The sequence below is a fragment of the Lepidochelys kempii genome, chromosome 3, assembly GCF_965140265.1.
Source record: "Lepidochelys kempii isolate rLepKem1 chromosome 3, rLepKem1.hap2, whole genome shotgun sequence".
Taxonomy (NCBI): Eukaryota; Metazoa; Chordata; order Testudines; family Cheloniidae; genus Lepidochelys; species Lepidochelys kempii.
Genome location: NC_133258.1, coordinates 164,972,714 through 165,096,611, shown reverse-complemented (window position 1 = coordinate 165,096,611; position 123,898 = coordinate 164,972,714). Strand labels below are relative to the sequence as shown.

At 41.6% G+C, this 123,898-nt stretch overlaps 1 protein-coding gene across 3 annotated transcripts; it reads left to right on the top strand.

The window, feature by feature from the left end:
• Window positions 1-9,330: 9,330 nt before the first annotated feature.
• On the top strand, window positions 9,331-77,614 carry CENPF (centromere protein F). 3 transcript variants are annotated; one of them, XM_073338916.1, is made up of 19 exons: window positions 9,331-9,388; window positions 14,887-15,093; window positions 17,396-17,592; window positions 23,856-23,971; window positions 25,173-25,264; window positions 26,991-27,282; window positions 29,423-29,625; window positions 40,095-40,220; window positions 44,956-45,084; window positions 47,386-47,508; window positions 50,801-50,936; window positions 52,583-56,145; window positions 61,323-63,632; window positions 67,369-67,545; window positions 69,965-70,126; window positions 71,620-71,782; window positions 73,520-73,993; window positions 75,186-75,379; window positions 76,026-77,614. In XM_073338916.1, exons 2-19 carry the CDS (start codon window positions 14,932-14,934, stop codon window positions 76,233-76,235), a joined length of 8,829 nt encoding a protein of 2,942 aa, XP_073195017.1. In that variant the 5' UTR covers window positions 9,331-9,388; window positions 14,887-14,931; the 3' UTR covers window positions 76,236-77,614. The 3 variants fall into 3 exon arrangements, with proteins under 3 accessions (XP_073195017.1, XP_073195019.1, XP_073195018.1); XM_073338917.1 differs by lacking the exon at window positions 9,331-9,388 and adding an exon at window positions 13,373-13,613; XM_073338918.1 differs by lacking the exon at window positions 44,956-45,084 and having other exon boundaries at window positions 76,026-77,613.
• Window positions 77,615-123,898: the final 46,284 nt, after the last annotated feature.

Genomic DNA, 123,898 nt, shown 5'->3' with positions numbered 1-123,898 from the left:
ATGAAAGTGTTATGCCTTGTGTGACAGAGTGACAATATATTGTAATATCCTGAACAAACCTGATGGAATCAAGATAAACTTTATCGAATTAAATTATTGAATTAGGGTTAATAACTTTGGCTTACATTGTATTAAAAATGCAATTGTGGATGTGTTATTGTGGCATTGTATGTACCTTCTCCGGTAGGGAGGAGGATGCTAATGTCCTGCATTATCAGCCTTTTGAAGCCACCCTCCTGGAAAGGTCCACATATACTAGTTCAAATTGTATTCTCCAGGGACTAACAGACAAAGAAAGGATTGTTGGACAAATAGCCTGGTTTTAACCTGGCTCGGGGCCTTCTTCCTCATCCAGCAAATGGACAGGACCCCTGATCCATGGAGAGCCCCAATCTGTAGAGTAGGGTTGGAAGGACTGAAGCTGTGATGAACTTGTGACCACAAAGAAAATTCCTTGGGTGCAGTGTTGAAGAACTACTCCTGCTAGAGCCCCTGTTAGAGCTGGGGTGATGTCTGGTGAGCTTATTGGCAAGTGTGTAAGGTTTTTTATTGTATTTAATATTTTTTCTGTAGTGCTTTCACCCTAATAATAAAATTAGTCTTGCATAAAAAGAGCTATGTGGTGCCTTATAACTGTAGCAATTACACATGTTAACCATCTCTGAGGAGAAAGCAAGCAGGTGTCCTTGGACAACCTGTCTGCACTGGGAGTAACACAGTGAAGCCAAGGAACAAGGATGTACCCCAGTCAGAAGGGGGAGAGATGTGGGTCTCCACCCAAGAAAGGCAATGGCTCGGGAACAGGAAGCCTAGGAGTGGGTGCCCTTACCGGACCACTGGGGGGAAATACAGGGGCAGTTGCCCTGAAATGTGACACCTTGTAGTGCACTTGTAAATTTCTGAACCACTCTTCCTGTGTTCAGAGTTCAGTTGCTAGTTTTTTGTTGGAGCTGAGCTCCTTATGGATTGTCAGATGATGTACATGCTGTTTGTTCACATGGAGACTTTTTTTTTCTTGTTTAGCTTTTCACTTAAACTAAAAGTCATTCATACCAAATGTCTCTATCTGCTCTTTGACTGGATCCCCACACAAAGGAACCAGAATCTGCTTACCTTTACACCTGTCACCACATTGACTTTTGTGTGGTTGCAGTGGTGTAAGTGGGCCCTAATTCTGCAACTCACAGTCTGATCCAGTCTCCTCTGCTGGGAGTGGACTGGAGCAGGGGACAACTCATAGTTGTTCCCCTACCCCAGCAGCTAGCAGGCTTGAATGTTATAAAGTTTGTTTGAAAGTTTCTCCTTTATCTTAAATACCATTGACACCATTAAACAGAGTGCAGCTCTTATTGATACTGATTATTTTAGAATTCACAAGAAAATACGGTATGGGCCTAATAAAGATCCCTAAATACGGTATCTTTTTTTTTTCTTCTAAAATTCCAACTTTATTTGCAGTTCAGGCATTGGTAATTTACAGCCCTACAAAAGAACTGAAGACTTAGCTGTATCATTTCATAATGTAACTGTCATAATTATTTATAATTTCATTCTCATACTAAATCCATGAACGTTACTGAGGTATTCATAGCCTTGATCCGCTAGCACTCATTTATAGTAACTCTGAAGAGCATAAATAGAATATCTTTGTGGGTTTGCTCTTATTGCAATCACAGCATTGCTGTGGCCATGTAACTTGCCAAACTCCCCTTCTGACTGACTGGGCATTTTTAAAAAACATTGCTGTTAGACTCGTTATTACTTTCTTTCCAGAGCATAGGGAATCACCTAGTGGCAGCTGTAGAAAATTTTCATGATCTAGTTCATGTTACTAACATTTACATTGTTGAGTTACATTTATGTAATATATTACTGACAATCAAATAGAAATGCTAAGATTTTAGCAGGTGTTTGTGGGATAATACAAGATAAATTTTAGCTAAAAGTTACGTCAAAGTTACAAGGGAATATTTTTCTATGTTCATAACTAAGGTTGTGAGTCTTTCACGGAGGTCACAGAAGTCACGGATTCCATGACTTTCCAGGACCTCCGTGACTTCTGCAGCGCCCAGTGGGTCTGACACCAGAGCCACTGGGGCGGTCCCAGGGCCAGCTGCACCAGCCACTGCTCGGGCTACCCGGGGCAGCTGGTCCTAGGCGCTACCATGGAGCAGCGATCCAGGAGCAGTAGCAGTGGCCTGCAGGGCCCACGGCTGAGCAGTAGTGGCAAGGCCCCGGGCCACCCCTTCCCCTAGCAGGATCCCGCCCTTCCCCCGCCCCTCAACAGCAGCAGTCATGGTATGCCGGAGCCTCCCTCCTCCTCCGCCACCCGACCAACAACAGCTGCAAGAGGTCCCTCAACCCGAGCCCCTAGGTTTTAGTCGGGGCATTTATAAAGTACAAGTCATGGACAGGTCACGGGACAGGCCATGACTTTTTGTTTATTGCCCATGACCTGTCCATGACTTTTACTAAAAATACCCATGACTAAATTGTAGCCTTATTCATAACTATTCACAGGAATTTTACCTAAAAGTTATCAGATTTTTCCATACTTTTTTAAAGTGAAAGCAGCAACCATAAGACCTTATATAAATGCTAAGTGGAAAGTTCCAAAACAAAGAAATACAAGTTAGCCCACACGGCAAAGTTGAATTAATCAAATCACCCACTATCATCGTGGTTCTCAACCAGGGGTCTGGGGCTGCCAGCAGGTTTCAGGGGATCTGCTAAACTAAACCAGAGAGCAGGGTCAGTGTTAGACTCCCTGGGGCTCAGGGCAGAAAGCTGAAGCCCAAGCCACGTGGGGCTGAAGCCAAAGCCCAAGCAGCTCAGTTTTGCAGGGCCCCCTGTGGTGTGGGGCCACAGACAATTGCCCTGCTTGCTACCCCTTAACACCAGCCCTGGCTTTTAATCTACCGGATGTGCAGAAAAACAGTTATTGTGGCACAGGTGGGCCATAGAGGTTTTTATAGCATGTTGTGGGGCCTTAGAAAGAAAAAGGTTGAGAACCCCTGCCCTATCATACATGATAGAAAGGCGCTAGTGGCTAGATCACAGGCTTCGCTTCTAGTCCCACTTCTACACAATTCACTATGTGACCTTAAACAAGTCATGTCACCTCACTAATCTCTATACAGTAGAACCTCAAAGTTATGAACATTTCGGGAATTGAGGTTATTTGTAACTCTGAAATGGTCGTACCTCTGAACAAAACATTATGGTTGTTCTTTCAAAAGTTTACAGTGGAACATAGACTTAATACAGCTTTGAAACTTCTATGCAGAAGGAAAATGCTCATTTTAATCATCTTAATTTAAATGAAACAAGCACAGAAACAGTTTCCTTACCCAGGGGCAGCAGGTTTGTATAATTTTTGGTGGTGCCCAGAACAGGTCCAAGTCTCCCCCCCACACACACACACACGCATACCTGCCTAAGGCTCTGGGAGGGAGTTTGGGTGTGGGAGGAGGTTTCGGTGCGGGAGGGGTGCGGGCTCTGGGAGGGAGTTTGGGTGCTGGGTGCGGGCTCCGGGCTGGGGTAAGGGGGTGGGGTGCAGGAGGGGGTGCGGGCTCTGGGAGGGAGTTTGGGTGCAGGAGGGGGTTTGGGGTGCAGGTGCTGGGGAAGAGTTTGGGTGTGGGAGGGGTGCGAGCTCTGGGAGGGAGTTTGGGTGCTGGGTGCGGGCTCCGGGCTGGGACAGGGGGTTGGGGTGTGGGAGGGGATTTATCGTGCTGGGTGCGGGAGGGGGTTTGGGTGCTGGGTGCAGGCTCTGGACTAGGACAGAGGGTTGGGGTATGGGAGGGGGTGTGGGGCATGGGGCTGGGCTGGGGATGAGGAGTTTGGGGTGCAGCAGGCTGGGGTGTGGAGCCAGAGAGGAGGACTCCCCCCAGCCGGCAGCAGCGAGCTCTTGGGGGAGAGGTCCCTTCCCTGGCCCCCCGCAGCATAACACTCACCCAAGCCCCCCCCAGGCTCCTGCTCAGGAGGTCCAGCCAGGAAAAGCCCCCGCACCTTGGAGTCACCTGCTGAGGGGGGAGCTATACACCTCCTCCCTCCACGGGTGCAGCAGCTGCCTCAATCTGCCCCCGGCGATGCTCCCTTGTAGCTGGCAGTGGCCGGCAAGAGAGCACAGCATGGAACTTCAGGGGGAAGCCACCCGCTGCCCAGGACAGGCAGGGACACTCGGAGGAGGGGGCTCATGGAGGCAGCAGGCGGGGCCGGGGGAGAGACCCGGCCCCACACATTGGTGAAGCTGGGTCCCCTGGGCCCTGAATTTGCTAGAGACCGGGCACCACGGGCCAATACAACTTGCCGCCCCGTCCTTACCTTGTCAAATCCTTTTTTTAAACTTTCCTTTTTTTCCCCGTAGTTTACATTGAACACAATACTGTACTGTATAGTACTTGATTTTTGTGTGTGTGTGGTCTCTGCTGCCTGACTGCATACTTCCTGTTCCAAATGAGGTGTGTGGTTATCCAGTCAGTTCGTAACTCTGGTGTTCGTAATGCTGAGGTTCTATTTTGCTAGGAAATTTTACTAATGCTGTCCAGTAGGTTGTTTTCAATGGTGCTAGGACTGAACTAAATACTACAATATACCAGATGTGGACATTTTTACTACTTAATGTGCGCACACAGTCTATATTAATATCTCCATTAGTGTTAGCAGTAGGGCTGTTTGGAAATACTAGGTGAGAAATTTGCTGGCTGAGATGCACCCAAAGGGTGCAAATGAACCATGACTCAGAATTATTTAACTGCAAGAGTAGAGTGGACCTAGTCATGTTCAGAACCATTTCTGAAACTTATGGTTGAGCTTTGCTTGAACCAAGTCTTTTGGATACAGTGTTGGAAACAGTTTGTTCCTGTCTATTATTATTTATTAAGATAGCTCCCAGAGGCCTCAAACAGGATCAGCCCCCTGATGTACTAAACACTGAAGTGAGCTGTAGCTCACGAAAGCTCATGCTCAAATAAATTGGTTAGTCTCTAAGGTGCCACAAGTACTCCTTTTCTTTTTGCAAAGACAGACTAACACGGCTGTTACTCTGAAACAGAGAAAGATGTGGTTCCTGCTGCAGAGGGAGATTGTACTAGCACTTAAACTGTTAACACCAGTGCAGCTGACCTAGCTGCTGATGAATGCAGAGTATGCCAGTGTAAACAAGGCGTCTATGACTCAGATTCCACATCTGTAAAAGAGAGATAACATTTATCCACCTTTGTAAAGTGCTTTTGAGAAAAGCGCTATACAAATGCAAAGTATTAGGCCTTGTCTACACAGGAAATGTTTTCAGTGTAGCCTAAGGTGTGAATTTATACCAATATTGTTATAGCTGTACAACACCCTGTGAAGATGCTCTTATTCCCACGTAAGTGTGCCTTTTTCAGTTCAGCTTCTGTAGCTTGGGAAGGGGATTAAACTGTACTGAAAAAAGCCACTCATGTTGGAATAAGAGTGTCCACATGGTGTGTTTTACCAGTATACTAAATCAGTGAAACTGGTAAAACTTTCCCACATAGACACGGTCATAGCTCATCATTCATCATAAGGGATGGTCTTTCATTTTGTTCTTGAACTCTGAAAGGTCTTACAGATCAATTAATTGTTATTCAAGCACTGCTCAGGGTCCATATACAGTATTCCAAACTCAAAAGTCACAGATCCCTGCAGAGGGTAGTGGTTACTCACACTTTTAATCACCTCTGCTAGAGATACAGCGTAAAGTGATAGCATAGAAACAATATGTCAGTGATATGGCAATGACATGGTATGAGAAGATGGATCTCTTTTGTTTACAAATGTTCTCAGGTAGACATCCTGGAAATTGTGTGGTGTGGTCAGGTGGCCTAGAACAGTCACAGCATGGGGTGATGTGGAAAAGATGAGGCTGCATTGTGCCAGGAGGAAGCAGGATGGAAACAATGTGTGGGATGTAGGAGATGGCATGCAACTATGTAGCAGCTTGAGGATTATGGCCTCAAAGGTCAATACAACAACACAGTCTGAGGCAGTGGTATCAAGATGTTCTTGTTTTTTAATGTCACGTTGTCCCAAAGCAGCTTTTCCAGCCCCTCTCAAAAAAACTGTAGAGGATTGGATAAAATAGTTCTGTAATGAGACTCACTCCTGACCTTGGTGTTATAAACTTCAGAACCTACCTTAAAAGGTTTTACAAAACCAGTAATAATTGGTCTGTTTTACATGCATCACCAAAGTTTCTGTGGGCTGGAGCACCCACAGAAAAAAAATAGTGGGTGCTGAGCATCCACCAGCCACCGGCTGAACAGCTGTTCGGCAGGTCCCACCCATCAGCTGCTTGGGGGATCCAGCCACTCAGATGCTCGGTGGACCCCACCCATCCGCTGTTCAGTGGGTGGGTGGGAGGCACTGTGGGGAGAGGGCAGAGCAGGAGTGGGAAAAGGCAGAGCAAGGGTGGGGCCTTGGGGGATGGGATGGAATGGGAGTGGGGTCTGGACGGTGCAGGGGTGGAGCACTCACCGGAAAGAAGAAAGTTGGCACCTGTGGCTGCCTGCTAACATCAGTTGGAAATTTTTCAGACAAAAAAATAAATGGCAAGTGCAGAAAAACCCTTAAGTGCAAATGATATTACTGAAAGGCCTAAATTCTTACTTGAGTTATGTGGGAAAAGATCTCTTATGAGGTTTGGGGAAAAAAAATTAACTGATGTATGCGCAAGCTCAATTTCATAGCCTTCAAAATATGCTATGGTATATGTCTGTATATTTGAGGCTAGTAGTTGCACTGTAGTTGGTTTTTCAGTAAAGTGGGAATTATTCTGAGTTTCTGTTTATAACAAATTTCGAATTAATCCTGAATTTGGTTTGCATCTTTTAACTGACTGTTTGTTGACCTTGCTATGCTAATTATTATGTAGGATAAAGAGGGTGTCTTTCTCAGGATAAGAATGATAGGATTTTGCTTTGTTTTTGCCATTTCAGGCCTATTCTGTACAATAGGCTTGTGTCCAATGTTATATGTTGTTGGTGGATGTAAGGGTGGGTCTGCTCAGAGGGATTAAAGCTAAGTGGACAAATTATTGGTTAAAGGAGGAGGAGGAGTGAATATAGGGGGAGCTGGTTGTAACCCCTCAAGTTAGATTGTCCAACACTTTCTGTTATAAAGGATTTTTGAGATCATTCCTTTGAGAAGTTCTCACACCTCTATTGTTTGCAGTGGTCTGTTAACATTCAACAGTGAGACTACCCTTAGCCTAGGAAAGTGCCTTTTCTTTGTCCCCTGAAATTCCTTTCAGCTTTTCCTGATGTACAAACAGTTAAAAATCAGCAGGCTTTTAAGAAAATGTTATACAAACATCTATCAGGGATGGTCTAAGACTGCCTCATCATGGAGGGATAGACTAGATGACCCCTTGAGGTCTTTTTCTATTATTTCTTTCTTTCACTTGTGTTCCTCAATAAAATGTTGGCAGTAGGCTAAAAGAATAACCAAACACAACATTCGAAGGTTGGGCATATACATCCACCAAAGCAGCAGCAGCAGCAGAGTCAGATATATGGCAATGCCTGAGAACAGCCAGCTAAACTATAGTGGCATGGAGTTAAGGGGAAAGAGAGCTGATCAGCATGAGGTCCCACCCCTTTGGATCTCATACAACGCCTCTGGAGACACTATATGGGACTTCCTCCCCACATTCCTCTGGATCCTGCCAGACTCAGCATCTGGCCTCAGTAGTTCATTTCCTACGCACACACCTCAGGGGCTACTATGTGGGACTGTAGTTCTGCCAACTGCAAAGGAGGGTGGGAAGAGAGAGAGAGATGGGCCACACTCCCCACAAACAACTCCTGGATTTAGCACATGGCTTCAAGTGCCCATCCCCCCTGCAGGGGTACCACAAGGGCAGGAGCTGCACCAGTTTCTTGGGGAACAGGGAGAGAGGGAGAGAGAGAAAGAAATACCAGTGTTGAGCTCAACTCTCCCCTTTGACCACACCCAAGACCCAGGCAGCAGCTAGACCCAGTAGTCCATTTCCTCCTCTGGAATAACAGCTTTCTCCTGTTGCCAGCTATAATCCTATGTTGCTAAAGGTTAAAGTCCCACTGGTGATGGCAGGGGGATTGTTATAGTTGCACAACCAGATTTACAGTTACTTGTGCAACCTTAATTCAGTCCCCTTGTGCCTGAGGCATTACGATACTGTCCTTTATTACATGATAACACACAATGTTTGTCACAGGACCCTGCCTCATTTACTGCACAGGATGGATGCACAAGGGGCAGAATTAGGTTGCATGAGCATCCTTAAACTTGGCATTTCTTAACTTTGGAGTGCTTGACTTTCCAACCTAAATAACACCATTTTAATGCATTTTTTGTCTGTAATTTATATTAAGATAGCACCCAAGGGCCTATGGGCCCATTGTGCTGGGTGGTGTATAAACACAGAAAATACACACTCCTTGCCCTAAAAGGCTTACTAATTCAAAATACAAACAGAGGACAGGTAGAGGATATAAAGTGTGGTGAAGAGTTGGCAGAGTTTTCTTAGTAACTTGTATTGTGGAAAGAAAAGGAGGACTTGTAGCATCTTAGAGACTAACAAATGTATTAGAGCATAAGCTTTCATGAGCTACAGCTCACTTCATGCTACTCTGAAACCTTGTATCGTGGAGGTGTTTTTTCCCCCTTTAAATGGGGGTTAGAGGAAGGAAAGAACTGAGAAGGGAAAGGAAAGGAATAGGCACAGCTTTTCACCTCTCTAGCCAAGATCAGCAGGCTGGGGTTTGTAGGCACCATGACAGGCAGCTGATCTTTATGCAAGAGTCCCACTGAGGTAAATATGAGTTCGGACTGCAGGATCAACCCGTGTGATGTGGTGTGGAAAGGGGGTGGAGGCAGATGTGTACAGTCAGAAGCACCGCTCACTATCGTGTCACCATCTCGTTTCCATGCGGCCTTTCTTTTTCCTGCCCCTTCACAGCACCATAGAACCCAGCCCTGGTTTTGGTGAGGGATCTACCCATCCCATTGGACATACTGGCTGACGTGTTGCTTCTGAACCTCCCTAATAAACAGCCACTAACTCCCAGGCCCGCCGCGATTGCTGCCTATTTGCGCCGACAGCCCGCCCCAGCCTGCGCTGCAGCCTCAGAGCCAATCACACCCCACCCTCCTCCCGCAACAGCCAATGGAGTTTGAATCATTCCGAACGCACCAATCGAAGAGGCTCGGCCCTGCGGCTTGAGCCCATTGGTCCAACGGGGAGGGCTGGTTTGTGAGCGGCTGCGCTAGTGGCCAATCAGCGCTATCCCGGGATGTGTGTAACTGACCGTGCGGCGGCAGCTTTTCGAACTTTGGCGCTGGGGAAGGGAGCGGGGCCGGGCGTCTGGCAGCCCCGGGCGCTGCGGTGAGTGGGGGGCTGGGGGGAGCCGGGTGCTAGCGGGCGCTCAGAGATCGCTTCTCCCCCTGCCTCTGGGCTACGGTTTAGGCTTCGTCCCTGGAAAGGCTCGGGTAAAACTGGCTCCTGCGTGGAGACAAGGGCGGCCGGGGGGCGGGAGGGCTCTGCCTTGCCCCAGCTTGGCTCTGCCCTGCTGTGTATCGATCCCCCTCCCCGAGCCTCCCGCTGCAGCCCCGGCTTCAGCTGCGTGTGTAAGCGTGGCCCGTAGCAGGCCGCCTGTGCTCGCCGGGAGTGTGCTGTGCTGGCCCAGCCTGGACAGGGCGCTGGCCACTAGGAGCAGATTTGGGGCGGGTACTCCAGAGCAAGTGCCAGCAGGTCACTGTTTCTCAAACTCCCTTGTGTACCCTCCTCCTTGGAAAAACGGATCGTTTGTGTGCAGATCTCTTTGCTTAGCATCTTCTGACTCCTGCTGCACTGTTTTTTTTCTTGTGACTGCTGTCAACTGTTGTGAGAAAACGTCTTTCTTTGTAGCAAATGGTGAGCAATTTGGCCTGCTGGTCGGATGTTATCATTTTTCCTAGTACCACCTTGGATGACTTGTCCAAAGTCTTTACAGGTTTGTATGATTAGGGCCAAGGAGCTGTTTATTAGATTGTTGAGGATTTCACTTTAGATCTTCATGGAAAGCCTCCCAGAATGTCTAGATCTTCTGGGATAAGACTCAGTGGTAGAGCTCAGGACACAGCTAATCTAGGGCATGTCTTTGCTAGGGTTTTATAACACATGTAATCCCAGCTGTGAGGCTTGGCTTAAGACTGCTCTCTGTTGCTTGCTGCTTGGAGTGGCTTCTCACCTCAGGGGTATGGGTCCTGTGGGCTCAGCTGCTGGCTCCGGCCCCTGCCTCTGGCCCCAGACCCACCCTCCCCCCCAGCTGCAGCCCCAGCCTTGGCCCCCTTACTCCTATATGGGTCCCCTCTCCCCACCCCCCTCCCCCCATTGGAGCCACAGCTCTGCTCCTGGCCCCACCTCTGGGAGAATGCAGCGGGGGGGGGGGAGGGAGGAGTGCAACTGTCAAAAGTTCAGGGGCTGCTGTTCTATCCTATAATTTTCAGGCCTTTCTAAAATTCCACAAAGCTGCATGGTCCTCCTCGCTGTCCGCGATCTCTGACAAGCATGGAAAGCGCACAGCTCTGCACTATTTTCATAAGCATTGCAAGCATAGGACGCGTGATCCTCCAGCATTTCTAGAGCCATAAGAAGAATCGAATCAGTCGGGAACATGACTTTCTTGGAGGACAGATTGCTGTGGGACATAGTCAGAACCAATTCAAGGTTGTTGGTGATGTTCCTGTAGCACTGGTTCTGAGGCTGAGAAATGAGGATTAACTGGTGAGATTGCATTGTAATTCAGGTTTGAGATGACTAACAGTGGCTGCAGAACTTTTGGTGCAGCCCTCTGGTGCAGGGAGACCAAAATGAGAGCTGCACTGAGAGTGGAGAAGTGAGTGGTGATTATGCTGTGGAAACTTGTAACACTGGATTGTTGTTGGTCAGTGGGAAATCATTTTGAAGTCGGAAAATCCATTGTGGGGGCCCTTGTCATGTAAGTGTACAGGGCCATTTATCTCCTCCTATGCAGGACTATGACTCTTGGCAATGTGCAGGACATAGTGGATGGATTTGCAGCAATGAGATTCCCAAACTGGTGGGGTGATAGATGGCACACACATCCCTATTTTGGCACCTTGCCACAGGGTACATCAACAGAAAGGGCTACTTTTATATGGTTATGCAAGCATTGGTGGGTCACCAGAAATGCTTCACCAACATCAGTGTTGGCTGGTCAGAGAAGGTGCATGATGCTTGCATTGTTAAGAACACAGGACTGTTGAAAGTTGCAATCAGCTACTTTCTTGACTGGCAGATTACTATAATGTTGAAATGTCAGTAGTGATACTGGGGGGGACCCAACCTCTCTCTTTTTCTCTTGACTCATGAAGCCATCCACCTCAACAGCACCAAAGAAAGATTCAGCTACCAGCTCAGCATGTGTGGAATGACAGTTGAATATGCTTTTGGTAGATAGAAGGGGCACTGGTGGTGTTTAATCACAAGATTGGATCTCGGGATGGGGAACCCATGGTTTAGCTGACTGCTGTATCCTGCATAATATCTGTGAAGCAAAGGGGGGAAAAGTTGCCACTAGGTTGGTGGTGGAGTGGCTGACTGCTGAGTTCGACTAGCTAGACATGAGGGTTGTTAAAGTTCAAAGTGAAGCTGTATGGCTCAGGGAGGCTTTGAAAGAGCACTTTAACATTGAGCCATAGTAATACGTTGTGTACTGTGCTCTACCTGGTCCTGCTGTTTTGGGGCCTTTTGGGAATTGTGGGGTGCTTGGTGTAAATCTATAAATATTACACTGTCACCGATTCTATTAGTTGTCATGCTGTACAGTAACTCTGGCACTGGAAATCCGTTACTCTGGCATTCTATGGGTGTGGAGAGGGAACCTCTCAAGGCTGCAACAGCAGCAGGTTCAGATAAAACACATAGGTACCATTGTTGATATATAGTAGAACCTCAGAGTTACAAACACCAGAGTTAAGAACTGACCAGTCAGCCACACGCCATGTTTGGAACTGGAAGTACACAATCTGGCAGCAGAGACCAAAAAAAAAAAGGCAAATACAGTACAGTAGTGTGTTAAATGTAAACTACTTAAAACAAAACAAAAAAAAGGGAAAGCAGCATTTTTGTTCCGCATAGTAAAGGTTCAAAGCTGCATTAAGTCAACGTTCAGCTGTAAACTTTTGAAAGAACAACCCTAATGTTTTGTTCAGAGTTATGAACAACCTCCATTCCCAACCCTGATGTTCTACCATAGTCACATTGGAAAGTGCAAGTTACAATTCAGAACTCCCTTCCCTTGCTCCCTTAAAGTTTTAAACGAGATGCACGTACTGACACTTTATTAGAGTGCTTGTGCACAGCATCACTCATAGCAACACTCATGCTTAGTACAGCCTGCTAGGGGTGAAGGAATTGCTCAGTGGCATGAAACTGAGTTCAGGGCAATGCTACTGAATACTGGCACCATTTTCTACAGGTGGTGGTGATTTTTAGGTAATAGCTCCTGAGGGTAACAAAGATCTAGGGAACACAGCTGCTGCTGGCATTCTGAAGCTGTCCGCATGTTGCTAGCCTGGGTACTGCAGTGATGCCTTCCAAAGTTATCATGGACTGGCATGGGAAAGCATCCTACTATGGAGGAAGAAATAAGGCTTCCATCCCAAACCTTTGGCAGAGGATTAAAACTTTCATGGAGATACTCTTCATTGCGCTGCAGGAGGATACAAGGAACCGTCCCTGTGTATGTAAACAAACTGCTCCACCTAGCCCCTCTTGCCTAATTCTACAGGGGGAATGAAAAGCAGATAATGCTACCTCTTTGTTGTACCACTTCCTCTCTGAGTGAATTAATGAAAAGTCGATAGCTGTGCCCTGTTAAATTGGGGATGCCATAAGTACACAATTGTAATAGGAAAAACAAACACTTACCTAAAGTTCCTTACCCTGCATTGGGCTTGCCTGTGCTCAGCTGCTGGGACTGACTGGGCTGCGGTGGAATCTCAAACAGGTCCTGGCTCATGGCATAGCTGGATTCCCCGGTTGCATGGTTTTCATCCTTCACTTCCCCTCCACCTCCTTGTCCTCACTGTTCACACCAGGGGCCTGTGGCTTGGGCTCCTCTGAGTTATCCACGATGGTTTGTGGGGTGGCGATGGCAGACTGACTGTTGGCCTCTTTGGCCTTCTGATATGCCTGGTGCAGATTCTTTGCTTTCACATGGCACTGCTGCTAGTCCCTGTCGCACCTCTTCTCCTGAATTCCCCCATGCAGCCTGCTCATAGGTGTCCACATTTCTGTGGCTGGTCCATAGCTGTGCTTACACAGCCTCTTCTTCCCAGAGGCCCAGGAGATCCAGTATCTCCTGTTTACTCCAAGCTGGAGCACATGTGGCTGGCATGTTCAGCTGGGCAGTTGCACACAGGAATGGAGAAATGCTAGGGAGACAGTCAAGAAAAAGGCATTCAAAAAGTTGCGGGACTTTAACAGGGAGATTTTTTTCATTCTGGTCTCTGATCCCTGGGCAATGGAGTTTGCAGTTGTGACTAGAGCCGTCAGTGTCAGGCGTTGTGGGACAGCTGCTGGAGGATTGTTAGTGCCGACAAAGGTAACGCAGCATCTATACTTGTTCTGCATTGACCTAGGTACGTTGACCATGGTTCAGCGTTGCTTGGGGAGTTGGTGTTACTGTGTTGCTGTAATGGGGCGCTTACATCAGTAGGAGAGACATTTAAGTGTAAACACATGCACAACTATGTCGACAACTAGGCTTAACATCAGCCTAACTTGTTAGTGTATGCCATACCTAAGTGCTTATTTTCATTTGGTAGTACAATAGCTTCTCAACAAAGAAAAATCTATATCTGCTTTCCTGGCAATTATTTGCAGTGCTTCAAACTAATAAACTTTTTCTGTCTTAATAATCTCAAAAATCTGATTACTTTATTTGCCATTACATCAAAATACAGTTCATTTTGAAGAAACAGGTAATCCTACAGCTGCATCAATACGCACAGCGGTTGAATGCATGTTTACATTTGAGTGTTTGCCTCAGGCTGGCAGAAACAGTGCTTACAAACTACTTTTGTACTCTGCTACTCAGCTATTTTGCTTTCCAAAAACTGTAAAACTTGTAAAGAGAAAAGCACAGCAGATACCTAAAATGAAGGTATAATTTTTCTCAGCAGAGAAAGCAAGGCTTTCAGAGTGAACACGTGTGTGAGTGTTTTGCATACATAGCAACACATCAATGGAAAGATCTTTAGCAAACTGTTTTTGTGTGATCATAAAAATAACATAGTAGGAGGCATCTTTCTGAAATGCATCTCAAGTGTGGGGACCAGTAGAGGTAAAATTATCCCTATAGGAGATGGAAGTCACTTACCTTTTTCCAACTTAATTTAATAAGCTATGTCTCCACTAGTACTTTTGTCAGTAAAACTTTTGTTGTTCACCAACAAAAGTGCCAATGTGGGCTGCACTGTGTCTCCCACTGACATAGCTACTGCTACTTATTGGGAGTGTTTTAATTATGCTGATGGGAGAATTCTCTGCTGTCAGCATAGAGCAGCTATATGGGAGACCTTACAGCACCACTGCTGTAGGTCTCTAGTATAGATATAGCCTAAGGAATCAGAATGTCAAATTAGAAGTTATGCTCCAGATATAAATTGCTAACCCTGGTTCAAGAGACCGGAATGTGATCCAATGTTGTAACAGTTTCATAGAGTAAAATTCTTTTGAGCCCTGTCTTAATTATTATGAAAGTGAGGAGTAATTTTAAAATACATATTCTTTACTGCATTCAATGAATAACATCAAAATTTTGAAACCTAAGCCTTTTAAAAATCAGTTTTAGTAATGTTCTCCTTGTGTTTCAGGTTCAGTGATATTCACTTTGTATTAAGGAAAAAAGCAGATATAAAATGAGCTGGGTTGTGGAAGAGTGGAAAGAAGGCCTTTCCACAAGGGCCCTTCAGAAGATTCAAGAGCTTGAAAGTCAACTAGACAAGCTTAAAAAAGAACGGCAGCAAAGACAGTTTCAGCTTGAATCACTGGAGGCAGCTTTGCAAAAGCAGAAGCAGAAGGTAATAGTTTTAATGCACCATGTAACTTTTAATGCAATTTTGTTCTGCTCGTATCCATTCAGAGTGCTGCTGCAAAGATTCTCCTGCCTGTCACTTTGACCATGTCACCTCTCTTGGCACCCCTCTGTTCACTACTGCAGAAAACAAGCTGCTTGTCTTCACTTCCAAGCTCCTTCATGGCCTACCCCAACCAAGGCATCCTTTTTTCATTCACTATTGAAATGTCAACTCCTGCATCCAATCAGCCCATAATAAATTTTAAATTTTTCAACAAGCACCTTTATGCTTTCTCCCATGCTGACTGTCAACTTATGCTTGGGAGGAGCTCCCCATAACCATCCGCGAAGTCCCTTCATCTTCTTTCAAAGCCCTCCTTGCAACTATCCTTTGCTGTGATGCCTACAAAAACTTGACAACAGTTAAGCTGTGGTCTCAGTACACAAGCTGCCTATCCTAGTGACCAATGTTTTCTCATTGTTTCCTTGTACTCTCCCCTTTTTCCTTGTTTTGTACTTAAATTGTAAGCTCTTTGGGATAGGGATCGTCTTATTGTTCTGTTTGTACAGCGCTTAACACAGTGGGGGTACTGGTCCATGACGAGGGCTCCTAGGTGTTATGGTAATAGCAAACCATCACTTATACAATGCGTCTAGAGTGCTGTGCAAACATTAATCTTATAAGGCACAGTGGAAAAAGTAAAATTTTTTAAAAAGACCTTTATGTAAATTGTTTTGATTATACAGGGTGCTTTGTAAAACAAATTATTTCTACAAATGGACATCTGTGAACACTCATCACTTCATATAAAATTTTTATAAACATACCAAAATTGTCATGTTGATGATCTGCGCCCAGTTTCTCATATCAGATACTCATTGGTATTTTGTGAATGATTAGCTCAACTTATTTTGTACCCAGCAACAGGCTCATTCAGAATTTACACAAACTTGTCTGTATATGTGTGGTGGTTTTAAAGTACTGGAATAAACTCTGTTATAATGGCTATTAAAAATTGCTGCTTTTATTTTCCTAGAGTCCTAGGCCAGAAGGGAGCATTGTGATCATCCGTTCTGATCTTTTATATAACATAAGTCTCAGAACCTCCCAGAAATAATTCCTGGAGCATATCTTCTAGAGAAACATCCAGTCTTCACTTTAAAATCTAAAAATATTATGTACAACTGTAATAATCCCCCATTTATGCATCATCAGCATAGTTTGAACCCCAAACCTTATCATTATTAGCACAGACTATCACTTGAGCTAAAAGGACTTGACTCTTCGGTATAGAGCCTCCAATTTAATCAGGGCTTTAGTCACAAAAAAGCCATAATACCTAGGTTTATAGCTGATCAGATGAATATTTGCAAAACGTCTATGCTGCCATCAAAAAATTAACTTACCAGTAAAATGTAGACTACTCACTCAGTTTTTTGTGCTAATAATCACTCTGAGCAGTGATTCACACCTGTGTAAAGTAGTGAATGAAAATTACACTAGCCCACTATCCAGGCCTTGCTATGTATTCAGTCTTAACCTGTCACTGGCCTCTTGCTCTGGTAGTGCTTTTTTGGGACCATTCTATCAGGGATAGGAATGTATGCACTATACTTTGCAAAGGCTGGAAATGTCAAATCTGTTTTCCAATGCTACATAACGCAACACAGATCATGAGAGAGAGGGATCTTGAAATTGCATTATTCTGACTACTATCTTGCATCCCTACTTCAAATCAGACATGGCTGCTCCAGCTGCTATCTTGAGGCAATGCAACTTGAGCATTGATTTCTAACTCTAGTCATTCAGGAAATACTGATTGCTAAAATTGACAGATTTGAAGGGAGAGGGGCAAGATGATGATCAGAGTCATCAGTTTAGCTCGTCTGATGATGTGCAAGGGCTGGATAGGTGTTTTTATAGCCAATAAACTCTTCCAAGAACTGGTGTGGGGCCACTGATTAGAGAAATCGTTTTAATATTAATACCAAGGTGGAAATTAACATAGACTTGTGGTGACTATATTTTGATTTTAAATGTTACACAGGGAAGCCTTTTCAAAAATGTGATATGGACATTATTAGAATAGCAAAATAGCTTTGTGTGTAACTGAAATTTTCAGTGTCAGGCCTTTGAAATGTAGTGAATAAAAATATTCTCAAGTACTATATAATAAAGCAGAAATTGTTTATTTTGTAAGTGGTCTCCACGCTTCACTCTGAATAAAGAGGTTTATTCTCAGGCTTGATCAAAATTTTAAAATAAGATTTTTTTTATGTTTTTTATAATTGACTAATCAAATTAGGTTGAAAATGAAAAAAACGAAGGAGCAACACTAAAAAGAGAAAACCAGAGCTTGATGGAATTGTGTGATAATCTTGAAAAAACAAAGCAGAAAATTTCACATGATCTTCAAGTAAAAGAATCGCAAGTTAATTATCAAGCGGGACAACTAACTTCAAGCAAGAAACAAATTGAAAGACTAGAACAGGAACTTAAAAGGTGAGACCATACTGTTCTGCTTTAACTAGTGTGTCTGTTATCCCATTTAAATATTATTTTGCTTAGACATGTAGATGACTATCAAATTACTGTCTTCGTCCACTTTATCTTATTTTAATTTAACTGTATTCCATGTTTAAATAGAAGTTTGAATTTGTGGCCAAAATCTTCAAACCTGGGTGCCTAAAATAGGGCTCCTAAAGTCCCACCTTTAGGCCTCTGATTATCTAATGTAATGCACACCTGGAACTCCTACTGAGCTCAGTGGAATTCATAGGTACTCAGCACATTTGAATATTTGGCCCTTTCTTTGTTGGGCAAAAAAAGTTTTATGTTTCAAACCTGTTAGCTTAACAGGATTGAAAAAAATACATACTTTATTTGCCTGTCAAGATTAGGCCTTGTTAAATATGTGCCTAAACACTTGAAAGTTGTCTTGGCAAAATTCATCTTTTATAGCACAGCTTGGTGTGTGTCCACATTTAATTTTCTCTATTCCAACAAAATCTGCTTTTTCTGGCATTAATTATTTCTCTTTTTCAAAGTGACATAAGTCCCCTGCCAGTATAGTTCTTATGGATGCACATGTACCTGCAATCCCACAATGCAACTTTCCCTTCCAGAGTGACTGTCGGTCTGGTAGTACTCTTGAACTCCACTGTCCAGAGTGCAGCAACCTGGAAGTTGTCCTCCCCTCGCTTTTAAATGCCAATATGTTTCTTGTTCCCTGCTACATTTTCACTGAGTGTAGGTTCCTAGTTCTGTCTCATGCTGCTGTCCATTCCAAGAGGGGGGGTGTTCAGTTTCCTTGCACTGTGTGGGGAGGAGCATGGGCAGGCACATCTACAGCACTCCTGATGGAAGAAGAATATTTACAGCAATTGGGTGAAGGCTATGGCAAAATTCAGCCTCCTCAGAGAGGTTCAGTGCTACACAAAGGAAAAGGAGCTGAGGCAGTGGTACCAGAAGGTGAAGAAAAGATGAATTTTGGAGCCACCTGCATGACCTGTCTCTCATTGTGAGCAGGGCACTATATTCTGGAGGGGCCCTGCCTCCTCCCCGTAACCCTGTGGACACTCCTGCTGAGGAGAAGGTAATCCCTCCCTGTAGTAATGGATGAGCAAGAGGTATCTGGCCCTGACCAGGAAGGTGGGGACAAGGAGAGATACAGCAAGGCAGGTGACAGCCAGGAGCTGTTTCATACCTAGCCATGACATGCATCAATGTTTCCTCCTTGGGTGAAGGCAGAGTGTGATAGGTGAAAGTGGTTAATATCCCATTAAATAAACTATTGTTTGCTGATATGCCTTAACTTTTGGCAAATGCATACTTGTGTGCAGACAGTAAGGTGGTATTTCCCCTATATCCTCCGCATACCCCCCATTATGGCTGCAAACAGTCAGCCATTACTCCACATTCCCCACTTTGTCAGTCATCCGTAACAGACACTCTGGTGTGGGTTTTTCTATTCTCAACGTTCCCAAAGTGATCTGCCCCTTACCTAGTTTCTCTCAGGAGCTGTACCCAAATCTAGATCTAGTGCCCATATTATAATCAAATCTTCCTCTCAAAAAGACAGACCAGCATACAGTGTACTGAAAACGTCTCTTTTAAAACAAGACTTTTACTGCAAAGGTTCTAACTGCATCAATAGTAACAGGAGGCAGAATTGTTTGTAGCAAAGTCAATGAGACACAATTGACAATAACTAGCTTCATTAAGTTGATATCCTAGGATTACAATTACATACAGAATCTAGGTGTATACATTCTCTAATAACAAATCTGCACTTTAAGGCATTACATGTAGCTTGACAAAGCACTATAAACCATGAATTGAAACATAGTGCACTCTAGGCTTAGAAAGTCAAGACTACGCGACCTACACTTCCTTTCAGTTGAGATAGCACTGCAATGTTACTGATCTGATGGCAGTATATACAGTGTGGAAAGTCATCCTGAACTGCAAGTGCATACATACCACGTGGATCGGATACAGCGGGCACAAAGCGGAGACACGTTCAATTTTAAACATTTCAAGGAACAGTATGGCCAGAGAAAGGAAGCAAGTTGGCACGCTATCAGTTGGTGTCTTGCGGTGCTTTGAGGTATAGACAGAGCAGCCTGTTAATTTTTACACACAAAGCTTTCTGGTTTGTGGGCACAATTTCATGAACTTTTTTTTCAGGGAGTAGTATGTAAGGCTTACCCAAACATTATGTTGAAGATACGCTTTGACCAGCCCACCATGGTATGACACATCCCCATGCCACTTTGCCAGGACCTCTGAGGGGGATTATTGCAGAAAACAGCATGGCTGCATGCTTCTATGGGCATAATAAGGCCTCTTAAACAGCTCCTTCTTTGCCACTTTAGGATCATTTCAGGAAGTCATGCCCCTTGCTAAGTGCAGTTGTCTTTATTAAATGCTATCCTTTTTATATATCAGAATGAACCCTATCCCCTCCCCAAGGCATTGGGTTAAGAAACTTGCTGTACTCTCCATGTAAGGTCTAGCACTCATTTTGCCTTAATAATTTAGAGGCAATCCACATAGTTATCATGTACAAGGTAGGAAAATCTGAGTAGCTGCAACAATTATGTCATGGAAGACCACCTCCCTTCCTCTCCACCTAACAGTTCTCTCTTTATCAGTAACCTTGATAGTGGGATTCTCCTCAAGATTCTCCCTAACACCTGTGCAGATGTCTGGTCACTGTCAGAGCCAAAAGGAAGTGCATAGAGAAGGATGTGCTCTGTGAGGTTATGCAGGTGTAAAAGTGAAATGCAAGAGCAATAAGGCAGGGGTGTGAACAGCTGCTGAAGGAGTAGAGGGAGGATAAAGATGCAAAAAGAAATGCTGCTGTTGATCCAGCTGCTCAAATACATTGTTGATCAGGGAGCATTAAGGATCTCACTGAATTAGTTCACCCACTCCAAAGCATGGATAAATATGGGGTGTTGGGGGATCATAGACACCTCATCCCCTTGTGTCAGTTCCCTCTGTATTCTACTCCCATGGACAACATGTTAGGGAACAAAGAACTTTGATTACACATACAGTCATCTGTGATGCACTGACATCTAGTCTGCATGTTGTACTTGTACCTAGTCAAGGTATATAGCTAGTAAAGTTATTTATAAGTAATCTTTTTTTTTAATGTCTAGTATGCCGTGGTGTTAATAAAATACATACTTGAAAGTTGGTGCAACTTTATTGTGACTCTTTAGTATTGCAGTGCTAGAAAGTAATACAACCAGAAAGGCTTCCATACCTCTCAAAAAAGTCAATACATGTATATTACAGAAATGCTAGCCTTTTAGTCTAGAAATACACTACCTGTACTATACTGATGGCCATAGAAACACTGTCAATCTTCCATACTTCAATAACAAATTCCTTAAAAGTCATGTGTATCTCAAAAAACCAACACATGTTCTATTAATAACCTAACCCCGTTTCTTTTAAACTATTACCTACTGTCGAAGTAAGCTTTTAAAGCTTCCCTTACCTGAACCGCGTTAGCAATGCAACTGTTAGTTAGCCTATTTTAGATCCAGCCTGTCCACCTCACTCATCCACCCTGGCAATAGGGTCTTATCAGATAGTGCTGAATGCTGTGCATTGCATTAGAACGGAGAATGTTTTACTTGTTGATATGGAGCTTTGGCATGAGACCCTTCCAACTCTGTCCACTTTACATTCCTTCTTCAGCTGCACAGGTGAGAATCAAATCTTTCTTTGCTTCTGTCCAGCTTGCTAGTATATGGTTTCTTGAGCCAGAGAATTAAGGGTAGATAGCTTCCATAAACTATGATTGGCACAGAAACGTCATTAATTCCAGTTGGATGGAGTGGGGAGTCTGCTTTCAATACGTCAAAAAGCACAGTGTTTCTAAAAACGGTGGGTGTCCTGAATTTTTCTGAACCAGCTAGTGTTTGTTAGCAACTTTTCCCTTGTGATTTACCAAGGCCTGTATACATTTTGAAATTACTTTTTTTTTTTTTTTTTTTTTTTTTTAATGCTCAGAAGCTGGGCAGGGGGAACACAGAATGGGGATTATATTCCCCACCTGTAACCCTACCATATTTAGGGAAACCCAGCTTATTGAATCCATTTATTCATTTTTTTTCCCCACAATTGCCTAGCCTAACTACCCTGTACAGCAGGGTATGCTTTATTGTCTTGCATACCTCAATGATGAGTGTCCTTACCATTGATCTTTTTTTGTAACACCAAATTGATTACCCCACTAATTGATAGCAAACTGGTGTTGTAAGATACCATAGGGCAATCACCATTTGTTTCCCCACTGTAAGGGCAGCTTTCACCTTGCTGTTTCTGTGTTGAGGGATTGGGGTGAGCTGAGCATGCAACTCTAGGAATGAACTTCTGCATCTAAAAGTTCTAGAACCACCGATTGTCCCAGCTTTGTGACAATTTGGGCCCACCACTCATTAGACAGGCTCAAAACTGCCACTCCACCAAATGTGGTTGTTCCATGAATACCCTCTGCATTTATTTTCCAGTTATCCTCAGCTGAGTCTTTGAATGCTGAGTCTTTGGGAATATAGCACTGGAATGCCTATTCAGAGTGCAATGTGTTTTTGCCAGTATAATTCAATGCTATTTAGACATATCATGCCAGCAGAAATGGCAGAGTGTAAAATGCGCTTTGCCAAAATAGTTTTGGTAGTGTCACTATGACAACAGAATTTTTACCACTGCAGCTTTCTAGTGCAACTTTTTAGAGAGACAGGCTTGAAAATGTTGACCTAATGCTCTAACTTTATCACTCTCATTAATATAATATAAAGAGTTTGGAGGTTATATGACCCTTAAGGGGATTGTTGTACATAGAGCAGTAGCTTCATAAAATGGAATCTTAATAAAACAATTTAATTATGAACATTTGGGGAATCTGTCTATGTACAGTTTATGAATTGTTTGATATTGGGGACCCTGTGTCAGACTGCAAACTCCGTTTTGAATGTGGATCTTTTAGCCTCTTTCTTTTTACCTCCATCTTGGACTAAAATTCCAAGTGGTGGGGGCACAAAGCAAACAATGACAGACTGTTAAACTCTGATGATCATTTAACTGGAGCATTTAGCATTTAACTAAAGCCCTGGGACAAAGCAAGGGCTACCATCCAGGCCAAACTAGTTTTTTCAAAATTTGAATTCTAGGCATGATGGTAACTAAGCAACAGAATCTGTGGGAAGGTACTTTAATTAGCTGATGAGGCTGATTGGGAGTCACCTGAGAAAGTGGGGGGAGATAATAAGAGGGTCTCTAACCCTAGGAGGGGGGCAAGGAGAGAAAAGACTACAGATACTCCATGATTCAGAGGAGAAACCATGTGCAGGAGGGCAGAGAGAGAGGAAGAATCCTGAACTAGAGGACTCTGAGCTAGGTCCAAAGAATGCTCTAAGAGTGGTGAGGAAATTGAAGCAGGGAATTGTGTATAGGGTTTTGTTTTTTTTTTTTTGGCCAGATCTGAATACTTATTGTGCTTGCTAACAGAGTGGTTTTTGGGAATGCTTGTAAAGTCTGTGTGTCTGTATTCAGCTACCACATGTCACTGAAGAGGTGAACTGTGTACCCAGAGTGCCCACAACGTTGGAGCTCTGGGGAAACCGGTGTGTTTGTCGGCGGGGTCGGTGCTGGCCTGGATGCCTAAGACAGCTAGGTTGTGTGGACCCATTTCTGTGAAGTGGAACTAAGAGCCTGTGCCCTGGAAGTGTACCAGAGAAGCCAAAGGAAAAGGCAGTGCTGCAGCCTATTCAGGCCAAGGGAAGCTTAAGAGCACAAATCTAGCATATTGGGATCTAAACACAGCAGTCTTGTGAATGTCCAGCAGAGGGAGCTTTATCAGAACTGACTGATCTTAATACTGTATAATTGTAATTCCTTTTCATCCATGTGTCCTTTTTGTTTCGAGTCTTCTGAAATCTTAAATCTTGTGTGTATCTAAAATATAAACAAATTGTCTCTTTCGTATAAGAATAAATTTAAAACAACCAAATATCACTAGAAGTGAAAGTACAGATTCCAATATTTATTTGAAGGTGTCGTATTGTAATCTAGAATTGATATATAAATCATATTTTTAGTGATATATCTTTATTGTGCCCAATTTTATATTCCTTGAGTAACCAAAATTGCCATTCAATGTGCATTTTGGGCTCTTAAAAATGTATGATTGGGCCCTATTTGTTTCTGTAACTAATTCCCTGAACTTCTAATTTTCTTTTAAACAGGTACAAATCTGAACTTGAGAGAAGTCAGCAAACATTGATTACAGGAGACTTATCATTCAGTAGTACACCACAGAAGAATTTTGCTGCTCCTTTAACACCAAATCAAAATCACAATGGTAATCCCCCCCCCCCCCCCCGTGTCTAGTAGGCAATTGAATAAAATGTAAATTCGTTTGAAAATACATGTCACTCCAGAAGCATAAAAGAAAACAGAAGGTGAATGAAGAAAACAGTTGACCATGTGTTTGGCTTATAATCTGTTAATGTCTATAAATTTCCAATATTTGAAAATTAGTTCTCATGAGTGAATATGTAAGAATTTAAGGGAGCATGCTTTGAGAGTCCAAGAATATGCTCTGTCTTGATTCAGGGGAGGGCACAAATGCAGATACTAATATAGACATAACATATGTACATCCTAATTATGTTCTATAACAAAACATTCAGGTGAAGGTTCATTAAAAATAATTGAAATTCAGTTTCGCTGGCTGGTGAATTGGGGTCTTGAGGGATTTAGTAGTAAATGCTCAGATTTCAAAATGTTTGCCAGTGACAATGTACATCACACAATTTATTTGTGTTTAGGGTTGTGAAATTCAGAATCTACAATACAAAACAAACACATTTCATGGACACTAAAACAAGGTACTGCCAAAAACTTGCATTTGGCTACCTGACTAACTGGAAGTGGAGATCAGTCCTTGTTCTCATTTGAAAGCTGAGATTTCAGATGCTTTCGGAAGATGCAAAGCATTCTGGCTATGGTGTTGCTTGAGAAAGTGGCTGCTACAGTTATGTAGGAATTAAAGTGGAAAGAAGCAAGATAGGAATCTGAGTGATGTGACTTTAAGCTGAGATTTTCAAATATGTGGTGATTCCCATTAGCAAGAAATTAGGTGTCCAAGTCCCACTGGTTTTTCTTTTTAAGCTTCTTTGAATATCTGAATCTCAATGCCTGATATTTCAGTCATGCTACAAATGAATGTTAATTCCAGGGGAGCGATGGGGAAAAAATTCTTCATTCAGGTGATATTACAATATACACTTATAGCCCTGGTATTCGTCCCTCAGTCTAATGGTTGCATTTTCATTGTGGCACTGAGTTCCAGATCTCAGTTTTCAGTCCCTGAAATACTCAGTTTTACTGGTTTTAGAAGAACTCCCCTTGAGTTGTTGTCTTTTATATATCACTAGAGGTTAATGAGGGCTGTTGCTTTTATCACCCTTGCTTAATATTAGGCATAAGAAATGGTATAAGAAAGATATTATGTATGAAATGAGCCAGATTAACAACAAATATTCATTGTCAATTTGTAGATTCCAAGTTTGAAGAACTCCAAGAAAAATACAATAAAGAAGTTGAAGAAAGAAAAAGGCTGGAGGCAGAACTGAGAAATATCCAGATTAAAGTAAGTATCATTTGAAATGGGGTATAGAGTATCTCAGAATTATAATCTCATTTATTGTGTGAAATGGAGAAAGGTGCAGTTCTTCAAAATTAGCCATATGATTTTTCAGGGAAACTGGTGAAATTAAATTTGCTCACTGTTCATGCCACTGAGATTAAAGTGTAGATTTAAGAAGAGTAAGCAGTGGGTATGGTTAATTTCCTGACAGCATTTTCAAAAAGTTAGTATGAATCAGAATACACAAAAAGGATTTTTTAAATATAATGTTTTCATCTAAATAATCACACATGACTGAGAATTTCTCATTACCCACAGTTATAAAGAGGGATAGAATTTATGAGGAACGTATATGTTTTTGCATTCAAAATCTGAAAATGACCTCTTCTGTTTCAAAAACAGAACAAACAAAAAACCTAACCTACTCAAGTTGGGCACAGTTGTTTTACCACCTTAAGAATATTTATACTACTTCAACATGCTTTAATCCTTTTTTAGGAAATGTGTACTGAAAAGCTACAAACAAAATTAATACAATACTTGTACAATCACTTTCTAGTAAATTTAAAAGTTTATTTACACAATAAACTCAGTGTAAATATCCAGGAGTATTCCCATTAAAGTTTTTCAGTTGGTGCTTCCTTTGTTGAAGTTTTAAAGACTGATAGTGCTGCCACGGAAATCAGGGATTACATTCTTGTTAATTTTGGGGGACCAATATTGGGGCCCCTAGTGCTTTAGTCACAAACTCCATTCAAATGTTAGACATATTGAAAAACCAAGTTCAGTAAGTACCAATAGCAGCTTTCTTGTATTTTTAGAACATAATGGCCCTAATGGATCAGACCAATGATCCATCTAGCCCATTATCCTGGCTTCTGGATGATGTCAGATGGTTCAGAGGGAATGAACAGAACAGGGCAATTTACTGAGTGATCCATCCCCTGTCATCCAGTCCCGGCTTCTGGCTGTCAGAGGTTTAGGGACACAGAGCTTGTCTAGTGAAAGAAAAATATCTGATATTAGAGCCTAAACATGTTTTTTGAGTCGAGGTATTTTGTAAAAGTAAGTGCAAATAATCTCTCTCTTGTGTATGGAACGATTTACATGTAGAATTCTTGCTAATGGGATCACCACACATTTGGAGATGAATAGAGCCCATAGTCTAAAATTGTATCTATATTTTTCCACAGAACACAAATGAGTATCAGATATAATTTACAGTAAGTCTAGAACAAAGTACATAAATGAATGTTATGCATGTCAACAGCTAGCTTTACAAAACTGATCTGATTGTGAGGAATGTGGAGGGAAGTAACTCAGCGTTAATTGATAGGACGCCTCTCTTAAAAAAACAAAACAAAAAACCTGATATGCTCAATATAAGGAACCACAAGTCAAACTTCTTGTCATTGAGATGCTGGCCAGCTTAGATGTATTTGAACTGCAGATAGTACTATCCCAACCCTGTTCAGCTGCCTGTGATGTTAATTGGCAAAGTATTCCAGTCAGTTGACTGTTGGGGGTATAAAAGCAGACTGGTGTGATTTGTATAGTACTTTGTACTAATGGATGATCTGTGTTGCTGACTCTGTTATCAAAAATTGTAACTGACAGCGTGACCTAGTGCCCTATCTTATTTCCACCATACAGTAGTGAATGAATTCTTTTATAAATTGTCAGCTGTGTAAAGGTAGATATGCTTTCCCCACCCTCTTTTTTTAAATAGAAAATAAATCATTCTCATCCTCAAAGTACTAAGAGTCACAGAGAGATTGCTCGGCATCAGGCTTCTTCATCAGTATTCTCGTGGCAACAAGAGAAGACACCAAGCTGTCCTTCATTCAGCAGTCAAGAAACCCCTTTAAAGAGAGGTTTTACTTCATCCCATTTTCCATGGGAACAAGAGGCAACTCCTAGCCACTGTGGCTTAAGATCAAAGAAGACAGATTTCAGCAACAGTTTCTCTGACAATTGTGATAATTCTTCTGTCATCAAGCAGTTAAAAACACAGAACCAAGGTATCTTGCAAGTATAGTTATGACTTGAAATCTATTTTATAAATAAGAACATCATTTTTTAAAGATAATTAAAACCCTCTGTGTTTAAGGACTTCATTGAAGGCTGTTTTATATATAAAATGTGGGTAAAATACCTTCTCAACTTGTAAGACTTTTTGAGATCTCTGGGTAAAAAACACTATATACGTGTTTATTAATTATTTTATTGATTTATAAAGTTTTTCCAGTAAGAAAAAATTAACTGAAGTAATAAAATGACTTGTTTTATTGTGTTTTGAATTTAATTCTTTGGAAGATTCTGTAGAGTAATCTGCTCTATCAAGAAGTCATTTTTCATGGAGATCCTTGCCTGGTTAAACTAAAACCATAGTAGAATGAACATTTGGAGCTTCTTCAACTGAGAAGTGTCGTGTTGTCCCCCTCCCGTCCCCCCCGACTATGGCTACACTAGAGAGTTTAGAGCTGCATTGGTGCAACTGTTCCGCTTTAAGCTCTTTAGTGTAGCCACTTTAAGCTGATGGGATAGAGGTCTCCCGTCAGCTTAATTACTCCACGCCCCGCAAGCAATGGTAGCTATGTCGGCAGGAGACGCGCTCCCGCCAACATAGTGCTGTCCACGCTGACGCTTAAGTCTAAGTTACGTCGCTCAGGTGGGTGGCTAATTCACACCGCTGAACAACATACCTTATGTCGACTTAAGCTGTAGTGTAGCCATAGCCTCAGTTCAGCTGTGCAGGATATCCACTCGGAAGTCTTTGTAGACATTTAATAAACACTATAGGATGAACCTTGTCTTCAGCAGATAAGGTGACAGGTGACTTAGGGCCATTTCATAACTTGTGCTCTGTTTTTCTGTCTTTGGTCTTCAGCTTTCTGTCGGTTAATTTTGTTACATTGTTGGAAGTGTTTAGGACAGTCTGGATCCTCCATTTTCTCAGTGAATGGATGCGCCTCCTTTCTTAGACTTCTACTTTAATCCAATTAAGCCAAAATTGTTGGCAAGTGGTCTTCAGAAAAGATAACTTTTTAAATGGTAATGCTGTTCTGCAGGGTAGTTGTATCAATTCAAACACTCACCCTTTGCTTACTGTTAGTTCAATTGGGTAGAGTTTTCATTCAATGTTTAGCTTATATGCATGGTCACATCGTAAAGTTCATTGCAAACCTAAACTGAAGTTTCAGCTTTGGAAGACTAAAGGGTTTTTGGGGGGCTGGGGCAGGGAGAAGGGTCAGAGACTGAAAAAAGGAAAATTCTCAACTGCTATTGGCTGCCATCTGTTTGTTTGCAGCTAGAGTATCAGTGGAATAGGTCCTCATGAAAGAATGATCAGATAATTTATTTCACATGCTAATAATCTGTAATTGCTGACTACTGTTCTTCATGTATAAAATTCCATTGAAGTGTGTGGAAAAGAAACTGTATAGATTCTGAGCCTCCCCAAACACACACATGTGTATCATGACAAAAGCAGTTTTGATTTGTAATACGCAATGTTTTAGTGATGTGAAAAAAAGACCATAGATTGTATTTACTAAGAGCCCACAGATTGTATTTACTAAAGGACCCTTCCAAAAAGAGAGACATGCATTGAATAAGCTAAACGAACACTGTTTGGTTAAATTTGGCCCAAAACATAGGTTTGTAATAGCTTTTCTTAAGAAGCAGCTTTTTCAAAACTTAAGACCAAGCAGAAATGTTTCAATAACTTTTTAGAAAATTCCAGTGGAGGTAGTTCTTAAAAACAAAGAACCTCTGCAAAATTGGTGGCCTAAACACTGCAACGTTGTGCCAATGCATAAAAATTGGAAAATGAAGCTAGTAAAAAACAAAGTGAAACTGATCGATAGTCACTATCCAAGCTCAAAAAATAAACATAAATTGAGCCAACTAGACTTTTAAAGGCCTTTCAATTTTCCTAATTTAATAGATTTTTAAAATTTTTATATTGCTACATATTTAATCTGATAAGCAGTTTTTAAATAGTTTTTATTTTTTATTTGCATTTGATAGGTGCCTGAAGTCTTATCAAGTGCATAGAATATGTCTAATTAGAATGTGTAGGCTGCTTTAAAGTACTAATACAGTAAATAACTTTTTAAGTAGAAGGCATCATATTAATCCTTTTTCTTTTAAATTAAGAATTAAGCTCCAGAGTTCAAGAACTAGAGCATCAGCTACAAGATCAAGAAAAAGAAAAGAAATTCCATATGAACAAACTTCAAGAAACTCAACTCCAGCTGGAGAAAACAAAACTGGAATTCATGGACAAAGATTCTATTTTGCACAAAATTAGAGATGAATTGAATAGAATGACAGCACAACGTGATCAAGCTACTGCCCAGGTACCATGTTGCACCAGGCCTCTTCTGGCTGCTTTTATAATTATTGTTAGCAGTAGTGTGTGCAAACATTCAGTCATATTTACAAGATTCAAGATATTGAATAATGTTTCTTAGAACATCCTGAGGATAATGAATTGAAAGTACGTATTATGTTGGACAACCTAAAGTTCTTAATTAGCTTGCCATTTTCTGCAAGGTTCCAAGCACTTCTTAGCAGGTACTTAGCATCTTGCAGCCTCATGCCTTTGGGCATGATTCACTAGAGATCTGGAACATCTTTTCTGGTAAGTAGGGCCCTACCAAATTCACGGCCATGAAAAGCACATCACAGACCGTGAAATCTGGTCTGTATAGAACAGGATAAAAGTACACAAAAGATTTCACAGGGGAGACCAGCATTTCTGCAAATCTAGAGAAGCCCTGCTCCAGATTTACTTAATGGGTGAAGCAATGAGACTAGCTTCAGGACCTGGGTCATATAACCGTCCTGTAAATGCCTTCTCTGCTCCTTAGAGTGCTAGTACTGGGTCCTTAACTTCCTGGGCCTCATCAGCAACATCCTGTTTCAAAATCTGGCATGTTGGACAAGAAGCTTTCTGTGAAAAAGGTACAGAGATGGAAGAGTACAGAGATGATCCCAGACTAAGATCTCCTCAAAGAAGGGTGGAGAAATCCAAGCTTTTATGCAGATCCAACTTATGCTATCTTATGTCCGGACAAAGTGTGTTTAGGACACATCCTGTGTTCCTACTGACAGTTGTCACAGACTTACATCTGAACTAGCAGATTCATCTGCCTATATTTTTCTTTGAACCACCTGCTTCTAAGGCTCATGCTATGCTCCATATGTTGAATGCCAGACATGCTTTGGCATGTTGTTTGCATGTTGTTTCTGCCTCTCCATAAACACTTAGCCCTGGTCTACACTACGAGCTTAGGTCGAATTTAGCAGAGTTAGATCGATTTAACCCTGCACCCATCCACACAATGAAGCCATTTTTGTCAACTTAATGGGCTCTTAAAATCTATTTCTGTACTCCTCCCCAACGAGGGGATTAGCGCTGAAATCGACATCGCCGGGTCGAATTTGGGTTAGTGTGGACCCAATTTGATGGTATTGGCCTCTGGGAGCTATCCCAGAGGGCTTCATTGTGACCGCTCTAGACAGCACTCTCAACTCGGATGCACTGGCCAGGTAGACAGGAAAAGGCCCGCGAACTTTTGAATTTCATTTCCTATTTGGCCAGCGTGGCAAGCGGATCAGCACAGGTGACCGTGCAGATCTCATCAGCAGAGGTGACCATGGAGTCCCAGAATCGCAAAAGAGCTCCAGCATGGACTGAACGGGAGATATTGGATCTGATCGCTGTATGGGGAGATGAATCCGTGCTATCAGAACTATGTTCAAAAAGATGAAATGCCAAAATATTTGAAAAAATCTCCAAGGGCATGAAGGACAGAGGCTATAACAGGGACCCGCAGCAGTGCCGTGTGAAACTTAAGGAGCTCAGGCAAGCCTACCAAAAAAAACAAAGAGGCAAACGCCCACTTGGGGTTAGAGCCCCAGACATGCCGCTTCTATGATGAGCTGCATGCAATTCTAGGGGGTGCTACTACTACCCCACACCTGTACGTGGACTCCTGCAAGGGAGTCTCACGCAACAGGGATGAGGATTTTGGGGACAAGGAAGATAGTGCACACCAGGCAAGGGGAGAAATGGTTCTCCCCGACAGCCAGGAACTGTTTATCACCCTGGAGACAGTACCCTCCCAACCCGGGCTCCCGGACATTGAAGGCGGACAAAGCACCTCTGGTGAGTGTACCTTTGTAAATATAATACACAGTTTAAAAGCAAGCATGTTTAATGATTAATTTTACCTGAAGACTTGGTATGCATTCGCGGCCAGTACAGCTATTGGAAAAGTCTGTTAACGTGTCTGGGGGTGGAGCAGAAATCCTCCAGGGACATCTCAATGAAGCTCTCCTGGAGGTACTCCCAAAGCCTTTGCAAAAGGTTTCTGGGGAGGGCAGCCTTATTGCGTCCTCCATGGTAGGACACTTTACCATGGCAGGCCAGTAGCATGTAGTCTGGAATCATTGCATAAGAAAGTATGGCAGCGTGTGGTCCCGGTGTTGGCAGGCATTCAAGCAGCATCTGTTCTTTATCTCTCTGTGTTATCCTCAGGAGAGTGAAATCATTCATGATCACCTGGTTGAAATAGGGGAATTTTATTAAGGGGACATTCAGAGGTGGCTGTTCCTGCTGGGCTGTTTGCCTGTGGCTGAAAAGAAATCATCCCCATTGTTAGCCACACGGTGTGGGGAGGGGTGAAGTGATCATCCCAGAGAATTGGGTGTGTGTGGGGGGGTTAGTTGGGTTTGTGCTGCACATTAACCCGAAAACATCAGCCCCTCCTTTTAAATGGCCAATGTGTCTTTTTCAGTTTTACTCTCCCTTTTTTTTCCTCCTGTAGCTGCAAATGTTTCAACACTGCCACTAGCATCTCTGTCCCAGAGGCTAGCGCAGATAAGAAGGCGAAAAAACCACACTAGCGATGAAATGTTTTCTGCGCTCGTGCCGTCCACCCAAACTAGAAAGAGCCCAGCAGAATGCATAGAGGCAGACAATGGCAGAGTCCAGGAAAGCACAAAATGAATGCGAGGACAGGAGGGACGCACGAGAGGACAGGTGGCGGGAGCAACAGGAGAGGTGGCGGGATCAAGAGGAAAGGTGGCGGCAGCATGATGAGAGGAGGCAGGATGCAATACTGAGGCTACTGGAGGATCAAACTGATATGCTCTGGCATATGGTTGAGGTGCAGGAAAAGCACTGACCGCCACTGCAGTCCCTGTGTAACCAACTGCCCTCCTCCCCAAGTTCCATAGCCTCCTCACCCAGATGCCCAAGAACACACGGGGAGGGGCCTCCAGGCACCCAACCACTCCATCCCAGAGGACTGGCATTTAATAAGTTTTGAAGTGCAGTGTGGCCTTGTCCTTCCCTCCTCCCCCACCCCTCGCAGGCTACCTTGGCAATTATCCCCCTATTTGTGTGACAAATTAATAAAGAATGCATTAATTTGAAACAATGACCACTTTATTGCCTCTGCAAGTGGTGATTGAAGCGGGGAGGGGAGGACAGTTGGCTACAGGGAAGTAGAGTGAACCAAGGGGGCGGGTTTTCATCAAGGAGAAACAAACAGAAACAAAGTGGTTTTCAAAACTTCTCTGATGCGCAGCGCACCCTGCTGCGCTCTTCTAATCTCCTTGGTGTCTGGCTGTGTGTAATCAGCAGCCAGGCAATTTGCCTCAACTTCCCACTCCTCCATAAACGTCTCCCCCTGACTCTCACAGATATTGTGGAGCGCACAGCAAGCAGTAATAACAGTGGAATATTGGTTTCGCTGAGGTCTAACCGAGTCAGTAAACTGCACCAGCGTGCTTTTAAACGTCCAAATGCACATTCTACCACCATTCTGCACTTGCTCAGCCTGTAGTTGAACAGCTCCTGACTACTGTCCAGGGTGCCTGTGTGTGGCTTCATGAGCCATGGCATTAAGGGGTAAGCTGGGTCCCCAAGGATAACTATAGGCATTTCAACATCCGCAACGGTTATTTTCTGATCTGGAAAGTAAGTCCCTTGCTGCAGCTGTTCATATAGACCAGAGTCCCTGAAGAGACGACCGTCTTGTACCTTTCCCGGCCATCCCATGCTGATGTTGGTGAAACATCCCTTGTGATCCACCAGTGCTTGCAGCACCATTGAAAAGTACCCCTTTCGGTTTATGTACTGGCTTCCTTGGTGCTCCGGTGCCAAGATAGGGATATGGGTTTCATCTGTGGCCCCACCACAGTTAGGGAATCCCATTGCAGCAAAGCCATCCACTATGACCTGCACATTTCCTAGAGTCACTACCCTTGATAGAAGCAACTCAATGATCGCGTTGGCTACTTGGATCACAGCAGTCCCCACAGTAGATTTGCCCACTCCAATTTGATTTCTGACTGACCAGTAGCTGTCTGGCTTTGCAAGCTTCCAGAGGGCTAGCGCCACTCGCTTGTGAACTGTGAGGGCTGCTCTCATCTTGGTATTCTTGCACTTCAGGGCAGGGGAAAGCAAGTCACAAAGTTCCATGAAAGTGCCCTTATGCATGCAAAAGTTGCGCAGCCACTGGGAATCATCCCAGACCCGCAACATTATGCAGTCCCACCAGTCTCTGCTTGTTTCCCAGTCCCAGAATTGACGTTCCACAGCATGAGCCTGCCCCATTGCCACCAGGATGGCCAAATTGCCAGGGCCCCTACTTTAAGAGAAGTCTGTGTCCATGTCCTCACAACTTGTCACTGCGCTGCCATCGCCTCCTCACCTGCTTTAGCAGGTTCTGGTTCTGCATATACTGCATGATAATGCATGAGGTGTTTACAATGCTCATAACTGTTGCAGTGATCTGAGCGGGCTCCATGCTGCTTGTGGTATGGCGTGAGCAGGAGAGCAGAGTTGCACAGGAAGCGGTGGTTGGATGACCAGTTTTGCACACCTACTGTACCGTCTGCTGCCAGGACAACAGCTGAGTGGGCTGCATGCTCGCCGTGGTATGGTGACACAAGAGCAGCCAAGCAGAGTTGCAGCAGAAGTGGCGGATGACAACAGTCATACAGAGGACCTGCGAGACCACCAGGAGAGCAGAGTGGTAGCGGAAGCGGTTGTTCGATGACGATGGTTTCCAGACCTAGTGCACCGTCTGCTGCCGGGACAGAGCAGCCGAGCAGAGTTGCAGTGGAAGCGGCCCTGCGAGACCACCAGGAGAGCAGAGTGGCAGTGGAAGCGGTCGTTCCATGACGACGGTTTGCAGACCTACTGCACCATCTGCTGAAAGCAGTATGGTGCCCACATGGAAAAAAGGCACAAAACTATTGTCTGCCATTGCTTTCACGGAGGGAGGGGTGACTGACAACATGTACCCAAAACCACCCGCGACAATGTTTTTGCCCCATCAGGCATTGGGAGCTTAACCCAGAATTCCAATGGGTGGCGGAGACTGCAGGAACTGTGGGATAGCTACGTACAGTGCAATGCTCTGAAAGTCAATGGTAGCCTCGGTACTGTGGACACACTCCGCCGACTTAATGCACTTAGTGGGGACACGCACAATCGACGGTATAAAATTGCTTCCTAAATATTGACTTCTATAAATTCGACCTAATTTCGTAGAGTAGACATACCCTTAGATTAAAGAAGTTATGTTGCCTTGGGGAAACCACCACATGTGTCTTCTGTAGGTGTGATGGTTGTCACCTACCCTTTCCTGTCAGGGTTTTTATGAATGCATGCAGATTCTGCTGCCTACCTAAGAATGTTAGAAATTCTGCTGCTTCCTACATCCCATATACAGGATGCTGAAGATTATACGATCACATGAATGGGGGTTAAGAATTTGCCTCTGGAGAGATACAGCAATGGTGGTTGTTTGCTACCTCTGTGAGGACCCCATTGAGAGATGGTCTTGGCTGGGAGTAGGTTGAGGCCTGAGACATTGAGCCAATCCAGTGTTATTACCATGTTTGTATACAGATGTTCAAGTAATTTAACAATGAGAACTTTTGACCTGTGACTAGGCCCTCTCCACTTCACTGACAGCAAACTGGAGAGGAAAGATTGATTGGTTGCTAGTTCTGATGTCACAATAATGCTACTTATGAATCACCTGAGTTACTGGCATAGTTCTGTCACCATAACCTCTAGATGTGACTGTTAAGAGCTTTTCTTATTACAATCCAGCTTCTTTAAATGAGTTTTAAATCTGATTTAATTACAAATTTATAGTATTAAATTTGGAACATATGAAGAGCCTGTGGTGGTCTATCACTGAGATAATCAAAGCCAAGAATAAGGTGAGAGAACAAGTGGTGAATTTTATTAATATTGTGATCTTAAAAAAATTAGTTTTCTCTGGCAAAGTAAGAAACTATTTTATGCAGAAAATTAATAGGTCATTTAAAGTGTAACTGCTAAACTTGGAAAATAGATTAATTTATTATACTGTGAAACAAGGATTTTTAGTTCCGCTTTAAATGCCAATGTCAACTTGTTGGGTGAGAATCAGATCCTCTTCAATTTAGGCGTAAACAATTTATTTTAGCCTTTATTATATATGTTTTAAGACAATGCTACTATCACCTATGAATTACATAAACATGCAAAAAAAGGTAAGGCAAGAAAAGGAAATGCTCAGGTTCTCTTTCTTGGGGACAGGGTGACTCTTTACAAATCTCTGCTATGCTTGGCTATTTTTTCCCTGTATCTTCTCCACTATTATGTCAATTATCTTTTTTTTTTTTTAATCCTCTGTTCTGTAACTTTGCGCAGACTCAGTATAGGAACCTACCTCATCTCTGTCTTTATGTATGGTGATAAAGTTCCTCCTCCGCCTTGGTGGGTCCTGCGCTTATTGGCGGATTTGCTCGCCTCAGAGGTTCACGGCAGCCCTCCGTTTGGCCACTTTCGTGGCTCAAATCTGCCATTCACTCAGTTCGCCTCATCACTGGCCAACATGGGGAAAAGGAAGAAGAACAATCCCCACAGTCTCTGCTGATCCACGTAGTGGATCGGGGAACAGGTCAGAGACCTTCCCCTGTGGTGGAACCCACAGTCCAGGTCAACTCCTCCGGTATCAAGTAGGGAGTTGGAGGGATGGGGGGAACCAGGCCCGCCCTCTACTCTGGGTTCCAGCCCAGGGCCCTGTGGATTGCAGCTGTCTACAGTGGCTCAGGTAACAGCTGCGTGACAGCTACAACTCCCTGGACTACTTCCCCATGGCCTCCTCCCAACACCTTCTTTATCCTTACCATAGGACCTTCCTCCTGGTGTCTGATAATGCTTGTACACCTCAGTCCTCCAACAGTCCGCATTCTCACTCTCAGCTTCTTGTGCCTCTTGCTCCCAGCTCCTCGCACGTGCACCACAAACTGAAGTGAGCTCCTTTTTTAAACCCAGGTGCCCTGATTAGCCTGCCTGTCTTAATTGATTCTAGCAGCTCCTTGATTGGCTGCAGGTGTTCTAATCAGCTTGTCTGCCTTAATTGTTTCCAGAAAGTTCCTGATTGTTCTGGAACCTTCCCTGTTACCTTACCCAGGGAAAAGGGACCTACTTTACCTGGGGCTAATATATCTGCCTTCTGTCACTCTCCTGTAGCCATCTGGCCTGACCCTGTCACACCATATACATTCCCTTCTAACCCCCTACTTAGAAGATTCTCCTGCATAAATCACAATAACTAACCCAATTTAATAAATGTTTTGCCTATCTTGCTAAAACTTACTTACATCTGTGTAGTTCCCAACACATCTATTCCTTGCTGTCATGGCCACTGGCTCCATCCAGTTGTACTTACTTTACAGCAATTTTTATTCTTACTCATCTGTTTTTGTGGCTTTTAGTTTTTACTTGTTAGCTGGTCGAATGGACGGGTGGAGGGTGAGGGATTGTACCTGACTTACTGAAAGCTAACAGCTCTCTTCTCAAGCCTGCTATCCGCTTGGCCAAGAATTTTATATATGAGACACACAACCCAGTTTTCTGATTTACAAACTATTTCAGCAAAATCTCACGATCTAAAGCATCAGAAATAAATACAAAAAGCAAAAATTCCTTCATATTTTCTTATAGGATTATATATAATATTAATTTCTCTAACATTACTTAGTACATATTTAACTAACACAGTTCATTACACAGTTCTTCAACAAAGCTTAACTTTGTATGTGCTTGCTAATGGTGGCTCCATAATTTACAGTAGAACTTCAGAGTTACGAACACCAGAGTTATGAACTGATCAGTCAACCCCACAAAGCTCATTTGGAACCAGAAGTACACAATTAGGCAGCAGCAGAGACAACCCCCCCCCCCCAAAAGGCAAATACAGTACAGTACTGTGTTAAACATAAACTATTAAAAAATAAAGGGAAAGCAGCGTTTTTTCTTCTGCATAGTTTAGTTTTAAAGCTGTATTAAGTCAATGTTCAGTTGTAAACTTTTAAAAGAACAACCATAACATTTTGTTCAGAGTTACGAACAACGTCCATTCCCGAGTTGCTCATAACTCTTGAGGTTCTACTGTTTTTATTTAAGTCCACCATTTTCCTCCATTTCCCTCTGCCCTTAAAAAATTTAAAATAAATATCTTTACATGAGCTAAAACATCTTGTACTTTTGCTTATGCAGCACCAGCACAGGCAGAAGTTAATAAACCCTATTCGTAGAACTGTAATGCAGTCTGTAAAGCTGATACATAAACAAGGAAACAGAATAGAGCTATCCACTTAGAGTCACAGACCTGCATGATCCAGGACAGAATTTTTCTATATCCTTTGGACCCTCTAAATACTAGTGGTACCTCTGGATCCCTTCCATGACAGGAAAGAATTTACACACCATACTGAAGAGTTTTAAAGTGCTCAGAATGCAAGATCTTGGATCTTTCCAAGACCTCTACATTTTGCTCCAGAAGAATCGAGGGGAAAAAGGGCCTCTTGTATTCAGTGCAAAGAAGCCCAAGAAATTTCTGTGGCTATAGTACTGATATAATTGAAATGTTGAAATAATTTGCATTAGTGGAGCAAACGTGTATTAATCATATAAAATGGATTTTTTTTTTTTGCTAGCTAAAACAGATGCCAGACAGCTGTACACTGATAAGAGTAAAGAAATTAAGCCAGTCAAACCCAGCCTTTCATTAAGAGATAAATCCCTCTTTGGCCCCTGTCTTCCCATTCCCATGAAGGGACCTACACTTTGCTATATGGGAGAGGGTGGGCAAGACTTCAGCAACCTGCACAACGCTTCCTTTCTCTGCAGGAGCTTCCTTGCCACTGCATGTGGTTTGGTTTAGTCGATCAGCCACTGCACTGCTATACTGGACAACAGAGCAGGAGAACCATGGAAACTAGTGGATCATCTTCTGCTCTATACCTTTTGGGATTAGTGATTGGTTCCTTTTTTTTCCCTACCTTCTCCCTTTCAGAAATTCCCAGCACCTATCCCAGCTATGTGGGAGGGTGCTGTGGGGAAGATCTGCACTTTGAAAACTTTTCCTTTATGGATAAGTTGCTCTGATAGACTGAACAAATAGTAGGCCAGCTCTCTAATGAGGCAGCCAGCAATGCAGTATTGTTGTTGTGGTAGAGTGAATAACTATAACAAACATCTAAGAAACACAGATATTTTATATATGCTAAAGCCATTTGAAAGTGTAATAAAAAGACATTTTAACAGCACCACTGTCTCCTTCTTTGAAAATCATTGGCTTTTCACCATAATTACGTTCCATAAATACATAAAAGCTGAAGCAACAGGAGATGCTCTTGTCACAACGTTCTATTCCATTAATATTCTAATTCATTTATGTGTAAGCAGGACCTCACTTCAACAAAGCATAAATTAAAATGAAATATAACTCCACATATGCCAGTAACATTGTCACATCCCTTTAAAATTATATTCAAATAAATTGTTCATCTGCTTTAAAAGTATCCAACCATGAAGTTGATTTAAATCTTATCAGTGGTTCACTTTTTTATTACCTTTAAGAATAGTTACTTGCCGTAAAGAAAAGATTTCAGAAAATAAAAATATGTTCCATAGAGAGAGAAGAACAGTTATTCTGCTAGGACAGCTTTCTGGTAAATTGGTTGTAAGTCTCCCTAACATGCTGCAAACGTAATGAAACTGTAAGAGACAAAGGAGCAGTAGCATTACAAACAGTTGTATTGTGTTCTGAGAAAATGCATAGTAGTGTGCTTTCGGCAACTTTCAGACTTATATCAGCAGATTGTTTTCACAATAGAAATTACACTGGGAATTTATTAAATGGGGTTTCAGTGTACTCTGGTTCTTTATAAACCACCAAAATTACAAGCAATATATTATTTTAATAAAAATGACAGATAAACTGAAACACTTCTAATAGGAGAATTTCCTCTCAAAAGGAAATTCTTAGCATATTGATTTTCAGTTTAAAATTTCAGTCTAACCTACTTTAAACAATGAAAATTGTTCTGTTCTTGCTGTTCAAAATAGTTCAGTAATGTTTTTCTGTTGAATCAATGTGCTGATTCACTGTAAATTAAGTTGCATTGAATTTATCTCCTGTGCCTAAACACTTCTAGTTTTTTTCAGTTTTTGCTGCTCACTTATTGAAACTTAGCACACACTTGTACTGTAGCCAAGTGTAATTGGTTATCAGTTTGGTATGGGATACCTATGTGGGTGTCCACTGCATCATGGAAGACTGTAAGCAGTTTTGGGGCAAAGACCATGACTTCCTCGTATGTATGTATGGTTTTTTTGTTTTTTTAAGGTGCCTACTAAAGTGGGGTTTCAATCCTGATTGTGGGGGCGGGATTGCTATTGTAGTACAAATAATAAATATTCCCCTTGTATCGCTGTGATTTATGATGAAACTTTTTGTAGTATGAAATGGTGGAGCAAAAGATGAAAAAACTGTCAGAAGAATTGAATTGTCAAAGAGAAAATGCTGAAAGTGCTCGTCGCTCATTAGAACAGAAAGTAAAAGAAAAGGAAAAGGAATTCCAAAAGGTAAGACAAGACCCATTTTTTCACAAGTTTAAAGTTGCCTCCAGACTGCTATTATCAGAGAGAACAAGTTGTTCATTGAGTATTTGTCCACGTAGATCCCACTCTAGGTGTATATGTGCCTCAGGCACGCAAGATTGGATACTTCTTCTTTGAGTGCTTGCTCATGTCGATTCCATGTTTGATGTGTGCGCGCCCTTGTGCACGCTGTCAGAAATTTTTCCCCTAGTGGTACCCCTAGGGCTGTCTTTGGCAAACTCTGGAGCCCCGTGCTTATGTGCCAGTATATTGGGCCCTGCTGGCCCCACGCCCTCTCAGTTCCTTCTTTCCACCAGTGATGGTTGTTGGAATGCTCCTTGTTTTCACAAATCCGATAGTGGTTTCTCTAACTTCGGACTCTTTGAGTTTTTCTGGTATATAGTTACTGTAGTGTTAGTATTATAGTTAGTAGTAGTTAGCATTTAGGAGCGGAGTCCCATTAGGGACATAGCCCCAGGGACAGGGTATGCCCTGGTCCCTGGGGTTTAAATCGTGTGCTGGGTGCAGCAAACCTATGCCTATTAGTGACCTGCACAAGAGCTCCCTTAAGTGCCTCAGAGAGTTGCATATTAAAGAGAAGTGCAGGATCTGCAAAAACTTCAGACCTCACACTCTTAAAGACAGGGACAGCCGATTTAAAAGCCCTGTTGATGGAGGCTGCCCTGTGCCCCGCGTTGGAACCATGCCGCTCCGACTCTGCATCGAGCACCTTGGTGTTGGTGCGGAGTGCCCCTCCGACACCAGGATCTTCCTGGTGCCACTCCCCTTCTCCCCAGCCTAAGAAGAGGCATAAGAAGTCACGGTTGGAACGAGGTCATTCTCCGACACCATACATAGCTACCTGGGAGTGACCACACGAGTTGAGACCTGCACAGGGCTGCTCGATTTCCCCAGAGTCACATCTGGCAGCGGCCACACCATGTAGGGCACCGAGGCCAAATTGGGAACCACCATCTACTCCTGGGAGCCGTCGGGGCCCACAACATTTCATGACACCTTCAATGTTGGAGGCATTCCGAGCAGCAAGAGACTAGATGTCTCTCCCTGTGCCACCCATGCCTCGGAACCTAGGCCCATCTTTGGAAGACACCTTGAAGGCTGTTCCCTCTAAAGGGAAACCTGTGATGAGGCTACCTTCTGGGCCTCCGACGTGGCACCGCTCCCCAGCCTGTCGCTCCCCATCACCACATCACTGCTCGCCACTTCGCTGGTCTCCACCTTCCTGGCACCAGTTCTCAGTACTGCGAAGCACATCTCTAGCTTGGAGACACCGGTCACCTTCCCCTCAGTGCTGCTCCCTGGTGTAATGGTGATCCCCAGCAAGCCATGGCTACCAGCATGAGGCCACCTCAGCTCCACCTTAGTCTCCTAGGGAGGAATCTTCCTCGGGGTCCAAGAGTGAGCCCTCCCCAACCCAGAGGCATCATCAGCACCAGTCTTACAGGCTGGAGCCCGCAGCAGGCCTGCCGTCAGGTCCCTGGCCATCCACCCAATGGCCACCCCAGTGGCTGTATTGGACCCTTTGGGGGTTCTCTCCCATGCTGTGCTCATATTCTCTCCAGGCACCCTTAGTAGTTTCTGAGGGCCAGGCCTTGGCTACAGTGCCACCGGAATCCGGCTCAGAACCAGACCCTGGCACCGAGACTCCGGCGACCCCTGCACAGTCAGCACCAGCAGTTGAGGATGAACCGGCTGCAACGCCCATGGCTGCCTCCTTCCCTGACGAGGCAGTGGCTGGACCTGCCAACCTTTTGCTACCCTACAATTTCTGTACCCACCAGGACCTGCTTAAGAGTGGCCTCCAACTTGGGGCTAGAGATTGTGGTGCTCAAGGAGCCGACTGACAACCTGTTCGACATTTTGGCTGCAGCAACTACACTTCCTGAAGTGAGGGACCTTCCTGGGACCAAAGTATTGTATACCTGGACCTAATGGTCCGTCCGTCTCCCCCCCCCGTCCCTGTTAAGAGCCTTTAGCATCATGTTCCTTATCACCTCTCTATGAAAACAGGATATTTGGTGGCTGTTATCTCCGCTCACAGGATAAGCTAGATTTAGGCATTAATGGCAGGACCTCTTTTACTACATTTCACAAAGACAAGATGACTCTTCTTTGATCTTGCCCTAGGTTCTTATTCAGAGTGGTCTCAGTCTTTTGTTTGCATCAATGCATACACCTTCAGTGTTTTCCCCCAAACCTCATTTGACTCCTGGAGGGGCAGAACTTCATATGAGTGATGTCTTTAGGGCACTTTTCTACTACCTCCATAGAACAAAGCCTTTCCATAACTGGCCTAGAACTTTTTTTGCAATATTTGGTACAGGTCTAGAGGGCTTGTTATTTCAACCCAGAGATTCTTGAAATGGATATTTGATTGCATAAGGATCTTCTGTGAACTAAATAAATTAGATCCACCTTCTTATATTAAAGCAAACTATATTAGGGCTTAAGTGACACACACATGCTTGAGGAATGTTCCTATGTCAGAAATTTGCAAAGAAGTCACTGGGAGCTCATTGCATACTTTTATTCAGCACTACTCACTAGTTGCAACTCCTAGTTCTGATGCCCAGTTTATTAGGGCAGTCCTGCACTCTTTATGTAAATTGGACTCTTGACATTCCCCTCCATAGGGAGATAACTGCTAGTCACCTAAAGTGAGATCCATGTTAACAGATACTTGGAGACAAAACCCCAATTACTTACCTTACAGTAATTCTGGTTCTTCAGGCTGTTCTGCCCACATGGACCCCACGACCAGTCCTCTTTCTCCACTACTGTGAAATCTATTAGTTTTGGGATTCTATATTGGCAAAGAAACTGAGAAGTGGCTGGGCCTGCTCTGCCTGCAGGTGTGTGGGTGTGTGCATGCATATTAAGATACCTGATGATGCTACATCTGCACACTGTCAACCAAAAGAACCCAATATCATGCACCTGGGGCACATGCACACCTAGAGCAGGATCCATGTAGACAAAACATCTAAAAAGAAACCAGTTAGTGTAAGGAAAACAACTGTTTTTGTCACATGATATTCTAGTTGTGCTACTAAGGGGCAAATTTTAGTAGCTCATATGCAAATTGAGGGAAACTTAGAGGGAAAATATTTTAAGTATCTCCACTCTGACCTTCCTCCTTTCATTTTTTTCTCCTTTGTCACACTCTCTTGCTACGTTTTTTTCTTTTATTTTAGTTTGGCAGCTGGATGGATCTGCATTTGTTAGTGAAACAATTTATTGACCTACCATGAATTAAACTGACTAAAACCATGTTCCCTAGCTGTTGATAATAGTAGTCTGGTGGTTATAACTTGGTGGAAGTGAATCCATTCTTTTTCTTCAAGATAGGCTGGGCAGGCAGGCTACCAATTTGTTCACCTCTAATTTATAGTTAGATGAAAAAAAATCAGAAAAAAGTTTGAACATTTTGCTAGTAACTGGCTCACTTATTCCTGAGTGTGAACCTCGCCACCTGCATTCTTCTGCTCCTGGCAGGCCAGCCCAGGGTAGGAGTGGGTCTTTGGAAAGGGTATGAGGGTAGAGAGGCTGGGGGTAAAGGGGAAAGACACAGATATTTTGGGAAATGGATCACTGGGAGCCAAGAGGGTTGGGGACTTCATAGGACAGGTCTCTGGCTGGCAGTGAGAGTGGGAACAGGCTGTGGGGGTACTTGAGGACATGGGATGGAACAGGTGTCTTGCAGGAGGATAGGAGGGTGCTTAGGAGAAAGCAGAGGGGAAGCACTAGTACTTCACTACCTTCTCCATCTGACAAACCTGCTATGATTTGTTAGAGGGGAGTCCTACAGCTACTGCCAAGAGAAGTTTGGCAGAGAGGTTTGTTGCCAGGAGAAGCCACTAGTGCTTTCCTTCCCCTATTTTCCTCTGCTTTCTGCTCCCCTACTTAGCCCTCTCTTCTCTTTACCAACTCCAACACCCCCTTCTAAAAGTCCCATGCCCTTCATAGCCCTATTCCCCCACATAAATCCCCTCTCAAATTCATCTAGATCCCCAACCATAAGGACCGTGGGGCTGGGAAGAAGCCTCAGAAAAGAATGATACTTGGATGGATATCTACTTTGTATCTCCTAAAGATTGCAGGAGATAGGAGGTGTGCATTAGTGAAGTTCTGCTCCCCCAGACCTGAGGAGGGAGGAGTGAATGCCCCTCTACCAAACTTCTGTTGCTGCTCAGTCTTATGTTAAGTCAAATTGAAAAAACTAAGGCATTTTCCCCACGAAAAACATTGTTACAGCAATAAGTTAAACATGTAACCATAGCAAAGAAGGGAATTTTTTTCCCCAAAGGACCATGGTTATTGAGGATTAGTCTGGTTGCTTAGTTGTAATGCTCAATGTTATATCGATTCAAAAGAAGATCTCCTCCATATAAGCTTCATTCCATTATTTGCTAGTATTTTTTTTTTTATCCACCTGTTTTGGTGTAACAGATTAAGTAGGCTACTCTGATTGATTGGCCAAACTGAGTCAGGACCCATTAGTGGCCATAACGGAATTTATGCTTTACTTGAAATTGGTTTTTAAACTCTTTTTGATTCTGTAAGAGAGGGCATTAGTATAATTAGTAATTAGTTAGAGATTATTTACAGTCCCTCACCCACGTTTTCCAGTGTAAATAGTTACAGTAACTTGAGGAGAAACGTGTGTTTCTGCCCCCAACCCCAACATCTAAATTTCTAGGAACTGTTTCGTCAGCAACATTCCTTACAGACAGTGGATCAGCAGTGCAACCAGACAAAAGCCAAACTGAACCAGGACTTGCAGCAAGCCAAGAATGACTACAATGCTCTACGGGCAGAACTTGACAAAGTAGGATTTTTAATATCTGAACTATTCAAATGGAAGGGTGATGCTGAGTTTTTATTTTAAGTAAAATTTAACTGTCCTCTTTTCTGTGTTTAAAGATATATACATGACTAATATTTAAGTGCAACTAAATACATCAAAGGTCAGAGCAAGCTGCGGTATGCTCCTGTCACAGGGTGAGTTGGCCCATTAAAAGACTGGGGCACAGCTGCACCTTTTGTCAGGTTTAGCGCATCTCCCTGTATGATGGGAATAAATACAAGGGTCAATACAGAAGCATGCATTTAAACTAGGCCTGCTGGCATGTAAAAGGGCAGCCTGTGGCCATTCAAGAAAGAGACACTCCCCCGCCCCAAAAGTTCAGAGACCTACTCGCTCCTTAGCTCCCAGGCAGGTAGCCTGTGAAGAGGGCAGGTGAAAATTTTCCAGAACTCCAAGGCAGAAGACTTTTGGGGGAAGAGATTTGCAAGGAACTGGAAACTGCAGGGATAAGCCTCCATTGATGGACCTGCAGGATGAAGAAGTCGCAGCTAGGAGAGAGGTTGGACTACAAGGATGGGCATGCTCTGATAAAGACCTGGAAAAACTTATGAGGCATTATAAACTGAAAGGAATAATTGAGGCTGGTAAGAGTATGTTTGAGTATTGTGTTATGATAATAAACCAAACTGGAAGAGAGCACTACTGTAAAATCGCCACATGACAGCTGGTTTGATGAAAGATTGAAGGTAAACTGAGGTAACAGATGGGCCCAAAGGCAGTCTGGGCGTAATGTCCTGCAACAGTTCCCTTTAGCCTTGTTCTGATTTGAGCGCTGCTTTTTCTCCACCCACACTCTTTAGCAGAAAACTGCTTTTTTATTTATGATTTATGATACACACGGTCTACACTGACTTAATACAGAGGTTCTAAATTTGTCCATGATAGCTGTCCTGCATAGCTATGTGTCATCCTAGCTGTCTGAGCACATTAATCAAACATTTTCTACAGAGGTGGTTAGTATTTTCTCTACACATACTCTTTTTTCCATGTTTACTCTTTAAACACTAGATTCATACCGAAACTTGGATGTCTATAGATTTTTATCCAGAAAAGCGTGCTCCTTTCTAGAATGGAACTAGATGATTTCATTCTCATTTTTTTCCTCTTGATGTTGGTAATAAATGTACTTCCTTTTTAATTTGGAGTACTATAGAGCTATTGTGACAGATATAAAACAGATAAAAAAGGTTGAAAACCAGTTAGAATTTGGTGGTGTTACCGTTATGATCCTTTTAAGTTTCTGGTTTCGATAGTGGTATAAAGTCATAAGATAAACTTAAGGTAGAGGATAGCACTACACTAATTTCCCTTACCCCCGAAGACTGTAGTTATGGAGACAGAGGTGCAAGCTGAATGTCTTTGTTGGTCCATAAATGCAGAAAATTAAGGTGTACAAATACTGGGTTTTAAGAACATGTAATCTATTCCTTGAATATATAGTAAGTGGAAAAGGTAGAGTAATTTGTCAATCTCTTGGTATTTGGATTATACAGCATTGAGTCTAGTTTGGTATTGATCCTTTCCATTTGTTGGCTGTTCAATGGCACATTTGGTGATAGCTGATCATCAGTCCAACACCTAAATGTTACCTCTCAAATGAGCAGTTGAGGAGGACTAAGTGGGAATGGGGAAGCATCTTCTAAACCTAATAGGTGCTTCCTTTGACAAAGTATGTTACTTTATAAAAGTTGAGAGCAAGTGTTAAATCTGCTGCCCTTATGATTGAACTTAAAAGAAAGCACTGGTTAGGATTCCCAATGATTAACATACTGTACTATAAATATAGCTTAAATTATGAATATATTTATACATTACAACTATATTATTGAAAATTTGCCTGAAAATATTTTTCATATCCTTGCCCAGTCTTGAATTAAAGATTTGTGTTACCTTAACATGTACTGTTTTTGGTATGGTTACTTGAACTTTTGTGAGGGAAATACAAAATCTAGACCCCGGGATTGGGCAGTGAAAGGAGGATGGATGTTTCAGATATCTGGGCTATTTTTAATTGCATTTTTTTAAAGCCATCATGCTGAGTTTCAAGGTTTAGGGCCAAATTCTGCTCTTAGTTGTACAACACTGAAGTTAACAGTTACTTCAGACTTCTCTTTCTGTAAGAGGAAGCAGAACGTAGCTTATTCTTTATTTGTTTTATGACATATCTTCGGAGCTCATCATTAAAGGGACATCAGGAATTTTTAGTTTTTTAAAATAGATTAAATATGACTACAAATAAAATGTGATGTGTTTTCCTCATAGGCAATAGCAGTGAAACAACGTTTGGAAAACAACTCCAGTGAGCTTACACAGAAGCTGTGCAGAGCAGAACAGGCTTTACTAGCAAACCAGTCAAAGGAAAATGACATGAGGAGAAACTTTGAGGTAAATAAATCAGAGGGGCAACTGGAATAATTAATAATTTAAACTGGGAATCAGTAAGAACTGGTGCCCCATATATGCCTTACTTACTCACAGGGGAACTCTGCAAGCTGTATGTTGGAGAATAGTATATTTCCACCAGAAGTTGTGTTTTGATACTGTCTTATAGTTGTGATACAAAATAAGGCCCTGATCTTGCAGTTTTTGCAGTTGATTCCATGTGGACTAACCCCATGCGCAAAATTGTTTGTATGGTCAGGGTTTAAAAAAATAATTTTGCCCCAGCATACTACAGATAGGGTTACAGTTCATGTGGAAAGAGAACAGGAGAACTTGTGGCACCTTAGAGACTAACAAATTTACTTGAGCATAAGCTTTCGTGGGCTACAGCCCACTTCATCGGATGCATAGAATGGAACATCTAGTAAGAAGATATATATATGCACATACAGAGAACATGAAAAGGTGGAAGTAGCCATACCGACTGTAAGAGGTTTTGTAGTGATAATCAAGATGGCCCATTTAGACAGTTGACAAGAAGATGTGAGGATACTTAACATGGGGAAATAGATTCAATCTGTGTAATGACCCAGCCACCCCCAGTCTCTATTCAAACCCAAGTTAATGATATCTAGTTTGCATATTAAGGTGGAGTTCATGTGGAGTTATTTGTCTAATCTAATTATGTAGTATGGTTCAAGAGACTCTTTCTATGTTTAGTCCTAAAAATAAAACATTTTAAATATCTGTTTGAGTTCATTTGGAAATTCTGGAATCATGAGCTGCTTCCTAAGATATGTGTTTTGCCTAATTCCAAGATTTCATGGTGGAATGGGTACTTTTTTGGTCACACAATCAATTTAAAGCAAGAGAAAATCCCCAAAACGATTTGTATAAATAATGAATCCCTGGGAGGTACTGCCAAACTCTTTGCCTCTTTGCATTCACATGGGTAAGTCTGCTCCTCCAGTATAATGTTCCATTACATGTCTTTTTAGTTATATTTGCTTTGCTAACAACCAAAACAAGTACATTTTTACTATTGTAAGCACTATAGACCAGCATTATCAACAAAATTCTAGCTATGAAGCCAGATCCTGACTTGGCATATATTAGCGTAGCTCCATTGAAATCAATAAAGTTATTCCAATTTACACTGCAAGGATCTGGCTGTAAGTTTTGATTTTAAAAAAATTAAAAGATTTTTTCTTTAATTTGTAGTTAGAAGGAAAATGAAAGGGAAGAGAGCTCTGAATAGTCATAGAAGGAACATCAGAGATTGTTGTTTTTTAAGTTCCTATATTGTGCCAATTGCTGTTGTATCTGAATGCTTTCCAGACTTAAGAATAATTAAGGTGACTAGAATCTGTCATTTGAGGTTTCTATTTCTCCCATATACCCCAGAGCAGTGGTTTTCAACCTGTGGTCAACAAACCCCTGGGAGTTCACAGACTATCTAAGGGGTCCTTGAAAGGTTGTCGTTACAATGGGACAGTGGTTTTCAACCTGTGGTCTGTGGACCACTGGGGGTCCACAGACTATGTCTAAGATTTCCAAAGGGGTCTGCACCTCCATCTGAAATTTTCTAGGGTCTGCAAATGGAAAAGAGGTTGAAAACCACTGTCCTAGAGGGTAAAGGGGGTGTGTGGCGGGGAGTAAATATGAAAAAATGGTGATGTATGTTGTCATTCTAAGTTTTTGCAGGAGTCAGTTTCATAGTATTGGGCCAGCTCCTGAAAAAGCCCTGTCTCCTGCATATGCTAGTTTTACTGCTGATGTGTAGACAGTTGTTCTTGAACACAGCTACTGAAGTCTGAGAGAGTAAGATGGTATTTTGGGCCCATGTTCTTTGTAGCTTTGAAAATAACTTTGAGTCTTGATTCAGTGTTCTGTTGGGGAATCAGAGAGTGAGTGAAGCATAGGACTGATGTACTCAGGTGAACCTGTATTACTGAGAAGGTATGCTGCTGTGTTCTGTAACTGTTGCAGATTTTTCAGGGCTGATGCAGTCAAGTCTAAATACATTGGATTTCATTTATTCAACCAGGAGTTAATGAAGGCCTATGTGATTTGAGGCCAAATTGTAATCCCAAATGATGAGATGTAGCCTTACCAGATTAAGGTGGGAGAATGCATTTCTTGCAAATGATTTTGTGAAAGTCCAGCATCAGAGCATGGGATTTTTTTGCAGCTATGTTAGGTTGTTTGTTCCAGGTTTGTGTTGAATGTTTCTTAATCAGAGCCACTTGTGCAAAGTCACAGCAAGAGGGGCGGGTGTTTTAGCCATTTAAACCCCTTGAATTTCATTGGTATTTTGAACACAGGAAGCTCAGAATTCATACAGCTTTGAAACATTTGTCATACATCAGCATTGCCTGAAAATTGTGTCTCTTGACACCTGTGTGTTTTAGAGTGATTGATAGCAGAGAGTGTGTGTGTGTTTCGGTATAACAGTTGAATATTTTGGACTAGGAAGTTGTGAGAGGAAAGGAAAATAACTAGAAGCAGCCACTGTTTTATTTATGTTCTTTGGGTGACTTGTTTAAATAGCTGAAAATACAGACCTGCTGTGCAGCAAGGTTTTAATTTGTTTTCCATCCAGACCCTGCCTTTTCTTGAATTTGGCTTCTGTGCACTGGTGCCCATCTGCTAGTAGTAAGTAGATGAATAAACGATGGCTTGCGTCCAATAGAGTCCCACCAATGCCATGCCATCTGTTACCCAGCAATGCAGGAGTTTGGGTGGAAGGAAATAACTTTTATTTAAGTTCCCAGGTAGGACATAGTTGTATGGGGTATTTTAACTTTTCTTAACTTATTTGGAAAAAAGATACTTAGAAAATGTACTATCCTGAACCCCCAGGTATTACTGACTAATAATACTTTACATCTATCTTACTGACGAGCAATTTCATATATTTGAATCATCCACACTGAGAGATGGGTGGTCTGAGAACAGGAGCTGGAACTGGAAACTTCTCCTGAGTTCTGATACTGGCAGTGAAATTGACTCCACTCTGTGGCTTTGGGCAAGTCACTTAACTTCACTGACTCAGTTTTTGTGGGCTGGATTCTATCCGGTGTCAAGATCTGCTATGGGCAGGCAACAGAGAACTGGTTGCAGCTCCCTAGTTCCATACCCTGAGCCACTTAAGTACTGCTGTGATCTGTGCCAGCGGAAACCAAGGCCCAACTTTCCAGAGTCTTTATGGGACTCAGATGGGTAGTATACCACATTACACTACTCTAAGTTTATTGACTTAATCAACTGTTTTGTAACTAATGTTTTGTTGTAGGAAATGAAGAAGGAAAAAAACCTACTTCGCTGCCAGTCTGATCAAAAGTCACGAGAAATCCATCAGCTGGAAGAACAACTAAAAACAGCCAAACAGTTTCTAAAGGAGAGCCAGAATTATGCTGAAGAGATGAAAAGTGAGTTACAGATTTCTACCTATTAAATTCTATTACAAACCATTACTTTAGCGTGGAGGATCTGTAAACCTCATTATAAATGGTGATTTGAAGCATACCCAAGGGAAAAAAGTTCCCACTGTGTGATATAGTTAAATTAACTTTTAGCTAATACATGCAATTTTCTTTCCAAACTGAGATGGAACTTTTTTATACAGATATTCTAACTCATAAAATTATATGGTTTTAAAGGTATTTAAAATGAGGAATAAATATGTCCCAAACAAAACTATATGGTCAGCAAATTAAATACTACAATGTGCTCCTGTGTTTTTAAAATCCCAAGCAAACAAATACACCTCAAATTATTATTCTTTAGCTTGAATATGGACTCCATCAAGCTAAAATGTGATGAAATATTACCTGCTGAGCCCTAATTTGACTTTTCCCTACATTTGTATATTTTGTTGGGAAAATGCATTTTGCATACTATGGTTTAAGAGAACCGGTAATTCTGCTAAATAGTCATTGAAAAGGAGACTGCTCCTGCTTATCTCTGTAGAAGTCTAACCTCACTTAATGAGATTTCAAAATTAAATTTATGGAACCAGTCCTGCTCCCATTTTAATCAGTATTTCTGCACTTTCCAATCCATGAGTCCACCCAAATAACTGCTTTGTGTTTTGATCTTATTTCTGGCATGTGGCAGCACTTTTGGCTAGCTAATAAAATGTAATGCCTTCTAAGTCCATTTTCTTGCTTTCACTATCTTATATCTGTGGTTCTTACTCTACCTCTAGTAAGGTGTCAAAAGATAGCATTATCTCAGTTTTCTGGAGGGAATAGTTATGAACAAAAAAATAAGTCAGAAGATGTTTGTGCTGTAGCTCTGCACTGCAACCAACAATAACTTGTCCTAATTGAAACATAAGTGAATGTGGGTGCCCAGAGTCCTAGGCTGTCACCTTTAACCCCCGGACAGTTCTTCCTCTCTAATTAGTCTCTGATTATCCTCTCTAGTTATACCTTTTTTCCCCCTTTGAATCGCCAAATTCTGGGGTCTTGGAGACATTGAATTTTCCTTGTCCTGTTGGAAGGGAATGCGTGGTCTTGTTTTATATGGTAAGTTGGTGTTATTCAATAGAATTCTCTTTGCAATACAGGAAATCTCTTGTATTGTCTGCATCTCTTAATTTTACTTCATAAATCAGTCCATCAAACACCTTGATTATTTTTATATATTCTGGATCTTGAAGACGGGAAAATGGACAAATAGGGCACCAAAATTCTTCATCTGGTACTGTTACCTGTCAACCATGCGTTTCAGAGTACAAGCCATCAGACCTCAGTAAAAATGGGCTGTAGAAACAGAGATACAACTGTGAAGCATAGAGCAATTTGACTAGCAGCAGTATGTTCTTTCTGCAAAACTGAATTCTGGCAATGCTGAAATTGTCTCAGCTATACAATTTCATGGTTTGGGAATAAAGGCAGTTTTGGAACACATATGTAATTATATTCTGAAATTCTAAGAAAATTTATTGCTAGGTGAAAAATTGAAAAATGTCAATATTGCCATTTTATGGTGTTACCCATAAAAGCTACTATTGCATATTTGACATAGTTTGCTTTCACAAATTAACCACTTAATTATTTTATTACTATAGATAAGAGTTTGTCTCAGGAAGAAGACCTAAAGATACTCCAAGAGAAACTCAACAAACAAGATGCCTCTCTCACTTTGGAGAAATTGAAATTAGCTATAGCTGATCTGGAAAAGCAACGAGACTCCATTCAACATCTGCTGAAGCAAAGAGAAAGCCATACTGAGGAACTAAACAGTAAGATAAGTAAAATGGAGAAGGAATCAGAAGCCTTGCTGAAAGTTGTTGGATTAAAGGAGGGAGAATGTGAAGAACTAAAAAAGGAGTTTACTATTCTTTCTCAATGGAAAAATGAAAATGAACAACTTGTGAATAAGCTTGAGTCTGAAAAGGAAGAATTGCTGAGCAAAATTAATGACTTGGAAAGTTTTCTCAAGATTCAACAAGTTAAAAGTAATGAAAGTAGTGAGACTGTCAGAATAATGGTAAATGAGAAAGAAAAATATAGTTTAGAGATTAAAAATCTCAGAGACATGGTGGAATATAAAAGTGAAAAACTAGAGGTACAGAAAAAATCTTATGATGAACTTCAACAAAAAGTGGAATGTTCAGATCAAAAATATCGGAAAGAAATAGAAAATATGACCTGGAAAATATCTCCGCTCACCAACCAAGTTGAAATTCTAGAACAAAAGCTACAGTTAGCAGCAAATGAAGTACTGGAAAAGGATCAATGTTATCATGAGTTGCATGGTAAATATGAGAAAATTTGCTATCTTGTAAAATCAAAAGATATTTCTGAAGTAACAGAAGACGGAGAACTACATTTACAGAATAAACATTGCAGGACTGTTTTGGGTGGTGAAGAACAACTTCCAGTGAAAAATTCCATCACAGATGTATTAATGAGAGAACCTGGAACAATCAGTGAGGATTGGGAAGACCGTTGTGCAAAAGCTGTCCTAGAAACAGATAAAAATGATCGACAGGATATGTCAATCCTACAAGATCAGGTCTCTTCTCTTGAGATTTCATTAATGGCTCAAAAGCAGTTTAAGTCACTTTTGCAGAAACCCTATGAAAAGCTGGTAGAAATCAAAGGTGAGACAGAAAAAAAGCTAGTTGAAGCAGAACAGATGCATGGAAGTTTTGTGACAGAGACTAAAAACCATATTCGTAACTTGCAAGGGGATACTTCTGCTCAGCAGGATTGTGTTGATAAAACATTAGCTGCCCTTGAGGAAAAGGACAAGCAATTGCACACTTTGAACAAAGAATTAGAAACTCAACAAGCAGAGATTTGGGATTTAAAAATAAATAATAAATTGCTTGAGGATTCAGTAAAGCAGCTACAACTTGTGTGTGACGCATGGAATTTCAAGAAAAAAGACATGTCTACAATGCTTTCCTTACGTGAAAAAGAAATTGAGGACCTTACTGAAGAAAATGGAACCCTTAAGGGCATTAACAAGGCTTTAGAACAAGAAAAAGTAGACTTACTAGAAACAAACATAATTTTTTCTAATAGTTTAAAGGAAAGAGAGGAAAGCATTTCTGAGTTATCCAGAAGACACAAGGAGGAAAGACTGTCACTCATAGAAAGATATGAAGAAATTGAAAAAGAACTTGTAGATCTACAAGGAAAATACAAATCAATGGAAGAAAAAAATGCCAACACAGAAGGCATTTTAAGACAGCAAAAAAGTCACTTTCAGGAGAGTAAAGCAGAATCAGAACGACAAGAGAAACAGCTTAGGGATGAGCGTAATGAATTCTTCTCTAAACTAGTGTCCTTAGAGGGAAAAAATAAAGATTTGATTCAGGAACTTGAGAAAGTGCAGTCAGAGTTGCAATTTAAACAATCTGAGATTGCTCACATCCAAAATGTATCTTCAGCTGAGTTGGATTGTTTGAGACAGGAAATGTTAAATGTCAGGGCAGAACAAAACAAAATGCAAGAAGAACATAACGCCTTGCTTCAAGAGAATGAGCAAATGAGCAAGGTAATAAAAACAAAGAATGAATCTCTAGCGTGTGACTTAGTTCATGACAGAAGGCCTACATCAGAACAGTTGAGTGTGTCCATGGAAGAAAAAGAGAACGAGCTGAATAAATATCAAGTTAAACTTGAGCTACTTCAGATGGATCTTGAGGACAGAGAAGTCTCTGTAGAAAACTACAGCACACAGGTAATGCAGTTGGAGGCTGCTTTAAAAAGTGTGGAAAGAAAACTTGAGGAAAGTGAAAAGGAAAAAGAGAGGATGCAGCAAGAATTACAAACTATTAAAGAAGGATTGGAAACTCCAGATCCTAAGCTTATAGTGGTGGATAAGAATGACCAATCAGTGGAGTCTGTTGTTGATGCTGATTCCCAGGTCAACTCTAAAAGAGAAATAGATGAAAAGTACTCTTTGGCTCTTCATGAGCTGACGACAAGCCAGAATGATGATGTCCAACTAGTATCCTCTTTACAGACGACAATGAACAGACTAAATGAATTGGAGAAAATGTGTGAAATGCTGCAGATTGAAAAGTTAGTGTTAACATCCGAACTTAATGACTCAAAAACTGAATGCACCACTACTGATAAAATGGCAGAAGAGGTAGAAAAAATAGTGAGTGAAGTTAAAATATTAAAAGATGAAAAAGCTATTTTTCCTGATGAATTAATGGATCAGAATGTTGAAAATGAAGTAGGAATACACTTTGATAATGAGCAAATGTCTTTCAAATCTCTGGAATGTAGTACTGAACCTAACTATAACTATGAAGATTTAAAACTGTCCAACAAAGAAGTTAAAATGCACTTTGCTGAAGTAAAAGAGAAAATTTTGTCTTTACAAAGAGAGCATCAAATCTTACATGAGCAACACTGTAGTATGATCTTCAAAGTGTCTGAGCTACAGTCCTGTATTAAAACTCTTAAGGCAGAAAATTCTGCATTGTCAACAAGTCTGAATAAAGTTAATGCTGATTCAGTGGAAGTGCAGGTGACTTCTCGCCAAAAAGATGGAGAATTTAAATTAGAGGAAACCAAGTCCACCTTTTGTCCATCATGTCTTAATGAGATGCCATATTTTCCAGAAGCAAATCTTTTGGAGTTGTCCTTTGATAGCGATCTGTGCAAATGGAGAGAAGAAAGTATTTGGCTGAATATTTCTCAAGAATCTGTTCTAGGAGATAAAACAGAAATTAGTTTAGTTGAAGAGCCCCATAATGATCAGGCATTGGACTTCATTGCAAAGAGAGAGAGCATTATACATAGAAAATCTAATCTGGAGAGTAAAATTAGAGAACTTCAGATGATATGTCAGACATATGAAAAGTCCATCAAGAGCTTTGAAGAGCAATTTCAGTCTCGTGAAAATATGAAAAATGAGATACAAGAGCTAAAACAACTAATTATTTCTGAAAGGAAAGAATCAGATGACCTCAGAAAGCAAAATATATCTGACAATGAACAGTGGCAACAAAAACTGAGTAATGTGACAATGGAGATGGAATATAAACTGGCAGCAGAGAAGAAACAGATTGAGCACTTGTCTCTGGAGCTAGAAGTAGCAAGACTCCAGCTACAAGGCCTTGATTTAAGTTCACGTTCCCTGCTATGCATAGATATTGAAGATGTAAGTAAGGAATTTTGTGTGCATCATTGTTTTCATTTGATTTATAGTAAAACCAAAACCAGGTTCACTTAGGTAAAATGGAAACTGTTCAAAATGATTTGTCCTATATCTTAGTTGAAATGGTACAATACAGAAAATAACAAAGCCATGTTATTTTCAGTCTCTGTTATCAATGCTGGATAAGAGCAATATCAGTATCCTTTGCTGACATTTAATAAGGCATTTTATACTTAAGCTTTTAAGAGCAAAAATATTAAATTGTGTCCTTTTTAATATCTATTCTCATATAACATTTGATATAACTGCTTCATTAGTAGTATGGAAATCTTATTAAATCTGTTATCTTATAAACTTCTGGCTATCAAAGATACAGGAGGTCTTTAGCGGGACACTTGAAAACATGGTAAAATGTGCACATTTTGTTTGTTCTGCTGCCCAGCTTTTCTCCTCATTCGTAACAAAGCGGTGATACCTCCCCCGCCCCCCCCCCCCCCCGTGTAGACCAGGCCTTAGAGGGTGACCTATGTTCTGCTGCTACAAGCCACCAATCCTTGCTCTGTGAGGGGATGGGGCTCTGTTGGACCAACGTACTAGTGCCATGCATGCACACATAACACACCTATTTGAAGCCCTGATTCCATTGTGAGAAGGCTTGATGAGGAGAATGAGGATTCTCTAGTTGATGAGAACCCCACATAGCCTGCTCAGGAATAACACTTGGATACTCCATATGCTCTGGGTCCCAAAAAGACAAAAGGAATTGTCCCCTTTGTAAGGAAGTCATATGTATAATTAATGAGCAGGTTGTATAAACATCAGGCTTTAAACATTTTCTCTTGCCTTCCCACTCTTAGGATGCGTTTGCTGGAGTTTTCTCCTATATACGGGTCTCCTGGAGTGCTCTGTATCAGTGTCACTGAACCCTCCTACCCTGCAGTATATCTGGGCATGCAGAGACACGTTACTTCTGTGAAGCCCTGTCTGAGGTGGCAGGGTAATGTAAATTGTTTATCTCTGCTTTTCAGCCTGGGACCCTCTTTCAACCAGGGAAGGGGCCCCAAATTTTAGGTCACAATGGAGTGGGAATTGTTCCTGTCCATCTATCAGGTCAAGGACGCACGCTTTACCAGGGAAAGGAGTTTGGAGTCTCCTCCTCCTCTCCATAGGCTTGCTCAGCGTTGAAGTCTAAGGAGCTTTCAGACAGTGTGTGCCCAGAACAGAGGCACTTAAGAATTCCATTCCTTATGTACCTGCACCATCACAGGATTACAGAGGTGTCAAGGAGAAATCCCTTCCCATGTTCAAAATGGCTCCTGCTTTACTGAGTAAAAAGCCCCAAGTGGTACTAATTTTCTTTGGAAGTACTTACCTGGGTTCTTGCCTGGCCAGCCTGAGGGTGTAGACAGAACCCTTTCAAGCGCCTGGGGCCATCTAGCAGGCTATTCTAACAATCAGCATTTGTCTCAGTATCCCTCCTTAGTTGAGAAATCCCCAGATCAGGATGATTACGCTACCTCACTTCTGTAAACAATTGGGGGAAGTACCCCATGTACACCACCACACAGAAAAAAACCCCAGATCCAGATGACTCTCAGCACTGGAAACCAGTGTCTTGAAAAAAACCTCTATAATAAACTATCTAGTTTCTCATACTTTCCTCCTTTGAGATCATCATTTCCAGTTAAAACTAGATGTTAAACCAGGTTAAAAATAGGCATGGCTTTGACTATAAATTTACCACTATGGTAAAGATTTACGAAGACCCAAAACTTCATCTCATCAGTTGTATCCTGGCAGCAGTCACCCTGTAGCCAGCCTTCTCCAGTGACCAGGTTTGCTGATGCCATGCATTGGTACTATCTTCTGAGTGGGATTTCACAATGTGCCTCCAGAAATTCCTTTTGTGGACATGTCATTCTCAGATCCTGTCCAAATGTCTCTTTTGGGGCAGGTAAGTACAAGCAACATACTTTAAGCCAACCCAGTTTTCACTTTGGCCCTTGGATGATTGCTACAGGAACAAATCTCACATAGTGAAGAGCATACCTGGAAGGCAAGATGACCCCAGGGTTATGGTCCCTCACTCAGAAAAAAGAGCATCCAGCTTTCTCAACCTCACAACTTGTGCTGTACAGTTTTTCAGTATGTCAGGGTACACTTCATCATCTCTTGACATCCAAAATGCAGGACCTGGGGGTTTCAAAGTTGCTACAGACAAGATATTAAAATCCTTCACTAGTTGGCACCCTAGGCATTTGAGAAACCATTCACTGAGTGAATCAAGGCTCTCTCCCTAAGGTCCCTAATGGTATTGTGGGACAAAAGTATCAGCGTCATCTGAGGAAGATTTGCAAAGTAGGTTCCCATTTCTCTGCAGAGGCATCCTTTTGTAGGTTGCTCCTTGGTTGATTCCGAAATAATTCCTTCAATATGAAGCTTTTGCTTTATATGGGGTGAACTCCTAATTCTGTCCTATTCTAACAAAACTGAAAATTCTGATTTATCCTTTTTCCCTCCCACACACACTTCTGTGAATCACTGCTTGCTATTTCCCATTTGTGATGAATGAAGAGAAGTTCTTCAGCATAATGAGAAATTTCAAGGGCTTGTCAAGCGACTAAAAAAATTAATCACGCTGTTAATAATAGTGCTTAATAATAGCACTCTCTTTATCATGAAAGTTGAACTTAAAAATGTAGAATTATGTACAAAAGACTGCATTGTTTTTTTTTAATGTCGAACTTTAGAGCCTACAAGTTCACCCAGTCCTACTTCTTGTTCAGCCAGTCACTCAGAGAAACAAGTTTGTTTACATTTTCAGGAGATAATGCTGCCCACTTCTTGTTTACAATGTCACGTGAAAGTGAAAACAGGCATTCGCATGGCACTGTTGTAGCCAGCGTTGCAAGGTATTTACGTACCAGATGCGCTGAAGATTCATATCTCCCTTCATGCTTCAACCACCATTCCAAAGGACGTGCATCCATGCTGATGATAGGTTCTGCTCAGTAATGATCTGACGCATATTCATTTTCATCCTCTAAGTCAGATGCCACCAGTAGAAGGTTGATTTTTCTTTTTTGGTGGTTCGGGTGCTGTAGTTTCTGCATCAGAGTGTTGCTCTTTTAAGACTTCTGAAAGCATGCTCCACACCTAGTCTCTCTCAGATTTTGGACGGCACTTCATATTCTTAAACCTTGGGTCAAGTGCTGTAGCTATTTTTAGAAATCTCACATTGGTACCTTCGTTGCATTTTTGTCAAATCTGCAGTGACAGTGTTTGTAAATCAAACAACATGTGCTGGGTCATCATCCGAGACTGCTATAACAAGAAATATATGGCAGAATGTGGCTAAAACAGAGCAGGGGACATACAATTCTTCCCCAAGATGTTCAGTCACAAATTTAATTAATGCACTATATTTTTAACAAACATCATCAGCGTGGAAGCATGTCCTCCAGAATAGTGGTGTCACAGAGCGAGACTCACCCCTGTGGCACCTCCTGCTGGTCTCTCAGGGAATTAGCTCTTCCAGCCTCCGGAGCGCCCTCTGCAGGCCGTTGTCCCACGTGCCACTGGCCCCCGTGTCCATCCTGGACCCCGGTGCCCCTTTTACCCAGGGTGCTGCCCCCTAGCAGTACCCCCACAGTCTCTGGGTCTCCCCTCCCCGGGGAACCCCCACCCACTATCCCTACCTCACCTCAGTCTTTGGCTACTGCCAGTCACCATCTAGCCCCCGCACACTGGGGCAGACTGCAGTGTACAAACCACTCATCACAGGCAAGGGGGGGGTTGGACCTGCTGCCTCTGCCTACCCTTGGGCTGTCCCCTGCAACCCCAGTACCTATTCGGCCTTATACTAGGCCACAGCCTGGGGGGTTTCCAGGCTGGAGCTCCCCACCTCCTCTTTCCTTCCCCCAGCCCTGCTCCACCTTAGGTACATAGGTATGCTCCCCAGCAGCCAGGCCCTTCTCCCTCTAAAGGCAGAGAGAGCAAGCTCTTAGCCCACTGCCCTCTTATGAGGGCCAGCTGAACTCTGATTGGGGCGTGGCCACAACTGAGGCTGCTTCCCCAATCAGCCCAGGAGCTGCTTGCCCCCAGCCACAACCCTCTCCTGGACTGTTTTAAGCCCCTAAGGGCAGGAGCAGGTGACCACCCTGCTACAGGTGGCTGAAGCATGAAGGGGCACACAAATGTTTAGCATATCTGGCACATAAATACCGTGCAAGGCTGGCTACAAAAGTGCCACGCAAACACCTGTTTTCACTTTCAGGTGACATTGTAAATAAGAAGCAGGCAGCAGTATCTCCCGTAAATGTAAACAAACTTGTTTGTGTAAGCCATTGGCTGAACAAGAAGTAGGACTGAGTGGACTTGTAGGTTCTAAAGTTTTACATTGTTTTGTTTTTGAGTGCAGCTATGTAACAAAAAAAATCTACATTTGTTAGTTGCACTTCACGATAAAGAGATTGCATTACGATACTTGTATGAGGTAATTGAAAAATACTATTTTTTGTTTATCATTTATACAGTGCAAATATTTGTAATAAAATAATGTAAAGTGAGCACTGTACACTTCGTATTCTGTGTTGTAATTGAAATCAATATATTTGAAAATGTAGAAAAACATCCAAAAATATTTAATACATTTCAATTGGTGTTCTATTGTTTAACAGTGCAATTAAAACTGTGATTGATCGTGATTAATTTTTTAAATTTAATCGTGTGAGTTAACTATGATTAATCGACAGCCCTAGAAATTTCTTACCTGATCATTTTCTTTCTACTAGTAGCATCTCTTCATTCAGCCCACTGTCCTTATCTGATAAATGAACATGACACAATTTATAAAAAATTGGAATATTTTTTCTAAAGGGAGATTTAAATATATAATCATTTTAAGATTAGTTATTATAATTTCAGGTTGTCTTAAGGTTAGTTATAGTTTGCGAGAGTTTTCCTATATCTTTGGAATAACTCTTGTAATGGCCTGAGTTGAAGGGTGAGACTTGATCCTGTAGCCTCCAGCAACAATACTGGATCAAATTGCACAGGTGAGTGACATTACCGATTTGTTAGGAACAAGAGAAGTTGCTAGCGGAAAATTACCAGGTAAGAAATTTCTCTGTGTTCTTTGTAGACTCACTCTTATTTTCACTGATTTTTACTAATTGCAGACTTCTCCTAATGAACAAGAAAATAACGGCGTGCATCCGTTGCAAGTGCATAGTTTGCCTAATGAAAACTTGGCACCCAAGCGAGAGAAACCTGAGATAAGACTATGTGAACAAATTACTATAGAAAAGAACTCTGAATGTGAAAATGTAGCTGAGGTCACGGAAGCAAGATCTGCAGAAGAATGTCCAGCAAAACTGATCTCTGAGACTGAATATAGAAATACATCGGAGAAAAAGACAGACTGCCACAGTGAATCATCATTTTCCAATCACAACATATCTCTAACACCTCTGGATTTCTTGGAAAATCAGGTAACAATTGAAACTCTTCAGCTACAGATAAAGCAGACATCTAGTGAAAACCTGAAGCTGCTCCATGGCATAGAAGAAAGCAATAAAAAGGTTGATGCTCTGCTCATGGAAATCAAAGAATTAAACTCAAGGTTGGATTTGCAGCATACAGAACTAACTGCAAAGGTAACTGCTTATGCAGAACTAGAAAAAACAGTTCTAGTACTTAAAAAAGAAAACTCGGACTTAAATGAGAAACTTGAATCTGTTTCTTTTGATAAGCACCAGATAGCTTATAAAGTTATGATTCTAGAAAAAGAACTTGACAAAGCAAAGTCTGACCTGGACGTGTACAAAGTTAGATTATCTGATGTAACAGACATGCTGGAGGACTTAGAAATGACCAAAGGAGACTGGCATGAGAAGTTCCTTCAGTCTGAAAACGAATTGAGGAGAACAAAATCTGAGAAAGAGAACATTGAGAACCATGCCCTGTCCATAGAAGGTAACATAGAGGAACTTGAGAGAAAAAATCAGCAGTTAGAAAAAGACAGTGAAAATAAACTGAAAACTATTTCAACTCTTCAAGAGCAACTTGCTGTAATCACAAGGGAGAGAAACCAACTCAGTCAAGAACTGAGCATTTTGTCAGAGAACAAAGAGGAGTTGGATCAATTGTATCAAACACTGCAGGAGAAAATAAAAGAGCTAGAGTCAAATAAAGTAGATGCTACTGAATTTATCAGGATATTAGAGGCTGAAGCTAAGACACAAACCAAACTGCTTCAGACCACAAAATCTGATGTAGATCAGTTATCAAGGGAAAAAGACTATCTTGTGCAGCAATTGCAGAATGTGGAAAAGGATGCAGAGGTTCTCACATTAGAAAAAGAAAAGTTGCAAAACCAAATGCAGGATCTGGAGGAGGAAAAAAAATTGATTCTAGGGGAGCCTGAAATGTTGCAGACTAAGTTAAGTGAATCAGAAATGGAAAACTCTAAGCTTTCCAAAACTTTGGAAGGCTCATTAATTGAAAAGGGCGAACTTGCTGCTAGACTGAACTCAACACAAGAAGAGGTGGATCAACTGCGATACGGAATTGAGAAGTTGAAAATGAAAATAGAATCTGATGAGAAGAAAAAGCGCCACACAGTTGAAAAACTGAAAGAGAGTGAACGGAAAGCAGACTTTCTTCTGGACAAAACTGAGAAGCTTGAAAGAGAATTGCAGATGTCAGAAGAAAATCTAGAAGGTGCAATTCTTCAGGCAGAGACTGCTAACACAGAGACAGAAACATTAAAAATTGAGATGGAAGAGATGGCTGAAAGGTTGAAAAGTTTAGAATTAGCAGTCAGTGCCTTCAGGTCAGAAAAAGAAGGTTTGACTAAAGAACTACAAGAAAAGCAAGAAAAGATATCTGAATTAGAATCTTCTAACTCTAACATTGTAAGACTGCTGGAAGAAAAGGAGAAAGAAAATATGCAAATTAAAGAAGAGTCTGAAAATGTCACGGTATTGATAAAATCTCAGCTGAAAAATGCAAGTGAGGAAATAAAGCTTTCTTTCAATGAACTAGAAATTTGTAAGGCAAAAGAACAAGACTTAATTTATCAAGTGGGTTGTCTTGAACATGATAAAACACAACTATTACTAGAACTTCAGGAAGTAAGAAACATCAGTACCAAACTAGAACAATCACTGGAAGCATTTGTACAGGAACTTGCAGACTGTAAACAAACCCTGGATGAGAAGATCCAAGAAAATGGTGCGCTACAAAAGAAGATTAAAAATGTAGAGCAGCTTTCTGTACAGCTGTCACATGCAGAAAGTGAACGTGAATGCTGGAAGCAGGAAAAAGAAGGGCTGCAGAATTTGATAGCTGAATTGAAGCAGAAGGTTCAACGTCTATCTAATAATGAAATTTTGCAGACTATCCTAGAAAATCTAAAAGCAACTCATAAAGATCTTGAAAAGGAGCTGGAGTCCACACTGTCTGAAAAAAATGCTCTTGTTGAAAAGGTAATTCAATTTAAGCTATTGTACAGCCCTCTTTGTAAGAATGGAGATAGAAAGTCCTCTGGGCTGACCGCTTCCTTGACAAATTAAAGTCCAGACGAGTTTAAACTGAGGGTTGTACAGTAATCACTGACGACAATTTGTGGTGCTGTGGAAACAATAGGTCTGATTTTCAGTGAATGTTTGTCTCACACTGAGTTGTTCTATAATAGCTATTTGTGATTAACTCCCTATGTGGATACTTTTACTCTGGAATAAGATCATCCTTGCAGGGAGTTAATCAGGAATAACTATGCCACTATAAATTCATACCCTACCATAATCTGAATTAATTCCTCAATGTAGAAAAGCCATAAGATTGTATGTGTGCACTTGCAAGTCTACGAAGATTTTGGGTGTATGCACTAACAGATATGCATTCACTTACCAGGTAATGTGTATGCAATGTAGGTGTTTGTTTGCCTATACCCACAGACCTACTGAAAGCTGTGTGTGTTTTGTATTTAGGGTTTTTGTATATGTGGTATCGTTGGCAGCTTTAGGGCGCAAGTCAGAGTCCATGGAAGTCGATGGGAAGACTCCTATTGACTTCATTGGGCTTTGAATCAGATTCTTATTGCCTATTTAACAAATGTCCCTTTTAAAATGTATCCTGGATCAAGGTATTCCGGGAGGGTTATAGAGCTGGAGACTGCCACTAGGCTGTGGAGAGATGACTCAGAGCTAGAGAAACAGGAGAGAGCGCGTGAGGAAGAGTAAGTGTAATGCCAGAATCTTTCTCTTCCCTGAGAAGGGAAGAGGAGAAAGGACAATGAAATTAACATTGGGGGACACGGGGGGGGGGAGGGGAGTAAAGGTAGTCTGCGGAAAAAGCAGTCAGAAAGATGAATAATCTTCAGGAACAGAGGGAAAACAGCCAAGTTCGTTACTGTATGAGGAATTGACTTTTCCAAGTTTGAGGGCCAGATGCTCAGCTGGTGTAAATCTGTGTATCTTCATTGAAGTCCATGGATCTCTGCCAGTTTAAAGCAACTGAGGTTCTGGCTCCAACATTTTAGGAAATTTAATACTCTGTTAATATTCTCCTCTAATACAGAATGAAGATGAGCTCACTGTTCTTTCCCTTTCCTTCATACTTTGTATTTGAAAACTGTTCCACTGGAAAGGTCTTGGAAAAAATTTTGAAGGAGAAGGTAGTTAAGGACATTGAAGTCAATGGTAAATGGGACAAAATACAACATGGTTTTACAAAAGGTAGATCGTGCCAAACCAACCTGATCTCCTTCTTTGAGAGAGTAACAGATTTTTTAGATAAAGGAAACACAGTGGATCTAATTTACTTAGATTTTAGTAAGGCGTTTGATACTGTGCCACATGGGGAATTATTAGTTAAATTGGATAAGATGGGCATCAATAGGAAAATTGAAAGGTGGATAGGGAATTGGTTAAAGGGGAGACTACAACGGGTCCTACTGAAAGGTGAACTGTCAAGTTGGAGGGAGGTTACCAGTGGAGTTCCTCAAGGATCAGTTTTGGGACCAATCTTATTTAATCTTTTTATTACTGACCTGGGCACAAAAAGTGGGAGTGTGCTAATAAAGTTTGCAGATGATACAAAGCTGGGAGGTATTGCTAATTTAGAGAAGGACAGGGATACCCTACAGGAGGATCTGGATGACCTTGTAAACTGGAGTAATAGGAATAGGATGAAATTTAATAGTGAGAAGTGTACGGTCATGCATTTAGGGATTAATAACAAGAATTTTAGTTATAAGCTAGGGACGCATCAACTAGAAGTAACGGAGGAGGAAAAGGACCTTGGAGTATTGGTTGATCATAGGATGACTATGAGCTGCCAATGTGATATGGCTGTGAAAAAAGCTAATGTCGTCTTGGGATGTATCAGGAGAGGTATTTCCAGTAGGGATAAGGAGGTTTTAGTACCGTTATATAAGGCACTGGTGAGACCTCACCTGGAATACTGTGTGCAGTTCTGGTTTCCCATGTGTAAGAAGGATGAATTCAAACTGGAACAGGTACAGAGAAGGGCTACTAGGATGATCCGAGGAATGGAAAACTTGTCTTATGAAAGGAGACTCAGGGAGCTTGGCTTGTTTAGCCTAACTAAAAGAAGGTTGAGGGGAGATATGATTGCTCTCTATAAATATATCAGAGGGATAAATACCAGAGAGGGAGAGGAATTATTTAAACTCAGTACCGATGTGGACACAAGAACAAATGGATATAAACTGGCCACTAGGAAATTTAGATTAGAAATTAGACGAAGGTTTCTAACCATCAGAGGAGTGAAGTTTTGGAATAGCCTTCCGAGGGAAGTAGTGGGGGCAAAAGATCTATCTTGCTTTAAGATTAAACTCGATAAGTTTATGGAGGAGATGGTATGATGGGATAACATGGTTTTGGTAATTAAATATTCATGGTAAATAGGCCCAATGGCCTGTGATGGGTTTTTAGATGGGGTAAGATCCAAGTTACCCGGGAAAGAATTTTCTGTAGTATCTGGCTGATGAATCTTGCCCATATGCTCAGGGTTTAGCTGATCGCCATATTTGGGGTCGGGAAGGAATTTTCCTCCAGGGCAGATTGGAAGGCCCTGGAGGTTTTTCGCCTTCCTCTGTAGCATGGGGCACGGGTCACTTGCTGGAGGATTCTCTGCTCCTTGAGGTCTTCAAACTACAATTTGAGGACTTCAATAGCACAGATATAGGTGTGGGGTCTTTTTTAGGAGTGGTGGGTGAAATTCTGTGGCCTGCGTTGTGCAGGAGGTCAGACTAGATGATCATAATGGTCCCTTCTGGCCTAGATATCTATCTATCTATGAAATGGGAGGCCTCAGGATGTCAGCCTGGAAAGGCTGCTATGACAAAGGGCTCTTCTCTATTTCAGGCATTTATATGTCTTCCATGAGCGGAGTATCTGAGATCAATTTGATAACAAGTATAATGTTTCTCAAGTACTTATTTTTTAAAAATAAACTTTTTGACAGCTCTCTCTAGGGTAGATAAAATCTAGGTTCATATTTAAGCCTCTTATTCTAAAGTGCTCATATTTCATTCTCCACATTTGATGTCTTACAAATCATATGAAGTGCAGCCTTGCTTTTGTTTATGTAACCATTGCTTCTAATTTAAATAGGCATGTTAGCTGCAGAAACCGTGTGCAAAACTACATGGCTATGGGCCTGTTCCTGGATGTCAATAAATGTTTTGCCCTGAATTTCAGTGTGACTTTTAGGAATCAGACCCAGAATTAACTCTCTATATCCTAATATGTCCACAGAATAGTCACAAAAATAGACAGCTTAAATACTTCAGATTGTTGCAACATCTTTGTCATGGTGAGACTAATGACCCTGAACTTCTCAGAACATTCTCAGTAGGAACAATTGCTGTATATGTTGTGAAGTTAGCTTTGGCTTTAATGCTAACATCATTTGTGGGATGAAGCTTCTTGTACAAACCAGAGCTAAAATGCCTTTGTAAATGACAGAGAGGCCCATCTTCTCTGTAATCTTGTATGCTACTGTTTTGTGTTTAAAAAGTTTGAGTCTGGGACTACAGTACTGTACTTATACAGCCATTAAATAGTTTTCTCTTACCTTGTCAGTTTTTGACATTTAAAGATTTTTCCAGATGCAAAGCCAAATTGTCTAATATGTCAGCTATTTCCCAATCTATAAAAATGTAATTACCAAAGACTGAGCAACTTTTGTTTGTAGATTCAACTGGATCCAACTACTTCAGAAAAAAATGAACCAAATAAGAGTTTGGATGGGGTTCAGAAAGAGCTGGAGGAAAAAAAGAGAGAAATCGAAAGAGAAATATCCGAATATCAAAGCAGACTTCTTCAAGTGGAGAAAAATCATCAGGCTTTTCTGGCAGAAGCAAACAGAAAGGTAAAGCAAACAAGAAAAGGGCACGGGGGATGTCAAGGTTCCTCCCCCACTCTGAACTCTAGGGTACAGATGTGGGGACCTGCATGAAAACCTCCTAAGCTTACTTTTACCAGCTTAAGTTAAAACTTCCCCAAGGTACAAATTAATTTTATCCTTTGTCCTTGGAATATCCACTGCCACCACCAAACTCTAACTGGGTTTACTGGGAAACATAGTTTGGACACGTCTTTCCCCCAAAAATCCTCCCAACCCTTGCACCCCACTTCCTGGGAAAGGTTTGGAAAAAATCTTCACCAATTTGCATAGGTGACCACAGACCCAAACCCTTGGATCTGAGAACAATGAAAAAGCATTCAGTTTTCTTACAAGAAGACTTCTAATAGAAATAGAAGTAAATAGAAGTAAAGGAATCACCTCTGTAAAATCAGGATGGTAGATACCTTACAGGGTAATTAGATTCAAAACATAGAGAATCCCTCTAGGCAAAACCTTAAGTTACAAAAAAGACACACACTCAGAAATAGTCATTCTATTCAGCACAATTCTTTTCTCAGCCATTTAAAGAAATCATAATCTAACACATACCTAGCTAGATTACTTACTAAAGTTCTAAGACTCCATTCCTGGTCTATCCCCGGCAAAAGCAGCATACCGACAGACACAGACCCTTTGTTTCTCTCCCTCCTCCCAGCTTTTGAAAATATCTTGTCTCCTCATTGGTCATTTTGGTCAGGTGCCAGCGAGGTTACCTTTAGCTTCTTAACCCTTTACAGGTGAGAGGATTTTTCCTCTGGCCAGGACGGATTTTAAAGGGGTTTACCCTTCCCTTTGTATTTATGACAGGGGATCTTAAGGAAGATTTGAATATTCAGCAAACAACTTATGTGTATATAATATCCCCTAAAAAGAGGTTGTCTTTGCTATAGTATTTCAAAGCACTTACTTCCGATAATTACTATGGGGAAAAATGAATGTGTATAGTCTGTCATAAACTTAATACTTTGAGTGCTGTGTTCACACATCTTCACTGGGACTATTCCAGGGAGGAAGGGCTTGTTAGAGTGGGTCTAATATTATGGTAATCTAGGTAAAGACAAAGGTTACAGCATTGGGGATTGTGAGGAAAGAGTCAAGTGTGATTAAAAGGAGGACGTGGCAGGATTTGAGAAGAGACTGAATATGAGGGAAAGGAAAGAGTTGAAGGTGACAGGATAGCGGTCATAATACTAATATAATAATAATACTAGTAATAATAATAATAGTAATAGTAATAATACTAGTCCTTCTATCCTAGGATTTCATTGTTTCACAAACAATTATTTAAGCCACAAAACATCTCTGTGAAGTAGGTGTCCCATTGTATCAGAGGTGACAGAGGTGGAATGTGGTGAAAATTAATTAATAGCAAATATATAAAGGGCCAGATTCTCTGTGTGCTGCATTGTGTGGTAGTCATCTACACCAGTGTAAAGTAACTTTGCAGTGGGGTAAATGACAACACAAGGTGCAGGGCAGCAGAATCTGACCCAAGAACTTCAGATTTGAAGAGACTGAGCTGGAGCCTGTGTGGCATCCAAGCAGAAGATTTGAGAGGCAGCTGGAGAAATGAGAGCAAATAGAAGGGAGAACCTTGAGGAGTAGTATTTCTACATTTAGCTTAGTAATGCAAGAATTGGAGGCTTTTAGTAGGAATGCTAACACAACTTTTAACTGTTTGGTCTTACAGAGAGCCCATATAGATCCCATACAGAAAAGCTAGTAAAATATGAATGATTGGTCTGAACCTATGAAAACAAGAAAAAGCATGATCTGTTAGATCTGCCAGTGTTGTACAACGCTTTGATTTGTTTAAGGATCTCTTCTCATCTTTAAGTGTAATGTTTGGCTTTTGTGAGCTTAAGTCACACTGAACGTTACTGTAACTTAGTTCTATAGATTTTTCAAAATAGTTATACTTTACAAATTGTACTGAAAAATACAAGGCTTAACAACACTTCAGAATATATATTTACTCAATAGTCATTAAAAAGTCCTCCTTTCTCCTTTTGAAAGAGTTGTCTGCTTATCTGCAAAAATGTGTACCTGGAAGCTTTTCAGATACTCAGTGCCCTAGTTCTTGTAATAAATAACCCATTTGAAATTCTGTGTGTCTTTTTATTCTTTTCATTCCTATGAATTAAAAACATTGTTTTTGTTTTTAAACAAGAATTCTAGTAAACTATTCTTTTTAAAATATTGTAGAATTCTTCCAGTTTTACACATAAAGCAAATTGGTCTTTCCCATTTTAAATTCAAAATAAATATTTATATTATGCAAGCTTACTGCAAAGCTCCTGCAGACAATAAGTACATTTTCTGTGTAGTATTCTGTAGGGGGCCTTTTAAAAATTGTACTTGTTATCTATTTATTTGCCTATAGAATGAAGTAGAAATTCAGGCCTGTCAAGAGAAATTGAATTCATTGGAGCAGTGTCTGAGTGAACAAAAGTTGGAAATGGAGCTCTTGAAGTCAAGTAAAGAGGAATTAAATAATTCTCTGAAAGATGCTAACCAGACAATAGAAGAACTTAAGAAAATTAAGGTATGTATTTTCCCTATAAGCTGTTTAATTTTTGACTTTCAAACTAAATTGCAATGTAGTATCTAGAAAGAGGCATAGTATAATGGTATAAGCACAGAACTGGAAGTAAAGAGCTCCTGAGCTGACCTCTGGCTTTGACTCTGCCTTAATTTCACCAACTAAAATGAAGATACCTTATTTGCCAAGGTCTGTACTTGAAAATTACACCGTGTTTAACATTTTTCACTCTGCCCCTAAGGTTAACCATAACTGACTGATGTGATATTAAACATAACAGTGCAGTGTCGACACTGCATGTTGTAACATCATGTTAATTAACACATTAATTAATACCTTATGAAACTTTCCAGTGTAGACATGCCCCTATTGTCTTTAAATAGTGTTTCATTATGTCACACTCACTTTGTGCGAGCATATCAGTCCTGATGTATGCAGAATTTCCATCTAAATTATTTAGTGATTCTTCTTATGACAGCACTATTTTTGCTAATAATTTAGATAGGAGTGTGAACAATTCCACGTCATTGCAAAAAAAAAAACTGATAAGGACTGTATGAAGTTTTACTTGTAACGCACATAGGTTGGGTGTTTACTGCCAATCAGAAGGGGTAAAGTTTTTAAACCTGTCCATCTAGCTGAATTTTTCTTATCAATTCCCTCTGTATTTTCTAGCGTGCAGTCTTTTTCTACTTCCATTTGTGGTGAATGACGGACTGTAGTTCTGTGCTCTCACTTCAGAAATAAACACATCAAAAAGCACTCATGTAGCACACTGTGGAGCTGATATTGTGGCAAGCAGGCACTGAGTTACAGTACTCACTCCATGCCCAGCTAATGGAGCACTGTGCTTGATATTTACGTATCCTGAGGTGTATTTTATGAGGCTGCTAGATATCCACCATTCATTTATTTTGGCATTCCAATGCACATAGGGTGGACAAACCTGCCTGGACCATGTGCTTTTCAGCTGGGTTTTGTCATTTGTTTATTTCAAATATTATATTTAATTATTATTTCTCTATCAAGGAAATCTACACGCGTAGCTTTCCAATAAACATGGCTTTAATGTTTCTCTGTTGGAATTAGAAGCTGCTATAATTCAATTAAAAGAAAAGAAGTACTTGTGGCACCTTAGAGACTAACAGATTTATTTGAGCATAAGCTGTATTTTCCACTGAATGCATCCGATGAAGTGAGCTGTAGCTCACGAAAGCTTATGCTCAGATAAATCTGTTACTCTCTAAGGTGCCACAAGTCCTCCTTTTCTTTTTGCGAATACAGACTAACACGGCTGCTACTCTGAAACCTATAATTCAATTGTATATTACTAAGTGAACTCCTACTGTACAAATTCATATTATAACTTTTGTCTGGTTTTTTTAGTTGCACTGAACTTTTACTGGCAGATGAGATGTCATTAGTGAGCATATAATGCTTAGACAGAAGAATGGAGTTTCCTGTTAGCAACTAAAAATAATATTTTTATTTTATAGGTGGACAATCTGAAGTGTATAGTTCAACTGAAGAAGCGAAATGAATTTGCTTGTAGTAAAATGGAGATATGGATGAAATCCTGTAAACAGCTAAAGCAGGAAAAAGAAATGTTGCAGAAACAAATTGCTGAACATGGTGCTCTATTAAAGAAACAAAAGCCAAGTATGTGGTAGTTTAATAAGGAAACGCTATACTAGAATGTCATTATAAGTGAATCATAATTAAGGCTGCAAATCATTCACGAAAGTCACAGTTTCCGTGACTTCCCTGAATTTTGCAGCGCTGGTGCAGCTGACCCCAGGACCACCCCAACAGCTGGGGAAGCCCAGGAGCCAACATCACCAGCCACTGCTCTGGCAGCTCCAGGCAGCTGGTCCCTGGAGCACCAGTCTGGGACCAGCGGTGGCGGGGCCCCTGGCCACACCCCTCCCCCCCCCCCCCACAGCAGCATCACCCTGCTCTGTCCTCCCCCCCTGCAGCAGTCTTCAGGAGCACCCCCCCTCCCAGTAGGTGAGATTTAGTCATGGGTATTTTTAGTAAAAGTCATAGACAGGTCATGGGGACGTGACTTTTTGTTTATTGCCTGTGACCTGTCCGTGAGTTTTACTTAAAATACTCGTGGCTAAAACACAGCCTTAATCATGATCCTGTTTCTAGCCTTAATGCATTCATTTATAAAACATGTTTTCAGAACATCCATTATTACATTAGATTCAGATGAGGGGCTAGATCCTCAGCTGGTGTAAATCAGTATAGCTTCTGAAGCTATGCCATTCACACCAGCTGAGAATCTGGCCCAAGATCTGTCTCCTCAAATTTCAGAGTCTTCTTATATGTTATGAATATAAATTTCCAACATCTATGTTTTGAAATCGAAAATGACCTTAGGATGAAAGGGAGCCTATTTTTTTTAAACAACAGTAGAGTGTGGTGTGTAACTTCTTACAAATGCTTTGTTTGAGACATTTACTACTGACAGAATGTAAAATGTTGGAGTGTGTCTGTTCTTTCCGTTGCTGACCATAACAACAAAGAAAATTCACATTCTGGGTATAGATGGCTGATAGTTCAGCATCCACCACGGAAAAATTTACATCTTTTAGAGTTTATACATATGTCCTTCCCAACAGCTTTTGGTGTCCTCCTGGATTGTAGACAGTGAGAGAGGAGCAGCTCTTAAAGTGTTATGCTTCAGACAGTACCTCCACTTTCTAAATATCATCAGCCTGGTACTAGCTGCAGCTTTCTGGGACCAGGAAGTGCTGGAGTTTATTAATTTGAACAAATAATGTTTTTTAAGACACATACATAGGGGTTTTATTGATCACAAACTTCAATCATTTCAAGAGTTGTCAGAGACTAAGTACAGAGCTAAATAGAACAACAATTTAAAGTGATCACCACAATGTGTAAAATACTACAACTTGACTGCCATTATCTAGGGTAAGTTAGGCTAGCAAATATTCATGAGTGTCCAATAAGCAGAATCGCTAGTGGTATAAAAAGGGATCCATATTTCTGAGGTAAGCTATATTCAATTATATAAACAAAAACTGTTAAAATAATGGTAAGGTGGTAATGTTAAGCACTTAAAAGTTAGAAAATGCCAGAATTAATGTTGCCCATGCATGGTGTGTCAGGAACAGATTCCAAAGAATTGGGGTACATGGCATCCTTACAGTAAATATGGTATCAACTGAGATCTCTTCTGTAAAGTAACCTTTACATGATGTCTGTTTTGGTTTTTTTTGGTATAGTTTAGTTTATTGTGGTTGCACAAGGACACACCTTATGTACTTAATTAACAAATGAATGATTGAGATCATTGGAAAGATGAGTTTACAATGCAGAGTCTCCTTAAAGTTATTTGTACAGGTAATGACTCTTTCCTTTGGTCAGGTGCTGATGAGGTTGCCAGTGCAGAAGAAATGAGGTTGAAGCTGGAAGAACTAAAAGAATCTGTAGAAGAGAAAACCAAGGAAGCAGAAGAGAACCTGGAGAAGTACTGCACTCTGATTATTAAGAACTATAAACTAGAGGAAGAAAATGAGATGTTAAAAACGCAGGTCTCTCTGCTGAGTGCTCAGCTGAAACAACCAGCAAATGGTGTTAATTCTCCTTCACAAAATTCAGATAATCCAGTAACACTTAACAATCAGTCAGTTACAGAGAAGAGGTCAGATGAAGACCCTACTAAGCTTTCAGGTAAAAGACAAAGATGCCAAGAAACCAAGAAAGATGATGGGGAACCAAAATCCCCTATACCAGAGACCTTATCTAAAAAAATGAAAAAGGGAGCATTCTACCAACATTCACTGACCCATGAGAATACTGAGTATGAGCCAGACGGACTCCCAGAGGTGGTGAAAAAAGGTAATTGTTACTTTTTAGAGGAGAACTGTCCACATTTGTGGGGAGTGTGTGTGCGCATGCTTATCTAAATAATCGTGTTGTCATATGTGTGACCTGGAAGCATTGTAAAAACTTGGATATCATTGGCCAAATTCAGTCCTGGTATAGGTTGCATAACTCCATTAAACTCAACTTGTCAGAGCTGAGTTTAGTCCCATATGTTTTAAAAAAAAGCCCTATTATACAATTAAGGCTATAAGGGGACAGTATCTTTTGTTGTAGGTGTATGTAATTTTTAGTGGTTTTGTCTTTTGGTCTGTGTGATGTCTGCCCATCTGTACAGTTTTGTAGTAGTTGATGACAAAAGGAAAACAGCCAAAAATTCTGAAATCCAGAATCCTAAAATCAGGTTGTAGTTTTGAAAATCAGTCTAGATAAATTTTGTTGACTTTGGGACTCCTCCAAAAACTTTGCAAAAGTCCTCTGGCAAAAAGAGAGGGATTCCAGGCCCAGTCATTCCCAATATAAAACACCCCTTCCTTCTGGTTGATAGGAAGGGGGAATATTTTTGATTAAACATTTTTGACTAAATGTTTTTTCATTGAAATATGCTGTATTGTCAAAGCCTAAATGTTTCACGGAGATGTATTGATTCTGACAAAGTTTTCGCTGGGAAGGTTTCTGAGGTGCAAAGTGAACTCTTGCAGGGAGGAAGGCCCCCAAATTGAAAACCTGATGTTTTTGATACAATTTCATTTTGTGAAAGCATTTGAAAGGCTTTTGTTTTCATTCCAATCAGGAAAAAAATGAATTCTGAAACCTCGAAAGGTGTCGCAAAACAGAATTGTCACCCTCTGGCCAGCTCTACTTAGAACAATAGAAAAGACATCATTTTCAGATGGAAATTATTTTTCAGTTAATGGTGTCCCTTTTAAAGGAAAAAGGGAACATTTTCTTGGGGAAAACTCTTTTTGCCTTTTTAGTAGAGTTGTTGGAGAGATCCACACGCTTGCCTGAGTTCATATATAAAATTCTGGAAACACAAAATAGTCCTAATAATTCCCCCATTATATTTTATTCAGTGAGTAAATGCCATTTTACTTTCTTATATTATTATCTGTTGTCATCTCCATCTTGAAATGAGGAAGATCAAATTGATTTGAACAATAAAGTAATTTAATCAACTGGTTAATTGAAGCTGTTTATTTTTCAGGGTTTGCTGATATTCCTGTTGAGAAAATCAGTCCTTATGTTTTGCGTAGAACAACTCTAAACCTAAGAACCAGTCCCCATCTTGCTGCCCAAAGCCAAATATTGTCACTAAGTGCCCAAAGTTTACAAAAAGGCAGTTCAGATAATCTTGCCGAGATCTCTAAACTGACAGCTGGTGGCAGCAAATCACAAAAGGTAACTGATCTTAAAAATGTATCTAAATATGCAGGGCATGGGAAATCCACATTATGTATTTATTTATCCAGGTGAGTTTGAAGATATGCCATGGTATATCTGCCATGAATCTACTGAAGACAAGGTCATAAATGTAAATACAATGAATAAAGCTTGGCGTAACAAAGGTCTGGGCATAATGGTAAACTTAAAATTGTTGGTATGATCAAATCTGTGATCTCATGCCAAGTGCTCATTAACTTGGTAAATGGAAATGAGGTAAATCTTCCTACTTTAATGCTCAAATGCACAAATATTTGATTATTTCTTGAAAGACCTGGATGCCTAGAGCAGGGGGGGTATGTGTGCATGCGTATATGGATTACACGCAAAAGCACTCAAAAGTTCGGATATGCCAGAATTAAGGCTCCTTGTCCCAGTCTCTCTGCTCAGCCAGTCCCAGTTTTCCTCTCCTCCCCTTAGCACAGTATAGCACTGCTGTATTTTAAAAGTGATAAATATAAACATTGAAGATTCTTGCTTTTAGAGTGTGTCTGCTAATTCATGCTATTCAGTCACTTGGAATGGGTCTCTCACTTCCTGCTGGTAATTAACAAGGTTCTCCCATACCACTAAAGCATGAGATTTTTTTTTGTTTATGTTGCAGGTAGCTGATACTCAACAGTGCCAAGCGGAAACAGCTATTGAACCCATGGAATCTAGTTCAAGATCTCCTCTTTGCATAAATAAGCAAACCACAAAAGCTGTTGCTGGGATCTGTAGGGAGAATCTTAACACACACAAAGGCAGATGTTCCCTGAGCACACAAACATTGCCTGATCAAAATGAACAAGAAAAAAACTGTATGGTACAGTAAACCTGCAGTTATATCACTTCAGATCAAAATAACCTTTGGAAGATAAATAGTTTTCATGACTAGGTATGAAAACTATATGCCCACTATTTTTTGTCAAAAGCATTTGTATACTACTTTGAACACTAAATCATTTTTATAGGACTTGTTGTTAGCTTTACTGACATAGATATCAGTAAGTGTTATGTTGAAAGAATGGACATATCCATTTTTATTTCTCAATATGTTGGTAATGTAGGTGATCATTCTACAATGTTCTGTAAATAATTCTATAGAAACTTGTCTGAAATAAAGTTTAATAGAAATGCAGTTAAATACCAAACCACACATTACATTACATTAGCAGTATGTGTGACCATGTCTTTTCATGATAAGATCTACCCATCTCTTTGGAGGTCGGCCAAGTGATCATTTCAGTTCCCGTGAGTACCACTTAGCGACAGCTGCAGTCCATCGATTGTCAGTGAGCCTCACTATATGCCCAGCCCATCGCATTTTACTATGCCTGCTCTCAACAACAACATCCTGCACTCCACTCTGCTGTCTGATCACTTCAAGGAGACTCGGACGTGGATTGAAATTCCCAGAATTCTTCTTTCCATCGCCTTCTCCATGACAGACAGTTGCTGCTCCTCTGTCAGTGCCTGTGTTTTGCTGCCGTACAACATTGCAGTACGGTTGAGTTGAAGAGGCTGGTGCATGTTGCCTTGTTGATTTTTCCTTGAGGACATCCTTGATGGAATTGAATGCGCACCGACATGCTTTCTTTCTTTGCGAGAGTTCACCATCCTGATCATGGCGCATGTTAATTTCTTGGCCCAAATAGACATATTTCTCTACTTCTTCTATTTGTTCTCCCTTGATTGTTATTTGGGCTATTGGCAAGGTATCAAACTGCATAAATTTAGTTTTGGAGTGGTTAATTTTCAGTCCAACTTGGCTGTTTTTTGTGTTGAGTTCTCGCAGCATTTTCTGTAGTTTGATAGTATTTTTGGCAATCAACACAATATAGTCCATGAATCCAAGATGGTTAAACTGTTCTCCGTTGATGTTGATTCCACCCTTCTAATTCATGTGCCTCATTACCATTTCAAGGCAAGCTGTGAAGAGTTTTGGTGAAACCATGTCGCCTTGTTTCACACCGTTCTTAACTGGGATGTGAAGGGGAGTATCAAATAAGGTTATATCTGTAGTGTCGTCAGAATTTGCTTCCTTTAATATTTTGATATAGTTTGCGTTGATGCCCTGCTCTGCAAGAGCATTCAACACTTGTACTGATGTCTATGCTGTCCAGCACTATTAATTTCATTGGGTGACCCCTGGTTCTTGTGTTATGTGAAGGAATAAATAACTCTTCCTTATTCACTTTCTCCACATATGATTTCTCAACATTTGCCTTGACAGCTACAGTCCACCTAGCAACTCAGTTCATTCATGTCCAACAGTATACATATATAGCTCCCAACTGAACTAAACGTACTTACCAAACCTATGCTACTTTTTGAAGCGCCAGTATTCAAAGGGAACACCAGACTGCCTTGTTGTGTACACCGCTGCAGTAGTTAATGCTAGCTATACATCACGCTCTTCACAAGAATTTACTAGTCCTGTAAGAATTTTTCTTGAGAAGGGGAAGAAATGCCTTAACACCATCCATCTTGTTGCTTTTTCTGCTTCTCTCTGTCTGCTGCTGGTAGTGATTGCACACAATTGTGTCACATGTTAAGGAGAAAATATTAATAACATATTAGGTGGAGCTGCTATCTATATCTGAAACCTGGGCAGATTCAGACATGTACATTGGAATATAATTCCATGTAGTCCTACAATTCTTAGAAGAAGATCAGAGAGGGAACTAGAACATGTGTACTAAACTGGATTTTCTTTACATTATGAATTACAAATGTGCTCATTTTATAAATGAAAACTTAGCCGACTAAGGTAAATGTGCCCTGTCCTGAAGAAAAACATTGGCCCTTGGTGTAGATTACAGCCCTTCTCTATAGATTTGCCCCTGTGACTGGTTTTGCCTGGCTGCTTCCTGTTCATTAGGACTTAGGCCAACTTGACCCTTGTAATGGCTTTAATTCCCATCACCACTATGAAGCAAAACATGTCCTACCTAGCAACAGCCTTATTAAACAAGATATACTAAGGTTTTCAATCCTCTGTGGAGAGTTCAGTTCAAAACAATTTTTTAAACTTTTTCTGGCAATGCTGATGAGTATTTATTTGGTTGTCTTCTATAAAATGTGGATTACAATATAATCTCAACCATGATAGTACTGAAATTGATTTTATAAACCCACAGTAAATTCCTGGATTTGCATCAAAATGGAACTGTTAAGATTGCGGTTCCAAAGATGATACAATTATATATAAAGCTTTTCAATGTCTAATGTGCTCAGAAACTGAACAGCACTTTGAAAAGCTAGAGGGTAGCTTTAAAACAATTCAGTATCCTCAAATATATTTGCATTGTTTTGTCTTCTTTAAATGCCTGACAAATCAATCTATATTCATAATTCAAGCTTTCAGATCTTTATGTGAATGCTTCTGAGACTGATCTGTTTACTGCAAAATCTGCAGCCCTCAATGTTCTCCTCTCTATGTCCCATTTTATAAATTAAATAGAAAAATGACAGATTAGTGAAAGTCTGTTTTCAATATTCCGTACTGTCTTCTGAGAGTTGCAAGTTCCTTGAAGGGAGCCACTTAGAGTAGGTGTGGAACATGATGTATATGCTTCTAATAACATTGCTGAAAAGACAAACATTTAACTTACAGGTTTCAGAGTAGCAGCTGTGTTAGTCTGTATTCATAAAAAGAAAAGGAGTACTTGTGGCACCTTAGAAACTAACAAATTTATTTGAGCATAAGCTTTCATGAGCTACAGCTCACTTCATCGGATGCATTCAGTGGAAAATACAGCAGGGAGATTTATATACATAGAGAACATGAAACAATGGGTGTTACCATACACACTGTAACAAGAGTGATCAGGTAAGGTGAGCTATTAAGCAGGAGGGCAGGGCGGGGAAAAACCTTTTGTAGTGATAATCAAGGTGGGCCATTTCCAGCAATTGACAAGAATGTCTGAGGAACAGGGGGTGGGGGTGAATAAACATGCGGAAATAGTTTTACTTTGTGTAATGACCCATCCACTCCCACTCTTTATTCAAGCCTAAGTTAATAGTATCCAGGTTGTAAATTAATTCCAATTCAGCAGTCTCTTGTTGGAGTCTGTTTTTGAAGTTTTTTTTGTTGAAGAATTGCAACTTTTAGGTCTGTAATCGAGTGACCAAAGAGATTGAAGAGTTCTCCAACGGGTTTTTGAATGTTATAATCCTTGACGTCTGATTTGTGTCCATTTATTCTTTTACGTAGAGACTGTCCAGTTTGGCCAATGTACATGGCAGCGGGGCATTGCTGGCACATGATGGCATATATCACATTGGTAGATGTGCAGGTGAACGAGCCACTGATAATGTGGCTGATGTGATTAGGCCCTATGATGGTGTCCCCTGAATAGATCTGTGGACAGAATTGGCAACGGGCTTTGTTGCCAGGATAGGTTCCTGGGTTAGTGGTTCTATTGTGTGGTGTGTGGTTGCTGGTCAGTATTTGCTTCAGGTTGAGGGGCTGTCTCCTAAGATCTGTGAGAGTGATGGGTCGTCCTTCAGGATAGGTTGTAGATCCTTGATGATGCGTTGAAGAGGTTTTAGTTGGGGCCTGAAGGTGATGGCTAGTGGCTTTCTGTTATTTTCTTTGTTGGGCCTCTCCTGTAGTAGGTGACTTCTGGGAACTCTTCTGGCTCTGTCGATCTGTTTCTTCACTTCAGCAGGTGGGTATTGTAGTTGTAAGAATGCTTGATAGAGATCTTGTAGGTGTTTGTCTGAGGGGTTGGAGCAAATGCGGTTTTATCGCAGAGCTTGGCTGTAGACAATGGATTGTGTGGTGTGGTCTGGATGAAAGCTGGAGGTATGTAGGTAGGAATAGCGGTCAGTAGGTTTCTGGTATAGGGTGGTGTTTATGTGACCATCGCTTATGAGCACAGTAATGTCCAGGAAGTGGATCTCTTGTGCAGACTGCTCCAGGCTGAGGTTGATGGTGGGATGGAAATTGTTGAAATCATGGTGAAATTCCTCCAGGGCTTCTTTTCCATGGGTCCAGATGATGAAGATGTCATCTATGATGGGCAAGTAGAGTAGGGACATTAGAGGACGAGAGTTGAGGAAGCATTGTTCTAAGTCAGCCATAAAAATGTTGGCATACTGTGAGGGCCATGCGGGTACCCATAGCAGTGCCGCTGATTTGAAGGTATACATCGTCCCCAAATATGAAATAGTTATGGGTGAGGACAAAGTCACAAAGTTCAGCCACCAGGTTTGCCATGACATTATCAAGGATACTGTTCCTGACGGCTTTTAGTCCATCTTTGTGTGGAATGTTGGTGTAGAGGGCTTCTACATCCATAGTGGCCAGGATGGTGTTTTCAGGAGGATCACCGATGGATTGTAGTTTCCTCAGGAAGTCAGTGGTGTCTCAAAGATAGCTGGGAGTGCTGGTAGCGTAGGGCCTGAGGTGGGAGTCTACATAGCTAGACAATCCTGCTGTCCGGGTGACAATGCCTGAGATGATGGGGCATCCAGGATTTCCAGGTTTATGGATCTTGGGTAGCAGATAGAAAACCCCAGGTCAGGGTTCCAGGGGTGTGTCTGTGTGGATTTGGCCCAACTTGATTATTGCTGCAAAAGGTCCCCCCCACCCCCGCTCTCCTGCTTAATAGCTGACCTTAAGTGATCACTCTCGTTAACAGTGTGTATGGTCACACCCATTGTTTCATGTTCTCTGTGTATATAAATCTCCCCGCTGTATTTTCCACTGAATGCATCCAATGAAGTGAGCTGTAGCTCACAAAAGCTTATGCTCAAATAAATTTGTTAGTCTCTAAGGTGCCACAAGTACTCCTTTTCTTTTTATTTAATTTACAGACACTTAGGCAACCATCCAGACCACATTAACATGTTCTATATTTTGGTTTTCATTGTCCTACATCTTTTAGAAGCAAATGAGACAGAATTGTTTTTTTCCATTGATTTGCACTGAAATAAGTATTCGTTTTTATTCTTTCAGGCTTGTGCTAAGTAACTCTCAATACACTGTGCTACTACTGATTTTTCAAAGTATGAATGGCCTGGATTTATTATATAATTGAAAAATAACCTATCAGTAGTTTTGGTCAGCAGCGATCAATTAGGGTCCTCAATTCTTCTGAGAAAGTCAAAAAGAAATATTAGCACGAGTGTATTAAGCAAAACACAAGAAGTAATTCTACCACTCTATTCAGCACTGGTAAGACCCCAACTGGAGTACTGTGGCAAGTTATGACACCACACTCTGGCAACGAAGTGGACAAACTGGAGAAAGGGCCGAGGAGAGCAACAAAAATGATTCAAGGTCTAGAAAACGTGACCTATGAGGAAAAATTGAAAAAATTGGGTTTGTTTAGTCTGGAGAAGAGAAGACTCCCATGGAGGTGCCACTCCAGGGGTCGCTGGGGCGCTCCCCCCCCCTAGGGGTACTGCTAGGGGAAAAACTTCCAGTGTATGTGGCGAGCACGCACACCTATTGTGGAATAGACAAAGAACACCAGTTACAGAAAAGGTAACTGTCTTTTCCCATATATTCGGCATTGGTGAGGCCTCATCTGGAGTACTGTGTTCAGTTTTGGGCCCCACACTACAAGGAGGATGTGGAAAAATGGGAAAGAGTCCAGCAGAGGGCAACAAAAATGATTAGGGGGCTGGAGCACATGACTTATGTGGACAGGCTGAAGGAACTGGGATTGTTTAGTACCACTCCTTCACCCTCCTTGGGTCACTTCCTACTGGTCTCTGTGTTTGTCTCCCATGAGTCTTCGGAGTCTCCCTGGACAGCTGTGCTGGCTGCCTTCTCTGACTCCTCCAGTTGCCCGAGTTCAATTGGGCCTGGGGAGGCTCTGATTCCCGATGCAGTCAGGGGCTGTGGCTGGCCTACTGCAGAAGCTTCCCAGATAGGTCCTTCCCCTGCAGCTGCCAGCCCAGAATGAGCTGGGCTTCCTCCCTTTATACTACAAGAACATTTGGAGCATGCCCAGTCCCACTGAGGAGGTGGGACTTCCACTGTCAATAATATGGGCTTAACCCTGTCTGGGCTAGTGCAGGGTAAGCAGACCCTGTCACACAACCCCTCCCAGCTTGGTATCAGCCGCATACTTTTATAAGTGAATTCTCTATGCCATTATCTAAATTATTGATGAAGATATTGAACAGAACTGGACCCAGAACTGATCCATGCGGGACCCCATTAAATATGCCCTTCCAGCTTGACTATGAACTGATAACTACTCTCTGGGAATGGTTTTCCAACCAGGTATACACCCACCTTATAGTAGCTCCATCTAGGTTGTATTTCCCTAGTTTGTTTATGAGAGGATCATATAAGATAGTACCAAAAGCCTTACTAAAGTGAAGATATACCACATCTACTGCTTCCCCCCCATCCACAAGGCTTGTTACCCTGTCAAAGAAAGCTATTCGGTTGGTCTGACATGATTTGTCCTTGACAATTCCATGCTGACTGTTGCTTATCACCTTATTATCTTCTAGCTGTCTGCAAATTAGTTCCCTCATTATCTTTCTGGGTACTGAAGTTAAGCTGACTGGCCTGTAATTCCCTGGGTTGTCCTTACTTTCCTTTTTATAGACGGACGCTATATTTTCCCTTTTCCAGTCTTCTGGAATCGCTCCCATCTTCTATGACTTTTCAAAGATAACCAAAGATAGGTTCCAACATGTTCTGGAGGGCAGTCACAAACAAGTTCCCCAGAGACAAAAGGCTAGCCCATGGCTCAGCCAGGTGTTAATGAGCTCAAATGAACAACCCCCTGTGTAAGTGGCCACGCTTTGGCAGAAGAGAGGTATGGGGGAAAACATCTACATTTTGACAACAAAGTAGTTTGTTTCCTGGCCAGACATCAGCTGGAGATGATACTTGTGCAAGAGACAGGGCTATAAGAGGAGATGGCTGATGCCTCAAATCATCTCTCCCTTGCTCTCTGCCACTGGCATCATCCACACCTGAAGAACAAAGGAAGTAGCACTGGACTGGGGGTGAGATCCTGACTGAAAGAGGTTCACCCAGTAAGACTGCTGGAACATGTGGTGAGAGAGAGATCTTTGCTTTTTATTCACTTAGCTTGTTAAAAGGTAAAACACAACTAATTCCTAACTTATTTCCTTGTAACCGATTCTGATTTAGATGCCTCATTACTTGTAGTAATTTAAAATCTATCTTTCTATTGTCAATACATTTGTTTTGTTGTTTTATCTAAGCCAGTGTGTTTGGACTGAAGTATTTGGGAAGCTACCTAACCAAAATATTTAGGATTTCTTCACAAAAAACCCCAGCAGTTCATAGAATCATTGAATATCAGGGTTGGAAGGGACCTCAGGAGGTCATCTAGTCCAACCCCTGCTCAAAGCAGGACCAATCCGCAACTAAATCATCCCAGCCAGGGCTTTGTCAAGCCTGACCTTAAAAAAATCTCTAAGGAAGGAGATTCCACCACTTCCCTAGGTAACGCATTCCAGTGCTTCACCACCCTTCTAGTGAAAAAGTTAGTTTTTCCTAATATCTAACCTAAACATCCCGCACTGCAACTTGAGACCATTACTCCTCATTCTGTCAACTGCTATCACTGAGAACAGTCTAGATCCATCCTCTTTGGAACCCTCCTTTTAGGTAATTGAAAGCAGCATCAAATCCCCCCTCATTCTTCTCTTCCACAGACTAAACAATCCCGGTTCCCTCAGCTTCTCCTCATAGGTCATGTATTCCAGTCCCCTAATCATTTTTGTTGCCCTCCGCTGGACACTTTCCAATTTTTTCACATCCTTCTTATAGCGTGGGGCCCAAAACTGGGGACGCTACTCTAGATGAGACCTCACCAATGTCAAATAGAGGGGAATGATCACGTCCCTCGATCTGCTGGCAATGCCCCTACTTATACAGCCCAAAATACCATTGGCCTTCTTGGCAACAAGAGCATACTGTTGACTCATATTCAGCTTCGTCCACTATAGCCCCTAGGTCCTTTTCTGCAGAACTGCTCTCTTGCCATTTGGTCCCTAGTCTGTAGCAGTGCATGAGATTCTTCCGTCCTAAGTGCAGGACTCTGCACTTGTCCTTGTTGAACCTCATCATATTTCTTTTGGCCCAAACCTCCAATTTGTCTAGGTCGCTCTGTATCCTATCCCTACTCGCCAGCGTATCTACCTCTCCTCCCAGTTTAGTGTCATCTGCAAACTTGCTGAGGGTGCAATCCACGCCATCCTCCAGATCATTAATGAAGATATTGAACAATACCGGCCCGAGGACCGACCCGTGGGGCACTCCGCTTGATACCGGCTGCCAACTAGACATGGAGCCATTGATCACTACCCGTTGAGCCCGACAATCTAGCCAGCTTTCTATCCACGTTATAGTCCATTCATCCAGCCCATACTTCTTTAACTTGCTGGCAAGAATACTGTGGGAGACCATGCCAAAAGCTTTGCTAAAGTCAAGGAATAACAAGTCCACGGCTTTCCTCTCTTCCACAGAGCCAGATATCTCGTCATAGAAGGCAATTAGATTAGTCAGGCATGACTTGCCCTTGGTGAATCCATGCTGACTGTTCCTGATCACTTTCCTCTCCTCTAAGTGCTTCAGAATTGATTCCTTGAGGACCTGCTCCATGATTTTTCCAGGGACTGAGGTGAGGCTGACCGGCCTGTAGTTCCCCGGATCCTCCTCCTTCCCTTTTTTAAAGATGGGCACTAAATTAGCCTTTTTCCAGTCATCTGGCACCTCCCCCGATCGCCATGAGTTTTCAAAGATAATGGCCAATGGCTCTGCAATCACATCCTCCTTATGATTTGCTGGGGATGAGAGGGTTTAATATACTCACTTTTCATAACTGCTGAACTAGGGAATTGGGAGAAATAAGTTTCTCACTTCAATTGGACATGATTGGCCATCTGTGCATAGGGGGACCAAAACTGAAACTGCAAGTCAAGATGGAGGTGTACTGCTAGAACAGTCTGAGAAGCTTACACAGCAGCTGGCTGGTGCCTTGTATTAAAACCATTATTTTCAGTTCCTAAAGTCACATAAAAATAGAAAGGCAACTGAATTGACTAGAATGAGATTATGTCCTTAGTATGGCTGCGAGAGCCTCTGTAAATGTGGCCTCGGGTCGGCTCCTTCATATTTGGGTAAACTGAATTCTGGGTGGCAGCACTCTGAGACGGACTGCATAAACATCTGGCAAGTACTATGCCTGTTGATCCTGTGCTACAGCTGAGATTGATACCAGTACTCTCCTGTCTCGGAGGGTGGAGTGAAGCTCAACTTGTAAGAAGCTTTGAGCTGCTAAAATGAAAGATGCTGCAACTGCGAAATGTCATTGGGCATTTCCTTCCATTTTGTTTCCGAGCACACATCTTTTACTGTGAGTGGAAACGATTTGATTACAACCTGCCTAGGAACTAATAGACCATTTTCTGTCACTGCAGTTATAGCTGTTGCATCTAGTATATTCTACGAATTTGCTGGGAATGCTATTCTCCTGTCCTCTATCCAAGCTGGCCCTGTTGCTCGGTTACTCTTAGCAAGCAGAGGGAGTTCACAAAATTCTTATTTTGTCTTTAGGACACTGGAGAGATTTCTACGAACTCACCAATTCAGCAGCCAGTATTGTACAGCAGTTCCCGGTCAAACATCTTACTCACACTGCTGGATGATGAAAAGTACATCATTCAGCACTCCTATTCATTCTTTCCTCCCCACCCCCCAAATTATTTGAAAGCCGTGTTAACATCTGATTTTTGGCAGTACATCATTACTTTAAAATATGCCTTCTATGCTAATTTCTCTCTGTACTCAATTGGCTTTAGAAAAGCAAACTGGAATAAGGTTTCAATCAGTGTACATACTATTTTTGCCCTCACCATCTCATTCATTTATATCTTTTAGCTCATTAAAAGGAGACTCAGTGACTGGATATCTTTCTTTTTATTCAGCACCTTTCATCTACAGGCCTCCCAAAGAGATTTGCACCCCACTATTCAGACTACATAGCCCAGGTTCACTTCAATCAGCAACAAAATGCAGCTAGTGCTGGGGTGAAATATAATAGCCATTTAACAGAGTATAGCAGCAGTATAGAATAGTGTGGCGTGGGAAGTGAAAAGTTCTACCGTATCAAGTTGAAACTGCAGAGTGAGTTTAAGTAAGCGAAATGTAACTACTTGTGGCAGAAGACTATCCTCATGGCATTTTCTAACCAGAGAATAACCACAGCATGTTGATGAAAGAATTGCTGGACATTCTGTGATTGTTCCGGGGGAAACAATTTTAACAGTCTATCAGCACCAATGTGCTTTCTATCTACACTAGAACGGCAACATGGCTAGCAGCAAGAATTCTTTTAAAGAGGTGTAATTGTAACTGCTGGCAGTGCTTGTGAACCACTGCAAGCGTTGTTTTTTTGGTGTGCACAGACACATGGTTTCTTACCAAGCATGGTAGATGTTTGCAATTCCAAAATTCTCTAGTGTAGATCAGATTTTTCTGTGCTATCCTGTGACCAACTTTCGTCCACTGCAACCTTACAAGTTATGGGATATGTGCTAAATGCATCTATGATCCAGCATAATAGGTGAGCAAGAGAAAAGATTGATTTGAAGGTGTGTCAACAGAAGGTTAGATTCCTTGCAGTAAGTGGACCCACCAATAGGTTATTCTTACAGACTAGTAAGGAGCCCTACTCATAGCACTATTCTATATTTAAATAGTGCCTTTCATCCGATGAAGTGAGCTGTAGCTCACGAAAGCTCATGCTCAAATAAATTGGTTAGTCTCTAAGGTGCCACAAGTACTCCTTTTCTTTTTGCGAATACAGACTAACACGGCTGTTACTCTGAAACCTTTCATCACACAGGCATTCACATACCAAGCTGATCAGTGCTATTTTACATACATAAGAGTGACAGATTCCAGAGAATCAGAAAGTGCTCTGCAAATGTAAAGTCTGATCCTACAACCTTTAGTCAACTTGCAGGACACTACTTGCATGAACTCATCTGGAGAGAAGGGTTGCAGGATTGGGCCCACAGGGCCTGATCCCACTGAAGTCAATAGGAAAACTGACTGCAATAGTAACTGAATGGCACAGAGGGATCACTATGTCCACCATCAAAATGCATGAAATGAGGCAAGTTTAACAGTATATAGCAGTGCTCTACCCTAGGTCAGGGCAGGCAGTGAAGAACAGTGTATCCATACAAAACCTCAAAGAGAATATAAATAAGCAAAACATAATCACTCAAGCTAGAATTTGGCTAGGACAGCAAGGATAATGCTCCTGCTCTTACAGAGAAGTACCATGGTATCATTAATGGGCATAAGATCCCTGTTTTTAAGTCTCATCATGAAGATGGAACCTCCAGCAGAAAAGTACCATGCTGGGGCCATTGCTTCTATATTGACTCCAAGAGAAGAGTTCCATTTACTGGCTCACTGGCAGAATTTTCTGCAAGTCAAAAAACTGTACAGAATTCTATCTGGTGAGGATACAAACTGCAACAGATCAACAGTTGGACACTGTTTTAGTTTCACAGCAGGAATATTTTGATATTTACTGTTATCTGTCTTTAAAATACCTCCGAATGCCACATCCAGTTACAGCATATAAGAAAACCAAGTTGTTGTTACCTTGGATTTAAACAATACCAGTACATGATGCTGAAAATGTTTGTTGTAAATGCTTATAAGTTTTGATGATTAAGCTGGTAATTAATGCTTTCACATATTTCAAGTTATGCTGGCCAGCAACTATACTTTCTTATATTGTGATCCCGTTAGCTCTGCCAAGCTAAGCAAGGGAGGGGTTAGTACTGGGATAGGGGAAAACCAGAGAACCCTAGGAGACAGTATTGAGGGATTCAATACAGGCATTCTTTTTTCTGCTTCAGTACTGAAGCAATGAGCCAGCATAGTGTTAGCACTGTGATTCTAGCTGGACCATCTTTTGGATATAAGGTACTAAAACTATGGTCCTGACCACTTATGACTATTAAAATCCCATAGTGCTTTCTGCAGGACGTTGAATATCCTACACAAATTCCAGATCTAGTAATTACTTTCTGCCTAGTTAAATGGCTCCCTACACTATCAACTAGGTGAGGCATTCAGCTGCCTATAATATTCTTCACTTCCTAGCCTAAAATGTTTAGTAACATTGCTAAGTGCTGTTTAACAGCTGCTGTGCTTCACCCCCAGGCTAGTTGGAGTGGTGTCTGGCTACCCTTGGTTGAGAGAGCACTTCAGGATCAGCTGAAATTAAAGGCATTCCATAAATGTCAGATATTGCTACACTGTCTTCTAAATCTATTTATCTTTTGGTTTCTATGACAAATTTCCAGGAAAGGAGTTACTTGGAATGAGCTGTTTTGCAGAAGAAGAGCCACCAGAGCCGCCCTGCCCCCCCCAACAGCTGCTGTTATTTACCAGCCATTTCACAAAATGGTATGCTGTACTTACAAACATATTGCAGCAGCTAGCTTAGGGCTAAGACTGACATTTTCCAGCTTGTTGAATTCCTAGAAGCCCTCTTTTTGGCTCCTAACATGAGAAGATACGTTTTTTTTAAAGAAAATTTCCCATGGATGTTATGGCTTCTTGAATTGAATCTGAGCATGGAACAGATTTTGAGAATGATCTTCTGTATCGCTAATGTACTTCTAAGGGTTAATGGACTCCCAAATTTAATTTTTGATCGGGGGGGGGAAAGGTAAGCAGCCCTTAAGGCAGTAATTTCCAATCACGATGACCCTTACTGCAGTAAATAGGGACAATGTCTCTCCATAAAAAGCTGTCAGAAAACTCCTGAATTCCTTAATGTTAAAGATAAAAGGCTGTCATAAAGCCCAAGGAAACATCTATGAACTTCCAGGGCTGGAGAGGTGCAAATAGTTTGGAATTATGTGCTCCTCATAATTGTAATTATCATGCAAGAACATTAATTCCAAAGGCAAACAAAATTGCTCCTCTGAAGTATTTGGCTGAGCCTGGGATGAAAGCGGTGTCAGGGTGGAGACTAGTGAAGGGACTGAACTCCATCAGACAGAGTACTTCCTTTTGTGCCTCCACTTGCCACTGATAAATACATAGTCTATATAAATCAGCCACTATGGCACTATTTGTGGGTGTTTTATTTTAACACTTCTTAAATATTTTAACTTCCTGTGGCTCCAGTGTTTGTCCTTCTTTCACTTTCCTTCCCAGGATACCTTGTAGTGTATTGTTCCCTGTGTCATTCTACACACTTTCCCTCCCTCCCAGCTTTCCCATTCTCCTCTTTCTTTTCTAACCTATCTGTTCAAACTCTCATCTCCCCTATCATCCACTAAAGCACATAATCTCCTTCCCTAACTTGGCTATGATTCTGCTCTATCTTGCCTCTTCTCCAGAGGTTGGGAGGAGGCTACTGTTGCTGCAGATGCTTGTTTCCTCATGTAATATGGCTCCACTCACCACACTGGTGGCTGCTGCAGTTGTATTGGGGATTAGCTTCGCAGATCAGTATGCCCACTCCTGGTGGTTCCTCACCTGCCATCACTTCTGCTCTCAGAGCCCACATTACTCCAAGGACTACAGCATTATCTTCATAACACAGTCCTCCAGCCATGTTATGAACTGTGCTACCCCATTCCAAGGGCAAGGGTTGCAGTCCAACTGTCCCGCCATTTCCACAGTGGTGACTGCAGCCAATTGTCCAGCCACTTCCCTGTGGCCCAGCACCTTCTTCACCCTTGCCTCAGCCTGCAAAACCCAGCAACCAGTCAGGAACTGTTCTCTATCTCCCCTGATCCTTGCTAGCAGCACTGCTCTGTCCAGGGTGATAGCTTCCTTCTGCCTGCCAGGCACCCAGTTCTTCCTCCGTGAGCACCAGGGAGTAGCTGATCTTGCCCTGCCCTGCAGCTCTTCTTATATGGGCCTGCTGTGCCCAGATTGGCTGTTCCTTGCAGCTCCTCCTGCATGCTACTGTGGGGTGGATGCCCTATCACACCTAGTAAATAAGAGGAAGAGCTTCAAGCCAAATTGGGTGGCATATGAGGCTCAGCAGAGGCAAGTTAAAAGAACAATGGGCAAGGCCACCCAATTCACCTTAGCTCCCTGGTGATGCACACATAGCAAGGGTCCATAGTAGGTGCTGTTTCTATGTTTAGGTCTGAGGCATTGTGCTGTACATTCAGCTGCCATCAGGAATAGAGAGATCCACACTGACTTTGGAGAGTATGTGTATGGGAGGAGCTGACCAGCCTTGTAGCTTAAAGAAGTAACCACCCTACTAGTCAAATGACTAGTTGCCTAGAAGTCCAACTGGGCTTGCAGACATCCTCTGGAAAGGGTTGTGTGTCTAAAAAGATGTTAAGTGAAAACAAATGCTTTGTTTTAAAGACAAATAGAAACTGAAAGTGGAGAAGATCTAGATCATCAAGGCACTGCCAATGCAGGATTCTTCTCTAAAGAGATGATGGGGACTATGCATTAAAGTCTCAAAGTAAGTGGGCTTCCATCACCTCCCTTGTGTGGGGATGGAGGGTAAGCGAAACTATTCTCCAATCTTATCTGTGTCAGCAAGTTTCTGACAAAAAGAGTACATTTCTCATTTATTTAATCTAAGCCTTATTTATACCCTTTTATATGATACCTCTCCCTCCTTGGTGTTTACACTTTTCAAACTCGTCTAGATGATCTTGCTGTTCCCCAGCAAATACTGCTTAGCCAACCTCAGTTATACCTGACATTTTAAAAACTCTTCCTTATAAATCAATTCCTCCTCTGCTCTAATAATTTTTGTTGTTCTTTTCTGAATTCACTCTAGTTAGTTAATAATTTTGACAGGAATATGCCCAGACCTCAACTTCTTAGTCTGGGGACAGTACAGTAAATTCTTGGGTAACAAATACAGTGCAGTGGGATACAATAAAAAAAAATCCACTACCATTTAAGGACCCTATCCTTAGAAGTGCTGAGTGTCTCCAGAGAGGAATAAAGCCCCCTCCAGTTCCCACTGGAGTTGACGGTGCACAGTATCTCAACATATGGCATTCAGGATCTTGTAGGATTAGACCTTAAGCAATATACACTCGGCATTGTCTAGTCAGGACTAAATTACAGATCCTTTCAATTTAATGCATCACTTCAGAAAGTTCCTTTGTCTATGAAATTAACCTAGAATTCACTAACTTCAGCTTTGATTGTTCTTCAATAGCCTTTTCCCTGCCTACTGACTGTCACTCAGACTAATGTCTAAACTGCTACCAAAAACACCCATTCTAGCTGAATTGAAGCACTTCAAAAGACACAAAATTACGTTTTGCATTCCAATTACTTTGTAATTATCTAGATTGCTATTTAATCTTCATGCAAGGCACATGGTTTAACTCCCACATAACCCACTGTTTAAGAGAGTACACCAGGCAGCACTCCAACACTATGGAAACAAGTAAGCAAAGACAGCCCTACAGTTTTAAAGGACATTGCATGCCAATTCCTCAAAAACTGATTCTACTTGAATCTATTGCAGCAGTGTGAGTTTTAAGCAGCAATACCCTAAACCTTGCGTCATTAACTCCAGTTGATCATTAAACCCTAGGAAATTCCATGTATTAAGGTCTTAGTCATTATTGTTTGTTTGTGTGATATTCAGTTTAGCTCTGTTATTTATATATATTCTTATAACATGCACCGTATTTCTGAAGAATGAATGCCTGGTGCATCAATAATAAATACTATTAATTTATACGTGTCTCTTCCTTTCATCTGAAAAGATGCCAACGCACAGTACATAAATACACAAAGTCATACTCAAAAGGGCACACTACACACTGAACTATAAGGGGCTTTGAGGGTATAGAATGTTGGTCAAGGTTATAGTGACTAATCTTTTCTCCTGTGAAAGGACCCATGAAGTCTTAGTTGTCCAGTCAGAAGAGAAACTCAATTTTTAAATTTCTCACCCAAGGGAACCCCATGCAGTGAGCTGTATGAATACCCTGTCATAGAATCATAGAATATCAGGGTTGGAAGGGACCCCTGAAGGTCATCTAGTCCAACCCCCTGCTCGAAGCAGGACCAATTCCCAGTTAAATCATCCCAGCCAGGGCTTTGTCAAGCCTGACCTTAAAAACCTCTAAGGAAGGAGATTCTACCACCTCCCTAGGTAACGCGTTCCAGTGTTTCACCACCCTCTTAGTGAAAAAGTTTTTCCTAATATCCAATCTAAACCTCCCCCACTGCAACTTGAGACCATTACTCCTCGTTCTGTCATCTGCTACCATTGAGAACAGTCTAGAGCCATCCTCTTTGGAACCCCCTTTCAGGTAGTTGAAAGCAGCTATCAAATCCCCCTTCATTCTTCTCTTCTGCAGGCTAAACAATCCCAGCTCCCTCACCCTCTCCTCATAAGTCATGTGTTCTAGACCCCTAATCATTTTTGCTGCCCTTCGCTGGACTCTCTCCAATTTATCCACATCCTTCTTGTAGTGTGGGGCCCAAAACTGGACACAGTACTCCAGATGAGGCCTCACCAATGTTGAATAGAGGGGAACGATCACGTCCCTCGATCTGCTCGCTATGCCCCTACTTATACATCCCAAAATGCCATTGGCCTTCTTGGCAACAAGGGCACACTGCTGACTCATATCCAGCTTCTTGTCCACTGTCACCCCTAGGTCCTTTTCCGCAGAACTGCTGCCTAGCCATTCGGTCCCTAGTCTGTAGCGGTGCATTGGATTCTTCCATCCTAAGTGCAGGACCCTGCACTTATCCTTATTGAGCCTCATCAGATTTCTTTTGGCCCAATCCTCCCATTTGTCTAGGTCCTTCTGTATCCTATCCCTCCCCTCCAGCGTATCTACCACTCCTCCCAGTTTAGTATCATCCGCAAATTTGCTGAGAGTGCAATCCACACCATTCTCCAGATCATTTATGAAGATATTGAACAAAACCGGCCCCAGGACCGACCCTTGGGGCACTCCACTTGATACCGGCTGCCAACTAGACATGGAGCCATTGATTGCTACCCGTTGAGCCCGACAATCTAGCCAGCTTTCTACCCACCTTATAGTACATTCATCCAGCCCATACTTCCTTAACTTGCTAACAAGAATACTGTGGGAGACCGTGTCAAAAGCTTTACTAAAGTCAAGAAACAATACATCCACTGCTTTCCCTTCATCCACAGAACCAGTAATCTCATCATAAAAGGCGATTAGATTAGTCAGGCAAGACCTTCCCTTGGTGAATCCATGCTGGCTGTTCCTGATCACTTTCCTCTCATGCAAGTGCATCAGGATTGATTCTTTGAGGACCTGCTCCATGATTTTTCCGGGGACTGTGGTGAGGCTGACTGGCCTGTAGTTCCCAGGATCCTCCTTCTTCCCTTTTTTAAAGATTGGCACTACATTAGCCTTTTTCCAGTCATCCGGGACTTCCCCGGTTCGCCACGAGTTTTCAAAGATAATGGCCAATGGCTCTGCAATCACAGCCACCAATTCCTTCAGCACTCTCGGATGCAACTCGTCCGGCCCCATGGACTTGTGCACGTCCAGCTTTTCTAAATAGTCACTAACCACCTCTATCTCCACAGAGGGCTGGCCATCTCTTCCCCATTTTGTGATGCCCAGCGCAGCAGTCTGGGAGCTGACCTTGTTAGTGAAGACAGAGGCAAAAAAAGCATTGAGTACATTAGCTTTTTCCACATCCTCTGTCACTAGGTTGCCTCCCTCATTCAGTAAGGGGCCCACACTTTCCTTGGCTTTCTTCTTGTTGCCAACATACCTGAAGAAACCCTTCTTGTTACTCTTGACATCTCTTGCTAGCTGCAGCTCCAGATGCGATTTGGCCCTCCTGATATCATTCCTACATGCCCGAGCAATATTTTTATACTCTTCCCTGGTCATATGTCCAAACTTACACTTCTTGTAAGCTTCTTTTTTATGTTTAAGATCTGCTAGGATTTCACCATTAAGCCAAGCTGGTCGCCTGCCATATTTACTATTCTTTCGACTCATTGGGATGGTTTGTCCCTGTAACCTCAACAGGGATTCCTTGAAATACAGCCAGCTCTCCTGGACTCCTTTCCCCTTCAAGTTAGTCCCCCAGGGGATCCTGGCCATCCGTTCCCTGAGGGAGTCGAAGTCTGCTTTCCTGAAGTCCAGGGTCCGTATCCTGCTGCTTACCTTTCTTCCCTGTGTCAGGATCCTGAACTCAACCAACTCATGGTCACTGCCTCCCAGATTCCCATCCACTTTTGCTTCCCCCACTAATTCTACCCGGTTTGTGAGCAGCAGGTCAAGAAAAGCGCCCCCCCTAGTTGGCTCCTCTAGCACTTGCGCCAGGAAATTGTCCCCTACGCTTTCCAAAAACTTCCTGGATTGTCTATGCACCGCTGTATTGCTCTCCCAGCAGATATCAGGAAAATTAAAGTCACCCATGAGAATCAGGGCATGCGATCTAGTAGGTTCCGTGAGCTGGCGGAAGAAAGCCTCATCTACCTCATCCCCTTGGTCCGGTGGTCCATAGCAGACTCCCACCACTACATCACTCTTGTTGCACACACTTCTAAACTTAATCCAGAGACACTCAGGTTTTTCTACAGTTTTGTACCGGAGCTCTGAGCAGTCATACTGCTCCCTTACATACAGTGCTACTCCCCCACCTTTTCTGCCCTGCCTGTCCTTCCTGAACAGTTTATAACCATCCATGACAGTACTCCAGTCATGTGAGTTATCCCACCAAGTCATATTTTAGTACTTTGTGCTTAGCACAAGAGGGCCCTATTCATTGACTGGCAACCTCTAGATGCTACCAGAATGCAAATAATAACATAGCAATGATGGAAAGATACAGCAGTTAGCCAGTCTGACGCTGCTAATCATTTAGTTCTTGGGCATTCTGACCACTAATGCAAGCGCAGAGGACACAGGTTAGAGAAGATGGGCTTAGGGGAATGCGGTCTCTTTAACATTCTCCCTTTTCATTGCCTTTGAGTCTCATTGGAAAGCTGTTTCTTCCAGGGGCAGAGAATTGAATACTAAAATATTTAACGTCTGTGAGAAAGTTTCTAACACAGATGTTTCAGTGGCGTAACGTGAGTGACATGGATCTCCTGGATCAGATATATGCACAAACAAAAAACCACTGATGCCAGTGTGCAGCAGTCAGCAGTACCGCCAATGAGAAGGACCCAGAACTTTGATTTCCATAAAGGTAAGTACCACACTCTAGTGCAAGAGAAGCAAATGACAGCTACTTTTTTCTAAATGTGACGTTCACCACTTTAAGGATCCAGGTGTTTTGGGGGGTCCTGGACCACATACGCCATGAGACCCCCAGCCCCAGTTTTATCCTTCCTGGTTGAGAACCACTGGTATTTGTGGGTCACAGTGTTGGTTCCTGTGATTTTTCTAGGTGTCTAAAAGTTAGGCACTGCCAGGCTCAGCATTGCAATGCCTCAGTCTCTTCATGGATCCCATTCTAAGTGACTTGCCAAAGTTCACACAGGCAGTCTGTGTCACAGGAGAGACCTGAACCCAGTCTCCCAAATCCTAGGCCAGTGCTCTAACCACTGGACCATTCTTCCTCCTCTTTTTCATACCCCTAAGTGGTTATCAACTAACTTTACTATCCAGTATGGGTCAGTCCTAGAGCTGGACAAACCATTTCCAGAGAACAATGTATTACTTTAAACCCCTCTTTCTGTTTGTGTTATCCATAAGGAGGCTTCAATCTTTTCAGATTATCTCATTATTTGACATTATTTGTGTGAGTGTATTGCTGCATATGGGTTGCTCACAAACTCTTTGTCAGGGCTTTTGCTTAAAATGTTTTCTCTTAGTAATTTGCTATTTGCAGTGACTGGTTGCCAGTCCTATTATTTATTTGAATGGCATAATGTGGCCAGTCCACTGGAGTGCGATGTAGGAGACCGGGGTTCTATTCTTGACTTGGCCACTGGCCTCCTCAGTGGCCTTCAGTAAGTTACATCACCCCTTCTGTGCCTCAGTTTCCCCATCTGTAAAATAGGGGATTGATCCTTACCTCCTTGATAAAGCACCTGGAGCTCTACCGATGAAGAGCACTAAAGAAGAGCTAGATGGTGTGTTATTGGTGCCTGGGAGCCCCAGCCATGGGTCAGAACCCCATTTTGCTAGACGCTGTATAAATATAGAACAAAAAGATTGTTCCAGTCCCACAGACTTTACACATGCTGACTGCTATCTGACTGGATGACTCCTAAAACCTTCAAAATGGCTGCCAAACATGTGCAGCATGGATGCACAGTCATAGCTCTTTTAGAGTTTTCTGCAAATGAACATTTGCTTAGATGAATACCCAGGGAGTGAAAACAAAAGGGGTCACCAATAGGATTCAGGCAGATTTGCAGTTCTTGTCTAAATTAATGTTCATGATGCTTTGCAGTATTTATTTGGCTTCACTCAGCCTGCACTTTGGTCCACAACATGCTGCAAGGAATGGGTTTTGAAGCTGAGGGAACTTCAAAGTTTGTTGCTGAGCTTTGAAGTTCATCCTTCTATCGACCCACTTTCAAAACATTGGGGTACAAATCCTCCCTTGCTTTGTCTGCTACAGCAATGGCAGAAAGAGCAGAAATCTGTAGAGACAAACACTTGCACAGAGGCCCTGTGCAATTTAAACTAATCTGAACATTAAGTACTTAATTAAAAGCTTTTGGGAAGCCACAATAGAAATGTACATACAAGCATACAGGAAAAATTTTGTTTTGCTAGCTCTAGCTATAACATATCCTGTAGCTGTTGCCTTTTGTCGGAACAGGGTTTCTTCTCTCCCTGCCCCCTCACCTCTTTTCATTTTAAATTGCGTAGGAGTCAGAATGGTATAAATTGTTGCGCACTGATATTAAAATATTTCTCCTGCTCTAGGTGACAGAGTATTTAATAATATTTTTTGCTCACCTCATCAAGGTCATGGTTTCTACTTCTAATGTGCATTTGAAATACATCCTCTATTGCCTTAGAAAGAGAACAACCCCTCCCGCCCCCATTATCAGCACAAAAAAAACCCACATGAAAGACAATATATTTGCAAATAAAAAATACTGATTGGTTCATCTTTCAAATCTTTATAGATGCATCCTAACTTTTCACTTTTATTCTAGGTTCCCTACTTTTCTACCAAAGGTATAATCATATTTTTTTTAACCTCACAAGTATTTGAATTTTTTTTTTTAAAAAATTCTAATCCCCTTCATTCTGAAGTACGCACATCAATCAGTGAGAGTTCTGTCTGGGATGAAATACAACCAGATAACAACAGGGCTCCCACTTCGTGCTTTTAATTTCAATTCCTATATATTCCTTTCGTCCACCTTTAATGGAGGGTCTGTCTATGGTACCAATATAACACTCAATTGCAACATGGTGGCCCCCTTATAACACTTGTATTGCAGGTTAGATCTAAGTCCCAGTAAGCTGCCTCAGGCTGTCCTGCTATGTCCCAACCACACCACAAATTGTAACTGTGGTGCCAAAGGATGATTGTACCCTTTGTCCCAGCTATTCCTGGACACACCAGAACCTGACAGCAAGACCTATGAAATTATGAGTCAGCGTGATCAGTAAGATGCCCACCCAACAACTGAACCCATGGAGGAAGGCTCCTTGGAATAGCTCAGGTAAATAGACTATAAAAAGCAGAGGTCAAGGTAGTTGTAATGGGGTAGGAACTGCCCTGGGGTTGTGTAAATCTAAACAGGAGATTTACAGCTGTTTCTTTTCTGAAAATCTCTCAACAACTTCAAGAGAAGGAGTACTTGTGGCACCTTAGAGACTAACAAATTTATTTGAGCGTAAGCTTTCGTGAGCTACAGCTCACTTCATCGGATGCATGTAGTGGAAAATACAGTGGGGAGATTTTATATACAGAGAACATGAAACAATGGGTATTACCATACACACTGTAACGAGAGTGATCAGGCAAGGTGAGCTATTACCAGCAGGAGAGAGGAGGGAAAACAAACAAACAAACAAACAAACCCTCTTTTGTAGTGATAATCAAGGTGGGCCATTTCCAGCAGTTGATAAGAACGTGTGAGGAACAGTGGAGGGGGGCGGGGAATAAACATGGGGAAATAGTTTTACTTTGTGTAATGACACATCCACTCCCACTCTTTATTCAAGCCTAAGGTAATGGTGTCCAGTTTGCAAATTAATTCCAATTCAGCAGTCTCTCGTTGGAGTCTGTTTTTGAAGTTTTTTTGTTGAAGAATTAAGACTTTTGGTCTGTAATCGAGTGACCAAAGAGATTGAAGTGTTCTCCAACTGCTTTTTGAATGTTATAATTCTTGACGTCTGACTTGTGTCCATTTATTCTTTTACGTAGAGACTGTCCAGTTTGGCCAATGTACATGGCAGAGGGGATTGCTGGCACATGATGGCATATATCACATTGGTAGATGTGCAGATGAATGAGCCTCTGATAGTGTGGCTGATGTGATTAGGCCCTATGATGGTGTCCCCTGAATAGATCTGTGGACACAGTTGGCAACGGGCTTTGTTGCAAGGATAGGTTCCTGGGTTAGTGGTTCTGTTGTGTGGAGTGTGGTTGCTGGTGAGTATTTGCTTCAGGTTGGGGGGCTGTCTATAAGCAAGGACTGGCCTGTCTCCCAAGATCTGTGAGAGTGATGGGTCGTCCTTCAGGATAGGCTGTAGATCCTTGATGATACGTTGGAGAGGTTTTAGTTGGGGGCTGCAGGTGATGGCTAGTGGCGTTCTGTTGTTTTCTTTGTTGGGCCTGTCCTGTAGTAGGTGTCTTCTGGCTCTGTCAATCTGTTTCTTCACTTCAGCAGTGGGTATTGTAGTTGTAAGAATGCTTGATAGAAATCTTGTAGGTGTTTGTCTCTGTCTGAGGGGTTGGAGCAAATGCGGTTGTATCTTAGAGCTTGGCTGTAGACAATGGATTGTGTGGTGTGATCTGGATGAAAGCTGGAGGCATGTAGGTAAGTATAGTGGTCAGTAGGTTTCTGGTATAGGGTGGTGGTTATGTGACCATCGCTTATTAGCACTGTAGTGTCCAGGAAGTGGATCTCTTATGTGGACTGGTCCAGGCTGAGATTGATGGTGGGATAGAAATTGTTGAAATTATGGTGGATTTCCTCCAGGGCTTCTTTTCCATGGATCCAGATGATGAAGATGTCATCAGTGTAGCGCAAGTAGAGTAGGGGCATTAGAGGACGAGAGCTGAGGAAGCGCTGTTCTAAGTCAACCATAAAAATGTTGGCATACTGTGGGGCCACGTGGGTACCTATAGCAGTGCCGCTGATTTAAAGGTATACATCGTCCCCAAATGTGAAATAGTTATGGGCGAGGACAAAGTCACAATGTTCAGCCACCAGGTTTGCCATGACATTATCGGGGATACTGTTCCTGACAGCTTGTAGTCCATCTTTGTGTGGAATGTTGGTGTAGAGGGCTTCTACATCCACAGTGGCTAGGATGATGTTTTCAGGAAGATCACTGATGACAACACTTTTCTAGAGACCTCTAAAAACCTACACAACGGTAGTGCAGTAGGGCTGAATCTATCATGCATCAGTTGTTTTGGCTCATGTCTGAGACGCAGAGTTCACAGAGGAGACCCCAGATAAAAACAAAATGGAAGAATGTACCAGCTCAGACCTTGTAATTGTCATGGGTCACAGCACTCTTTTTCCACAAGCTGCTGTAGAGCGTGTTAAACCATGTGACTATAAAACTTGTTTTTGTTTTGTCACTATGAACATCTTCTCTATACTCGTGTTAGTAAAAGAGATTATAACTGTCATATCTACACAGGAGGCTCAGTTAAAGAAAATATATTATGCCCCCGGGACAGTTGGAAGCTACAGAGGGTGAGCCCTCTTTTTCAAGCGGCCAAAAAACCTAGTAAAACTTTGCATAGAAGACAGGGAACATATTGGCTTTCAGACCAGGATACTTACACTTTACACAAACTGGTGCGAACACGTGTCAAAAGAAACAAGACCGTTGTTTCAGATGTGGATGCACAATGGCAGGAAGATTTGGTGGATATGCAGCAGGTCTCCCCACACAACAGTGGTTTTAAGTATATCCTAACAGCGATAGACATTATATTTAAACATGCTTAGGTCCTACTCCTAAAAGACAATATGGGAGGTGAAGTATCCAAAACCTTTAAAACTATTTTCAGCGAAGGTCTCATGCCTCAAAAATTACAAAGCAAATGGGGGAAAGAATTTTAAGTAAACTGCTAAAGCAACATAATGTTCAACATTTTGTTACTAATACTGAAGTTAAAGCAGGGGTTGTATAGCCGTTTAACATAACTTTAAAATCTAAGATGTGGAGATATTTTACAACCCACAACACGTTTCACTACGTTGACGTGTTACCAGAGTTTATAAACAGTTACAACTAAAACTTTCACAGAATTATATGTATCAGACCTGCTGACGTTAATCCCTCAAATTCTCTGAAGGTATGAAAAATGTTTTTTGAAGAGAGTTTTAAAATAAAGAAGATTGGTACCCCTTTTAGAAAAGACGACAGAATGCAACCATCTGAAAGCAAAGGAGCTGTTGAAACAGGTTATGAAGAAACGTTTACTGATGAAATATTCAAAGGGGATGAAGCCTTAACCAAGGAATAGAGAACTATATGCCGATTAAAAGATTATGGGGGTGAGAAAATTTCTGGCTCTTTTTACCCTGAAAAAGTACAAAAAATTAACCCCAAACAGGACAGGATTTACAGGATTTTAAAAAAAGTTCTAAATGAGAGAAGAAAGGGGAGAAAAAAGTGGCTACTGGTGAAATGGTTAGGGTGGCCCAGTAAGAGTTGGGCGAAAGGTTCTCAACTGAGTGACATTTAGATGTGAAAGAAAACAATTATTCCTGTAAGAAGCGAAAAAATGAGTGACAAAGTTTTTTACACGTGCACCAATTGGTCACATTGCTCTTGGGGAGGACCTACTGTGCTGAAACCATTTCCATTTGGTAGAGAGCAGTGGAGAGACCCTTTTTAGAAGGGTCACATACTATCCTTTCCTTCCTGACACGTGCTAATCTCTGCCCTGGAAGTAATACACCATGGGAGGGTCTTATGGAGCGTGGTGGGAGCCTTATGGACTCAGGGGGCAGGATCAACATTTGAGTGACGTACCTTTACAATACTTACAAGCTATCACTTTAAATCCTAAGGATTTCTTGGTCTTGCTTGCAGGCTAGGGAATCTCCGAGGGAAGCACGTGATCAGGGTCCTCTGCAATAGTCTGCAAAAGAGCCAGTCTGGAGAAACGTGGGTTGAATTGTGCCCCTTTGCTTTAAGTGACAGCCGGCTATATCGCTCTCTGTGTTTGATTGTTGTGTGTTAGAGTACTGATGTTTTGTTTCTAACTCTGTGTGTACATGCTGCGAACATAGCGCTATTCAGACAAGAATGTTTGGATTTCAAAATGTATTACCTTTTGGTATCCACATACGCCATTTGTAGGTTCGCTCTCTAAACAGGCTTCTCTTTCAATAACTCTTAAGGGACTCACTAAGGGGAGAACTTTCATAGCTCAAATCCTTGTTAACCTGAACACAACCTCTTACACTTTATACTACAAGGTGTGTTCTGTTGTGAAAATGCTTTCAGAATGTGTTTCTTACTCCAGTAGGTAAATCCCTATTTTTCAAGATGGCTGTGACAAATATAAAAGAAACACTAATGGAAACAGGTAGACATAAGAAATAAGGGTTTAACTGAATCGGGAAATTAGAACTTCAAGTTCTGCAATCGTAATTCAGATCTAGTTCTGCCCCAGTGATTGCATAACTGTAATGAACTAGAAGTCTCAGTCAAATTCTTCAAGCATTATACTTATATTGCATATCTGAACTGGGTATTTTCCTTTGGAGATACTGAGCTAAATGAGGGGAGTCTTTAAAACGTACGTCTATTATATTCATTCTGCAAGAAATCAGCCAAGGCCACCAGTTGTACCTTTTATAGGCTCTCCTTAAAATCAATTTAGCAATTCAACTCTGAGTTTTTTAAAAAGAGACCATTACTGACCAGAAGTTTTAATCTTCAAGGAGATTAAATGTTGTTGTTAGAGATTTACCAGAACAATACTGGGCCACTATTCACTTTTTATAATATATCTATCTTAGAGTTTTATTCTGCCACCCATCATCATAGTATCTGAGTGCCTTCAACAGAAAATCAACAGGGAAGTCCCCAGCAGACTTTGGTTCACGCACCCTGTAGGCCTGTAGTGTGGACAACCTGCATCAAACCACATGTCCCAAGACCCCTGTATGTTCAGAGAGCAAAAGGGCAAACGTGGCGTTGAGTTGTGGGGAAGTGAGGCTGTGCACTGGTGGCTGTTCCCAAGGACACTGTGATACAGAAAGGTAAGATACTTATGGGAGCCCCACACAGCAGCACCTGTGGCTATGTCAATGTGCAGGGTGTGGGGCACACTCTTCTCTCATTCCCATACACCAGCTCAGCTCTACTGGCCAATGGAAACAGGGAAAGAAGGATGATGGCCTCATCCCACCTTCTTTAAGGAGTCTAGCTCTGCTCTGGGTGTTAAGATCTTCCAGTCCTTGCAGGACTGAGGTGCTATACTGGGATTGTGTCTATCTCCCACATTGCAGATGATAGGCACCCTGCACCTTCTGTGCACCCAGACAGGACAAGGCATAATCTAGTACTATGTATGCCTAGGGGAAAGCTAAAAGGTGATCTGGCAAAGAGAGCCACTTGTGACTGTTTTAGGAAACCACAGTAAAGAAGGTTAATGTAGCTACAGTTGTGTGATTTTTATTTGATGATGATATTTGCGGTATTTTCTGATGGACACCAATCCTTCCAATTCAATTAGTTGCTGCCAGCGCATGCTTTAAAATAATATCTAAGTTACAAATATATTCATAGGCACACAAAATATTTAATTAATTGCAACTTCCCAAACCTAGCAAAGCTTCAGTATTTTTTAAACAAATGACGAATGTTCCTAGGCTATTAAAAATGTAAACTGATATAAACCAGTGCATAGAAGTGTGCTTTCCGCTGAGCCTAAGGTTGTCAGAGACCTGTTCCATTTATCCTTGATGGGGCAGGAAGAAAACCCTGAACTTTAAGTGATTTCTCAAAAAAATCCAACAAGAACCAAAACCTCACAATTGTGTTAATGGCTGGTTTTTTGTTGTTTTTTTAATTTCAATCTTAAAGATTTTGGCTGGAGTCTGCTAGAAGGAAAATGACAGATTCTGATTTGGTGTCAGTGACGAAAACAACTAGGAAATCCTAGCATTAATTCAACAGAAAAGAACTGCATTCTGCAACTGGCAAAATGATTCCTCTAACCAACGAAAACATGAGGCTTACCACCTGCTCAAAGCTGAAGTCCAAAGGAGGCTATGAGACATTAAAAATAAGTGGTGGCAAGAGATCTTCTGAGATTTAGGGTTTCATGGACCAGGATGACATAAGAAGCTTCTTTCAAGCAATAAAAGCTATATATGGGCCAAGCTCCAACAGCCCAACCCCTTTATGTTCCCAGGATGACTCCACCCTCCTCAAGGACAATGCGCCATTAAACAACGCTAGAAGGAGCACTTTGAGAGCCTACTAAACCATGAATCCACAGTCTCTGAAGACACCATGGAGTCTATTCCACAATGCTTGGCAATGGAACATCTTGCTGATCCCCCATCTTCTGAGGAAATCCAGTGTGCCAACACCAAGACAAAAAATTCACAAGACACAAGGCCCAGAAGGCATCCTAGCTGAGGTTTTTTAAGGACAGTGGAACAATGCCCCAACGCAAACTTTGGCAACTCCTTGACATTCTGGACCTTTGAAGAAATTCCACCTGACTTTAAGAATGTGAACATTGTTACACAATTCAAGAAAGGGGACAAATCTTTGTGTGGGAACTACAGAGGTATTGCCCTTCTCTCTATCACAGGGAAGATCCTTGCCCAGATCCTACTAAACTGCCTTCTCCCCATTGCTGAGGAACTTCTTCCCGAATCACAGTGTGGCTTCAGGCCACCCCGAGGCACAACTGACTTGATCTTCGTGGCATGACAGATTCAATAGAAGTGCAGAGAGCAACACCAGGAACTGTTCATGGCATTCATTGATCTAACCAAGGCCTTTGTCTCTATCCATCGGGATGCCCTATAGAAGGTACTGTGTAGGTTTGGCTGTCCACAGAAATTCATTTCCATCATCAGACTATTCCATGATGGGAAAAGTGCCATCACTCTGCAATGGCTCAGAGACCAAACCATTCATCATTCGCACTGGTGTCAACCAAGACTGTGTCATTACTCCAACACTCTTCTCCATTTACCTTGCTGTGATCCTGATTCTCATTCATGACCGCCTTCCTGATGGAATCGGGATTGAGCATTGTATGGATGGTGAACTCTTCAATCTCTGACGTCTCCAAACAAAATCTAAGATCACAAGAATAGGCATCACTGACCTTCAGTATGCAGATGACTGTGTCATTCTCACGCACGCACACACACAGGCCAATCTGCAAAGTCCTAAATCTTTTTGCAGATGCCTATCACAGCCTGGGTCTCTCTCTCAACACCAGGAAAACCAAGGTACTCTACTAGCCCTCACCTGCACAAACTACTCTTCGTATTCCACAAATCTCCATCAGCGGAAAACCCTTGGAGAAAATGTGGACCATTTTCCATACCTTGGCAGCCACCTCTCCCAAAGAAGCAGCATTGACACAGAAATGGAATACAGGATACGCTGTGTCAGCACATCCTTTGGAAGACCACTCAAACAAGTCTTCAATGATAGGGATCTAGAAACGGGCACCAAGACCTTGGTTTACAAGGCAGTTGTCACCCTCACCCTTCTCTATGAGTGTGAGACTTGGGTAATCTACAGAGGACATCTCAAGTGACTGGAATGGTTCCAACAGCGCTGCCTCTCAGGATCAGCTGGGAAGATCGACACACTGACATCAGCGTTCTTTCTGCAGCCCACATCAGCAGTATAGAGGCACAGGTCATAAAACTCCGCTGGGATGGCCGCTGTGTATGTATACCTGACACTTGCCTCCTGAAGCATGTACTCTTCTCTCAGTTAAGTCAGGGAAGAAGGGTTCATGGTGGGCAGCGGAAGTGCTTCAAAGATGTATGAAAGTACACCTTTAAAAAGGGAGGCATCAACCCAACAAACTGAGAAGACTCAGTGTGGAACAGAACACAGTGGCGCCACATCATACACCAAACCACAGCTCATTTTGAGGAGAACAGACATTCTCATGAGACAGAGAAATGACAAAGGAGGAAAGAAAGGGCACAACAGTCCAGCCAACAACTATGTCTCCTCCAAGATTACACCTGTCACTTCTGTGGAAAAATCTGCACGAATCGGGCTCCTCAGCCACTTAAAAACCCATCAGTGAGCCCCCCTTGGCAGACATTATCCTCGCATCAAGGGATAGCCGAAGAAGACGACATGACTGATTGTGAGGATTGGCACCTCTCCCTTCTCTAGATGGCACCTCACAAAGATCAAGGTCTAAACATGCTTGCAGTTAAATTCTCTCTCATCCTTACAGACAAAACACCTTCTAGTTAAGGTGCAGGGCATCAAGTAGAATAGGAGAGGGCAGACTTACATTAAAGTACATTTTGTCATGCTTGGATTCACTGAGGGCAAACAGGGAAGTGTGGTTTATCAGAACCTTCCACAACCTTCATTATTAGAAATGTAAAACAGTGTAAGAGTGTAAATGCATAATTTAAATTAGGCAACATGAAAACTGCACATGATGCAACAGTTAGGTACCTGCGTTGGCTGGGCATATTAGTTTTTTATCCTCATTAATGATTTAATAAGAGAAGTCAAGTGGAATGATGCATTGTATACTCTAAAGAAAAAAGCATTTCTATATAGATATTAATTTATTCCACCTTTTTTGTTCTTGTGTTGGGGAGAAAAAGCCCCCTGTGCAAAACCTCTTGCTCTGAGGCACTTTATTACAGAAGACTCAATGTAGCTCTGTGTTACTTTATCTAGGCTCTGAGAAACCAATTAAAACCAGAACTGGAACACAGAGCCATCACTATAACAACAATGCATCTCACCATTTTATGCAATAGCTCAGTCCTACGAATAGACTCTGAGAACATAATGTCTGTTTACATCTACTCTACATTATCAGGAAATAGGAAGATCACTGCAAATATTTCCCATTTTGTTTCTCAGCTGTGTGTGTTATTGGCGATTCTATTACAAAGTGTAAAAGCCAGGAAAGAAAAAAAGGACAAATCAAAGGAATTGATTTCAAGAATAGCATTATGGCCTTCATCTTCACAAGTCCTCCAATACTTCATACTGATTATAAAATTAGTCACAATTTCTTTCTTCAGATGAATAAATAAGAAGAAATGTCAAGTTACTTACTCCTTGTGGTAACAACTTCTAATCAAAATATCATTTGTAACTTCTTGAAGAAACTGAAGGTATTTCAACTCTTCTTCTCTATACAAACATGAAACAGACCATCAGCATCAATATCCCCAGACAAGATAGGGCTTTGTGTTTTATTTCCTTCCTTTTTTAATGTAAACAGAACACAAACCAACTTGCAGTACTAATGAGTGTGATCTTATTTCAACAAAGGTGGCTTTCATTTTTTACTACTGATTGCATTTTAAAGGCTTGTCTTCATTAGGAAATCTTACTGTGTTTCAGTACAGCTTTGAATAGTCAAGTTAGCAGAGTTCACACTGGTCACCATATTATCCTTGTCTACCTGACCAGTTTATTGTAAAGAGAGACAAACCCTAAGAGGCTTTGTTAAAATGTGAACAAAAGTTCAAAGGTATCTAGTAAAGTAAGCTTATGTGCCAACTCAGAGCATGGACAATGCACCCTTTCCCAGGGATGCAGACAGGAAAACAGCTTTTGGGGATGTCCCTGCTCCTATATGGAGGGCTTGCTGTCTGCCAATTGTTCCTATTTGCAAGAATTGTAAATATGCTGGCTGTTCTGAGATATAGGCCTTTCTTTCTTTGATCATTGCTCGTCCAGGAGAGCAGTTCATGCTAGTCAGTGGTCCCCACACACACACCCTCCCTTTATCACTCATCCTTATCTTAGCATGGTGCTTTTTCCAGGCCATTGTCAATATTCTCCTACTGCAATGCCAATACCACTGATTTTAACATTCAAAAGAGAGGCTTTGTTTTATTTGCAGCTCTTGTTTAAGGACTGATTTTATTGAGCAATCCTATGGATGAAAACATTTACTGAAGAACATTCCCAGAAAGTTCTTATTTGGCTGGCATTCACAGTGATTACAAGACTTTTCTAATAAAGAATTTGGTCAAGATTTTCAGTAGTGACTACTGATTTTTGCATCCAATGAAGTGAGCTGTAGCTCACGAAAGCTTATGCTCAAATAAATTTGTTAGTCTCTAAGGTGCCATAAGTACTCTTGTTCTTTTTATTGATTTTTGGGTGTCTCCACTTTTGGGTGCCCAACCTGCAAGAGCTGGGGCCTGATTTTCAGAGGTAGGGAGCTTTGAACTTTCTGAAAATCAAGCTTCTTTAAAATGTTTAAAGTTGGGCACCCAAATATTACTTCGAAAAATCTTCGCCTTTTATGTATAACCTATTTAAGAAAAATAATAGCAACATCCAGGGGTATGGTTACTGTGAGATAATCCCCCATCTACATGACAAAAATCTGTATCATTTGTGTCGTCACTTCTGCTTACTGTATTGTACCCGTTTCCTGGTAGTTAAACAAGCTTTGGTGATATGGTTTCAATTTTCTGTTAGCTTCTTACTTTAAATATTTCAACACACAATAAAAAATAATTGAAAGGGAGAACAAATAATTCACTTACTTCTCCTTAAGTTGTGATCTTAGAGAATGAGGAGTTTGAGGCTTCAAAAACCACAATTCATGTTCCTATCATTTTCAAATGAAGAGAAATAAGATTCTTTAATACCGCTATATTAACATTTTATATTCCCAATGAAATTGTCAGGGGAAAACTATTTGGGCTTGAAACACATATAAGAGCACTCCAGTTCTGTTGCTTTTACACAGCAGCACACTGAAGCAACAGACCGATTCATACACAGTAGATGACTCAGTGGCATATGAAACCCCCGGGAATGATAATCAGTATGAGCAAAGTACAGGGGAAATATATCATTTTAAAGCAGAATGTGTCTATGTAGATAGAAAAACAAACATTCACAACCTGATATGAAGGATACAAGCACTACAATAAATTGAAATGGCAGGTTTCGAGAAATGGAGAACAGTTGAGGAGTTTCCTAAAATAATTTCAAGACTTTTTTTTCCAGGATGCATCCTAGAATACATTTCTTTATCTATAAAAGAGAGTGTGAGAAAGTGGGAATTTTTGTATTTTTTTTAATGAAGCTGAGGTATGTCTCAGTTTCCCCTATGTACTGCAGCGTTACCTAGGGAGTAGAAAGGGTTGTTTGCTTTCCATAAAGGCTCAGAGACTTGGGGCTGAATGGCTCCTAGCTGTCTAGGGTTTGGGCCCCATATCAAAGGAGCTTTTGAGGTGACAGTGGCAACTCTACTCAGCGGGACTTTGATACCTGGCAACCAACAACCACGGATGGCCCACTTCACTTCAAGAAGGCCAGCACTGTTTGCCCATTTGGAGAACAAAGGACTGGGAAGGTGCTGGGGATGGTGGGTGAAGGTTGGCTGCTGAGGGTTTCTGGCACACACCTGAACTAGCACAAAGAGAGAGACAGGGCTTTGAGCTCTGCTGACCAAGATGGACTATGCTGTAACTTTCTTTCCTCTATGCTAACCAAGGACTTCCTATGCTGTGTTCCAGTCGACTAATAAACCCTACTGTTTGACAATGCTGGCTGAGTGTCCCTGCAGATACTGGAAGAGGTGCCTTGCTCCCTAAGATTGTACAAGTCTCCCTCAAGTATTTGCCTCAGCTGGACTCACTGAACGGAGCTCACATTGTGCAGCAGGAGTCTGAAGGACCTGAGGTCCAGCTTAGAGAGGTGGTGAAGCTGCGTGGCTTCCCCTGGAGGAAGAGTGAGACCCCCAGCGGGTCTGGCTCTCTGAAGGGGTCCTCCCAGAGATTGTTCCAAATCCGGGGCCATAGCACCAATCCTTTGGATCTATGACAGAGAGACACAAAACACTAATGAGGAAGGGAGTTGTATGTGACACATCTCTCACCGGAAGGTGCACAAGGGCTTAGCAGTTGGGACCAGGGTTGAGTTTAAGGAGGGTGCAGGAAGGTTTTGGCAAATGAATTAGGGATATGGAACGGCCCAAACTCCATTGCATTCCTGTGTGCTTAATGTTTCAACAGAGTGCTTCTGGGCTCCTAATCTTCGGAGTGGAGGGCATCAGGAGGTCAGCAGGGCCAAGGGGCTTCAGAGAAAGGACGGTTAGTAATGGGGGATGTTGGCCAGCTAGGACCAGGGAAAAGTTCACTTTCAGCAGAATGGGCTTGTGCATTCTCAGACAACCAGGGCATCTGGGTCCAATCCAATGCATAAAGCATCTTCATCATATTGCAGGAGGGATGAGACTCTGCATTTTTTATATCCCTGAACTAAAACAACTGCCCACTGTGTGAAGCTGTGCTAGCTTACCATTAGAGCGGCTTTGTTTAGCAGTACATCTCCACTCATCAGTCTTATCTAACCGCTACATTACAAGATGCATACAATGCTATTGTCTCACAAGGATTTAGAAGCATCTACTAAAAATACCAGTCCTTGCTCTGATGAGTTAAGAAACCAAATTCAGTAAATGTTCCTCATTTCCCAGAGCTCTGTGAGTTCCTTCCTAGCTGTGAATTCTATTTTCATCAACTTGGCAGAGAATAAGATTCACTTCATTACACATACACTGTAGATACACTTGGCTTTTGATTTGAGATCACTCTTGCTGTCTTTGAAAATCCTTTGGAACTCTTCAGAGTACATGCAGTCCCCACTGCCTTTGCAATATTCAAGACTGGCCAAATGGAAAAGAAATAGGGGACGCTCTGCAAGATGGTTTCAGACTTCTTGTTCGCTGTTCTTGTTCCCTGTCACTTTGACATCTCAAAAGCAAAATAAATATAGGATAGCATTTGACATTAAGAAAATAGGACTTGTAGAATAGAAACAGAATTGTGCATTTTCCCATCTGATAACTAACTATATTAGACTAGTTTCACACACAAATATGCCTTCACATTCATTCCCTGCGTAAAGAACTCAGGGTGCTGGAATATATTGAGCTATTATTTTTATATACCTCAGAGCCTAATTTGTGTTTTTCAAAGAACTCAGTTATTTTAGCTGTTTCTATTGTAACCACACACACCTATTGTCATTATCTAGCCTAACATGCTAGATTCCTCAGATTTCTCACTTCTCAATAGCTTACATATCCTGTTTAAATAAATGAAACCTTATAACATGATTCAAGTTTGTCACTCTCCTTTAGCTATGTCCCATGAAGCCCCATTATGTTATCAATTGTTCTTAAAGCACATTACATTCAGAACCAAGTCAGCTTTTGTCTCTGAATAGTGCTGCCATATATTTTCACCTCATACCAAATGAGTACAATAACCTTAACTGGATGCCGCGTGGAGCAATCTGCATCAGATCTCAGATGTGCATCTTCTACAGAGCTGAAAGATTAAATGAAAAATGATCAATAAAAATGACTGCAGTTTTAAATGATTTTCTTGGAAATGAAATCATTTAATTTTTAGCATTAATGTGCAAACAGAAGAGAGAAGTACCCCTTTTCTTCCAGTATTTTACCTGCATAACTCTCTTGGCCTTACACAGTATGTTCCAGTTGATCTAAGAGATGGTCTTCCAGGTGAGATGCTCTTCATTTTGTGGGGAGGATTATAATACCCGTACCTTGAAAGAAAAGATTGACTTGATGTCTTTAAAATTTGGGGGGCAAAAGGCTGTTTTTTTTCTGTGAACCAATCAGAATGTTTGTCAAGGAGGTCGCCACTATATGTTTTCTTCTGAGGGTCTTGAAATGTTGTCTTCCTGCTGCAAACCACCGCACACAGGTGAGCCTAGCTATGTGGTGTAGTGGATAGTTTGAGCATATTGGATCTGTGAACAGGAGTCTGAGACAAAGCTTGCTGAACAGTGTCTTGAATAGTCTCTTGTGCAGTTAAAACGGGTGATGGAATTCTTGAGGGGGGTTTCTGAAAGGGTACAGGTGAGCGCTGTTCTTCCTGAGTCACGGAGCAGACTTTCCCACGTGGTGCCAAATACAGGCGACTCTTATCCAGCCACTGCAGTTCAGAGAACAAAACAGATGAGACACAAATGCCGCAGCTTACAAAAGACAGAGTGTCTCTAACGAATCCGTTTCACCATAGTGTTCTGTTTAAGAATGATTAAGAGGAGGCTCACTGCTCCAGAAGGAGCTCTACATGGCCTTGCGTCACAATGACTTCCAGAGCTCTGGGGACTGCGATGGAAGCAAAGCTGCTGTGCCACCCTTACACCTGGTCATGGCCTTGCCCCCAACTCTATGCCCTTTATGGAGGTTAAGGCTCATAGTAACACTAGCTCTGGAGAGTCACTGCTCTCCCTCAGCTCAAGAGCTCCTGGTATGCTGGGCCTGGCTCAAGGAGACGGATCGGAAGAGGGGAATGTCTCTTCCTTCTCCACAGGCTTCTGTGTATTCCTGCTTGTGGAACTGGTGCCCCCTGGAAACAAGCTCACAGACTCTCTACCAAAACAGAATCCACTGGGACTGCATCATCCACTTTCTGCCTTATATACACATGCAGGTGTTAGCACAACTGGTCCCCAATGTTTGAATTCAAATAGGAAGTCATATGCTGTCTGATTGCTCTAAACATAAATGGTGAAATCCTGGCCGCACTGAAGTCAATGGGAGATTTGACACTGGCTTCAATGAAGTCAGGATTTCATCTGTCATGTGTTGCTTAACCCTTACATAATTCAGATGCTTGCAACACGCTTCATGGCATAACTCCATGAACAGAGCCAATGGGAATTTGAAGGATGTAAGAAATGTAACTTCCTTGTACAGTTGTACTGGAATGAATAAAGTACTGATTTAAGTCAAAGCAGGAGTTCAGGTTTGGTGGTGCAATGGGGTTATTATGCTAACCTTCCACCTCTTCAGACAGACTGTATTGTCACAGTTAAGATTTTAACATCAGGGAACACCACCAGATCATCAAGTCTGACCTACTGTATAACACAGGCGATAGAATGTCACCCAGTTACCCTTGTGTTCAGACTAAAGCATATCTTCCAGAAAGGCACACAGCCTTGTCTCATCCAAGTTCCAGGTAAACATTTGTCATACCACAAACAAACAAACGAAAATTCCAAACCCTCTAAGAAAACCCGAACCTCACAATGTACTTGCTAAGCAATTTCTGCTCAAGACAGAGTCAGGGACTGGTAGTAGAACTGTAGTGGGCTTGCAGGTTAGAAGTGAAGTCCTTTAGCAGAGTTTGGTGTGGAAGATTTCACAGCACCTACCCACAGTGCTACAAGTCTCTGCATGCTGTGGTAATTGACAGTTAAACACGTAGACAGATTAAGCAAATTCTATTTGTCTTCATTTCTTCCTGAAATAATGAAATTACTGTATGGTGAATGGCACAACTAGTTGAAAGACTGTATTCAAAGAGTAATCATCAACGGTTCCAGCTGTGAGTACATATCAAATGGGGTCCCAGAGGAGTCAATCTTGGGTCCAGAACTGTTCAATATTTTCCTTAATGACTTGGATGAAGGAGTGGAAAGTACGCTTATAAACTTTATGGCCAATGTTAAGTTGGGAGAGGTGCAATCACTTTGGAGGACAGGGTTAGCATTCAAAATTATCTTGATCATATTGGAGAATTGGTCTGAAATCAATAAGATGAAATTCAATAAAGACTATTGTAAAGTACAACATTTAAGAAGGAAAAATCAAATGCTCAGTTATAAAGTGGGAAATAACTGGCTAGGAAGTAGGTATGATGAAAAGGATTTGGGGACTGCAGTAGATCACAAATTGAATATGAGTCAATAGTATGATGCTGTGACAAAATGGGCAAATGTCATTTTTGGATGTATTAACAGGAGTGTTGTATGTAAGAGAAGGGAGGTAGTTGTCCTGGTCTATTCGGCAATGGTGAGCCTCAAGTACAGTGTCCAGTTTTGGGCATCAAAGGATGTGGACAAATTGGGGAGAGCTCATAAGAGAGCAATAAAAATGACCAGAAGTTTAGAAAACATGACCTATAAGGAAAGATTGAAAGAATTCGGCATGTTTAGTCTAGAGAAGAGAAGGCTATGATTGGACAAAACAATCTTCAAATATGTAAAGGTTGTTATAAAGAAGATGGTGATCAATTGTTCTCCATGTCTACCGGGGATAGGATGAGAAGTAACCAGCTTAGTTTCTAGCAAGGGAGATTCGAGTTAAATATTAGGGATGAAAATTTGTAACTGGTCACTTTGCATTGATGCTTGGGGCTAATGAGTCAATATCAAAGTTGGAAAACAAAAATCAAGTGCCATTACATGTTAAAGAATCATTTGAAATAATTCACTTGTAAAAAATTAACGATGTACTTTCCATCACTGCTATGAGGAAGGACTAGTTTTGTAAGAATACATTTTCAAAAAGAACTAAATGTCAGTCATTTCCATAGCATGCACACAAAAAATACAATAGCTTTTTCTTGTATCATACTTTATAGAATCATAGAAATGTAGGGCTAGAAGGGACCTCAGATGCTGAGGTAGCATTATGCATACCTAGACCATCTCTCACACATATTTCTCTGACTTGTTCTTAAAAACCTCCAGTGTCAGGAATTCTACAACCTTCTTAGGTAACCTGTTCCAGGGCTTAAGTATCTTTCCTGGGCTGAACATTAAAACACCATGGCTCAAATGAGCAAACGTGTGTTTCAGGAAGACCTATTTTGTCAGTGATGAGGCCAAGTAAGGATTAGAACAGTGAGATGAGTAGGTTGCAGTAGGCATAAGCTGTAGCTATCATCAAAAATGACTAAGGCAGTGTATTACAGCTTGTGTCAAAAAATCATGGTGGTTTAGTTTTATTCAGCATGAGAGTAGCAAAGGGGCTTTGGGTTTTTTTTAGTTTGTTCCCCAAACTTAAATCAAACATTATTCCTGATTTAATAAACTATGTTAAACAATAATAATACAGTTGTTTGGTTAACACATAAACAAGCCATAGGTAATAAAACTGCATTTAAAACTGCACTACATGCCTTTCAGACTACAGCCATTTGAGAGAAAGCTTGTGTCTCCTTTGCATGCACTTCAATGCCATCTTAATGCAAATGTACTCAGATCCTACAACAACAGCCAGCAAGGAATATGCTTACCTTCTACTGTTTCGTGGAAACACTCCTGCAGTTAAATTTGGGGGCAGAAACTATCCATACAAGTTCCTTCTTATATTTTTCAACTGCTTTGACAAGTCTTTCTTTTTTTTGCTGATCCCTGTCTGTACATGTGAGAATGCAAAAGGAACCGTTACAAGGCTAAGCAATGGTCAAGTGACAGAATATTAGTATTTGCCCCCCAGGTGATATCACCTTCTCTTGACACCCACTTACATACAGAGATGGCAAATCCCCTGTCTTCGGAAGGTTTCATCGGCAAGTTCACTCAGTTACTCCCCAGAGCTCACCAAAAAAGCATTGTATTTGGGGTGAAATTCAGCCCAGAGCCTTGCATGAGCCATCTACACTGAGCCAGCTCCATGAGCCATCTACGCTGGGGAGATTTTGTCACTGGACAGTGAATAGAAACTGCACTTTCTAGTCTCCTTCTCCACTCAATCTAAAGTGGTCGAAGGACAAGGGTTTGGAGAAATGGATGGGAACTGAATTAGGCCAGAACGGAGTGCTTTGAAAATCCCACGCTTAAAAACCATATATTAGAAGGAATTGGGAATCAAATGAACATTGAAGTCTGTGGGAGCAGATTTAAGCCTTCACTGAGTACTTTTGAAAATCCCATCGTTAATGTTATCTGGTCTTTTTAGCTTTTCAAAACTATCAGCGGACACAATAATTAATCACCAAAGGTCTGATTCAGCTCCCACTGAATGAAAGTCTCTCCACTGATTTAAATGGGAGGTGGTTATGGTCCAAAGTACAGTAAACAACTTCCTGATACTTTGTATATCAACACTGCTCCTCAGTGACCTGTTATGATGACCATTCAGTGAGCTTAATGTGAGGTGATCCATTACTAGCTGAAATACAAACGTGTTTGTCAATTGTTGCAGTCTAAGGTTTGCAGTTTCTTTGAGGATCACCAGTGACAACAGTTTCAGATTTCTATGCAATCAAACAGACATACATGCCATGTCAATTTTTGTATTAATACCTACCTGATGAGCTACTTCTGTCATTTATTTGTAAGGTTAGAAGAATTTGATATTCATTGATAATTTTGATGGATAATATCAGTGTTTATTTTTAAGCATTTTTTTCAATTTTTATCTTTTTAAATTTTCATGGTTGCAGATCATTATAGGTTTTAAGCATTTTTTTTTTAGTTTTTTAATCACTCAATCTAAATTTTCACAGTTAGTGACAACAGACCAGGGGTGGGCAAACTACGGCCCGCGGGCCACATCTGGCTCACAGGCCCGTCCTGCCCAGCCCCTGAGCTCCCGGCAGGGAGACTAGCCCCCAGCCCCTCCCCCCCCATTTCCCCCTTCCCAGGAGCCACTCCGCCTCACGGGTGGGGCGGGGCTGTGCGCTCCTGCAGGGCAGCGCGTCTAGCTCCGTCCAGGCCACACACAGCATGGTAAGGGGGCCGGGGCTGGGCGGTTGAATAAGGAGCAGGGAGTCCCGGGGGTCAGTCAGGGGACAGAGAGCAGGGGGTGGTTGGATGGGGTGGAGGTTCTGGGGGGGCAGTCAGGGGACAGGCAACAGGGGGGAGGGTTTCGATAGGGCGTGGGAGTCCCATAGGGCCTGGGTGTGGATAGGGGTCAGGGCAATCAGGGAGCAGAGGGGGTTGGGTAGGGGGTGGGGTCTTGGGAGGCAATTAGGGTGGGGGGTCTAGGGAGGGGGTGGTCAGGGGACAGAGAGCAGGGGGCTTATATAGGGGGTGGTTCACAAACCACTTGCATTCAATATTATGTTCATTAGCATTTAATACTGTATGGTCATCAACATTATGCATTAACATTTGGCATGAATGCCCACCAGTGGAAAGTCATGACTGGCAGCACTGCAGCTTTAAGGAAGCTGAATGGATTTATTTGATTATCCATAACCCTGTTTTCTTATTAGTGTGAAAATTAATAAAAGCAGGGGGCATACGTGGGGCAGCCTGTTTTTCCTGTCACCAGTCCACTACTGTAATAGAACGCTGTTACAGTCTGTGAAAACAAGTACACAACTTACACTACAACAGCTTACTTTGCACCTTAAAACTACAAAAGCAAAGACATCTTGCGTTTAAAATGCCACAGACCATTGAGCCCTTTTCTCCTTATGCTTTGAATGTAAGACCTATTTATGTAGCTATCTATAGCAACCATCTGCTTACCTTGCATCTTTTTCCTACTTTATCTCAGTAGCTACTCTATCAAGTTACCTTCCTACTAAATCTACATTGAGGGAGAAATCCTGATCCTATGACATCAATGACAAAATTCCCATTGACTTCAGTGGAACCAGGATTTCATCTCAAATGTGTCTTCCATGTGGCATCTGAGCATTGTTTTTTAATTTTCTAAATGAAAGGGATATATCTGAATGAGTTGTGATATGTAACAAAACTCTGTCTCTTTATAACATTATTTATATTACAGTAACATTTAGGACCTCTCACCGACATTGTGCTAAATGCTTCACAAACCCATGATAAGAGAGAGATCCTGCCTTGAGTTTACAATCTAAAAGAGAAATAACATACAAAAACCAGAAACATACAGAGGTGAAGTGACTCTCCCAAGGTCATGTAATAGGTCTGTGGCAGGAACAGAACTCACGTTTCCTGACTGTGACTAGACTAAACTGCCTGCACATTATAATTAAAATAAAAATTATATAATGAGGACTAATTGTGCTGGTTGCTGTGCAAACACAGATAAAAGCTCAAGATATTAAACTCTGAATGATAGTTACTGAACATTTGTTACTTTTCCCGATGGGTTTTATAATCCTTTTGCTTTCCATTGATCTGAATAGGATTTAGCATTCTCACCATGTTCTTAATAGGATGATGCTATGATCGCACGTCCTTGCAAGCCTGGAAGCCAGGTTACAAGGCTGAAGGGAAAACTGATTTCACCAATTTTAGCTATTGTTCATAGCTATCACTTTTTTCAGTGCACCAAAAACCCTTCAGCCACTTTAAAGAGCCATTCTCGGCCAGTCTATGCCCAAAATGATGCCTATTACCAAATTGCCTTTTGGATTCTAAACATCTAACTGCTTTTTAAAAAAATCAACTATTTCTTCTACAAGAAAACAGAAATATTACTTTTTGTAGGACCTACTTTAGAAAGTTTTTAACACTTCTGCTTATTCAGCAGCAGCACTTCATGCTGAGTTCAATGACACTTTAACAAGGCATTGACCCACTCCTGCAGTAAGCTGGTGGTGCCTTGGCCAGGTGTAAACGCCTTGGCTCTGACACACCACTACAGAAATGCACTGCGACTTCTCTCACTTCAAAGCAACGTGTGATATCAAAAGACACGTGTCAGGAAATCTCCTGGGCTGGCTTTTCTAGCCATTTCCAGCCCTCTTCCCCAACAGTCAACAGACTGTTTTTTCTTACACACCTCACCCGCACAAAGCCATTTGGAAATGGCTGGCGTGCGTGTCCAAGCTGCCTGACAACTCCCACAATGGGCCCCCCTTGCTTTGCTCACTCGCCTACAAGCCCTCCTAGCAGTGCCCTCTCCAGCTTTTCTCTTCTTTCAGATGATCCTTCCCATCTGTTTCTCTCCCTGTGCTCCTTCTCCACATCTCATTGCTCCAGTATTGCTAAAGCCCTCATACCCACACTGCCCTCTCCAATTCACTGTGCAATGCTCTTTGCTCCCCACCTTTCCTGCACTCCCCTCCCATGCAACAGTGTGAACTGTCTCCTGGGCAGAAAAGGAGGAAAAGAAAACACAGGAAGCTGACTCCAATTAACTACTCTCTCTGAGGCTGCTGGGAGGGGGAGCGGTCTGGGGTCTATGTAAGCCAGACCCAGCTCATTCTAGAAAGAGAGGAGAGGCAACACTTAAGACTGAAGGAGTGCCAAGGGGAAAACAGTTCTGGAATGAGGCAGGAGAGACAAACCCCTTAGGGAAAAGGTATTGAATTTGGGGAGAGCGGGGCAGAGGCTGGGGCCTGCCTCCTTAGGAGACTTTGGACTTGGCTGACAGATAAGAGAACTTTTAGGAAACTGGGGCTAAAGACTTTAGGTGTGGATGATGGTGTTTTGGAACTACGTTTTCTGTAGCTTGTTTTTTTCTGACCATTACAGAAAGGGTTGGGGGAAGTTATCCTGGCCTACCAGGCAATGGCTTGGTGACATTTGGAGCTGTGGGATTTGGGGTTTAGCAGGAGCACCAAGTCACCTTGGTGATTGTCTACCAAAGTCATCATAGAATATCAGGGTTGGAAGGGACCTCAGGAGGTCATCTAGTCCAACCCCCTGCTCAAAGCAGGACCAATCCCCAATTTTTGCCCCAGATCCCTAAATGGCCCCCTCAAGGATTGAACTCACAACTCTGGGTTTAGCAGGCCAATGCTCAAACCACTGAGCTATCCCTCCCCCTCAGTCCCTGGGGCTGGTGAGAATCCAACGGTTCACCCCTCCAACCCAAATGTGGTAGCACTGCCTACTTTGTCATCATAGATCACTATTAAATTTATCAATGAAAGGGTTAAAAGTGGAAGCCCTTTTTGCTTCCATCTGGTTATCACTTCTTTTCAAACACAACATGCACCAGTTCTCTTCAGGTTATGCAGTAATGTGCTCTTTGAATGTTATCTACTATCTTATCAAGCTCAACTGCTCAAGCTATTTAGGTTGCACTGCTCACAAGCAAGAATTTTCTAAGGACAGTAGGATCATCTGTCTGTCTCTACTGCTTTCATATAACCATTGTCAATGCCAAAGAATTTTAAAAAAAAACAAAAAACCACCTGTAAAATCTATATCCCAAACCATAGTTGTCTTGTTTCTTTTATGGGAAGAATAGTGTAAATCCATGGAAATCACACACCTGGAACTAATCTAACACGGTGGTGAATCTGGCAAAACAGGTTTTGATTTTATCATATTTCTAGCCTCCTAAACTGTAAGAAACTGGTAAAATCTCTTACAGCCACATTGAACATCTTCCTCTATTCCTTGAAAAGGGGCTGGTGTGAGGGGAGGAGGGCCTCAGTTGCCAGTTTTCCCTTGTGCCCTGTTCTGATCAAGAAATCAAGAACCATTCTTGATTATTCTTGAGAACAAAATTTCATATCACAAAGTTGGGATATCAAATGATGCTTGGTGTTTTTGTTTCTTTGCTTTTGGTTTTACCAGTTCCCTGAGTCAACCAGTCCTGCGTCCATCCATATGCAATGGAAATGTGCATCTCTACTTCTGGAAATAACTCCTTACTCTAGTTGAGTGGTGCCACTCATTCCTGGCTTTAGGAGATGAAAATACTCACTGTTTTCTCAAATTTCCTTGGTTTCTGAACATATTTATTTATATCTGAATATATGTGCCGTGAAATAACAAATTTGGCTGCACTGTTATTCCATGAGAATAAGTTAACGATCCAGCTACATGATGATGAAGATGATAGAATATACAGAAATAATATTTAGTTTGTAATATTATAATAATAATAATAATAATAATAATATTTAGTTTAGTATAAGTTTGGCTGAAAACTGATAAGAAGGTGTGGATTCTGGGTATTCTTGACAAACATATCTTTCCGTGTCCTTTGTTTGCTTTTTCTGAAATGTTTGATAAGACAAAACCAAAAGGAGATGGGGATAAAATGCAACCCAAGATCTATTAGCATGCAACTGGTATACTGCAAAAAATGGAATTGTAAAAGCTGCAGTACCATAAGCACATGTGATTTCTTTCAATTCTGTTAAGTACAGAAAATCTGCTGAAGTTTACTTTGCTTTGACAATGGCATAGAGAAGTCCAGTTAAAACAGACTCAATACACAATGCTTGTGGTAGTATTCTTGATCTCTGTATGCTGAAATGGTACTAGTAGAGTGTCATTTCTCAACAGAGATTAAATAAATGTATATCTTTACATACACTCTCAACTATCACTATATTGGCTCACTGTGAGAGGAAGGATGGTTTTGTGGTGAAGGCACTGGTGTCCGAGTCAAAAGATCTGAGTTCAATTCCCATCTCAACCCTAGTCTTCTAGGTGACGTTAGGCAAGTTAATTAACCACCTTATGCCTCAGTTCCTCATCTGTTAAATGGGGATAAGATTTCCTTTCCCCCACTCTTTGTGTCATGTCTCTTTGGGCATTAAACCCTCTGAGATTGCCTCTGCCGAGATATAGGTGCAGCACCTAGCACAATGGGGCCCTCATCTCAGCGGGAGCTTCTAGGCATTACTGTGAAACTTGCAGGGAAAAGAACCAGTTGAGTTGATTGATCTAGCATAGATATTTGACTATGATATAGTAAACTAAACTCTTACATGTGGTTGTAATCTCACTCACTTCATTAGAACTCTGTCTTTGGTACACATGCACAACTGTTTTCATAACTCATAAAATTAAAGAATTATTAAAACACCTGCACTACAAATTTTATAGAGCATTAATGTGTGTGTGTGTGTGTATATAAACAAGTTAATTCTCACAGACTGCTGAATAATCCATCACATTTTCCTACATTTATGGAGACTAATACTCCTACATCCTACAGGGAAAAGGCTCGATTTATGTAATTGATTAATATAGATTACCCACATAGGCTGCAGCTCTCTTGTGGAAAGATACTGCAATTTTGTATTTATTTGAAATATTTCCTTTTAACTGCTTAAGTCAGAGCTAACAGACGGAACCCAGCTCTTGTTGCTCCACTGGTACCTAGAAGCGGAGTTATATATATGTATATAAAATACACTCACACTGGACTTGATTCTCACTTCACTTATACAGACTTTAGACCAGTTTAAGTCCATTGGGCCAGAGCGTCAGCTAGTGTAAACTGACATAACTCCATCAAGATTTACAGTAATTCAATGAAGTCAAGTTGAGCTATGTCAATTTACACCAAATGAGGATCTGGCCCCCTGATTTCAGTGAAGTTACTCCAGATTTACACTTCACTGAAAGCAGAATCAGGCCCACTGTGTGTAATGATAAAAATCTGTCAATTTTTCCTGAAGAATTTGTTTTTACTCTGAAACTTCTTTTGACACCATAATTCTTATTTGCCATTAACACATGATTATTATACCCCACTATTTCCAGAGGAAGGTGTAGGATGTTTGTCTTCCTCCAAGGTAGCTCTCAAACTTAGCTTCTGACGTGGTCTTGAAAGGAGTGCACCAAATGCCCTTTCCCCACAGAGTGAGTGCACCACCTTTGTAGCAAACCTGATTTCCACTGATTCTGACGGTGGGAAACCCAAAATTCCTCCTGAGCAGGCATTTTCAGCACAGCAGCCCAGGCCATAGGGATGGCCATGAAATCAAGTGTGTTTTCAGAGGTCAGTGCCACTTTCATGGCTTTTGAAAGTATCTCTGCTTCCTTTTATCTGCAACAGCGATGCTTATTTGTGAGACCACAGATGAGGAACCAGGTCTCACATTCTGCTAGACACTGATGTGACTAAAGCAGATGCTTTTACTTCTCAGTCATGAGGCTGATAGACCCTTCTCCCCAATCCTTTGAGGAGAATTGAGTGCTGGGCACTTGCTTTCCCGTTCTAATAGCAAGAGCAACAATCTCACCAATATGACGAAGACTTGGACCCAGCCATGTGTTGTGTAGCTAAGATAGCTCAGAGATCCTCCCAGTGCCACTATCCTTCTCCCTGCAACATTTGCCATCAGACTGCATAATCTCAACAGAAGTTTTGAATGGTGGCCATTACTAGATTGAAGCGTACAAGCCTCATTATTTGACCTGAGTTAGTTATCATTCCATAGCCAATACAAGAGACCACCCTTATTAGTCTTGCTTCTATCTTAGAGACCAACCCAAAGCATCTCAACATATATTGGGTACAGTTTTATTTATTTTACACACCCACCCACCAATGAAGCAGTTTGCTGATGCCCTGTTTCACTGTGTGTGAAACTGGAAGCATTCAGCATAAGAATCCCCTTATTAAAGATGCAGCATTAAAACCTATAGTCCTGCCAAATGCACTAACTACTGTGAAGTCTCTTTTCAAGACTTCCCCTGATCAAAAGGTAAAATATTCTGATTGAGAATCAGCTCCTTGCTTCCCAGCCCCAGTACCAAAGTATTAAACTCTCCAACAAAAGCATACCTTGAGCCCAATAGCCATAGGATCAAAGGATCTCATGAACTAAGACAATCTGTAAACCACTTTTTAAAAAATACTGGAACTACCCAAAGATGGCAAGACTTTGTTTCATAAATAAAATATTTGACCTTTTTCATATATAAAATATTGACCTTCACAAGTTTGCCAGGTGAAAATGTTTACGTCTATTTTTGTTCACTTATATTTCTTAGCAAGGGCTGTTACTGTATACTGGAAAATTCTGTATGTCACTGGTTTTCTTGCTGCACTATTAAGTTACGTATTAAGGTCCCTACTGTACATAACCATTTCCCTTTTTGTTAGCAAGCTCAGACTGTATAACAACATAAATAAGTCAGAAAAGCCATAACAAGCTTGTGCTGGAAATATATTAAAATCTGATGTACCGGAAAATGCATGAACACTATATTTTGTATGCCATTTTATTCATATTTTATGCTCTAAAATTATGACAAACAAAAAGCACAGACAGTAATGCAGGGTTCTGGTGCTATCAAATTTCAAGGGTGGCAGATATGCGTAAAACAGAGTCCTTATTTAGGAACATGTGCTAGTACACTGTCATTTGTGCACTATGCTGAGGCTGCATCTAAGTCAAGTTCTTAACCAGATTCAAAGGCCCATAAGAAGAGTGTTTCAACACAGTGTGTGGGAAATGAGTTCCCCTTCTTGAAGTACATACAGCTAATTCTCACCATACTCCTAGCTACTCTAGAGTACGTGGCTGTGTAAATGTGAACACAGTAAAGGCAAATGACTGTAAGGAGGAAAAAAAGCATTTTTAAATCCAAAGTCTATCTGAAGGCTTCGAGGGGAAAGTCCTACAAACTGGACGTCTTAGCACCTGTCCTGCCCATATATGTCTTAATCAGTGAAAGTATAAACATCTTGTAAAACAGTGCATTTTCAGATCGTCAAAGGAGCTAACTACTTACAAGATA

Bases quoted from the DNA above. Each gene is read 5' to 3' on its own strand.
- CENPF (XM_073338916.1), top strand. From the start codon at position 14,932: ATGAGCTGGGTTGTGGAAGAGTGGAAAGAAGGCCTTTCCACAAGGGCC. The intron at 23,972-25,172 runs GTAATCCCCCCC...GTCAATTTGTAG, and splicing joins ACCAAATCAAAATCACAATG to ATTCCAAGTTTGAAGAACTC. The intron at 50,937-52,582 runs GTGAGTTACAGA...TTATTACTATAG, and splicing joins TTATGCTGAAGAGATGAAAA to ATAAGAGTTTGTCTCAGGAA.